Below are 144,179 nucleotides of genomic sequence, written 5' to 3' on the forward strand. Positions count from 1 at the left end.
AATGGAGATGATTGGCATATCACCTGCATGCAAAATCGGACTATTGCTAATGCACTACACGTATTTTAAAAGAGTAAAGTCATGTAATTTGTACACAGATTGATGAGACCAGATTGAAAATACAGTCAGTCAGTTATAATAATTATATTACTTATATTAATCATTTTGTAAAATACAGGATTACTACAGTTTTTAGTACTAGTAATATACAAATCCATCTAACTTTAAAATGCAATAACTCTTGAGATAATGCTATATACAAAAAAATATCATATTGCAGCATGTCTGAGGGGACTCTGCTTATAAATGCTAGTAGTAAGGAAGACACTGACTGATTGTTGCTGCATCATCATATTGCCCATAAGCCTTCATGTGTTGATGAAAAGAGCTGGTGAAGATACCATGGAGACTTTACTTCTGGGAATAGAAGACGCTCCTGGAGAGCTCCGTCGGGCCATGGAGAGTTAAACCATATCCAGTTGAAAGGTCAAGTGTCACAGCGAATGCTGGGCGGAAACTGCTTTCACCGTCAACACCTCTGTGTGTGTTTTGTCTCTTTACACTCCACAGGACACACAGCCAAAGGCTAGCCAGCCTTTTAATGGTTAATCAATAAAGCCAAGAGTCCCTCGACTATGTGTCTCGATATTTGGGGGCTGAACCAAAATAATAAGCCAGCATCTATCTGCTGAGGCTGACAAGGAAAAGTCGATACTTTTGTACTTCCAAGGTTCCAGATTGATGGCAGCTGACCAGCAGTTAGGTGGTGGGCTTTTTGGGCAAAGAAAAGAGAAAGAGACAAAAGAGAAAGAAAAAGACATAAAGGCAAAGAGAGAAAGAGATGTTAAGATGGTCTGCCTGTCTTATAAAGCGCTCAAAGTCTCAACATCTGGGGTGTGATGTGTGACAGATAGATCATATCACACTGCGAAAAACACTGGGCCCTTTACAATCCCTCCTTCTGCTCTGGTTCTTGCTCCATCTCCTTGTTTTTTTTTTCTTTCTATAACACTGCAGGTTTATCCGCCTTATCTCTCACCTTTCTATATTTATCTGTACAGGGCTTCCGTTTCTTTAATGGAGGTCACCTGCTTATCCGCAGTGGAGCACCTTTTAAAGCGAAAGTTGCAGCATGTTGTGTCTCTTGGCTTATAGACTGAAAATCTCCTCTTACTTTTTGTGTAAGGAAACAATCTACAGTGATAGTGCAGCTATTGTGCACATTATTCACACCTGAACTAAGACAAAGTCAAAACAATTATGGACATATTTGAGGAATCAAGGTCTGAGGTTAAGGTCTCTGAGCGGGTGTTTCCAATGACAGAGGTTGGCTGACGTCTTAACGCCAGTGTTGCCATATTGGGAGGGACAGTTTAGCCGACCGTCAAGGCCTGCTGCAGTTTACCAATTTAGATAACACCTACATTTTTGTTACTTGAGCTGTCCCTTTATTATTTCATACTTTTCAATAGAGAGGGCAGAAATGGATAATAGCTTTATAGTTACATGTCCAATGTAGCCTTCTATCAGTGTTGTAGCACACATGTGAACACTTGAATTGTTGTTTAATTATTACGTTATATTGAAAAAAAAATGTGATGAACCACACTACTGTTGCTATTGTTAATTAATTAATTTGTATTGTTTAGTACATATAATATTTGGCCGTTTTTTATTCAATTTGGGCAGATTTAGAGCAGTTATTGGGCTGGAAAGCATCAAACGAATCTGGCAACACTGCTAAGAGCTAGCATTGGTACACTAGTGACTGGAGAATGTCATGAAGATAATGTATGGAGTCCTCAAATGGGACAAAGCAACGGCTAAAATGTCAGCCCTTCAGCTGGTTTACTGCCTCTCTGGCAGAGGGAATTGAAAATATTACTATGTTTAATGCCTCCCGACACAGCATTTGCACCAATGAATACACAAGTACCATCAGTGTCAGTCAGTACCAAAAATTCCCAACATGGAAACTAGGGTTGGGTACTGTTCACATTTGAACTGGTACTGGTACCTGGAATAACATAAAAGTCATTTCAGTTCTAACCAGTTGAATCATTTGTCAGTTGTCATATTTCCAGTAACAATGCACATCACATGTTAGTAGCATATTGCTGTATTGAGCTGTTCTCATCAACCTCATGCTATAAGAGTAAAGTACAGTATAAGAGTCCACAAGTCATTGCTGTATTTTAAACCGACTGGGAATTTTGAGTTTGCGTTTTGACTGCTTGAGCTTGCTGTAGTGGCTCAGTGTTACAGTGCTACAGCAGCGGATTGAGCTAACTATGTGAAGTCAGCCATCCTAATTTCATTTCCAATGTAAATATGAGCACACATATCATTTATGTTAAGTACATGAACTGAAACTGCTGTATGATGCTGTAATAATTGAAAGAATAAAGTTCACATATTGTTGGTTTCATACTGATATTTTGGACGTACTACAAACATACTATGTGAGTAAGCTAAACAGCATCTTGGTAAGGAATTTCAGACGCAGCCAGGAGCTCTGCAGAGATTTCTCACTCTCTCTCTCTCTCTATAACGTTACTGTAAAGATCCACACTCAGGTACTGAAATTTGGCACTGATTGAATTAATGTGAACTGCTACTCGGTAGTACTAATGTACTTCGGTCAGTACCCTTAAAAGTACCGAGTTCAGTACCAAACCCCAATGGAAACTAATGAAGGGGGCTGTAATGCAGTAAAGAAAATGTATAAATATCATGTTTTTGGTGGTTTCAATTTTGACAAATTAAATGCACAAGTCTAAAGAAACGCAGATGATGAATACATTTCTGGGCAAAAATGCATTTTAATTTCAGTTCAGTGTGACCAGAGTTGTTCCTCAGAATTTCAGAATCTCTTTCTGTACTTCAACTGGTTTTAAGCGAGCTTCTGTTGATGCCAAAATCTCTGCACTTATGATGACCAATAACTTTCTGATTAAACTGAGGCGACAGTCAGATAAAAATATAAGCCATATTCCAGTCAGAAACACACCTACATACATCTTTCCAGCTGTGTTCTAGAGTTGGCAAACTCCACAGAGCCTTCTATATGAGCAGCAGATATTGCGCGCATCTTTTTTCTGAGCGGCGACCGTTTAGCGTCTGTGTGAGGCTGCTGGCTCTTCCAGACTCTCCTATTTGATCTTTCCCGAGAGGATGCTTTATCTCCCTGGCTTGATGTGTATCCGGACACTTGTCATCTCATCGTATATCAGCGTCATTCAGCGACCAATATGGATCACATGCGCTCCTTGGAGAGCTACTGAAGACATGTTCAAAGGCCAGGATTGCCGTTAAGAGGCCTAAATAATGAACTCATTTGACTAAAGGCTTTTAATGCCCATTTATCCTAGAAAATGAGAAACAGGCCGAGGATTAAACTCATGCTTAAAGAATTGCATGTTGAGGCCTTTTTAATATGCCATGCTCTCCCTTTTTTTCCCTTTTTACAGCCATATGAGGGGTAGCAAGGGATTTGAGGCGTGTTGTCCTCATTTTGAACAAACGATGCAGCTGCGTGAACAAAGGATGAAGCTGAAATTATCAATGCAAAGTAACATGAGACAATGGTGCTTGCGTATCACTCAAGACACAATTGAAGCACATGTGCGCCCACGTAAATACATGCTTGTGCATGCACGCACAAACACATGCATGCACTCAATGGGATGCACACTGTTCCAGTCCACACACACACACACACACGCACACACACACTTACCAAAGCCATTGTTTCTCGTTCAGTCCAAGTTGTCCAATCAATAAGACCACGCACATCTCTTCACAGCACATTATTAGGATTGAAAGACACTACTATCAGCTTTTGTATGCTTCAGCTGATACCTCTTTCACTTCAAAGTCCAAACAAAGAGACTTGATCATGTCCAGGAGCCAGGTTCTCTCCCTCTGGAGCAAAGAAACCAAGGCAGTACACTGCCATCTTGTGAGAAAAAGAAAGGCAGACTCACAAGCAGGAGCATCAGGCCAATAATGGCAGATTTGCCTGCCTAATGACCGTTGCAAATAGCGAGTGGTCAACAGTTGAACATTTTTGTCTTTAAGCCTTTATAGCATTGTCAGTATTGTCTGTCACTACTAAGAAGCTCAAATGTAGCCTCATTTAATGGCTCTCTGAAACTACCTGAGCATGCAACCAGAAACGCACACACATATCCACTGAAAATACACACACACATGCAAAGGTTCATGTACTTACGAACACACGCTCACAGGTGAGTCAGAAATGTATTATGCGTGCGCTTTTCAGCAGAACAGAGGGCTTAAGCCTGGATGAAAGGACCACTCTGAACTCTTTTGATGCGCATTAGCATGCTAATAGCTCGCTCCCTTTGTTACCCCTCTCATCTGCGAGAATGTCAAGGCTAATCTGTGTGATTCCTAATGACGGCAATGGGGTGATAAACACTGCGCGCCGTGTTCTCCCTTAAGTCTGTGGAGATGGCAGCGGAGGCGGCAGTGCTTTGGAGGGTACTTGCTTATCAGATTTCTGAATGGCCCAGACACTGAAAAGACAGAGGAGCGTCTCTCTGTGCCCTTTCGTGGATTTCTTTTTCTCCTTTTTTCTCCCTTTGTTTGTCTTCGTTGTCTTTCTTTTCTGTTCTTTTTTTCTCTGGACTTAACACACTCCAAACCTCATGGCATCTGTTTTACCATTCACACTATTTCCTCCCTAATGTTCACTTTTCTATCCTCACCCTTGTCTCTCTTCTCTGCCTCTTCTCCTCTGTCTGCTTTTGGTGGAAATGCCAATTCTCTTCACTTCAGCCTTGATTTAAATTCTCTCATAACCAAATCAAATCATGTTATCTCGGGGTCACCTTTGTATAAAAGCACATTTTTGTAGCGTATACTCTGCAGCACATCAAAAATAATTAAAATTATGCAACTCTGTGAATGAATGAACACATTTATGTGCATGTCACTGCTTGTCCTTCACAAGTAGTGCTGCCTCTCTGTACCTTTAAAAGTGTATTTAGTCGGAAATGAACTACCGACACAATAATTGCATGACTAACATGCAAACTTTGACTACGTTGGAGCCAGATAAATCTTTAAAACTTCTCTAAAAGTTTCTATTATTATTCTCTTGGGGGGCTTTAAGAAAATGATAAAATACTGTAAGCCTGCTTAATTATTATTGGGCTGACAATACAAGGCCAGACTGGGACAACAATTCAGGTCAGGACTCTAACATCAGTCACAGATATATTTTCTGTTTGCTCTTTATGCCAGTTCCATCTTTTAGTTTTGTTACTACACACAAAAACTGATTTAAAAGTTCAAAACATCCAAAAAACGGTTTCAAGACTCGAGTCGATTACACTTTCATTATTCAGAATACAGAAATAAATAATCATACATGTATAATTTTTATGCACATTTAGAGTGATGATCATCATGAAGCTCTAGTGGCTCTGACTAACTGAGGGTACTTCCACCTGCTGGGAAACAGCATATTTTCAACATCATTTCCACACATACACTGCAAAAACTCAAAATCTCCAGAAGAAATGTATGAACCAAAATATGCAAAAGTATATTTGTTTTATTTCTAGTCAAAATATGTCACTACATGTAATTCACAGTCACCTAGAGGGTAGATTTTCGGTGAGATAAGTGGGACATATTTTTCAAGCAGTACTGGCATTTTTTTCCCAGTGTACACATCTCCTGCTTTCCTACTGACCATGATAAAGTGTCAGTAACTTTTTTTAACTTTAAAATACAGTCAGCTTGGAAAGGCTTGTTGTGATATGACGTCCTGAGAGATGCCCTGCTTACCTGCAATCTTTTTTAGAAACTCTAACCCGTTTTCAAATTTGTAATTTTGCAGCGTTCACTGTAGCTGCACGTCCTCTGGGGCTGTCTCAGCACTGCTGGCTACATAATGCACAGTTTTGTGGTCTGCTAACTGAAAGTGGAGTAAAGAAGAGATTTAGTCATGACCTGGCGTTTCAATGTGAACAGAGATCTTTACAATATAGGCACAGGCAGACTCACTCACACCGGTGCAGTCGCTGCAAATGGTCCACATGGATATACATTTTGAGCTTAATTTGAACTTGAGTTCTTCTATCACTTGTAATTAGTGCTCAATGAATGAATGGATCAAACAATGTTAATTTCACATCATTAAATAGCATATTGGATGACTGCCTCTGAGTGATAAAGTCTGTGAATTTGAGATTTAGTCCACAATTACGAGAGTTTTCAGTCAGTACTCAAGTCTTTGCCAGGTTGTGGAGATGTTGTCTGTGTGCTAATGTCAGATGTACTTCTCTGCTATATTTTTAACTGAAGCCAACAAACAATATCATTTTGATTTAGCATGCATGTCAGCTTTAATAACAGCTCACAGAACAAAGTCCAACCTGACAGTCTCCTTTAAAAAGCGGATCTAAATCTGCAAGTAAATCAATTCAATGCGTTTATTCTGCAAATGAATGATTGATATGTGAATTGACGTGTGACTACTGTCTGCTGTCTCTGTCTCTCCCTGAGCCTGCCCTTGCCCACGGTCTGTTGGTATATCAGGCTGCAGAAGCCATCAAGTTAATGCCCTCTATCAACACCTTATTATCAGACGCGGCCATGCTCCCTGCAGCAGATGAGAACTATTCCAGTTGTGCCTAATGCCTGTGAGTGGAAGCTATCTGCATGGCCAGACAGGCTTAACAGGGACAGGTAGCATTTAACACCCGGCCCACACAAACATCACACCCCTGCTCTTTATGGCTACAGTATGCTGCAACATTACGAGCCAAAGAGCGGCGATTGGATCGAAAATTAAAACCCTTTCAACCTCAGCAGATGGAGCTGGGGAAAAAACGAGAGAGAATGGGGGCTGCTGGGAAAATGACAAACATGAGTTAACAATGTCGGTGTGTGTGTGTATGTATGGGTAGGGGGTGAAGTCGGGGGTTTTGCCCACCCGCCACTACCTTGATTTTAATGCCAATAAAGATGTGGCGGCTTTGAGCACACACAAAGCCAAGGTTAACACAGAGATGGAGGGGGCCGATTCGGTCACTCATGCTCCACTGAAAGGGAACCCTGATGACTTTTCATTTCCAATGTTCATCTTGTTATCTGTAATTGTTAAAGGATTGGGCACTGCTAGTCACAGGCTGGGCCTTTATATTCTGAGCATGTAACTGCGACGCAAATTGATGCGCACAGCTGGGAGTGGAATGGGATTGTAAACATGTGTGTTGGTGAGAGAGTGTGGTGTCTTTTCCTACCTGGGAGTGTGTCATGGGGTGCTGGTATGATGGGATTGGGACACAATTATGAAAATGGTCATTACTTCGTATTTCAATGCGAAGGATAGACAGACGTGCTGCTGATAAGGCGCAGGGATAGAAATGAAGATGGCTGTGATATGAGGCAGCGAGGGCCCATTTCAGATACATGTGCTTATAGAAACACACACATGTATATATAGTATATATTGTACATTTGGACACAAGCCTGCACACATACACAAATAAGTTTCTCTGAGCACAGCTGTTAGAGGCTGTGAACACGAGATAGGTAATGAAAAGAGTATTGATTTAAGAATTTACTCGGAGATTCTTGCATCTCCCAGCCTGCCTATTAATATCATTATTGCAGATGGGCCACATGGCCAAATGCTGTTAACATTAATCTACCTGCTCAATCATTGTTCATTATTAACAGGCTGGATTGAGTCGGAACAAGTGAGGAATATCACAGATAGAGTCTCATGTAGCACAGACTGTGATTCGGCTTATCCTCTCACTCGACCGCCTGGTCCTTCTGCAAACCTGTCTTTTCCAAAAGGTGATAAGGAACATGTTCAACGCTGATTTTTAGATAATTCCTTACAGAGTGACAAACCCTCTGCCGCATTGTTTTTCTGTATTAAAATCTTCCCACTCTCTCCTTCTGTTATCTTTCAAGGCCACGGAAAACACAAGAAAGGACTGTTGTAGCACCTTCAGGGGAGCATCGTCATCATCATCACTAAATCATCAGTTCAGGTTATTTAGTTGTGATGAAGTGAAGTGTAGCTCTGCTAAACTTCTGGCTGAGTAGAAATCAAATATGTTTATTCCTCTAATTTGTTGTGTTTTCCATTATTTATTACCCCAGAGTAATGCACCCACAATTAAAGGAGAGAATCTTTTCAATAGTTGCAGTGATTCCAGTTATAAATGATGTTCATGCTGTCTCTCTCAGGCCAGCTGCACCTCTGTTCCCAGTTTTAATGCATACAGAAAGTTTTGGACAAGTACAAGTAGTAGTGCTACTAGATGATGATGATTGATGATTTGAGTTTTTTGAGGTTTTTTTGTTTTCCTGTCATGCCCAACCCTTAAGGAGTAACAAGACACCAAACCGACAGCTGCAACCATCAAACAATTTATTGCATTTCTTTTCATTACAAAATTACTATTTATTTTGCAGCTCGGTCTTACACAAAATATTCTGCCTTCGCTCCCAAGCTTGACAAAGCCAATCCGCTACTAAAACGGTTCCCTTCCTGGGGCACAGCTCAAGTTTTTCATAATCATCCAACCAAATAGAAATCAGCATAAATGGAGGTCATTTTAGTAAAAAGTAGTCATCATTGTGTGTCGTTATGTCGACAACAAAACAGGAAATGAACCTCATTCTCAGTTTCGCCTTGCTCACACAACAAAGTCTGTCCTCCCCTGCAGTGGCACTAAACCTGCTGGTCTCCAAGGCTAATGGTAATGTTCCTGATCGTAACTGTGCACATAGGGATCTTTGCCTTTTGTTTAAACTATACTTAACATAAGGTTCTACATTATAACGTAGGTGCGTAATTTTTTCTTTATACGTGAGAAACATCTTGCTCCTAATCTCCTGAATATCAGTCTCTCAAATAGGATTTCAACTCCTTTGCCCAGGGATGACTATGTGAGATGTCCCAATTAAATATATTTTTAGTGAGTCTATGATCAGACATGTTCACGAGTCTATTCCAAGATTCCAAGATTACATTATGAGGCAGCTGGATTTGAGAAATCATGTGAACATGTGATCTCACAAATCCATCTTTCCAGGCTTCAAGCAATATGCTTGTGGCTGAAGCACAATGGTGCAACCTTGTCTAAGTTGTGACAACCAGCAAGAGAAGCGACTGATCGTTTGAAACCAACAATGGCAGCTCCTCAAGTTGTTAGTGTAGGTGCTGCTATAGCATCAGTTATTTCACAACTGGAGGGTATATTCTTATGAAAGAAGAGCAAAGAATGTGACTGGAGGCTTTTCTTGATGGGAAATATGTTTTCACAGCCAATTGCAGCAGTATACCGGTGTCAGGGTATACCGTGGCATAACCGTTATCATGTTGTGTACATTTACAGACTTATACTTAAAATATTCAAATTTACATGACCGTTAGGACATATTTTGTGAAATTATAAAAAAGCGTTCAATCCCCAAAAAATCCCTCTGTTTTCATTCCTTTAAGGGTCATTACACCTGATTATAGTGATTATAGAGATGGTTATCGCACCATGAACATTTTATACCCTTGCAACCCAACTCCCAACTGGTTTCATTACTGCCTCTGCTGGTGGTGCTCTCCTGCTGTTGATGTGATTGGTCGAAGTTAGACCATGACAGACCGTGATAGATAGATACATTTTACTCAAAACCACAAATGTCAACCTCATGGTGGCACTAGAGGATAATCGGGGGATCACAAACGAATGGGCAATGAATATCAGTAGTAGAAAATTTCATAGCAATCCATTAAATAGTTGAAGTGATGGTCCAACCAACTGTCATTGCCATCCCTAGAGCAATGCTCCTAGCATGACTGATAAGCACTGGGATTATCCCATTTTTCTGCAAACCAGAAGTCGTGCATGCAAAGCAACCAAACAGACCCAGGGTCATCAGTCACATATCCTCACACTTTATATCATCAAGTTCATTCTTAAGGGCATCTTTAAAAATGGTCTCATCACCACGAATCTAAGATTTGTCTGACAATCTCAAGTCTTTCTCCAACAGATCATGCATGCCAAAAATAGTTTGATTCCACATTCTGAGTCCATTGCCTCTAAAATGGTCTGTAAGATTTGTTAGAAGAATTTCACTCCCACAATGACTCACTCATGTTGAGAGAAGGCATTTCTGCAGTGTGATCAACTCAAGGTTCAACCAGCACATGTCTTTATACACACACATGCTGTTCAGTAGTGGTGGAGTGTTTCTAAGTACTAGAAGTGAAGAAGGGAACATGGTCTCAGGTGTGACAGTGGTGGCTACGTGATAGGCAGGTGAAAGTTCATTCTAAAGTGAGAAAAACCGCAAGGGTCTCAAAGTGTGATGAAGGTGCACGTTACAAAGAGTGGAATGTTACTGTGTGTGTGTTAGTGTACTATATGTGTGTGTGTGTGTGTGTGTGTGTGTGGTGAGCACCGATGTTGGACCTGCAAGCAAGAGAAAATTGTCTCATAATATCAAACAATCTAAACCATAGGAATTGACTTTTTTTGAAGATCGACTTTACTTTGTGGATTAGTGTAGTCTTCCATGCTCATGCTATTAGTCTTTGATATATCGCATCTTGCACACCCTTTGGAAATTGAAAAGAAAAGTAGCAAAAAGAGCTTTTTATTTTTAATTCTGGGTCTTGGAGATCAAGGGTTTATTCCTGCAAACATCGTCTGTAAGTTTTTTATTCATATAAAAATGAAACACTGAGTAAAAGAAGCATTACAGATGTGCACAAGTTTTCAAAAAACTCAAGGAGCAGAGATATTAGGTGGTGCCTCCACTGTGAATATATTGTGGAAAGTTTGTGCAGCCTATATAAAAACACAAACCTGTTTTTTAAGAGAGACTGTATGGTTGTGAATATTAGCCTCAGCAGCTCACTAATGCCTTTGATGCAAACTTGTTATAAACTGCATTTTTCAGAAGTCTAAATGCCACTACATAGGGTTATACTATTTGACTGGTTGTGGTGTGTAGTGGTATTTCAGTCCGTTAACAAGTTTTTGTCAAGTAGGTCTCATACAGATGTCAAGCTACCCCTTAGCCATCTGTATGAGACACACAGGGCTTACTAAAATATAAACCAATCTAATGCAATATTAAGTGCTCAGAGCCATTGCTCCAGCCATCCCTTAACTCCAATATTCACCCAACATAGTATAAATGTGACAGAGTCTGCCTGTAGAGGAGGTTGGGATGGATGGGTCAAACACAGGACCTTCACTTAGTTGTTGTCCTGTGTGAAACCAAAAGTCAACAATCTTTTTCTAAACCTAACAAGTATTTTTGTTGCCTAAACCTAACTCAGACCAGTCTAATGTTAGCTGTTAATGCTGCCAAACAGCTGACCACAGTTCAAGTCACACCAGTGGATATTTTTAAGGACACCTGGGAGCAATTCCATCAATTTCTGTTGCATTAAAAGTGAGTGTTTTTATAAAAGAAGAGACCTGCAGACATTTCGGGCTATTTTTCACGGGAAGTCTGACCATCCCTATCCTAGATTGTGGTAACCAAACCACTTCCAAACCACAATGCTTTCCTAATCCAGCCAAGTGGTTTTCATGCCTAAATCTTAACAGAGCACAAGCACATCGTTGTGACAGTAGAGAACAAGAACATTCAACCCAAACCAGTGTGAAGTTCCAACATAAAAATAGGTCCAGTTTTAACTGATGTGTGGTTTTGCAGAAACTTACTCAGCTAAAAGTTATTCCGGGAAATTGGGTGGTCTATCTCGACTGCAACCATTTCACAATGTTAGCCATGTGCTAGAAAACTTCTGTAAGTTGCACATAGACACTAAAGAATACCCTGTGCATCTGTATTTGATGAACTGGAAATGACAACAGCTTGGTTTTGCCTTGCAAACATAGCTGTATGTCTTATGTGAATCTGTTTTGTTATAGGCCACTCCCATTGTCACACACCCTTGTTGCTAATTAGCATGATCACAAACACACACACACACACGATTTCTGTGCCAAATTTAAGCCACCTAGGGTGAAAACTGTAGCCACCAAAGGAAGAGGCAATTTTTGTGGACCGATCAGCTGACCAACTGATTGACTTAGCGATTGACAGAGTGACTTATATAGCGCTGCCGGTCGCAGCTAAAAAATGTAGCTTCTTTTTTATGATTGGGTTGAGGAGGATTGGGCGATTTGGTGTCAGTCAAATCTGGCACATTTTTATAGTTAGTTTTTCTAGTTTTCTGGTTTTAATCTCGGGGCACTAATCTGATTTTTAGTTCTAGCAGCATGGCTGTAGGGAAGGCAATGTCTGTCTGTTGGTTGTTCAGAAATTCATATTACCAAAGAGCAATGAACCTACTTTGGTGATCTACTGACACTGAGGTTGACATTGACATGTTCTACACTTTTTCGGTGTGTTTTTTTCATCTAGCTCCACCATCAGGTCAAAATGTCAATTAATTTTACTAATAAATGACATTCCCACTGTCCTCATTACTTTATGTTTTGTGCTAAATGTTAGTATGCTTAAGCGCTTTCCTAAGGGGGTAAACAACGTTTTATAGTAGGCCTATATAGTAGCATTGTCATGTTGCACATGTTAGCATACCAAAGTTAGCATTTAGCTCAAAGCACTACTGTGCCTAAATAGCCTCACATGGCTGCTAACATGCTTTAGACTTTCATTTCAATATCCAATACGAAAACTAGCTTGTTTGCTACATGTATATGTCAACACTTGTTCTTTGTATAAAGAGTATGACATTAAAGAGCCAGTCGAATGAATCATATAACTTGAATAGGAGGGGGTAGCTACTACAGTAACCATTAAGGCAGTTGGCCTACATTTTGGAGACTGGTCTGTGAGTTTCTTTTCTTTCTTTAGTGACAGACTTGTTCCCTGGTGGGGTTGAAGTTATGTACGTATTTTCTAAACTGTTACAACTTGTGTGATGGTGGTCCTTACACATTGTTCTGTTTGGAAATCCAGTCGGGGAGTTTTTTTCCTCCTGGAGATGGAAAGTCTATGACTGCAGCTCATATAAGAGCTACACACTGCTCCGGGACTTTTTTGGAGTAATAGCAACAGATGTTGGCGAGGGAAGGAGACACTGAAGCTGTCATGGCTTGTCAGAAATGAACAACCAGCAATGATGAATGGTGATCACTCTGAACTCTATTATTACATGCTGTGACATGATCGTGGCTGTTTCCTTAAAAGCCAAATGTGATTTGTTGCCCATAATCAACCTATTTGCGTCAGTACAGCGTTGCACTTGAGAAATGCAGACATGATGTGGCTGAAATGGGCTTTTTCTTTATGTCGGATTTTGAAATATAATTGCATGTCCAAACGTGTGGTAACCACAGCTGTTTTGCATATTTTCTTGACATCAAAAAAGGCAGTTCAACAAATTATGGATGAAATGTTATTAAATGAATGAAGACTTCTTCCTTTCTGACAAATACGTTTTACCCTCGCTTCTCCTTTATGTAAATACAACTGTATATGAACAAAGCATTTTAATGACATGTAGTTTATGATCACTGCTGATCATTTGAACAGTTCAGTGAGAAAGGGAATGCAGTCTGAAATCATTTATGTAACTGGGGTATGTATTTGTCTTTGTGACTATGACATATGGACAAGAAGTCAAGAGGGAATGAAAGATGAACCTCCACGTAGCCTCCAGGCTTATACCTAGCAAGCTGCTGAAGGTGAAATGTTGGACTCAAATGAAAGATAAGAATGAAAACAACATTGCTTACGACTTAGAAATGCTGTCAAACTCTCTTTTAAGTTAGTTAACATTAGATCCTTAATGTCTGCGGTACAGAACACTTCCTGAGACATGTTGTGGAGTGAGTGTACAAAATACCATTACTCATAATAAATAAAATATTAGAAACTCAGGTTTTAATCATGTTTCCATTTCACCCCTTTACTATTATTTTATCCCTCTGAAAGTTGCTGCATAAACATGTCTTATTCTTCATCCTCACTGAAGATTTTTTTTTGCTCGTTGGAATTTATGAGAATACAGGCCTCCGTCACATCTGTGCAACCGTGATAGCATTCATTCGAAAATGTGTCCTTTAATTTATTGTTACTGTCTTGCTGCTGTATACACAACCCAGTTTGTGAATAGTGATGACATTTTATCTATAGGCTTCACACATGGGGACAAATGGTCCACTTTGTTCGTGACACTCAATGGAAATTTTGACACAAATGTACACAAATCCTACAGAAGTTTTTTTTTGCCTTAATTATGAAGTAAATATAGTTTATAGTATAAATCTGGCTTTTACTATGCAAGTTTGTCTGCCACCAGGCACAAAGTCTGCCAGGATCAAAAGGGCTTACTGGTGATCCAGTCAGGCTGGCATCCTGGCACGATTTCTATCTGTTTTCATGTATCTATTACAGACTAAATGATTGAATTATCTTGTGTTTTGTCCTGTGTTTTTGGCAGCTACTAGTCTTAGGAGAACGGAGAGTGATCAGGTTGTCTTTGCTTCAGCAGCACCAACAATAATGCCACTTAAGAATAACTTTTTATAACTTTGACCACAGTGCTTTTGTTGACTAAACCTAACCACAGACTGGATGCAAACCTTGGATTGTGTGTGACAGTTACAATGAACATTTCCCTCACTGCTGTGATGCCATGCTGGTACACAACAGGTTTTATAGGGACCCCTGTGTGCAAAAAGGGAACACAGGGATTCTGCACAACTCACCGTGTCCTGCCCGTTCTGACTGGCAATGTGTCAATACATGGTGAGTGGCCCAATGCTTCAAAGTTTGACGCTGTAGTTAACCCTTTAGCGTCACTTCTTGAAGCGCACCGGAGTTTGTTCTTAATTTATGTAGCGTAAGTAAATGAACGTACGTGGACGTATCTGATGTCATGTAAGTTACGTTAGTTATTTTAACCCAAATTATTAACTTTAATCTAACCCTTACCAACTTTATTTTGCCTAACCCTAACAAGGTAGTTTATTTGCCTAAACCTAACCAAACTGCGACTACAGAGCTTTTCACGTTCAGACTCACAGTTCAAAGGTCACTGACCAAGTCTGCCAAATTTGACGAGCTAAGAGTGAGAATGTGCTGCCATTTCATAAATGTGTATATATATATATATATATATATATCTCACTCACACACATTGGCCCCATATATAAAATCTAACAAATCTCAAAAGTACAAAATACTTTTATATTTCACACATCTAGCATACCAGATACAGAGGACACAGTCAGCTGTATGACTATGATCACTGGGCTGAAAACACAGGTTGAAAACACCCATCTGTCATTTTCTTTTATATGCCTGTATCATTTCAGCAGCGATTCTCTCCCTGTTTTGGCCAAATCAGGCTGTTTGGATTGCTCAGACCAGCTCACCAGAATTGATTTGAATTGGTGAGTCACTACACTCACCTAGAAGTGTTTGACTGAAGAAATACCCTGTGGTTTCTCCTACAACAAAGAGGTTATGAAGCACCATTTAAGCAGTTCAATTCAGCGGCACCATCGACCACAAACTTAAAAGTGACTTCAGATTAAAGATGAGTCAGCAGATTGTTTGTTAATGGACTGTATTTTACTGCCTGCTGGCAAAAACATTGGCCAGGTCATATTCAGTACTCAGACATCATCCCATACGCATGATGACGTTTGCTTCACCTGAGACGATAAGGGTTCTGTTTCATCTCCGCGCGCGTCCAGTTTTCCGTAATATCAGACCCATTAAATCCCATTTTGTGAAGAAAGTGGAGTTTTTTACCACTCCCTACATCAAAGGGGAAAACACCTTTATCTTTGACCTAGTTTGTTGCAGTAATTTGCCTCCTGCGAACACCACCCCTTCAACTTCAGCTGAGCTTTATTTTCAATATTAACGAAAGCTCTCGACCTGAAGCAGGCAGTTTTGTTGTCCTAGAAAACTATTTTTCTCCATCGAAAATCATTACACTTGACATTTGTTTGCACGTAAACCACAGAAGCTTTCACTCTAAGCTCCCGGAGAAAACCCATTCTACCCATTTAAACAGGGACTTTAAACTTTGTTGCCCTTTTTTGCATACAACACGTTTTACGAACCAAGTCTTTTGAAATGAGCCGTCTTTTGAGCAGCGCCACACTTATCTGGCATTGAAACAGAGCTGTTAACTTTTGACTTTAGGTGGGTTGTGCTTTTTAGATGAAAACGCAGTGCTGTTAAAAACATTGAAATGTACACATAAAGCGAGCTTCTGAAGCGGCAACCATGACTTTTGGCAAGGATACAGAAAAGAAAACATGCAGGGAGAAGGCAGGACTCACTGAGGTATTTTGATGCTGCCGTGTTCGTGAGGGAGATTACAATATCAGACCTCTAAATTAAGGATCCCTATAACTCAGTAAGTAGCTTTGCACTTTCTATTCTGCCCTTCACACTGGGATATTCTAGTTCAGTTCATGAATAGAAAACAGCTCATTTTTGATGTGGCTCTATCTTCCAAATGGCCCTCAAATCCATGAACAACACTTCACTTTTCTCCCCATAGAATGAAAAATCTATTTCGCTCCACCTCTCTCTTATCTACGTCTTCATCCCCCTCTCTCACACCCTGATCTAAAAGTTGAAATGGAGTGTGTGTGTGTGTGTGTGTGTGTGTGTGTGTGTGTGTGTGTGTGTGTGTTTGTGCATGCACGTGTGTTACAACCCCTCTCCCATTGTGACAAAGTGGTGTGACAGGCTGTGTCACATGCTGGACAAGTGGTGGATGGGAGCTCGCCAACAAACGATAAAGCCTGTCAATCTCCTAGGCAACGTTACTAGCCATCTGCCGCCTGATGTGTGGCCTCTTAACACACGCACAAATAAGGCAACGAGCAGAAACACGCACACACACACACAAAAACCTGCCTTAACCCCACACCACTCTGACTTGTTTTTTTTAGCCTGCAGGCCTCCTCATGCAAGACTTGTGGATTGAGGAAATTGTTTCCCAAACGCGCACAGCAGACACCTTTCCTGCAACATGTCCTTCTTCAACCTTTTTTCCTTCACTTACATGATCGTTCAAACCAGGCAACAAGCTAAAGAAAAGGCCGTGTGGACAGTGGAGTGTACAGTCTGGGAGGCCAAGAGTGTGAAATTCAGAAATTGGGTAAGGCAGGGTTGGAGGAAATGAAAAATTTGGGGCAGTTATTCATATTCTGCTGGAGGGCGAATTATAGTAACTTTGATGATCTCTTTACTTTTCATCTCGTGCCATCAAAGGTTACATTTTCTCCATTACTTTCAAATGTATTTTGTGTTTAGTCCTAATTAGCAAATGTAAGCATGCTAACATGCTAAATCAGGATATTAATATTGTCACTGTTAGCATGTTGGCAAACAGACGTTAGCATTTTGTTCAAAGCATCACTGTGCCAAAATACAGCCTCAAAGAACTGCTGGGACTGTAGCTACAATCAGAGTTGGGTAGAAGCAAGTTGCATTTACTCCATTACATGTAGGTGAGTAACTTTTTGGAGTAAATTTTACTTTTCAGAGTAGTTTCAACATTAACTTTCTTACATTTGACACACATTCCGTTTAGCGGCAGGTGGTCAGGTGGTCCAAGGTCAGCTGGAGCGCTGTCACCCACAACCACACCTCCACATGACTCTGTTCAAAGCAGGATGATGGTTAGCGCTGCAGCGCAGGAAATGCTTTCAAATAGCACTAACCGCTAATATTTACAGAGGAATTAACAACGCACAGTGCAGTGCTGGTCTGAAGTCAGTACATCAGAGAACCTGACACTGAGCTGACAGAGAGCAGCAAGTGTGCCTGTTGTGTAAATGCCAATACATCTGATAATATATAGACACAGTATGTCATGTCTCAGAACTGCTGCTGCTCCTGCATTCTGCATTAATGTAAGTATTTAAGCTAGGAGTCTGTAAGCGGTGTGCATGTAACTGGTCACGCTTATTGGTGCAGCATGATGGGGGAAAAAAAATTGAGACCAAATTATCCACACACACATTTATTTGCTAATGTATTTGTCAAATCATAATATAATAAAGGAGACAACAAGGAAAGGATGTAATTTAAAAATCTTGTACTTCTACTTGTAATAGAATATAGTATTATTGCAATATTTTGTACTCACACTTGAGATAAACAGACGGGTAATAATGTCCTGCTGTGTACGAGATGTCATTTCATCATGGATAAATGTAGGTGTATGTTCACTTCTGTGTAATAACTGTTTCATATTGTCTCTGTGCAATTATTTTTAATTCTATATGCTATTTTTTGTGTATTACCACACACCATGTGTGTATCACAATAAGTCCTTATTGGTCATATTTTGTGAAAGGTGAAGAAAGTGTATAAATTCTTCATTATTATTCTATTAGTGATAGTTTACTGTGTGTTTCCATTGTTCTATTGTGTATTTCTATGTTGTCCTTTGTCTTTTTTCATTTTTTACTTATAACTCAATCACTGCTGTAAGCTGCTGTAACAGGTGAATTCCCCCAGTGTAGGATCAATAAAGTTTTATCTTATCTTATCTTATCTTATCTTACCAAGTACCTCTTCAGTAAGTACAGTAGTTGTAACTACGTCATTATTTTGATACCTTCTATTATTTCTACGTGAGTTGTTTCTGAGAAGTAACAGACTCTTCCCTCTTTTTTAACAGCAGGTAGCACTTACAATCCTTATACAAGAGCCTCTAAAGGTGAATGTTTAGAAGAAGAAATAATTCTTCAACCTACAGTGGAAGGACAAAAGGTAAGAAGCAGCTGGGGTTTTGATTTGTTTGTGAAGAGAGACTTGGTTATGGTGGGTAATGTACTTTGCAGTACTCACATTTCAGATTCAGTGTGCTGACTTCACAACTTTCCTCCACTTATGCCACTGTTGCTTGACGTTTTTGCATTTAGAATTGACATTATACTGTAATCTGCGGCAGAATTACATAGGCCACTTTTAATGTTATTCAACGTTGAAGGTGGCGATGAAAGTTGAGGCGGATACCTGCGTGACCGGTTGGACTTGGCTGTATAGCTTAAATTTCAGAGGTGTCCCTGTGAACTGAGGGAGAGTTTTTTTGACTTTCCTGTCAAGGTGGGAAACTTTGAATTTGGGGGGAAGTGAGCAAATGAATGCGCTCCCTTGCCTCTGTAACTACCACTGAAATGCCTTGAGGCAGTGGGGCTGCTGGCAGACGCAGACTTGGGGCAGCTCCCAGGTCTAAATATGTGCATGAGTGTGAAGTCGAAGACTGCTGAAAAAGAGCTCCTCAGTCAGCCCACCCTGCATAAATAGAAGTGAAGAACTGTGAGCCTTCTCTTTTCTCTTTCCCTCTCTTTGCCCTTTCACTGCTCTTGCACTTTTATACCTTCCTCCTCCTGTGCTCAAAGGCAACAGTGCGCCCATTAACATTTAACTATACACAGTTAATGACGCCGTCACGCTGTAAGTTTAATCCTCAGCTTGTTTCATGGGTGTGTCATCTTGCGACTGATCTGCAGCACAATAGACAGTAAGAGGGGAGCACGCGATCGCAGACACACACAAAACACACAGTTTTGACAAGAGTCTTATTAAACAGACTTGTAAAATTATCTCTGAACCCTCCCTGTGCTGCTTTCAAACAGCTTCCATCAGGCACATCCTGCTTCCATTCAGTGAATCTTCACAACTGAGGAAATAAGGAGGGTGGCAAGTGAGAGCGTATTTTTATGTCTCCACTTAGTCTTAATTCATTAAGTCCGTGAATGCACTGTGAATGTCGGTCACTGCACTATAACTGTCTATGTAATTGGGACAAATAAAGCAATCTTGACACATGAACCACACACTCATGGACACACGTAGACGCATCAGTGTGGGCTCCCCGCTGACAGACACTCAAGGCTGTTTAATAATCACACAAGAAAATAGACAACAAGGACAACAGCTCGAGACAATAAGAGGTTCGAGAGAGACAGAAGGAGAGTGGGAGACAAGACAAGAGGGAGGCAAACGACAGAAACAAAAGCTCTGTACAGGCAGACACATATATGAGTGTCTTTTTCCCTCCATGGCTTCTCCCCTCCAGCAGAAAGACCTTCACCAATTACAGACCCTCCTGCCTCGCAATCAACACATGAGCAACCCTCCCCCCCATCCTTACCTCCTACCCCCATACTGAAACACCCCCCCCCCTCCAGTTTATTTTGGTATTTTTCATAATAGTTCAGATTTTTCTGGCGATGTTGATTTGCCAAATATTCTTTGAAGACATACGAATAAGAAAACAACGCGGACAGCACTATCATCAAACTGTTTATTCTCACCACACGGACATTTTGGGCAAGACGCCCTTCTTCAGTGTGTATTCTGGCAAAATCACAGTGATTATAGGTCATCCAAAACTGCACAACAGATATATCCCAATAGGGGGAGCTGTATCCTTTTGAAGGAGAGCAAAGGACCAAATGTTTTTGGACAAATAAAAATAAAAAATAAAAATTTAAGCTGTTGCTAATATGGAATAATGACGTATGACTATAGTAGAAAGTGGGAGTCATACATACGTCCTCCTCCAACAGCTGCGTGAAACAGGGCATTGCTTAGTGTGTGAGTGGTCGAGCAAGAGAGGGAGAAATAGCTTAGGTGACTAGGTGTTAGCGACCGAGCAGATGGAAAGGGAAAGCTGTCCAATGGCAGTAAATGAACAGTACAAGTTACAGTTTGACCATGAATAAACTCTGCAGCTCTCCAATACACAAGAAGAACTTCTGTCTGAGTGACAGCTAGCGCTAGCCCTGCTAATATTCATGCTGCTTGCCCATTTTTATATCGATGCTATCGCTAATAAATGCTAGTGACATTCTCTTGCTAGAACAGGAGTTTCTGGCAATAACCAGTGTTGGGCAAGTTGCTATCAAAATGCAATTACATATTAGTTACTAGTTACCTTCATTTTAAAGTAATAAATTACTTTACAATATTACTGTCTGCATAGAGTAATAAAAAATGTTTCTCTCTTCTCTCACCGGACCAGTCAGAGAAAAGTAACTAAACAAACCTACTTAAGTAACAGATTACCACAGATTAAACCACCCAGTACTGCATAAGATAGTTGAAAGTAGCCCTTGCCTACATCATTAAAAATACATATATGTGAGTCAGTCTGATTAAAGGTGCACTATGTAGTTTTGGGGAAAACATTTTAATCAGAAGAGAAAGATCTTCATTGACTGATTTTTTTTTTTTACACATAAACAAAAGTAAACAACCTCTCTCCGTTTTCATGACTGAATAAAGTGAATAAACAAACCGACCTCAACGGACAACACAATTTTATTGAAAATGGAAAATTAAAAGACAAATTAAATGAATGATCACAATGTGGCGGACCCTGCCACCTTTCTAGCTTCAAACCGTGTTCTGGGACCTTATTTTCCTCTGAGAACAGCTTGTTTATTCAGTTATGGAAAAAATGTATATTTCCGAAATTTGGTTTTTAATATTGTCAATATTAAAATTCTGAGTTAGAATTTCTTCTCCAAAACTACGCAGTGCCCCTTTAATGAATACTTTTACAGTTGAAATCCAAACACATGTCATTGATAGTACCTGAGAAGGACCCCGTAGCTACAGCTCAATGTGAGGCAGGAGCAGTAGGAGAGTAGCACATTGCAGTAGTAACTTAGCGCTGAACAATAACCAGCAGGCTGATGTGAAGGAGATAAAATGACATGCTATGCTGGATTTAACACATGCAACACTTCCTGTGAATCTGTCATCACATGTCGGTAACTTGTATCCAGCACGGGCCTGTCACTAACAATACTTTACAGAGAGGTAATCACCACATGAAAAAAATCTACAAATTGTATCAAAAGTGGCTTTTTTCATGAAAATCTTGAGGATTGTTACTTTTTATTATCCATTAGCATAACACAGGGTGGCTTGTATGGTGAAGCGATGACAGGAAATACAGGGTGTTTGTCACATAGGTTGGTGCCAAATGTGATTGTTCATGAAAAATGTGTTTTGGTCTTTATAAGTCAGCCTCTGCGACAATTTGAGCATTTTTTGTATTTTTGTAGCAATTCTTGGCTGCTGAAATCTGTTTGTTTAAATGTTTAAATAAACATCTTCTGAAACGATCTTCAAAACTCTCTCACCTCCCATCCTCAGTAAATTATGGGGAGTGAGAAACTATTTCTGTCTGCGCTTCAGGGTCTTTAATAGCAGCTGAAATCTGCCGTCTTGTCATCCTTTTGTCATACCATTGTTTTCTTTGTCGCTCCCAGTAATCCACATCAAAAAAGAAAGCCCTACAAGCATCGTGTCATTACTCTGCTTGTCACACACTGCTTCAAAATTGGTTTTATTCTTCAGTGTCGCTCATTTGTACTATCCGTCGCTTTACAGAATTGGACACTTCAATCCATTAGGCTGTTTACAAGTCTAAAGTTTTTGTGTTTGCTTTAGTCAAAGTGGTGCCATAAATTGAATATATTTGTCTCCTTCAAACAAGAGAGGGTGTTGACAAAATTGTCAACAAAATCGTTGTGGAAAGAGATCTTATAAACGCACCAATCAATGCTCTTTATTGACTCTTCAAAGAGGAGGGGGCAGCGTTTGATGGGATGACTGTGACTTGGTTCATATTGATAACAAGGCCGGCGTGGAATTTGAATGGATAAATGTTTTGCGAGTGCCGTGTGTGTGCATATATTTATACATTTTGTTTTAAGCTTGGATATGTCTGTGTGTTTCGATCGATTTGGACTGTGCACGCTGACCGCCTCGTGTTTCGGCAATCACAGTCAACGGCGTAGTTCAACCAAACACCGGTGTCCGATTCCCTCTCCTGCAGGTTCAGGGTGCCTGTTATACCGTAATCTTTGCCTCCCTTTTATTCTCTGCCTCTCCTCTCATCTCCTCATCTCCACACCCCCCCGTGTTTCTCTCCAGAGGGCTTGTGACAGCTGTAAAACCTTGTATCAAGGCATTGACCTACAGTGTGCTTGCCCCTTCTCCTCCCCCTCAGCCTCCCTCCCTGATTCTACCCTTCGACACTTTGCTGAAGTGTAACCCCCCCTCAGCAGCTCCACTGGCCCGCTCTGCCACTGCAACGTAGCTATCTGCAGCTGATGCTGTGGAGCTGATAACAGTCTCTTTTATCTGCCGCTTAGCAGCACAAAGGGACCTGGGCATTGATCAAATGCCAGCAGACTGATGGCTGCTCAACAGGCTGCTTTTTACGCCCGCGACACTGCCTAGGGGACGGCGGGAGGAAGGGAGGAGGAGGAGGAGGAGGAGGAGGAGGAGAATTCAACTCGAGCTGAAAGTACAAGGCCTGAACTGACAGCCTGATTCCGCTGTAATAGAAAGGAAACAGCACAAAACTCTTGCTGGTTTGGTGAGCTCTCTGCAATATGAGCAGAGACTGACATGATAATGGCTTGCCTTGGCTAATGGTAACAATGATCCCAGGTGGAAGCTGTTATTCCTCACCATGAATATGGCTTTAACAGTCTAGGAACCAGACAACAACAGACTGGAAAATACACCAAGCGCCACCCCAATTTCAACGTGTCGCTCAGTGCCGTTTCATTACTCCGATTTGTTGTAGGTCTATCCAGTTGCCTCCAGTTGCATTTCTGTTTGTGCCTATTGATAACACCTGTTGAAAACTAAAAATGAACAGAGGTTCCCGAGTAATACCTATCTGCAAAGTAGTTTGACGATGCCAGGCTGTTGCTTTAATTCAACCCAAAAACATGATTTGAACACAGATGTTTTGCAGAAGGCAAACAATAACCTGTAATCCTGTTCTAATGTCAAACATGCACTGCACTTTTTTCTATGTTCCTTTTTACATAGATGGCAGTGTCACTTCCTTCCAGACTTAAACCTCAGCATTCTGATGTTAGCATTGAGTTCAGAGGACCACTGTGAATCACTTTAAGCCTGAAAAGGTCATATTGATAACATAGACAAATCATTTATTAAAAACAATCATCTACAGAACTCGTAGAAAGATGCAGAATGAAAGTATCTCTCTCATGATTGGGAATAAATCATTTAAAAGAAATGCTGTCCAAAATGATTGTTTTGTTGATCTCTACGAGCAAATAAATAGTATAGTATATAGCATTTGAGTTCTACAATATGCGCCCAGCATACTAATGTAAGCTAGCTAGTGCTAGCTAGTGCTAGCAACGTGAATGTTAGCTAGATGAGCAACATTAATGTTAGCTAGTGTTAGCAACATTAACGTTACCTACTGTCAGCATTGCTAACATTGGCTAGCTAGCCTTAGCAGCTTTAACGTTTGTTTGCTAGCCTTGGCAATGTTCACGTTTGCTAGATAGCATTGGCAACATTGACATTAGCTAGTGTTGGCAACAGTTACACTAGCTAGCTAGAGTTAGCAACCTTAAAGTTTTATAGCTAGCATTAACAATGTTAAAGTTTGATAGTTAGATTTAGCAACGTTAGCTAGTGCTACAAACTGGCAACCACTTGAGGGGGCTGAATGGTGTTGTGCGGTGAATGTAATGGAAGGGGGCAGATGGAATGTTATCAGTAACACCTTTAAATGTAATTGACTGTGAAAAATCAACATCCACTAACTAGCTTTTCCCAGAGCTTTCAACCACGTTATCAGAGAAGTCACCAGAGTCTTCTCAGTAGGAGCATGGAGATTTCATGACTGCTGAACTATTTGTTGGATGTTGTTCACTATGTCTGTATGGTTGAGTGCTCCAGAACAAGAACAAGCATATGGACCTTAGTACTTGTAATGAACATCATCCAAAATCCAAACAATGCAAATGTCAAATTTTCCTGCTTGATTTGCTCGACTGCCCAACAAAAACTGAATGACAAATGAATACAAACAGCTCAAAAAGAAACATGAATGAATTAAAATAAACAATATACATAATACAAAATACAAATACACACATTTAGTAATATTTAGATGTGTAGATAAATACATATTAATTAACATCATTCCCCATAATCCACAGATACAAAAACATGCATACGAAAAATAGAACATATGTTAGAGTGAAAATCTTCTTATGTTCATTTTAAAAAGAGGAAAGAAACGAATTTTACCTTGATAATATTCTAATCTTACATCACCCAAGTTGTGAACTTTTACAAATACATCTCCAATGCTCCTCAATGTTCCCATCCCTGAACTCAAAACATCCCTCGGAGCACAATGTCTATTTAACCCTGACAAACCTTCGGAAGAAACTGTAATTGCATGACATTTTTTAAAAATGCTTTCATTACCGTTTGACCTGGAAAAGCATTGCTAATTATTCTAAGTGCCCATTTTGAGAAATACACAAACCATAAAGGGTTTAAATTCAAGAGAATTACTCTGTTCACCTCCTGACCCTGCATGTTTTTCTCAACATATTTCTGACGTGTGTGATTTGAATTGAATTCAATCCGAATCTAAATTATAGCTAACAAGTGCGAATAACAACAAGCAATTGTTGCTAACTTGTAAAATCATTTCCACTGCATGGAGCAAACTTTTGCTCTGTGACTGATTAATGCATGTATGCTCTGTAAAACAAGGACATCATGAGAACTGCCCACGTCACGTTCATGGTATTTATGAAATCTTTCCATCTCCAGACACCAGAACATTACAAGAGTTCAACGAAAACGCCCCTTTAATGTTATTAAACCTCGCCGTGACACCTCCGTACCTCGCTCTTATCTTGCGTAGATAATCCTTCCCACAGCGCTAACTATTATTAGGAGTTGCCTGTGCATTCATGTAAGTTATACTCTGTGAACAGATTATTTAAATCCTTTTGCAGCTGATGTCATGTGACAATGGCACATTAGTCCCTTTTGGGATTTGAAATCAGTCATGATGAAATTGTGAACTTTTGTGCAACCGCACAACACTTCTCTGAACAAAGCCAGAGATGAGGGAGATCCCTGCAGCAGCCTCAGCTAAGAATAGAGATACATAATGACATTTTAATTTGGTGCTGCTAACAAACCCGCTGCTTCCCTTCTTCTTATTTTTGTGCGAACTCCCAAAGCCTCAACACCACTGCTTTCAGAATTAAACAGAGGGTGTCAAACAGGCAAAAGTGAGAGTGGCATTACTCTCTGGCACCACTGTGACAAGAGCTACTGTCGGCTTGTTCTGGGGCTGATGCTCATGTCAGCGTTTAATTATGGTGGAGTGGTAGCACTTCATTTGCCTGTTTCTTGCTGTATCCTTTTGTGAACAAGGCAGGCAGACACTCTCTGACATTTTCAAGTAATCACCAGAATTCTTCAGAGGGTCACTTTAACCCTAAACGCCTACAGCCATGCAGATAGTTTTCAGTTTTATGTGCTGAGGTTTTGAGATATCAGTCTCTGAGTTTTCTGCCGCCACCCCAATACAGCGGGGGTGAAATTGAATCAAATGGATCTTTTCAAAGCTTTGAGCAGCAACAAACAAAATCCCATTCACCTCAATCAGGGTGGCAGCCGACGTTTCAGAATTGGATCTTTGGAACCCAGAGTGACCGGCTTGATAGCACAAGTTTTAAGTTGCATTATGTAACACTTTACCTTAAAGCTTAAGGCTGATGGCTGATGGTACCCTGACCTGTACAGCCCAGTTACCAGGGTAAACTTATGGCGTTTTGCACACATAAGCTTCAATTTGTATGTGTCATATTGACATTTCTACAACATTCTGTCATATCACGTTTACATTACATGTCAACTCGCTCCCAGCTCGTCAGAAACGGCAGCTTGGTCAGTGCGAGCTGGCTAATTTCCGTTTTTTTCCAAAATGGGTCTGCTGTTGTTTTCTCTTCTGTTACAACTGTCTCCGGCGCAATTGTGACGTGAAACGTAATGCTTCACAGACGGGCTGCCTTTCCCGCGGGAAGTGGAAATATAATAAATAGCCTATTTTTAGTGGTTTGACCCATGTAAAATGCTCGAGTAGACCCGCTACATTTTTTTGTGGAAAAGCGGTATATGACGGTCACAGTTTGGTTAGGTTTAGGCAAAAAATAAAAACAGTTGGTTAGAGTTAGGAAAAGATCATACTTTAAAATAACTGCATTCAGTCTCGTAGCATAAGTAAAATAAATCACTCTTCAGTCATGGTCACAAACCTCGCCCGCTGGGAGGAAAGTCCTGTGAATGAGCCACCCAAACATGCCCTGACTCACACTCTTTTCACTCCCTTATACTACTGCACCAGGCTGCTGGGAGTGAGAGCAGGCTTTACATGTATATGAGCTGGCTTTCATGCCAAGAGGAGGTGTGGGGAAGTGGCAATGTCAGGCAAAATGTATTACATGTTACTAGTTACTATCATTTGAAACAACCACAGACATAGGCATTATATATAGGGTACTATTGTTTGACTACAGCCTTGGGTTAACCTGATCTTTTCTGACACTAAAACCTTTTACCATCTTTCAAAATGTTTTGTTCAGCATCATTTTTTTTAAATTCTGAGCTCAGTTGCGTTTAGAGGCAACTGGAAAAAGACGTCTCTCGATGAAAAAACTGTGCTTTCTCTGATCGGCCCTTAAGCAGTCTGTGAGGCGGGACTTAACCATAACTCATTGAAATAGCTTGGCAACTAAACTACCCACCCACCCATACACTGTTGGAAAAGTACTGAAAGTATTATTTTTTGGAGCCAAGAACTTACAAACAGTTCACGTAATAAGGCCATGTGTGGGGAACATCTTGCCTCTGAGAATCTGCTCAGGCATCGTCGGCAGTGTTGCCTGGTTCAGTTTCATCCATGTTGCTGCCTTTGTCACCACAAGCCTTTTCTCCCCAGCTCTTACCCCAGTCTTACTCTCTGTCTGTTTCTGTTTCTTTTTGTGTTTTTTACAGCATTTTGTCTTGCCATTTTGTCTACCGTGCGTGATGTGCACTAATAGGTTGAAATCAGTCTTGTGATGTTGGGAAGTTGGCGTGGAATGACGCAAAAATACAATTAATTGATAATTCCCCTCAAATGCATTAAAACTAAAGTAGAAAGTACAGATGTGTGTGTTATTTATGGAGAAAATGTTTCCTTGTTGTCCCGCTGATGTTCTCCGGCTGCTCTGACTCATGTCTGAGTGAGTTTCCTGATGGACAGATAGCTCTATTAGTTGCTACAGTAACTGCTGCTAACTGCAGTAAAAAAAAGTAATTTGCTCACATAATTATTCATACATGCACTCACTTGCTGTCTCGCTCAGAAATAGCCTGTACTGTCCACATGTGTCCGTGTTTTTATTGTAGCCTTATCTGTAGCACCCACTCGCTGTGGTGTTACTGCTGTGGTCTATTCAGACATCACTTGTCAATCAAACAGTGGACGGTGCTGTGACCTCTCCAGCATGTCCTTGAAATGTCTATATCTGAAGTATGGGTTTCTGTTAAACGGTGCCCTATTCAGTTATGGGTGCGAAAAAAGGGGAACACTTTCACATAAAATGTTTTGTTTTTAATTGTTTAATAAAAGCTTCCGGTGGTTGAATATTCAGTTGGTTACTATTACCAGCTTATATTCAGCGTATTATAATACGACTATTGGATGTGAATACAAAAAGCCTTAAAAAGCCCCAAAAAAGCCCTTAAATATAAACATTTAGATAGCTCAAAGCTAGGTGAGCTGTAATGTTCCTGTCACTGTGTTTGCCATGGTAACATCCATCAGGACCCAGAGACCTTCAGGCTGCTGTTAACACCTCAGGTCTCCTAATGATTTCATATATGACCAGTGCAGTTCACCCGAAGGTGGCTGTCAACTAACACCTCAAAATGACAGAAAATGTGCTCTTAACTGTGTGAGCTGTAGATAAAAGGTACAAGATGAATTGGCCTGGGGAATGAAGCAGCTCCATATTCTGGTCCTATGGCAGCGGATACTTCTGTATCTTTTGCCAGATGGCAGCAGGGTGAACAGACTGTGGCTGGGGTGGGTGTTGTCTTTAGCTTCCATTAAACCAGTAAAGGTTATCACCAACTATACATACATAGTATGCACACTTTACTGAACTAACTGGGCTTAAGATACTGATGAAATATCAGCACAGAATTGGGCTCTATTAACTGTCAAAGGGAGCATTAATAAGAAGCAGTAGAGAGCAGCAATATGTTATCTCTGGCATACTGTAATATTTCCCCATGTACAATTCACTGATGTTGTTTTGGACACAATAAGAATGCTATAATAACGTTAACGTTGAACGTTAAATTAAATGAATTTGTGTAATATGAAAGTCACTCATAGTAATACATCAACAGTCCTTTCAGCTCTATGGAGCCTTTTAGGGCCCTTCAGCTCATTGTTTTGGTTCTCCGACCTTCACTGTTTTGATTCACTCACACAGCTCTCATCAAACTTGTTTTTCTAGACGTGTCAGGCAGCTGTTTTTGTTTTTAAACCCAAAGCCCTAAACACTGACTGTACTCTACCTGCACAGCATCAAAATAACACAGAGACAAAGTTATCGATTAGCTGGTGAACATAGTGGAGCATTTAGCAACTAAAGAGTCTAGAGAGATTTTTCTCAAATGTTGGTGGAAAAACAAAAAACAGAGCTCAGAGAGTAAACACTGGACTTAGATTTGTCAGGTGGCCAGAAACACAACTCCAAATCAATGCTAATGCAGGTTTAGGCATGAGATGGTGCCAGCGTGGCGTCATTATCAGTTTTGAGTTAAAATGATTCATTCCATCGCCTCATACTTTCAGTGAATATTCTCACTCTTCCCTTCCAATTTGTTGTGAATTATTTCCTGGTGTGCACGCCATATACCAGAGTCAGTATGTGCGACAATATGCTACACACATACCCACAATTAGTCATTACATTTATTTCTACCTGATGTAGTCCTTACAGTCACGCACAAGCTGTTGTTTTTCTTGCTTTTTCTCCTGTCCATCATTCATCTATGATGGTGGTGATGATTCATACATGTATGCAGACACACAGTCACGCCCTCTACATGGAGACGCACATCTGCCCTGTGTTATTTTCTCTGACACCAATCAAAACATGCCAGTATTGTTAAGCAGGGGTCAGCAGGTTAAGGACAGCTTAAAACACATGCAATTGACCCGGGATCGTTTTGGCACTCCTCGACTTTTCTCCTCTCCCCACCTCGTCTTCTTTTAGCCTATATCCATCTTTTGATTTCCCTTTCCTTTTTTCTTCAAAAGTGACAATGGTCCTCATTTGTCATGCCATCATTGACACCACTGTAAATCTCAGCTCTGGGAAAGATTGGGAAAAGCTTGTCTCGGCTGATTTATGAAACCTCCCCAACTATTGATACAAGTGCAAAATCCAATGTGAAAGGTAGCCTGGTGACATTTGTCAGAGCCATGCAGTGGATACAGTCTGCATGCGGTTTCACAGTGAAAGAGAAATCGGCTATCTTTGCGGTTTGTGAGCCTCTCCTTTGAAATAGTTTTGTTAACTCACCATAGGCTGTCCTATGCAATGGGGATATGCGCTGTGACGGGAAAATACAACCCCAGAATACAAATGTGTAACGCTGGAGGTTGACATTTCTTCCACAAAGACAACACTAATGAGGTCAGTTAGATATTAACTTCATATCTTGTTCATTGAGGCATGATGTAAGGTGGATACTAATAGTACCAACAACATTCAAATAACACATTTTACGGATGCCTCCCTCGCACTCTTCCCCCTCTGACTTTTGGAAACGAAAAGTAAAAATAACATGAGGAGATGTGTACCCACTTGCCTCCCTGAGTATTCAGCTATCATTGCTAATTCCAGAATATTGCAGCCACTTCAGCCCGCTGCTGCTCCCATGCCACAAGTGGCTCTTACGGGCTTTTCATAGAAATTCAAGGAGGGTTTTCTGGCTTTCCGGTATCACACAGGTGCAGAGACAAAGAGCAATTATTCCAACCTTTTCACAAAAAGCCACATTGAGATGTGGGTTGTGGAAACAAGCTGTGTAATTTTCTGCCCTCACCGATAAAGAATGCATATCAAACCATCAGAAGCTCAAGGCTCTGTGAAGACACAAGTGTGGGCTCAGTCGATGCCTTATTTCAGAATACAGTGCTCTTGAGGGTCCATTTGTGGCAGCATAGTCAATGACATATATAGTGTAAAGCTATTGCTGGAATAAATGGAAGTTTGGATCGGTGCATTTATTTCACATTGCAGATATGAGTTGAAAAAAGCACTTCTCATGGTCGAACTGGATCACACAATTGTAAGTATTTTTCTCTGGACTTTTTTTTTTTAGAGTCAAGTAGAAAAAAAAAAAAAGAAACATAAAACATCACAGCTTCAGCTACTGGCATTTATGCATAATAGTACTCCTTCATACACTCATAAATGGATAGATTAAACTGAATTTTGCTGCAATTTCAGCCCGTTTTCTAAAGTATATACTCCACATGCACACAATTAAACCCACTGCAAAGAGTTGAACAAATCCCATCATCAATGAGGAGGAAATATCTTGACCAATATCCTTGATTTTAAAAATGTACATATTTATTAGCAACACATTAGCAAAGGGCCCCAAGCTGGACTCAGACCCTGGGCTGCTGGGGCGCACCTAAAATTTGTCCAGTATGTCAAGTAGTCCAGATATACTTGTTCTAATATTTCCCTGTGACAACAAGGTTGGCAACGCTTTTTGTGATCTATTTTAAGAGAATATGTTTCTGTCTTTATTTATTCAGTTGCATTTCCCATGCCCAAACTTAAGACAAGGTCACTTAATACCGGTTGTGTTGGAATATGAAATTACGCCACAAGGAAGTTACTAAAGATAGAGATAGATTTGTTTTAGTATTTTACAACTCTACTGGCCCAACATCTCATCCTTTTTAAGTGGAAACATGTTTCATGCCCCACTCATGGCAGATCTATTAAAGATTTTCTACAGTGCATTAAACTGGAGAAAATAAGATTCTCCATAGTTCTCCTTTTTAAAAACCTTTATAATGAAGACATGCAGACCGCTCTGCATGGACATAAATAACCTGACAGACCTGCCTGACTCTAGCAGTAGTTGTTGGTTTTATTTTTGGTGGAGAATGGTGGGGTGGGATGTGGACCAGATTTGGGCACCATTGGCAGAGGTGTTGGATTTTGTTTCTCAGAATTAAGTGGAATGACGCTTGTGTTTCAAGAATCTCCCAGACTGCACGTTGACGTAGCCTGACATGATTACATAGTGAAGGAAGTAAATCTTCCAGTGACACGCACCAGGCTAGTAAAAATCTGACTAAGTGATCGACTCCTTCAACTACAATACCATCTCCATGGACTGAACTGAATCAAACACTACAAGGAGTTTTGGTTTCGAGCAAACGGCACTTACTCAAAGGCAGAGGTGGACAGAGAACACAACTTCACTACTTGAGTAAAAGTACAGATACTCCTTGTCAAATATTACTCCAATACAAGTAAAAGTAGCTTAGTCAAAATATTACTTAAGTAAAAGTACTAAAGTATTTGTTTAAAAAATTACTTAAGTAAAAGTATTTAAAAAATATCTCAGGAAATACAGGAAAGGAAAGTAGCTTAATGTCATTATACAATACACTGATGTGATTCTGCTACAGACAGTTTATAGCTCAAAAATAAGCAAATAAAGGCAAGAAGCCTCAGAACACAGACTCAGCTGCATTCACCAACAAATGAAATATATTGCAGACAGCTGCGGTCAGTTCAGTTTATTTTTGCATCTGACATCCATGCTTTCTCTACATAAAAAAGATGTAGATGTAGGCACTACAAGAACTGATATTGACATTTACAGATGAACAACTTATTGGCTAGTTTACTTTACTTATATCATACATCATAGCCAAAAATGAGCCGGATAACCCACATCAAAGACAGCCGCACCTCACTAACGCGCGCACATCCACTCTCTCTCTCTCTCACACACACACACACACACAGACACACGCGCGTGCGCGCGCGCACACACACACACACACACACACACACACTCTCTCTCTTTCACAAACATTAAGCTAGCTAACGTTAGTAGCTACTTTACATACCGCGACGTGCTTTTTCAGGTTGGAAGACGAGTCTTTGTGGTCCGTGATATAATTGCTCCGCGGTAAGAACAACAAACATTTAAACTGAAACGAATCAGTTTTTGTGACAAAAATCTCAAACATGGGTTTGAGATAAGGCCACGGGTGCTCATGACGTAGTACAGGTACGGCAATACGGCTAAGACAAACCATACGCGAATCAGCAGAAACAGTTTATTTTCTCTGAATTTTGCAAAAAAAAAAAAAAATCATCAGCTGACGTAAGATCAAAAGTAGCGAGTAACGAGAGCATCAATAGAAATGTAGTGGAGTAAAAAGTACAATATTTGTCCTTCAAATGTAGTGGAGTGAAAGTAAAAGTATCCCCCCAAAATAATACTCAAGTAAAGTACAGATACTCAAACACTGTACTTAAGTACAGTACTCAAGTAAATTTACTTCGTTACTGTCCACCACTGCTCAAAGGCGATTGGGTACATTTTAAAACATATTGACCTACAGTACTGAAAGCCCTTACTGTTCTTGTGTAAAGTTGGGTTTAGTGTTCTCATTTGCACAAAATCAAAGTACCTTTCCAGGCCATTTGTTACAGATGAGATTTAGATGTGCACTCTCGCCCACACTGGCTGGTTCACTTCAGGCTGCAGCATGACATACAGGCACAACATGTCATTGGACATGGTGAGTTCAGATGAACATCAGTGTGAACATAATATTCTTTCAGCCCTGTCAGTCGTCGGGATAAAACGCTGCAGTTGGTGTTTTCTGCAAACCACTGATACGTCACATGTGTACGTGTCATACTTACCATATTGATTCTACAAAATGTGTCATATCATGTTCACATTACACAGTCGTGAGCCGGACCTTCATATCAGCAGGTGGAGGGGATGGTGGTGGAGTAGCGAACCATGTGTTTTTGTGCCTAAACCTAACCACAACATAAGAACAGCTTTGTCACAACATAAAATAGAAAACTTAAGATAAGGAAAACTGCAACATAAAGAAATGCAAAGTTTCGTCATATCTGCGGTTTTGCAGACATTGCCTACATTTATTATGGCGGTTGGGTTGTCAGCATAGTTATGTTTGTTTTCGAAAATGTACTTTGTTAATTCTTCATTAAATTACTGTCTGTTTTTAAAAACACATCCAATCGCAAAAAGGTATTATACGTATGTTGGGAACCTCTGGCAAACTTCTGCATTTAACATGCCTTGCACCAGGAGTACCAACCCAATACCAGCATTAAATATCTGAATTCTTGTAAGGCGTCATACTAGATTTATTAATTTTGTAGCAGGACCAAGAACAGTGAGTAAAGCTACCACTTTCTATTTTAAATTGGCACATAATGAGGAGGAGTCTATATACAATATGACAATATGATGAAAACATTGACAACAATAAGAAAATAATCTCGAAAGGAAAGAAAGTCTGGACGAGGCTCTAGCTTCAATTTAAAGCAGACAGTTATGTAACATATGGTGTGAAATATGGAAAGCATCTCGACCATCACAATGCAAAAACCAGGGACAATTAGCCCAAGTGTAGGTGGAAAAACATTCTACCATCCAAAAGTCTGTTCGCTTTCTTTTTATATTTTTTTGTTTCTTGCAAGCCTTGTAAAACTGGAAACAAAAACAGGGCCTGAAAACAAAACTTCCCTCGCAGCTGTGCTGTCGACTGTTTCTGCATTAGGAATAAGAAAAGACTCTTGTCTCCCTCCACTTCTTGTAGGCAGCAGGATAAGAAAATGAAAAAAAAAAAAATTACAGTGACACTTGTAGCTCTGCGCCATTGTATCAGCTGAATGACTAATCTGCATCTGCCTGCTGATTTTAACAACGCTGTATTCCAGACACCCCCCAATAGGGATGGGGTGGTGCTGTGCTGGGGGATGCCTTTTCCTTGCAATCAGTCCCGAACAGCACATGGAGAGCTGCTGTAATTAAGGAGCAGCGTCCCCCATGAATCCCATTCGTGAGGCAGGACTTTAATTCCCCACTAATTGAGGCCAACACGGGGAGGGCGGAGGGAGGGGCGAGGTATTTGAGGCTCCTGCCGGTTGGACCGACCACTGAGTTAGATGATTAGCTGAGGTGTAGCAAAGGTAAAAGGGGAAACCGAACCTCGCCAGCACAGCCAGACACACCTGCCCACCTCTCCCTGCCTCCCCACTCACGCCCCGCTGCTCTCGGAAGGAAACCCGACCCGGATGGAAGCAAACTTTCCCATTTTTAACTCCACTTTTAACAGCAGCTGTTTTCTCTGCTGGTGGGTGTCGGATGGCGGAGGAGGGAAGAGGAAGAGGAGCGGGGCGGTTTGATTGATTTGCTTCATTTGGATTCGTATCTATTGCAGTTGTGATTGCTGCCGACTGAGGTTCATGCAACTCCAGAGAGAACAAAAGAGAGGTGGGGATATATTTAGAGAATACTGCAGGCTGCTTCAAGTGCTACGTCTAATAAAGGGAATCATCTACAAAAAGTTTTATTTTTTCCACATCCTTTTTGGCCTTATTATTTATTTATGACATTAATACAGGCGAAGAGACAAGGCGGGGGGGAGAAAGAAGGGATTATATGCAGCAGATGGCCCCTGGTTAGTGAACTGAACCTGCATTAAGGACTATTATGCTGATATTAGAGCTGCATGGACGTGTATCAGAGAGACTTTTTGGTTTCATGCTTGTCATCTTTTAGCTGTTTAAGTTCACTGTACACACAAACTACCGTAGGTAAGGTGAGGTAAGCTGTCAGATCCGCTGACTCTGGTTTCAGGTGACAGTTGTTTTGTATCTGTAATGGTGCCGTTCGCCGTTCTGGCTGCATGCGATGCCTCCTTCACTTTCATGTGAGTACTCCACCAGAGGCGCTGGGTAAAAAAGCAGCGAGGAAGTGGCTGTGAGGCACATTGTCACTGAAATGTGTCAGACTCCTCTCCCTCACTCCGTCTCTGTCTGTCTCTCCCGCTCGCTCTCTGTCTGTACGCACTGTATATAAAAACCTTTCCATTTCAGAGCAGCTTCTGACAGCCACAGACACTTCAGCGGGCTGAGATCTGCTTGCAATTGTCGCTATTGTCTCAGGAAAAGTTGTGATGTATTCCGACGCAACTTCACCGTGCATGCACAAGAGCAAAAAGCAGCTCGTGCACACGCACATACAGTGTCAGCTGCGGTTAACAGTTCTTTGCTTATGCTGTTTTTGGACATGGAGACACATCAGTGCTTTTTGCAGTGATTAAAAGATGCAAGCTTTAAAGCACACAGTCTACAGATGGACTACTGGGGCGCCTTTTTACACCAATTTTCTGGAGCTTTCTCTAAATATTGTAGGCTTTACACTCCAGCCCCCACACAGCTGAGGTACTGAGACAATCTGAGGCCAGGGTAAGACGAAACAGCACCAATTTTACTTTGTCTAAACTTGTTTCAGCTCATAAGATGACTTTAAAGGGACACTTCACCTCAAAACTACTTTTCCTCTTAGCTGCGGTGCTATTTATCTATAAAGATTTATTTTGGTGTGAGTGGCTTAGTTTTGTAGCTATAGCCATGGAGATGTCTGCCTTTTCTCAAATATAATGGAACTAGATGGAACTGGGCTCGCGGTGCTCTAGCAAGCTAATGTTGTAGCTTAGTCCAGAAGGATGCCATTAATGTTTATATCCCGCGCTGTCACTAGCCTCTTGTCCATGATGCATGCTTCCGGCTGCTCACAACAAGATCTGTGGATTATGTTGAAAAAATAGGGCATGATTTCTGGAAAGAGTAACTGCTGTTGAGTTTTGCAAATGTATTTTTTTTTTGGCGCTTTGAGCACCACAAGCCGAGTGCCATCTAATTCCATTACATTTGAGAGAGGCAGAAATCTCTAGGGCTGATATCTCCCAAACTCAGCAACACACACTCGAACAATAGATGGATGAATGGCACAACAGCTAAGAGGGAAAATATGTATTTTTTGTTTTTTTGCAGTGAACTGTCCCTTTAAGATTTATCAAAATCATTCTGATCCATCAGACTGATCCGTGAAAAGATCGACTCTACACATCGACGACTGAGAATGTGTCCTTTCAGAACAATTTGAACAATCAGAAATATTCTCCGCTGAGCTGAAAACGCAGTGACTGAAGCGAATCTCCCTCTGAAATGACTTCAGAGACATTTTGTTCAAGCATAGGGCCTTTCACTTTCAAAATGCAATCTGTTCAGTCTCATAAAGGCCTCAATTAGATGAAAGTGTTGTTGAAGGCGAGCCTGATGTGGAGGCTTTTCATCCGCTACTGTGTGCCACTCAGTACCACCGAACATACAGTGGGAGGTCAAGTAATGGGGAGTGCTGCTCGCCGGCGGAGGGAAGTGCCGTCATTATGTACGAGGATGTAGGCAACTGAAAATAATGTATCTGCTGTAATGTGACCACTGCTGTGTCCTTGTTTGGAGCGCGAGCGTGCCTTTGATTTATTGAGGTTTGTAACCTTGGCCAATTACCTGCAAACACACTCCCTAGCTGTTTTTTCCACAATGAAGGAGAACACCTCACCCCCTCCCCCTCTCCCACTCCCCCCCCCTCTACACTTTTGTTGCTTGCCTTGCACAAAAAAAAAGTAATATTTAATTGGTAATAGTTCTGACCTTGTTTCTTTCCGTCTGATGATGTTTCCCCCTGATTATTTGTAATTCAGCTTCGCCCTCAATGTGCCGGAGAGCACTTCATTTACTTAGGAAATCACTGGTGGTCTGAAAGTCAAGCCTGGCTTGTTTTCGCCTATTCATCTTTTTATCCGCAAGGGGCAAAAATGAAGGATCGCCTCTGAGATTCAGCTGGCATTCCGGACCAAAAACTCTGAAAAATTGATAGGTTTGGAAATTTACATATCTGTTGTGCAAGTGTATTCCCTGTGGCCGGCGTGTGCGCGCAGTTCATCAATAAAATATGACCGAGCAACAAATATTGAAATGACGCCTGTCAAAATGAAGTTTGGGAGTGTGCACAGAGCGGTGGTGTGATGGTGTTTAACTCAGAGACAGAGGTCAGGGGAGTGAGTGTTTTGGGCCGGCGATGAAATCAAGGGAAATCTATTAGCATACATTTCATCTTACGTGTGAGAGAGTATGATTTATTTTGATCTTGTTGTTCTTTGTTTATGTTGTTTGTAATTTGCATTTAAAATGTGGTTTATAATGTGGAGGGACAGAGAGAGAAAAAGCACATCACTGTGGAATTACTGAGTGAGCATTGTCCTCTGGTGGTCGGACGTGGAACTGATCAGTATACCTCCAGCAGCTCTTTCGGTGTGAGCGGCAGCTTAAAGCTGGTGCCATCGTCGAGCACAGCAGGATGTCGTTTCAAAGGTCCATACGTGTGTGTGCATGCACTGTATGCAGCCCTATATGAATAAATTGATGTCAGGCAAAGCGATGCGTCTCCGGGGAGGAGGAGGAGCAGGAGGACGAGGAGGAGGAGGAGGTGGAGGGACAAACAACACCTCCGCTGAGAATGAAATGGATGAGCTTTCTGCTTTACATTGATTAATGCAAATGCAAACAAATACCGAACAAACGCAACAAGAATAAAATCTGAGCCAGTCGAGACAAACAGGCAGGTGGGCACTCATACAGCTGGTGCCTACAGAGCCCAGAGGATCCTAATCAATTCTTACATTTCAGAGAAAATGTAAGAATCGAGAAACTGGACGCTCAAAGGAAGATAGATGAGAGAGAGTTGCAGCAAACACACAGATCAATAATATTCATAGCCTCAAGGAGAAAATACGTTAAGTAAAAGCTTTTTACTCAATGGATCTGAGAGATGCTCAGATACCAGCTGGTGTGTCCACCTTTTACGCTCCAGAGAGAGAGAGACGGAGAGAGAATGAGCTTATATGAGCAGAGAGAAAGAAGTCGTCCGCTGTCAAGGCCCTGAAACATAACTGAGTAAGTGCTGAGAGAGGATGAGAGAAAGTGCTCTGTAATGCTGTTTAGGATATCTGTGCATTTGTGTGGTCCATGAAGTCTAAAGAAATTAATAGAAGGAATATATTCTTGTAAGAGCAGTGCCCAAGCAGCTGCAGGCAACACTGCTGCTTCTGCTGCTGCAGTACGACAGGCAGGGATGGTGCAACATCCTCAGTGCAAACGTGTGCAAGCAGAGTTGAAAGGTCATTGTTTTTTTTTTTTAAATAGATGCGCTCCAGAAGATTCCCAAAAGGGTGAAGCTTTGCTTTCAGAAGTGAATTTGAAGACTCACATAGACAGCAGCTGTGGCTGATTCCCAGATGACTACCACAGCAGACGGAAAACACACAGCAGGTGGGGTTATAAAGTGATTTGGGTGCTGCAAAAGAGCCAAACACTACAAACTTTCCAGAGTTTACAAAAGCATAAGAAAAGGTAATGAAATGATAGGAGTGAGAGAGAGGTGAGGAAAGCGAGGGGGGTTTGGTAAATCGAGGTGGAGGAGGATGGCCGCGGTGCTGCAGAAGAAGAAAAAGATGGAGATGGATCGAGGAGGAGGCTAATGAGAAGCAGGGTGGGAGTGTGTGATGGACAAGGATCAGGCCGAGGGTTCGGGAGGGCTGAGGAGGTTTAGTTGGGCGCGAGTGAGATATCCACGGGTCTTTACCTGACTCTTAAATCATCCAGCGTGACAGAGACACAAAGGCTTGGCCTGACGCAGAGCTGTCAGTTGTCTTTTGAGCTGTTAATCACGGAGATCTGCGCGGGGCAGATCTCTTAACGTCGGAGGAGACGCCTGGCAGCAACAAATGAGCCCCACACTGTGACTCCCACGCAACCGTACACCTCTAAAGCCCTGCCAATGCCGTGATCCACCTGCAATCACCCTGCAGCAAATACCAGACGCTCCCCTGTGCAGCCAGCCACGCTGTCTGTGTGTGAGAGAGAGACAGAGAGAGGGATGAGAGGAAGGCAGGGGAAAAAATGAAGAAAAGGGTAAGAGTGTGTGTCTGTTATCTTTTTGTATGCACGCGCTCAGTGAACTCGGCTTGATACAGAGGTACTGATGGGAGAGATGGCGTTGAAATATGATGGCTCTCACTTTCTTTCTGAAGCCTGCCCTCAGAGTAAGGCCTGCAAGAAATAGAGAGATCACTCTCACTTTCTGTCCACACACACACACCACACCACACGCAGACACTCACACACTAAGATGGAACTCTGTTAAGATGTGATTAGGCCGACTGTCAGTTGTGAGGGGTCCTATCAAGGTTCACTGCGCGCCAAGCACGCACAAACGACCGTCTTAGCCAGGGGCTGGCTGACAGTCGGCTAGTAGAGGAATGTCTAGGCTGGAAATAACAACCGGCCCTGACTTACAGCTGGACCGACAACGACTGGTGCTTTGCCAGCTGGAAAAGAAAAAAAAAGATGGACCTCGAGAGCATGTTGAAAACAGGAAAGAAATACCTGCATCGATCAGCCTGGGTGGAGAAGGTATTAAGAGAGACAAGCCTATTTTGGAGTTGACAGACCAGGGCATCTACTCTGGCTCGGCGTGCACATTGTGTACCCTCTTTCCAGAAGGGGTGAATTGGTGCACTTATTTTGCTTTAGACAAGCTTTTCTTATAGACGGAGGTTGTTACATGGTTCATGAAAACAGAGGGGATGAAATAGGATTTTTAAGCAAGACTGAGAGTCTATAGCCGCGGCAGTAGCTCTGTGTGGGGCGCACTAAGGCACAGCAGTGGCTTCAGCTAATGTCAGCACGCTAACGTGCTCACAATGACAACGTCAACATGCGGATGTTTAGCAGGTGTAATTCATGTTCACTGTTGTAGTTTACAGAGATGAGCAAGTACATGTCAAAGCTACTGAATTATCTGTATCCGTAGTCTTATGGAAAGATAAGAGTCATCACAGTATTTACAATTCTTTGTTAAACTGACATGAATGTCACAAACTTTTTTAGCGTTCCATCCAATAGTTTTTTAAGACGTTTCATCAAAATCAAAAATTGTAAACCTCATGGAGGTAATTCCAGTGGCAATCCATCAAACAGCTCAGTCAGGACCAACCCACAGACAAAAAGTGCCATAGAGCTACATTGCATTTTGAGTCAAGCCCTTATCAAGTTCCCTCTTGTGTTCACTCATAGATACCAGCCATCTAAATACGGCAGATTAATGTATTATTTCTGGAGAAATTAACAAAAGTGTCAGAAAAAGGCCCTACAGTATGTCACAATATTAAAGAAGGTGAGAAAAAAATCCTGGACCTGTCCCTTTATCTACATCTGCACCAAAAGTTGATGGGGTCTATTCTGGGCCGAGACCCATCCTCTATCCAAGCTCCGTGGAAATACGATTAGCAGTTTTTGTGCAATCCTGCTGACGAACCAACAAACAAGAGGACACAGCTGAAACGTAGCCTCCCTGGCTTGGTAATGACTAATACATGTTTTAAATGAGGAATAACAATGGCAGGTTTTATTTCTAAATGATTCTGACACATTTCTGTAAGTATTGAGGGTTATAACCCAGCCCAGCACGCGGGGACAGATCCAAACTCAAGCGAGGATCCCAAATAAAAATATTCCTCAGTTTCAGTCTCTTAATTCTCGTTCAGGTGTCTTCTTGTCCCTCTGCTGCGGCGCTGCTTAGGGTTGTTGTGGCTCCCAATGCAGAGATAATCAAAATGTGTCATTATGAACCAATATGGACACTGCAAATTGAGCCCCATCTGGAAATGAAAGCAGGATGGAGAAATAGAAAATTCTCACATGGGCTCGGCACTAAAATTGCAGCCCCACTGTGAGGTAGACATCATATGCCAGGTCGCAGGGACAAACACAAGACGCTCAGACAAACACAGACACAGACAAACACACACTAAATGCATGAATTCAACCAGCAAACAGGCATGCGTCTGGGAAAGCATGTCAAATATGCATGCACAAGCAAATTGCACAAGCATGCTCTGCTCTCACCCACACACACTCAAGCACAGTAAACACACACCTTCACAGCCCGGCTGATGCCTAGTGAACGCGCATACGTTACCCGAGCCATGATATTCATGTGTATGTGCGTGGGCCCCAGCTTGTGGTGTCTGGCTCACAGCACGGCGGTAAACAACATGCATCCGAGAAGATGTGGGGACTCCGGGCTCCATGATTCAAGCAGACGGGTTGATTAAAGAGCAATCGCAGCCCCCGCAGTGCGAGAAAGGGTGGCATAATCACCGTAAGAAAAGCGCTGTTTGGTAGCATAAATCTCAGCACGCTTCGAGTTATGAAAGTTTTAAAGGGGGGAAAAAGTTACCAAATGTCTAAAGTTGCCAAAGAGGCCCACGGTAGTGTGAGCAGATTCCTACTGAGTGACCGGAGGTGTCACGGCAACTCACTGAGTATAAAAGAGGATAACAATCAAGTGTTCATGGGGTAGAGCAAAACAGTTCAGAATACAGAAAAACACTAATGAAGTTATCACTTTAGGTGCTCTATCAATATTTTTTATAACAACAATGGTTTAAAGGAGCATGTTGCGCATTTTAGCATCTTTAAGCTCGCAGCTAAAGAGCCAGATGTATCTATCAGGAGTTGGTGGAGGGCGAACCAGAGCTAACAGAGAGAGAAACTGGACTCAAACATTCATCAGGTGGACGCAAACCAACCAGAAATGTATGCTAACGCTGTCTTCTTTGCTGCGTTTGCTAGCACGTTTGCCATGTCAACGTCATACGGTGATAATTCGTCAACGTTGTGTTTTTCCACTGCACCAAAGTGACTCAAAAGTCAGTCAGCCTGGTTCAAAGAACAGTCTAACACAGAAGAGAAATGTGCAACTTAAAAAGCTACGTTCACAAGCTTGTCACAAGCTCTGTCTGCGTCTGGTTTATTAGAGCTTTTTAACTACCTGCTGCAAATGACATAAATGCATAACTCAGAGTGAAGATGCAGAGCAGTAAAGATGAATCAAAATTGTAAAGGTGAGGCAGAACAAACAAAAACAAAATAGTTAAAAGGTACTTGAATCCCTTTGAGAGCTGAAAGGGAAAGTGAGTCTGATGATGATTCCCTGAGCGTTGACAAGCAACCCCCTTTTCTCCATCATGACAAATATGGAGGAGACACCCTGGGTTCTTGATAATGAGATTTTGGTTTTGTAAAATAATAGAATATCAACAACACACGTATAAAGTTGGATCACAGATGTATTTTGTCTGTTTTTGCTTTTATATTTTGAATCAGGGGACTGAAACTATCTGGAGAGCCAGGCAGACTTGTGGATTCATTTGTGTGTGTGTGTGTGTTTGTTTGTGTGTGTGTGTGAAATTAAATTCCAGATATGGTTTTGCATTTACGTGGCACATTTAATTGTTTTCAATGAGATAATAACAGATTCGTATTAGTTTTGAGCGTAATTAGCTCCGTTTTTACAGAAGCCTCTGAACTAATTGAGCAGAAAGAGTTGAGGTTCTTTCTAAAGCTGGTTGGTTTAACTGAATAAGTGCGTCCATGCTGTGATTAATAAGCCACTAAGGTGCTGATACCACATCATGTAAAAGAATTAGTTTGTCTATGAAAAGTTTTGACCCCAGCCCAGCAGACATTTGTTTGTGAAAAGTATGATTTTAAAAAATGATTTTCTATTTGTGGAAGCTTTGTGTGACTTATTTTTGAGTTCTTTGAAACAAATATAACCCTGATCTGACATTTGATTTGGTATCTTTCATTTGATTTGGTGTCTTTGAGCCATCACAGCTCAACTCAACCAAACCACCCTTCTTTTTCAGCATTTAACACAGTTGTATCCTGTGGATATGAATATAGGTTGAATGAATTTGTGTTAAAGGAAAGAAAAACATCTAGATGGTAAGGTTACAACCATAAAAGTTTGATTTAAAAGTTTTTTAGAGCTCTTCATCAATAAAAATTTGACTTTATTTCATCACACAGGTAGGATCTGCTTTAAATTTAAATATGTGAAGAGATGCAGAGGAATAATCTCAGGATACATGTCTGTTTGAGTCAAGTGAAGCTTTTCTTTGCACTTCTGTGAGTCTGGTGTTCATCGCTCAGGCGGTGGCTGATTAACGAATGTGACTGTTTCATCGGCAGCCAAGTCTCTGCTCCGTCAGAGCTGCCTTTTGACCGAACTTCAGTGGAGAACCCACCTACACTGTTCTCTCTTAACAAGCAAAGCCTCCTGCTATGTAGACTGCACCCACGCTCGCCCTACAATCACCCTCTTCCCTCCCTCTTCACCCTACTCTCCTCTCCCTCTGGCCTGCAGACGGCACATTAATGCTCTCGTCGCGGCTGCAATCGATAGAGAGAATGGCGGAAAGAAACGAAAGACAGACAGATGATCAAGTTGTATTGTCATAACCATACAGGAGAGATAAAAACGACCACTTACCACGTACATGGATAGGCACCTTTTCAAAGCGTTAACATGAATGGAATGCAGATAAGAAAAAAATGAGGCCTGGTATGATTCAGCAGCAGCAAACATAACAAGCGGAGAGTGTGTGAAGAAGAAGAAGTGCAGAGGACATCTGACCATCATATAAAATCTCATAATGTGGATCCAAGGGTGACTGGCACAATCCTATGGTATATCCAAACATAGATAAACATGTCACAACAGATCCACTGTACATCTGACAAATCATATATTACGAACCATAATAACTTAAATAAAGGAGTATGAAACCAGACGCCTAGAAATACAACATATAAGCAAGCTAGAAACGCTATTGTCTTTTTCCTGTTCTCTTGATGGCTTGTAGCTTTAGAGGTTTCAAAAGGAAAACACTCAACAACATGACGACATATATGTTACACCAACACGTCTTCAGGTATCTGCCATTTGCATTGTCTTTCCAGTTCCAATGTGATCAGTTCACGCGACGACTTGACTGCTTTGGCAGGCGAGCGTCAGCGGCCACGTTGCCTTCTTTGACAGAGTCTTCTCCTCTTTTACTTCTTTACAGAATTCATTAGTCAAGTACTCCAGGAAGAAAACACACCAGTTGTCGAGGACAGTTCTGTGTGTTGTGAGTAATCGCTCCCAGATGGCCTCTGTGGTGTTGTCTCCGTCAGAGGCCCAAAGCCACAGACTCGGAGGTGTCAGAGCTCTACGACCTCTTGCTGGAGCAGGACTTGCAGCACTGCTGTCCATAGAACTTGTGGTTGCAAACGCCGTGCTGGGGAACCAAGTGACACCAGCTGAAGTGGTCCACGCAGTGTTCTTCTGCAGGGACAACAAAACACAAGGCACAATTAAAGCAGCAGAACAAACTAAGGCTGCAATTAATGATTGTATTCACTTGTTTCATCTGTGGATCATTTTAAATTCATTCTGCAGGGAAAGTGTCTGAAAATCATTAAAAGTAGTCACCAAATTTACCAGAAACAAAAGCGACTTCTTAAATGTTTTGCTTCGTCCAACTAGAGCACAAAATAGAAAAAAAGTAGCAAATTCAAGAAGCTTAAACCAGTAAATGTATTTTTATTTTTTTACATGATTCACATGAATGATTGATTTCTTATTTTTCTGTTGATCAAACATCAATTAATGGTTTAAAACTACCTCAGTTGGTTATAAAACAAGACTAAGAGTCAGGTGCTATGCTAAAAGTCTGTGAATCTACTCAGGTACAGCAGTTTAGAGCAAGATGATAACCTCATCTGGCTGAGATGTTCAAAATAATGGTGCTCATTTCAGCTCAATCTGACATTGCTGGTGTTGTTCCTGGAGCATCATATCTATGCTGCTTCAAGTATTTCAATTCCCTAAACCTAACAAATTATTCCAGGTCCCTGAACCTAACCACGTCGTTAAGTCCTAAACCTAACTAAGTATTCTAGCTCCCTAGTCCTAACCCAGTAAGTATTTTATTACTCTGAACCCAACCAGGGTTTTCTCACTCCTGGAACAACATCAATGTTCAACATGACATGACAACCAACATGACATATCAGATTCTCCCTGATTTTTAGCAGGTATAATGTTTATTACCTTTACCTTCTCAGTCTAGCCTGATAGAATGCGAACAATTGCTAATTGGTACTAAAGACAGCTGAGGATGATGGCAGTGTCATATGTTTTGCTGGTGTTTGGTCATAAAACAGAGTTTTACCAAACCAAAGTGTAACTTCATTATAACGCTAGATTTAAAGTACCAAATTTACTGCAGTTCATTGTGAAGGGAACATGAATTTCACTGCCAAATTTGAGAATCCATCCTGTGTTTACATTTCACTAAATATCCTCAACGTCGGCCTCAGCGGTGCTAGTAGTAAAGTTAGTAGGATTCATTCCCCGGGAACCACGACTTTACAAAACTTCATGACAATCCATCCAATATTTCAGGGCTGACTGACACCGCCATCCCAAGAGCCATGCCTCTATCTGGGTTAAAAATAAGGTGGCTGTTGCTTGCAGCTCAACAAGTCAACAAATTGGCTAAAATATATGCAAACACATACTGTATGGACAATTTACTACTGAATTCACTTGAGTTTCAAGTCATTGGAATATGGATAGGAATCATTAAGAAGAGCAGAAACCAACCCAAAGCCAGCGAATGCAAACTCCACGCAGTACTGAAATTTCATATTTATAAGCTAACGGAACTGGATGAACTTGTCTTCTTCCCTCGCAGGAATTTACCTTTCAGTGTCGTGCCGACAGCTGTGACCCGGCTGGGCCGTTGCACCGGAGCCAGGGGAGCAGCAGGGCAGAAGTGTGTGTTGCAAGCCCGAGAAGTGACAGGCCTCTGGTGGGGCAGGCAGCCAGCTGCAGGGCGACCTTGCCGTAGACACTGGATGGACCGAGTCTGGACTCCTCCGCCACAGGACACAGAGCACTGACAGGGTGACAGACAGACAGAAGCAAAAAAAAGAAGAGCACAATGAGATGGAGAGGAATGAGAAAAAGTACCAGAGATATAAATAGGGGAAGGAGATCAAACGTTGAAGCGCAAAGAGAACAAGGAATCATCATAAAAGGAGGAGAGGAGGGAGGGGAAAGGATGGAGGAAAAGGCTATGCAGAGACACAGAACAGATGAAGAAAACAAACATCCCATCCAGCATGTACTCGCCCTCCAGCAAGCTGTCAGGAGATATCTTCTCTGGTGGAAACATACAGGGATCACAAGCTTCAGATCAAGCAGAATAAGACACTGTGCTATAAGAGGCTGCCCTTAAGACTTTTTGCATAATAGATGATATAACACATAGCCTACACAACCTGCCCCGATAGGCTCTTGTAACAGAGTGGAGCTTTTGGATTGCATCTGAGGCCTATTCCACACAGCCAACCACCGTCAAGAACTTTGCTATGTCTGTGAACTACTACCACCTACACTGTGCAGCCTGCCTCTGAGGTTTCTGGGGAAATATAGATATCGGAACACGAGAGCCACTCGCGGTCATATATCTTGTATTGATCAGTTTTGGCCGAGACACTGTGTTGCTTTCCACATCATGCCAGGGCCACCCAGAGAAAGGAGCCTGGTAAACAAAAATCAATGCAGTGAGAGTTGGTGGGCTAGAAAATAAATGTTGTGTCAGAGTAAAACTTTTCTGTAGATTGAGTAAGTTTAGAAGCAGCTGATCACACAATGGGATGATTTCGCTAGCAGCTACTTCTGAAGAACGCTGATCCAATTGACGCTCCCCAATGCTTCCTGTTCTCATTTTGTACAATGTAACTCTACAGTCACACTTCAACTTTTTTCCGACTAGGTTTTCAGTTGGCTGTTCTTCATGCCTCCGATCCCGTTAGTCACTGAACCGCTACGTGCTTGTACCCAACATAGATTTACCATTAGCTTTTTGAAGCGTGTCAAAAGCCTGGGTTGGAAGGATGTAATGCTAAAAGACTACGCTAGGCTACAGCTACACCTACATAATTCACAACAGGGCAGTATAGGGCTGCTATATCACCTCTGTTAACTCTGATAGCATCCAGGCCCTCAACCTCCAACTCCACAAACTAATCCAGCCAGACAATAATATGCTTCTCGGCCTTGGATTAATCTCTCAGTTGCTACTGGAGGTAATCAGCTGGTTAGCAGGACACGCTAACGATCGCAGCTAATGTTAGAGTCTGTTCACACAGTGTTCAATCAATTTCATAAACATTTGCTTTTCATGTGTTTTTGGTTTCAGAAAGACTCAGTAGAAACCTGCAGTTAAAGTTCTGGTAGCACTTTATATTAGGGTACATATTTTAACTATTAACTAGCTGCTTATTAGCATGTTTACTGGCATCTTTATTCGTCATTGTTATGCACTCATTAATGCCTTATTCTGAATGACCATATTCTACAACTACTAGGCCATTTACTAAAGGGTTCTTCCTCAATCACATTCCAATTACTGCTTATTGATAGTAAGTAAGACAGTTGAAATATGATCTTAGTATTATTTGTAAGTCAGACTACCAGTGAGTTTGTTTATTAGGCATGTTATATAAACAATAAAACATATACAAATACACCAAGAATGTCCATTTTTGTTTTTAGAATAACTTTTTACAGTATTTTGTTATGACTGACTTCAGCCATCTAGATAACAATTCACAACAAAGTCATCTCATGACACTTTCCAAATTGCACAGGTCCAAAACATACTTTTTGATTAATTATTTACAGAGACCCAACATTTCCCCCATGAGCAATCACTTGGTGACAGTGGTGAGAAAAAACTGCATTTTAACAGGCAGAAACCTCGGAGCAGTCGTGAGGGATAACATCTCCAAATTGACTGAGATGGTCAGCTGGAACACATGGAGCACCAAAAGTCTCTCATGTAGACAGTTTTGGATCAAAGCATGAGCAAATGTACCTGTTGCCAGGGAGAGGAGTACCAGCCCAAGACCACAGCAGAGGAGGTGGTTCTGCCAGCGACCACACGTGGGAGCTCCGGGCACGGACCTCGGTTGCAGCCCTGCTGGAGATCCACCAAAGGTTTGGCCATGTGCCGGCACCTCCGGATGGGGAAATCCACATACCTGCACAGGAGAGGACAATATGACTGTTCCTACGGAGATTCCGGTTGTGAATTCTGACTCAGAGGATAGTGCTCAGATGACACAGCGGGGTCCGACAGTAAGTGTCTGTGCAGATCTATTAAAGTGTGAAGGATGTGTTGGGAGTGCAGTTGAAGGCACATACCCTCCCTTTGAGTCTCTCTCCCCGCAGCGAAGCTCTCTTTTCTGGATGCCTGAGCCACAGGACCTGGAGCACTGAAACAGAGTGCAGGCAGGATGGACAATTTTAGAAAATGAACTCTGTGAGCGTGTGTGTGAGTGTGTGTGTGTGTGTAATGCGGTGGGTTCCCATAGCAGCAGACACCACAAGGTCACTTATCATTGCAGTAATAGAGCCAAAATACTAAGTGCCCTACTGAGAGTTATTCAGTCATCATATCTGATATTTGTATGTGTGTGTGTGTGTGTGTGTGTGTGTGTGTGTGTGTGTGTGTGTGTGTGTGTACATACATGTACATGGCTCTTTCTCAAAATCCAAACCACAGTGTATTCTGGGAACTAAGAATCTTCAATGTGTTTAACCTTGCTAGTCGTGTGATGCAAACCTGACCCTCACCAGTGGCTGACAGCCATAGACTACTGAGCCCTGTGCCGCCATAACATCATGATTATTATTATTAGGAAGGAAATTCCTTTTACAATCCAAACTTTGTGTATTGGAAGTACACCCTGATCACTTTATTGTAACTCTCCAGCAACTGATTTTGGACTTTTACAGGCCAGGAATATAATTACACTACTATGGAAGTGGACATGCCTTCAGTTGAACTGTTGATAAATGAACTGGCAGCCTGTCGAGCTTTGGAGAGACTGACTTGTATTGTACAAAGAAAAAGACAAGAACTTTGCTCGTTTGTGAGGCTCCTACATGGGCTTTAAACTCAGAGTTTAGAATGATTTGATTTAAAGCTGTATGCTGTAATTAATTTCCAATGTGTAGTTTAATGTGTTAATTTAAAATAGTTAAAACTACTGTACTTTTCATGAACAAGACTAAAGAAACATTTCACCACCTGCACAGGTAAGAATTCACAAATATTTGACACAAACACTCAAAGAATATGCTATCTGAACTGATGCTTCATCATCGTCATCACGCTTGCACAGATTTATTATAAGCGCTAATGAATGAAACACCTCAGTCTTCGGAGGAGGTTGATTATCTGAAGAGCGAGACGGCGAATCCTGGAAATTCTAGTGGAAACTTTGATGGAGTAAATTATCTGACAGCATAATTTGTTGGCGTGGAACCCTTCATTCATCCCAGGAGTCACTGGCAAGACTGCTGAGGAAAGCTGAAACGTGGACACTTCAGCAGACTGACCTGTATCCTCTCTATGACGGCTGAAATTCAGTGAATCGCAATGGAAATATTCTCGATTCAATAAATGTCAAATAAATTTAAAAAAAGAAAACACAGCCCAATTATTAAACGGACAGAGTTTGGATAGTCGATAGTTGATGTTGTGAACAGATGGCTGCTTTAAAGCTGAAACTAACTATTGTATTCAGTATTCACTCGTCTGTAACCTTTTTATATTTTCCTCATGTCAGTCCAGTTTGTCCATTTCAAACATTTCAACAAGCTCAGTGAAGGGATGTGAAGTTGGCCAGCGCTGATGGTTTTTCCATCCAGATGAAGCAACAGTCTTGATGTTGCATTGCATTCTGGTCTACTGAGGCTGCTGGCTGTGAAACTGCTGTCTCTGTCCTGTGATGGATTTCTCCCTGTATGACTGTTAAATGTTTTGAAAAATGGGGCGACTAGAAAGGAGCTTTTGTTTTCTTAAATATGAGGACTGACATCAAAGCCGGATGTTTACTCCTGATGGTTTATGGAGCTGTGCTGGGAGTGTGTCCGTATGAGTTCATGTCTGCTACGTTTGGTGACATACGCACCGACACGCTATAAAAATTGGCTGACAAAGCGAGTGCATCAACAAAAGCTGGTTCCTATGACAGAATTCGAGCGCTTCAGGGAGGATTATTCCTCAAATTTACAAAAACCGAAAACAACACGTCACTTCTATCACAACTGCTCCCTGAGCTTCGTGTCTCTTTCTCCCTACCTCTCCCCATTGAGTGGGGATCCACTGCAGCCTTTCGTTCTTAGGGCAGCGCCGCAGGACGCAGGTCTCCTGGGCTTTGGGTTTGTGGTGCTGTCTGCACATGCTGTCGGGCACCACCACCGCCTTGGCCCCGGGATCAGTGCTGCGGCAAAACACGCTCCGCTTCCTCAGTCCACGACCACAGGTCTTGGAGCACTGCGAGTGGACAAAGAAGGAGGTCAGAGAAAGAAGTCAGTGTGGAGCAATAATAAAGAAAAAACAGATGAGTGCATCATCAATATTAAATAAGCGAAGGTTTAATGACACATTAAACATACTCTGTAACTCGGCCTTATACTTTCTTATGTTTGTTTTAACCTTCCACGTTAAGCAGCAGCCCGTGCTAACAGAGGTTAAACCCTCGGCACAGACACTGTAAATGCTTTTCTAATTCACCACATGGTGTACAAGCAAACCGAAGGTCACAGGTTTGATGACAGCCCATTACGGCCTAACATTAAATACAATAAAGCAATAGCTCAGAGATGAATGTGACCCCAACCCATCAGAGTATCCACCAGCAGCAGACAGCGCCGCTGTAAACTCCAGCTGAAATACAGAGATGGACAACAGAGTCAAACGGCTCCCCGGGGGACCGACGACCACAGCAGTCGGGGCAGTTTATGCCACAACATCATATTAATTTATTCAATATAACACGTACACATCTGTGTATAGCCATCTACATACACAGTCATGCACGTACACAAATCCCAGTTGTCCTTTTGTCGCTGAAAGGTCCAATTGATCTTTTCAGGGAGACGAGCCTCCTCTCCGCATGACCACCGACTGAACCCGACCGGGGTTGCAAAATAGTCCGAGCAGACAACACGAGTGTCCTAAAGAATGATGGCTGAACGACAGCTGAATGTCCAGACCATGCAGGTCACACCAACTAATCATCCCCGAAAGTTTGACAATCCGTCAGATGTGCAGCCAGGCTATTAATATTGCAGTCCAGAAAATGAGCAAATAAAAGCCCCGTCTAGTGTTTAATGCACTGTGGTCACGGAGGAAGCAGCCAAAACCTTCAAGTCAGACTTGGTTTACAGCCACAGGAATAAATGGTCCGATCAAATTTTGGATTTACAGGGAGCGTTTTTCTGTTCTGCAAATTAATAAGCTCCTGAAAATCAACATTTTACAAGCACTAATCACCCAGGAGGGGATTGTTGTAAACCAGGCAGTTAATTATTACAGCTATGTTGTGATTGATGGGTGTTTGGTTACTCCGTGCAGATAGAGTTCCTTCTCATGCAATTGCTCAAATTCATTTCCCCAAATTTTAGACAAGAATGACAAGAGGTATAAGAGAAAACATGTCTTTCTAATTAAAATAACAATAGAAGACTGAGGAACGTTTAAGAACCTGCAGAGGTCACACAGAGGGGGAACGTGGTCCAGACTGGTCCAGAGGCACACTGAAATTCTGTGATTTTTCAATGTTCTCAACTTGTCCAACAGAGGGCAGCAGAGTGTTTGTTTTAGCTTGAGTGAAACATCTGACAGCTTTCACCATAGACTCGGTGAGAGTGTGTGAATGTGTGTGCAGCTCGTCTCCGGCACAGGTGTGTTTCTGAAGTACGACAGTGGGCACACATAACCTGCACACCAGAGGCATCATCAGAGTGTCATCATCAGGACTGACACCTGGTGAAAATAATGTACATTGTCGTGAAATTCTAAATAGCAAGTGAGCGCTTCACCAAAGGATTTGCAATCTGGGCGGAACATGGATGGCTGCACCAACACCAGCATGACATTTCACTGAAAACCACAAATGCTGGGCAACAGCAATGCATGCAGATGCAGCGGCCTGTAGCTCCATCTAACTCTGCCACGCTTTTGTTTTTCAAATGTATCACTAAAATACATCTCGCCTATGGCAGAAAAAGAAAATCATCAGCACTGGAGAAGAAAACGCTGGTTTTTGGATTAAGAGCAGCAGACTTTAAGACAATCACTGCCCATGGCATCTTTTGACCAACATGACCTGTAGGACCGCCCCAGGGAGGAGAGGAAGAGAGTCGGGACAAGAGCCATGCTAATCCATCTTGGATTTAAGGCTGCTCCGGGCTAATGTCCAGTCACAGGAAAATGAAATGGACAAACTGGACTCAGGCTGGCCAAGTGACGGGACATAAGAGACTGCTGTGCCCACATCTGTACAGAGACCTGTCTCCACTGCTGCACTTGACAGGCAGACTGTGCTCAGAGCCGACAGAGCGCAGGACTGCAGCAGGACGAGGAGAGGCCGACTGTGTGTTTATGTCATTGATGCTCGGTCAGTCATCACTATCTTGTTGCTGTTAATATTCACCACAGTGCAAATTTAAAACTACAGACTAAAAACTATGTATGTATATAAATAAGTGTATATATGCTCTATGTTTGTGTGTCGTGTCATATTTTTATACAACTCTGTGTCTGCAATAAATGTGTTTTCACGTGCTGCCACAAACCCACCTGTGACCAGGATCCGGTGCTCCACTCGGGCGGGCAGACCTGGGTGTGGCAGGGCTGGACCTGGGCTGGAGAGATGACAGGGCAGAGGGAGTGCGCAACCACCTCTTCCCTCTGATAGGTCACCTTCCTCAGGCAGCGCAGTGTCCTGGTTTGCTGACCACCTCCACATAAGCGACTGCATTGACCCCAGTCTCCTGTTGCCCAACTGCGGAGGGACACCAAGGTAAAGGTCAAATTAATGAAAAATCCTGTATGTATACAGCAAGTGGTGATTGGGTAAATGTACGCACACACCCACACATTATAGGAGCCTTAGGGTAAACTCAGCCTCTGCCATCAGGATACCAACCACACGACCGAGCTCCTCATCAGAACCGCCGACCACAGGTTCAAACTCTAATCGGCTGCATTTATTTTGGGCCCAAACACACAGGAAAACACACTTTCACTCAAATTACTACCGGGTGCCGTCACACCAAAGACTTCTGCGTTCGTCTTGCTTTGCTTGAGCGTTATGTTTCGTGAAAGCTTCAACCCGCTGCTTTTAAAATACACTCACAATATTTTCACACATTCGTCTTTTTCGATTGTACAAATTGGTAGTTAAGGACGGACAAAGAAAATACACATGCTGAAATATGTATCCATATCCATCCGTCTTGCTCCGTACCATTCGTATCTGAAACTAAACATGAAGCCCATTTTATATATACAACTCTCCATCACAGCTTTCCCCGCTCTCTGAGGCCAACCGCAATGTACAACATACAATAAGGCCACAGGCAGACGGGGCTACGCTCCCTCGCTCCTCTACTTTGTCATCGCCTGTTTTTTACATTCCTGTTTCTATCTTTTTCTCCTCTCGTGCCACCTGCCCGCCCCCCTCCCATCGTTTCACATCCAATCTCCTCTCTTATCTGGTGTTTTCTGCCTCTCCTCTCCCGTCCTCGCCTCTCCTTTAGTGTCTTTGAGACTCCTGCTTCGCCACTGATGAAAGCCTACTGCTGCTTCTAAAATAGCTTCTGTCTTGGCATGGGGACTGAAGGGGGAGATTACAGCAAATGAGTGGTCTGACAACCACAGGCTTAGAAGAGGGAGATGGAGAGATGGGCAGATGGCTCAGTCCAGTTCTGAGAGGACATGCTACCGCAAAGACCATTCCTCCACGCCGCCGACCTGCTCCAGGGACAGAAAAATGCTTTCATTCTCTCTCAAACGCCGCAGACAAATGAAGCAGAAGGACTAAACTGCAATTTGGAGACGAGAGCGATGTGAACCATCGCGACCTGAAAGCACCGGTTAGGGACTGTTTGCTTTTTTTTCCCTCTGTATTGCCGGGCTTATAAATAACAATATATCATTGGGGAAAAGTGGCTGAAGTGCCACTCCGCTTCGCTGCAAACCACCACTGACCTAGCTGTAATTAGTATCTTTGAAATGTTTCAATAACTGGAATATTTTGAGGTAAAGGAGTGCATTACATTACCAGGGAGGTTCTGAGAAGTGCTTGTATGGCTGCACACCAGTTACCACCAATGAGTGAACATTTATCCTTCACCTAATACTGAGTTTGATTGGAGGCCGGTGGCGTTCTGCTGAATTACAAACCAAAATGACCCCTTCTGTCAAACTGCTGCTATACATTTGTTTTGAAGGGTCACGTATCTGTATTATTATGACATTATTATTTCAAGGCCTGTATGGTCATTCACCGTCCCAACAGGCTTTGTTATTTGCATTTCTTTCTTTAAGTTCTCTACAGTGATCTGGTAGTTGCAGCTGGGCTCACTGAGAGTTTCTCTGGATATAAGCATCATTCACTTTTATAAGATATATTAGATGAATTATTATGCCAGTTTTTTATGCTTTTATTTTTAAATGTTACGGTATATCTGAACTAGAATTTGACTTGTATGGAGAACTTTGGGTTGTTAACCTTGTCAGCAACCTTGCTCCCATTATTTAATCCATTATATATCTTTATACTGTATGAATATATTAGATGGTTGTTAATTTCACATGTAAATTGTTAATGAAATAAAATCAACTTTTAAAAAAACGTAAATCATATGTATTTAAGATTATTTGCAACCTCCACCCCAGCTCCTCCTTTTCATGCTGTGTCTGACTGATGAATGTAATTGATGCCTGCTCTGTTCTGTACCCAGTCTTTGCTGCTGCTCTCCCTGCCTAAAGGCTTTCTCTGTATGTACATGGAAGGGCAACTTCACGACAAGTGTCTTCCTGTGTTTTCACTGTTTTAACCGAGAGAAGATATTACATACTGTGTATTTGAAACGTAATTCTAAACTTCACTTGTGGGTTGGCTTTAAAGAACATTATTCAGTGTAATTCATTGTTCAGTGTAATTGTACAAGTTTGATGAACACAGGACCTGGTCAGTGTCTCATGCATACATCTGTTGTCTCTTCTTCTGGCTCAGGTACAACATGTCTCACTTTGATGCTTCTACATGTCCTGCTGTGTGATGCACAGAGAAATCCCCAACCTGTGCTAAGTGGCTGGACAGATGGCCTCTGCCAGGAGAATGAGCAAAATAACTTCAAACAGCAGAGATGGAACTACAGAGGAAGAGAAGACGGCGAGGCAGAAGGAGGTGGGATGGGGCTGCCTTGCAGTTACATGCCTCTGTGCAACATTGAGGTTGCTGGTCCTTTTTATGCAGAACATCATGATGTGACAGTGAATCTGACCTTTCACCAACACATTTTAATCAGTTCATCCTTAAGTCCAAGTGGATGTTTGTGCCAAAATTTGACAAATTTACTCAATGCCTTTCTCAGATTTCACGTTTGCGAAAACGGGACATTCAAGCCAAAAGCATAATGCCTAAAATGCATCAAAAACTGTGAAAATCTTCGAGATATGACCACATCTCTTTCTGACTGCACGCTGGGCTGGAAGATTGAACTTAAGATTCTCCATGCATCCTTCTTTTGTGTTTTAGAAACTGCTCCTACATCGCATCCACGTGTTCCCTGACAGGCCAACAGAAATACGGGGAGTGGGTTTAAAGCATGTCTAAAGCGAAATAGGGTAGATGGGAGTGAAGGGGTGAGGCTGTGGGGTGAGTTTGACTGGCTCTGCATGGCTAGACTGGCCGGGCCCCGTGGGAATCCCTCCGTCTCTGCACAATAAAACATGGATAGGCCTGTCAGCACCCGAGATACACGCTGCAGAGATAAGCAGGCATTTTTACATTCCCCTCCTGTCAGTATGCGCGCACACACACACACACTCACACTCACACACACACAGCGCACATGCATCCCACCTCATTGTCGATTTTTTTCTTTTCTCTGCTGGGCTCTTGAATGCGCGCCCATACATCCTGGAGGTCTTAATGCAGTCATTAAAGCTTTCATGCTGCTCACTCAACTCAACTCTCTTCCTGTGCAGCGCCCATAAATTGGCCCGTACACACAACCAGCTGAGGAATGGTGTCAGCTACTGTATAATAAGATCCATGGCTGTCAAACACTGCTTTATTTTCCTGAACGGACAACCACACTGATGTTATTTCTCTGGGCTATACCATTCTCTTCACTCAAACAGAGTGGGGAGGTCGGTGACACGCAACAAGGCTGTTTAATACCTTTCGCCAAGATAAGAGAAATGGTATGCCTAAGATTAGGGGCAGGAAATGCCCTCTTGGGTGGTGGGAAACTGAGCGAGAAACAGAGGCTGTATGTTGGATGTGTAACCGATAGCTGTCTGGCTCGTTCAACCCCTGACACAGGAGAAAGTTCAGTCTGGACTTGTTGTGGCATGGCTAATGGTGGAAGAAATGGCAACATCATTAACATCAGACAGACACAGCTTGTATTTCTATTTTTTACCCCAAGGTTTGGATCTGAAATACATTATTTCAGCGTCATACAATCGGAAAAAATGCGCGTGTGTGCATATGAACCGTAAGTGTGCGTGGCGCCCCGTGTGCGTGTGCATTTGTGTGTGTACTCTCTCTGAACCCGAGACACGGTTCCCTGCCTGTTCTTTGGAGCAGTGCTGTAAATCAAGCTAGCTCCAGTTCCCTCAGCTAAAGGCCTACATAGGAGAGGGGCCATCTATTCAGCGCTGTTTCAACTTGTTACTGCACTGCACTTTGGCCTGGTTTCCTCCTTTGCTTGGTGCGCTAGTCCCTGAATGCACGCTGTCCTTTAAAAATGCATGCCATTAAGCACAATGTCTAGACAACTGAGACAAAACATGGGCATGATTTTGCAACTGAGGAAGCTTTGGGCTGAGGGTTTTTGAGAGGGATGATGATGCACTGAAAGCAACAATCGCTCTGGGTCGGCTTTGATGTCTCCCTCCCTCCCTCCCTCTCTTTAGCCTTTCTGATTTTTTTATTCTCAAGTGTGCATTTAAGTAAAAAGGTCCAGTCCAGACTTGGAAACATCCTCTTGCATTAGCGTCATGACAAAAGCAATTAACTGATAATAGGCTGAACCTCGTGTTACGTTGGGAATGGCCACCGAGCCGCCAGTGTCCTGGATAGCCCTTGGCTAACTTGAACTGGGATTGAATGATTTAATCGTGCGTCTCTCCTAGACTTTCCAAATGTTATTGGTCCAAATGACTCAAATTATTATAGCAAAATGACTCATTTCAGCTTGTAATGCTAAAAATGACCCACCATTTTACAGCCACTTCCTACACCATGTAAGCTTCAAAAGTAGTTTTGGCGACTACAAAAGTCAGCTTTAAAGCCTGGTGCTCTTCCTTGGCGTCCTCTGAATAGTGATGCTAACAAGCTGATGTTTTATCGTGGAAAATGATTACCAGATTCACATCTTAGCTTTTCGTCCTAGCATTCGTTTCTATTGAGCACCAAAGACAAAGTACAGCTGAGGCTGATAGGCTGATTCAATTTTATTTTTCTGTGAAATGTATCTTCTTACATTGTTGTCTCAAAGTTGTTTTTTAAGTCTTCTTTTCGCTGCTACATGTGTGTTTTTCTGAATAATTGGTTTAAAAAGTATCAAAATCAACCTTTTGCAACATTCTATGATGTCAAACATCCTTCATGTGTATAATCACAGATTTCCAGAAGTGTAACTGTGGACATGACCTTGGTGACCTCAATGGTTCTGTAGCTGCAGAGTGGTTTTCAGTCCGCAGCTGAAGCCAGGGAGACAGGGTTCAATTCACTTTGAACAAGTCTGATGTTTTTTCAAACAGTCTAATGCATTCTTAAACCAAGTGTCTTTGACATCAATGACAAAATTATGTTTTATTTGGTTTAAAATATAAATGTAGTTTTTTAGGTTTGGGTTCCTTTACTGATTAAGGCTTGCCGAGCTAAAGCGGTTCAGATTAAACTAACTAGAACCCGTTTTCACCAAGTGGTAGAACAAAGCTGGACATCACAGATGTGAGGGCTGAAATGATATGATTCTGACATGTCCGGCCGATTAAAATCCACTTGACATTCAGACGGACCTGCAGCATGAGAAAACGTTGCAATGGAATAAGTAAAGACAGATGCACAAAGACAGCAGATAGGGAGGGAGTTCACGTGTTTCCTCAAAAAGGAAAATGGAAAAAAAGTGAAAAATTAGAGTGGGCAGAGGAGAGAGGAGGACGGAGAGGGGAGAGGAACATAGACTGAACAGAGTGGTGGCTGGCCACAGCAAATGGACCACAGGCAACCTCTAGACTGCTCGACCGCAGTGTGTGTGTGTATGTGTGTGTGTGTGTGGCTGTAATAAAAACAGCACCTAAGGTTCCCTGAAAATTTGGCAACATAATGACACAAGCCGCATATCCCACAGCCAACTTTAAACGAAGAAACCCTGCCACCCCCACCGCCCCACACACAAATATCAGTCAGCAGCACTTACTATGCAGGGCAGGGCTGTGTGTTGCAGAGGTGGGAGCCCAGTGTGGGTTTGGTGGTGGGATTACACATGGTGGAGTTGACCTGAACCTTCTGGTCCTGCAGACAGATCGCCTTGGTGGAGATACGACCTGATGGAAAACAACAGCGAGAGAGAAAGAGAGAGCTTGAGGCAACCAGTGTGGAGCTACAAGGGCAACAGTCAGGACACACACACACACACACACACACACACACACACACACACACTTGTCAGCTATCTGAGAAGTGAGCTGGGGGATACTGTGAGTCTTTAGGGACCAACAGTCTGAACTTCTCAGTTGACAAAGGTGCTTTTCATTAGCCTTAACACACTTCCTGCACCGCTGTGGACTGCAGGAATATAAAAACACATTCACACACACAAAGAGACAGATACAACATACACAGACATACAGATTAACATCTGACACACACGCCATAGAGCATACACTTGGGTTCTATCACAGTGACACACGTGAAAATGCACATATTTCTGCCTCTTTTGTATTCTAACTGACCATTCGCTAAGCCCCACCCCCTTTAGTTACAGCCGTTACACTTGTCAAGCTTTCCTTTATCACCAGCACATATGCAGTTTGCAATGACGATGGCGCCCTAGTTACCACTCAGGATGCTTAGATATTGATGTTTTCTTTATCTCTTTTGATATTTTGCACAATGAATAATACATAAAAACTCTTGTTCTACATTTTTACATCTGTATTGTAAAAAACAAATGCAAGTGTGCTTGTTTGCTATGACACATACTGTAGGAGACCAAAACATTCATAGTAATGGTTGAAAAACAGGTACTTAATTTCAGAAAGACAAAGTCAGGTTTCTCATTTTGAGTCGATATCAGTCAACTTTTCCAGCTGTCACTGGAGGATTTTATCAGCTGGATCTAGATAGCTAATTAAGATAATATTTTAAGATAAAATAAATTACGCTCCCTTTTTGGAAATGCTATCTCTGTCTGATTCTGTTTCAGGCTGACTTGTTTTAAAAAATATTGTAAAAGGGATCTTAATTATGCACAGCTACATGCTATTATGTTTAAAGACTGAGGATGAAGCTTTACAATGAAAGGACCAAGGAAACATCTATTGCACTTACATTCAAACAGTATGTGTTCACTTTTAATCTTACAAAAGCTTCACAGATAAGAAATAGTGTTTTGCAAATGAAACTCTATCTATAGTAACACTGACAGCAGAACAGAGCTGCTACCTTTCTACTGTTGGTGCACTAGTTGGCCAAATACGTTAGCCACATATGCTAATGATTGCAGCTTATTTTCGAGCAGATAAACACCCTGTTTATTCTATTTATTCATTATTTTGCTCTTGTGTTTTTGGCTAGAAAAAAAGAAACCACCCTCCAAACTCCAAGTACCACTGTGTCCACAGCTCCATGCAGGCTGCTTCATCATGTGGAGAAACTCATACAGGCCTGCCATGCCTATTTATGGACGCTCAGCTTTGATTGGAAAATGACCGTTCAATGAAGGGGTTTAGAAAACGGTCGATTCATGTGGCAAACGCAACACAGAGTTCTTCTAGTTTCACCGTTCAAACAAACATGTACAGGCCAACATACAAAACCACAGTCTCACCTCCAGCACAGGGAGCAGAGCAGTCAGAGCGCACCACACCCCAGCTGTAGTCGGGTTTCCTCTCAGTGCGAGGCAGGGTGTACTCCCACACCACACCCGGGTTCTTTCCCTGCAGCAGGATCTGTCCGGCGAGAACACAGTAAGTCAGAAAGGTGACACATGTGCAAGGATAGTTTGCCTTTTAACCTTTATTCATCCAAGGAGAGCACACATCACCCTGTTTGACAGCAACATTAGGTTTTCCAATCTTCACATTAAACTGAAAGTCATACACTTCAACCACTTTATCCCAGCAGCTCCAGGGGTTCAAACCAGCAACCTTCCTCCCCTTATGCGGGTCCTCCACTAATCGGATCGGATCAGTGGTTCGCTTCCCATATCCCCTGACTGCACGTCGAAGTAACTTGGCCAAGATACTGAACCCCAAATTGCATAGGACGATTAGGTGTGTAAGCGCTATATTGCCTTTGATAAGCAGGTCTGCACCTTACATGGCGGCCTTGGCCATCATTGCTTTCAGTTTGGGCCCTCCAAAAAAAGTTGAGGCCCCCCTTCTCTAGAAACGTTAAGGAATGCGTTGTTCCCTCTCTGGTCCAAACTGGGTGACCACACTATTATAAGGTCATTTTATTTGGACAGTACGCACATGAGGGTTGATTTCCATTTTTTTTTACCACATCCTTTATGCTGGCTGATGATTCACTGTTACCTTTTTCTGCACGGGAGATTTATTTGGATATTCAAGTCAAGCAGAGGCTAACGGATGAATGAAAGCAGACATACCCATTACAGCGAGAAGCATCAGGCTATCATTACAGCAACCCTTGAGGATTCACTGCCATGGTGAAGAATTTTGTTTGAACTGAATTTACATAGTCAGCTCATGGTGTGTCATTTTAAACCATTTCAGAACACTGCCCTGGATAGTGTTCAGTGTAGTTATGTCCCTTTTACGGCCCGCCTCGGTTTGGTTCAGGTTGGATGGGTATTAATCCTCAATCCATTCAGCAAATTGTATTAAATCCAACTGTCAACAGCCATTCCAGTGCCTGACAAACGTATCAAGTCTATCAATATCTGCAATAACGAGCTTTGACAAGTATATTTTCTTTGGGTTATGTCCTAACGTACAAGGAATCTACCGTTAACCATCCAACTCAGTGAGCCAAGCGCCTCCTGGGCTCAATCCACATTCAACAGTCCTGGGGCGCCTCCACAGATTTGACCAATCGCCTTCTGCTACACCGTAACGGTTCCATGTGAACAGTCCGCCCAGCTCCAGACAGCAGCACAAAAGGAGAGATGTATAGGTGGAAGAGGTCAAGGAGGTGCCTAATGTCCGACACACATATCTGCTATGTTGGTGCAGTGTATGCAGAATTGTGAACAGCTGAAGTCAGGAAGTTTCTAAAAGTACTTTTTGTCTGAAAATGGGGCCAAAAAAAAAAACATAACGTGACTTTTAGTTACTACCAGCTACCAAGTGCAGATCTTTTCATAGCCAATGCTTTTACCCAAACAAACTTAAGATTTTGTCTAATATGCCTTAAAGGTCCCATATTCTGCTCATTTTCAAGTTTAGGTATTTACTATAAAATGTATGAATACTTTATGGTTCAAAAAACACATTATTTTTCTCCTGCTGGCCGTTACTGCAGCACCTCTATTCACCCTCTGTCTCAAAGCTCCATTTTAGTGTCTATGTCTGTAAGGCCCCCCTCCTAAAAAGCCCAGTCTGTGCTGATTGGTCAGCTCAACCAAGCCTGAACATGCACCACCCACCATGTTTCCACCTCAGCTCTGCCGGTGTGTTTACATCTACAACAATGATGGGGGCGTGGCTGGGGGCCCAGCAGGGTTTCTGAATACAGGCTGTGTGCTTTTCTATGTGAACCAAGTGTTTTGATACTCTCACAGCATTTATAAAGCACCTAGGTATGCTTTACAATTAAAACAGATCTTACTTTCTACAATCTTGGACCTGAGATTAAATGAAAAAGCTACCTCTCATCCCCTAAATCACCTTATCAACATGTTCTTCGGCCACGAGTCAAACCAACGTTTAACATTTGCACTTACTGGCTCGGACTGAGCCTCCTCTAAACTAGAGGATGTCCCTGGCCTCTACTAAACTGCACAATAACTGGCAGCACTTTAACACCCACACTTGCTTCACTGATGCTTCCCACCCCAACCAAACCCAAACACAGCGCCACGAAACAACGGCCACCACTAACCGCGCCGGGACGTTTTGCTTATCCAAGCAAACCAACTCTTACCAACATCCCTGCTCCTTCTCTAAACACAATGATGTGGCCCAGCACCTATAAAAACAACATTCAGCAGGATTGTTTTATATATATTTATGACCTTGAAGCCTCGACGCTTCCTACATCATTGATCTTTCTTTCCTAATCCATCCACAATGCAATACATCCAACCATCCATGGCGTTAGCATGGTCTGCTTGGAGAGATGGTAACTTTGGAATAATCATGTCAGACTTATCCAAACCTGTCTCCTCTCCAGTTTTTCAGTTTGGAACAACTGCAGTCAAAGCTCATCGCCTGACAACCAAACACCCAAACCAATAAGAACAAAGGCTAATATCCCTCTTACCCATATTACAAACAAAAGTCCAGTAATCAGTACTCAGCTGTGGATTCTTAGGTAGTCAAAGCAAACTAACAGCAAAACACTGTCTTGATATCTGTCACAACACATGAATCTAACAAAGGTTTACAGCCAGCAGATGAACGAGCCTTATCTGGACTGACAAAATAAACTAATCAGTATAACCCTAATTCGGATTGTTACCTGATCAGAAATTTTCATGCAATTTTTTTAAATTGATCAATGAATCAGTTCACGTAACTAGCAAACGGGTCCTGACCTGTTCTACGTTCCAGTTTCAAATTGTGTTTTTGAATCAGTGTTACCTAACACAGAAGTCGCAATGTTACAGTCACATAGATTTAGGTGTGGCGGCATGGCGGACAGCTCTAAATACAAAAATACAACGCTACCAATGAGTCTTGAGTTACAAAGTAATAGAGAAGAAGCCAGTCTCAGGTGCAAATCAGAGCTTTATTCAACTCAGCTGCATTTTGGAACCATTTAAGCTGCAGACTGTATAATGTGTTCTGCTTTGTGATTGGACGTTTCATGCCAAAATGCACCTTAGAAGTTATGTCCTTTTGTATGTATGACTGAATGTATCTCCCACTTTAGTCAAGGCATCAGATATTTCCTGATGCATCTGTTAATCCTTTTGATTGATGATTCAACTGAGAGAGCTTCATGTCCATCCAAGCTGCAGAAGTGCTTTACCCATGAGTCACATAACACTGTCTGATGGAAAAATGAATGGGACTTCTACTCCCAGAGCCAGGGGAGCCTCAAAGAGCTTCTCTCAGTCGCAGTGCTGTTAACAGTGCAGAAAAATGAGAATGAGGATGAGGCCAGAGTTGATTAGTTGTCATTAATATTTCAATATTTGAATGAATCACCAGTTGGTAGATTGATTCTTGACATATGTGAATAACAGACAGAGATTCCTTTCTTTCTTTTTGATTCCTTTTGTTTTTAGGCACATGAGAAAAACTCGTTTCAGTTTCTTGAAGACGTTTCACCTCTCATCCACGTAAGGACACTCCCACACAGAGTTTAAAAGCCTGCAACTCCCCTCCAGTTAGTCAGAACTGAAGAAGCTTCTTGGATGAGAGGTGAAACGTCTTCAAGAGCCTGAAACAAGTCCAGTTGCCTACAATACAGCACTTAGAACTTAGAACCTTCATCAACCTGTCATGTTTCTGTTGCGTGATTGATGTGCATCTGTCTTCCTCCAGTGCACCATCAGACCACAGCGTGTCTTGGTTTTCACAACCCGACCACCACACCACTCATCAAGTCATATGAGATGATGATGAATTAGCATGTGGCGAACACAGATATCAATCTCACTTGTGGACTCACAACGTGTTGCACTGGACTGGCATGACCTCGCCTTGCCATACCACAAGAATGTCTATTCAGGGGGAATTACCCTGTTCGGTATCCACTGAGACCTCAGCCATATGTTATGTCTGTTCACTCCTCCTTCTCTTGTTAGCTATGTCTTTCCCCCTTTCCTTTCCTTTACCCCCCCACCCCACCAGCTGAGCAGCTGTGCAGATGTGAACACCTTGTCACAGCTTACGCTCACACTCCTCAACATTTGTTTTTCTTTTAGTCTTTCAAGCTGAGTAAGGCTCTGGGAGCGATCGGTGCATATAAACTCCCCTGTGTGCTCACTTGGCTCTTCTGTGACAGCGCCAGTTAAGTAGAATGTGTGAAACAGATGAAGATCATTCAGCAGTGAAAAAAAAATCCACTCATTTGGCTCTTTTCATTTGCAGTTAAAGTCCCTGTGACCTGACCTTAGCTTCTCACATCCAAAGAGTTCAATTGCAGAATTCTTAATCTTTTAATCTTACTCTCCCCCCTCTCTCTATCCTTCTCCCTCTATCAACCTCTTTCTCCTTTTTGTGATTACAGGACATACTTATAGAGATTATGCTCGTGTCATCTGCAGATCAGCAGCATGCTACCGCTGAGTGCTCTGCTGGACAGATGTATGGCTGGGACACACAGACAAGCAGGACGAGCACTGTCAAAGTGGCCAAGTCACTTCATTAAAGAATATTTAGGGTTACTGCAACTTGGTGCTTGGGTAACGCTGCATTCGACCAAACTAAATGGTAGGAATGCAGCGACATCTCTACCATGAAGTATGACAGGGCAAGAAACACTAATGATCTGACAAATGGCTGTAGTTCAGTCCGATTATCAGGAAACCAAAACTGCGCTAAGCTCTGCAGGTCAAACCTGAACCAAGGAGCTATTCTGTAAACTTTGGATTTCATTAAAACCAGTATAATTCTGACTGTTCTTGTTTTTTGTGCTATTTGACATTTTAGCAACGCCATCGCATTCCCAGACCTCAGCAATTAACTTGGTGGGAACAATCTTACTACCTCCACCAAGGAGGTTATGGTTTTGGCTCGTGTCCGTTCATTGGTTGGCTTGTAAGAAGGATTACACAAAAACTACTCAACGGATTTCCACAAAACTTGGATGTACGATGGGTCAGAGGAGAGACCCCATTAAGCTTTTGATCCTGATTAAGGGACAGATCCAGAAATTGTTTCTCACTTTCTTCAATATGGCGTTTTTTGACACTGTCCTTAATTTCTCAGGCAATAATTCATGAATCGTAATGACAAAAAACTGAGTGAACTCTGTCTCCAGCAGATTTAAATATGTTTTATGTGATTCTTGATAGCTGTACAAATTTTCATGGCAATCCATGTAGATATATTTCAGTCTGGACCAAAGTGGCGGACCAACTGACCGTCTGACAGACCGACATTCCAAAAGCTGTGCCGCTAAAAATAAAAGATTCATCGTTTATTTTAGAAAAACCTAAATTACCCCTAGATATTACCACACTCAGTGAAAGCAACACTGACTTTTTGCAAAGTTGCAGCGAAATAATCTATTGTGCAACTTCTTCTTGGAAGGATGATTGATAGATTGATGGAATGATAGATTGCTGGTGCTTGTCTGCATCTCTGCAAGCATTCATCTTGCAGAAGGAAACAACAATGGGCTGTTTAGAGCCAAATACAGCAGCTACTCCGCTAAATGTCCCACAAACAGAAGTCTCTTTAAAATAGCTACAAAAACACTCAGACATTTCCTGATGGCCAAACAAGTGACCAACCAAGTGTTTCGAAATATCACACTGGTATTCCTGCTGGATTTACAGGCCAACCATTCCTGCTTTAACCGCAGTATTTCAGTAGCCCAGGGGATTGAGGCAAGACTAGCTTTAACATGACTACCCCTTCACCCATAATGAAGGGAGAAAAAAAAACACATGTCTTCTCTTCACCTGGTTTCCACTTCTGTTTCCACAGCTTGGGGTCAGAGTTCAAGAGAAAATAAATGCTTTCGCTGACAAAGTTATGTGGGAAGAACATCCCACACCTCCCACCGCCTTTCACTTAAACCTACAGAGCTATAAGGATAATGACTCGGCCACTTGTCCAATATTAGTTTTGCTCTCGGGAGGATACGCCTGTCCAGCAACACATTCTGATGCTTCAAGATGGGTAGAGACTCGCGCTCCCCTCCAAGCTCCCGTTTCTGACACACCACTGATTACAAAGGTTACAAAAAAGAAAAGTACCATCAGCTCATAAATCACCTGCTATAAAATGCAGGACATCTCACTCCAAGCAGCCAATTGATTTTATACTTTTCATCCCTGCCTCTATAGGGCGGTTGACTTAGGGATTTAACTCACTCTATTAGCCTCGAATCACATGGCTGCAACAAAGCACTTTTGAGCTCAGTGGCCATAGGGGCCACATCCATGGCTTTGAGTATGTGTACACGGACAAACACGTGACTGTGCTTACCCCCGGAGCCAGCAGTACCATGAAAGGGAGCCGCACATAAACAGCGGCAAGCTTCTGCCATGTGAGACTGAGCTGAATAGTGAAAGTGGCACAAAGGCTGATTTAGACTAATTGTGCCGCATGTCCCTCTTTATGATGCCTGCATCTTTGTCCCCGTCGTTCTGCTGATGCTCAAAGGAAGGGGTCAACAAACTTCCTCAAAACAAACTCACTTACTCCCACTAGTATCTGGCCACTGAAACTTTTAAGCGTGTTCAGACAGAACGTGGAGCGGATTTTAAAGGCGAGTTGTGAGTTTGCCCTGGGTGGCACAGACCGAGCTCAAGGGGTTCTTATTGAACTTTCTGACATAAATTCATGTAAAAGACGATGACAAGGAATTTAATCTAGGTTCTCCTATAAGTCAGAGTTCAAGCTCTCACATTAACACAAACACACTGACACACACAAATGGCGGGACTTCCAATTGTTCCGATGGTGCATTATTTTGAAATCCCAACAGTCCAAAACATGTCCTATTTCTTTTACTATTTTAGGGTGTCCGGTTGTGCAGGATGCAACAAAGTCAGATGACCCTCATCGGGTAACCTTCGTTGATCACTAATGAAATGTGGATAATCATTTAAATTGTTAGCTTTTGATTTTAATGAATCTTCCTTCCCTCTGTCGCTCACAGAGAGGACAGCTCTGAACAAGACAGCCTGTTTGAACCCCCCAAAAGCTCTAGATTTTCCTGATTAAAGCCTTCCACACAACCAACCCATCCCCAGGTCATCCCTGACATAACGAATCACCAAACACAATTAATCCCCTACAGAAGCATTACAGACAGCTACAACCACCCCTGCTCTCCCTACCACCCAAACCTCTTTTTTCATCTCAGCCTATTCATATCCAGACATAAGAAAAAGAGGCGCGGCAGCTCTGCCAGGGACCCTGTCACTGTCAATTGCTACAAATGGACATCACCCAGCAGCGGCGGCTTACTTCAAACACCAGCGTCTCATTAGTAGGTCCAGCGGCATACAGGCTCTCCGGCTTGTTGAAAGAGCGCTGGTAGTCAAACACGGTCCCACCAAAGTGGAACTTCCCCGGCCAGTCAACAGTCCAGTCCCCGGTCAGGTAGTACTTCCTCTTAAGGGAGCGGACAGCCAGGTAGCTGGTGGAGATTTCCATTTCCTGAACGCGAATGCTTCTTGCCCTGGCTGGGACTATAACCATGGAGTAATACTCTGGGCAAACAAAGGAGAAGGAAGGAAAAGTCAATGTTAAATCATGGATATTTGTGATAATCTGTTGTCCCTGGTTTACCTCTTAAGGTAAAAGGACAAAGATATTAAAAAGACAAAGACAAGCTCACCGTTAGCCCTGTGTTGAAGGGTGTATTGACCCTTGAAGAACTTGCAGGTGGAGTTGTCTCCCTTACAGACCCCGCAGGCATCCAGAGAGGCCTTGGAGCCCAGGATCTGGTCACAGCCTACTGCCTGCACACACACAAAGACACACACGTGCCATCAATGTGGACAGAGCTGGAATTAAGAGGATGTCTGGGGGGAACTTTAATTCTTTTAATGTCAACATTGGGTGGTTCACACAGCCACCGCACCTGACATCTGGATCGTAAGGAATATGTATGGCATCAACATGACTGCTTTGACAGCTAGACGGGTTTTTAGACAAATCCCCAATTAAACTAAATTATCTAAATCTCTTATCTGGGAGTGAAACTGAAGGTGATCACAACCGATATGTCCACTATAGTCATGGTTTGTGCTGCAAGTAGGTCAAAGAATTGTCTCTAAGATTTCATAAACATTTGAAAAACATCATTTGAACTTTTTCCAACATTTGTCTTCTTTTCAAGGCAGGTGGTGCAACTGCAAGTCCATCCAGAACTGCACTGTGCCGCTTGATTCTGACACTACTATACACGCTTTTGTTAGCAATCATTTTACTGCACAGCGCTGTGAATCCATGTACCTCACACACTCCATCAATGCAGACATCTCCTTTGTTCTCAGAGCAGGAGGTGCCGTCTTTGACCTTGCTGGACATGGCGAAGAAGAAGTCGAAGTCTTCTGCGATGCAGTACAGCTTACAGATGTCCTCATCTGCACGGAGACAAACAAACATATACAGAAACACTGACATCAGTGAAGACGCTAGCATCAGTAAAAGGTTCAAACTGTTGCACGGATGCCACAAAATGTTACTGATTCACCAACGTTCTTCAATGAACTGAATGAAAGTAACTGTGGCTACTGTACTGCAACCTGTTACAGTACAGTACAGTACAGCTCCTGCTGGGCCTGAATTAGAAAAGACAGGAACTGACTATGAATGCACCTGAGGGGATTCATGTGGGGCTGTAGGTTTATTTTGTGGTTCAGATCAGTTATCACAGACAAGTCTCTACAGCCATCTTTGATTAAAATAAATGACGATGAAGGTGACTTGGCCCAAGGTCCTAGAAGGCAGTTCAGACTCTGTTCCTCTCTACATCACCTCCCATTCATCAACAGCTTAAACAGGCCTGGGACGGCGGCCAAACACACTGCTCTCCTTCAGTGCACCCTCTCTCTCCCTCGCTCTGTGTAACAAAGCTGGCCTGTAGGCTTCCTTTTTAAATCTATCCCCACTGTGTCAAAGGGTGCAGGTGGCTACATGCCTCCCATGCACATTACACAGAGCGATCGTTTCCTCCAGCTTTTTGGCCCTAATCACCGCAGCAGTAAATAGAGGTTGGCATTACAGCAACACTTTACAAAAGAGATTCGGACTAGCAGAGTACAGTTGGGTGCAGAATATAAAATATCGACAGAGTTAAGACAAGAAAAAGCTTGCCCTGAGCACACTGCAACGCTCTGTGTGTTTACCAGTGCTGTGGCCTTTGATCAATGAGGTTTCTTTACTTTACTTCTCTTTACCTGGGATGTCTTCATAATCCTTGGAAAGCACTGTGTTTTCTAAAGAATCTCTTAGTTACAAAAGATACAACAGAATTATGAATACTCTCACAGACTTTTGTAAGAAAATACATCATAAACATCATCAGTGCAAAACCTAAAGTTAACATTAATGAACCACGGGAGTGAACATCTTTAGACTTGACTCGGATATCAACCGACCAACCTTACCGTCCACTTTGGTGTAGGGCTTCCACTTGTAGTACCAGCCCCTGAAGGGCTTGCTGTTGTACTCAGCGCACTGCTGAGCCCGGAAGTCCACAGCGTTAAGAGGACACGGCCGAGTGTTGCAAAGCTGGTTGAGACGGCTCGACCCCGAGCAGAATTTACCGTTGTTCTGTGGCCTGAGTGGAAGACAAGAAAAGACAGGAGAGAAGAAGAAACAATGAAAAGTTTTATTCCAATGATCAATGGCGTGAAGAAGAAGTCTGCAAGTTAGTAACAAGGATGTAAACAGCGGCTCGGTTCCAATGTGAATGACACTGAACCCTCAGAGACTTTGAACAATGTCCAAGGTGACATCATCACCAGTGTCTGAGTCCAGGAGGTTGTATGGCTTCTAACCCTGTCTGAGGAATGCAAGCGCACTTTGTGATATTTTCAGACTGTGTGTAGTTCAGTGAACTGGAGTGTTGAACATGTTGAAACAAACCAAAATATTTGGAAGTCCCCATCCAAGTGAACAAATTAAATATACATATTGCTGGTAAACGACATATGTGTTCACAGTTAAAGGAAGCATCATCTGGCCCAATGCATGCTTCCTCTATTATTGCTGCTTTGCAGACTTATGGAAAGTATGCATGGGGGGTTCACAATGTCAACCGGAGAGCTCTTAAACACTTGCTGAATTAATGTCCGAAATGTGGAGTAAAATGCTTTGAACGTCTTTGTGAGACCTCAGGGATACACACAATTTGTTTTGGTGAGAAACACTAGATGTAAACTCCACCTTTGTCTGTTTGTAAGAAGACTAAACAAGGTAGAAAATTCAAGATCATCATTTTAGGCTTTCTCTCTTCGATTTTCCCATGATCCACAACAAACGTGCTGCCTTAGCTCATCAAAAACACCTCCTATCTGTCACTGTAGGGTTAGTCAAGCTCAATCAAGATTGTGGTTAAAACAGGACTGTGAAAGAGAAGTTTGCATACTATGTCAGATGTGTCCGCGCCTCTTTAACCGCACGGGAATAACATAGCAACATAAACAGGTAATGGAGCTTTTAAATGCCATTTAAATGATAAAAGCAATCACCACTTGTTAGTCAAAGACAAGCAGAGTCTTGACATTCAGTAAACATCAAGATGCAAATTCTGACTTCCCAGGCTTTCTAAAGTCATGCCAGGCATTCCAACGCAACCACCAGCAGAGATGATTGAGTTTAGCTATTTACTAAAGTGGTCTGCAAACACACAGAGTGAGGAACCATGCTGATCAAACATGTCTCATAAAACAAACTCACTACGCGTTACAATGTAATGAAGGGCTTCGGAAAAGGAACTGAAAAGTGGCTGATAGAAACAATAAACACCAGGAGGCCGACGCATAACTAGTGATGATTCTTTTCGAATATCGCCAATGAAGCATTATTGAAAATGTCTGCATGAACGTCAGCAGCGAGAGGCAGAAGCGAAAAAATACATGTTGCTTCACTTCATTTTTCTTTTAACTCCAACCATTCATCCCCTCCATTCAGACCTGGACTCAATCAAACAGTGACCGAGCTGCCAAGAATGATAGAGCTCCGTTCAAGGTGTGTGTGTATGTGTGTAAATCTGCTCGGCGCTGATCTCGCTCCCCTTGGTTATGGGGGGGGGGGGGGGGATTGGCCCAGGTTTTCGTAGGCCTGATCCTATTAAGATTTAGCGGCAGACAAATGCAGCACATATGGTAATGTGCTTACGGCGGGGGGACTACGCCGTACACTCCGTCAGCCAAGGCCTTTTTGATCAGAGGCGAGCATCAAATAGGGACAGTTTACTGCAGAAGGGAGTTTAATGCAATTCATGGATTGCAGACAGTCGGGTCTGAGTTTCACAAAACTCCTTATTTCTCTTCTTTGTCTTCTGTGCTCCTCTCCCTAGATCATCCTGCATCATTGCAGCTGTAAATCTGCCTCCAAACAACGAGACAGAAACCAGATATGACAAGTTCTCAGTTTGTGTTTGGGTCACTCCTCTTCTGTCCCTTCACTCCAGCTCCAACGCAGCCCTCAGGATGCTTTAACGTACCAGGAGCCTCTTAAATCCGAGCCGAGACTGAACTACCGTAGGTCAGAGGTCATTGTGTCTAGTCTCGTCAGCTGCTCCCTCCCTTGCCCCTCTCGCGACATCCCACATAGACCCGCTCCTCTGCAGTCAAAACTCCTGTAAAACACCTTTGCAAGCCTACTGGGAGTCTTTCTCCAAACAAGGTCCTCTCTGAGCACCACCGCCCCCGTCCTCATACACCCCCCCTCCGCTCCCTTTAAATCGAGTGTGTGACAAAATGTGCTCCCCACAAAACCGGGTCAAGATCGTGAACCTAATCTCCTAGGCTTGTTGGTGAGGATTAGGATGACTGTGTTTGATCTGGCAGGTGGTCTACAGGGAACGGAGGGAGGTGGGGGGAGGGAGGGAAGGAAGGGGAGAAGATTCATTTTCCGTCTTGGAGCAACTCCTAGAAGGGAAGGTTTTAATCGGCTGATCCCGTAGAACTCTTTTACAAGACGGAGCAAAAGATACATGCTGGCCTCGTAAAATGGATGGGTTTGTGCAGAGTCAAATGAAGGGTTTTAAGACTTCTCCTGCTGGGTGAAGATTTTGGAGTAGGGCAGAGGTGAATGCGTATGCCGTCATATCTGTAATGCTAACCCCTAAATAATGCATTTGTATCAGAGAGATATGGATTCCCAAACATGTCATTTAGGCACGTACTGCAAGTTTGGCGAGAATCTATTTGTTAAAAAGTGTCACGTGCCAGTGATCATTGACGAGGACAGCTCAGACAGTCCAGACAGTTCAACTCAGTGGTGAAGATGACATTAGAGACAAGCAGTCAGATTCGGGCTAATCCTTCTCGTTCTGTTCAGATTAAGAGCAAAGGGGGCCCTGCCAAAAATAATCGCAGATTACTGGGGACGAGCACAGTCTGAATGTCATGAGTCAGGGACTAAAACGTGACTCGGGGGTACATGCCGCTGTCAGGAAATGGTCTGAGCGTGTTCCGGTGGCCGAATTCTTTCAGTGGAGGTGTTGTGGTGGCGTTCAGGGAGGTAAAGAGATGCCATTAATAAGACGTACTCCAGCCTAATGTTGTTGTCTTCACGTGGGAGTTCTTGAGTGATCTGACAACTACTTGGATGTGTTTTGATAACGTTATCATGACTTAGCATGACTGGATCCCCCCTCTGTCCCACTGACCCCATAACTCACAGTTTAGCAGCATCAACCCATATTTCAGCGGCTGCTCCTACAAAGCACTCTTTAGTGCCACAGGAATGATAAATGAACTTGACAGCTAACCTGCTTTACCCTCTGTGGCTCTTTATGGTCTGCCAGTCATGGTGTATAATGTGTATCATATGAGAGCCGGTCTGCCTCAGAAAACTTTTTGGTCTTTGATCCCCCACAGGGATTAAGAGAAGGGTTAGATGTGACAGACAGAACAGCCGAATCAGTTTCTGCACAGCTGTTAAGTAAGGAGTGATGAAGCCAGTGGAGTAAAGAGGATGACAGACAGTAGTAGACGTGCTTGGATATCTCAACAGACTCCTTAGTGGAGGGGATATGATGGAGACAAAGGGCTATATTATATTATATATACTGAAAGAATATGTACAGTCTCTGAATACTGAAAGAAGCTAAACTGAGTCAAAGGTCTTACTGATTACATTTTTATGTACATGAGTCATTTTTTCAGAAATACTAAAATAAATACTAAAATACTAAAATACTTTATTTAGAAATACTAAATAAAGTAATAGCCTAAATCTACATAGCTTGTAGAAAGGTGCAGAATAAAAGTATCTCTTTTCCTGGAAAATATTATTATGATTGTGAATTAATAACTAACAACAAAATGTTGTCCTGTCCAAAATTATTGTTTTGTTTTGTGAAAAAAGTAAAAGAATGTTCTATAGCATGTGACCAGCATACTGTACTGCCCTAACGTTAGCTAGCTAGCGTGAGCAATATTAATATTAGCTAGCATTAGCAACGTTAACTGTAGCAATCAACCCTCAGCAACTTTAAGTTCGCTAGCGAACGTTAGCAATGTTCACGTTTGCTTGCTCAGTTGAAGATAAGTTATTGAAAGGAGGTGAAATCATCAAAGATCAGGTGATCAGTTGACCTGGACAATTTAGTTAAAGTAAGTTCAAATGTATGGAGATCAAAGAGCTTGTTTGTTTGTTTGTTTGTTTGTTGTTTTAAAGGCGATGACCTTAGACTTGAAAGGGTTTGAAGTGTAAGTATCGAAAGTAGTCGAAATGTCGGTTGAGTTGTACTCACTGAAAGCAGAAGAACTTCTAAAAAGAATAAGAAATGACAGCAGTGCAGCCACATATTGATGAGTAATGACGAAGATGAACTGTCAGCTGTGGAGCAAAAAGATTAAAGTGTTTGAAATGTCAGTTTAAGCTGAAGCACTGAGGACAGCTCAAGTGCGTGCAGTGGTAATGTCAGCTGGATTATAAGCGCTGACTGTTTTGATTCAACTCTAATTTCCTGACACTGATTCCAGAAGTTGCATTATATTGCTCAGGTGCGCCTGTTATTTTGTCTCGCAGAGACTCGGTGTAGGCTCTCGTGTGCAGTATTTGACTGACAACCATGGAGATTGTGTAAATGACTATATGAGATGAAAAGATGATTGCATGACGTCATTTTGATATTCCAGTCACGTATGCAGACTTGGCTAAAACACAGTCTGCAAGTGCGGCAGTAATTAAGAAGGCAACTGCATCCCTAGTATCGTTGTCATGACAACAACATCTCACCTGCACCTCTGTGTGGAGACACGTAGGATTGGATGTGACATGCCACTATGATCTAACCTGCTGTGACTAATTCCTAAATGATGGCAATCATTAACCGAACGGACCAAACAGAAGATTCTTTGTGATGAAGTTTGAGATCCGTCCACCAATCAAGGTGGTGCAGTAGCCTTGGATGTCAGCCATTAGTCATGATTCTACTGGAAACTTATTGTGGTATGAGTGTCTGGTTATATTTTGTGTGTAGATGTGTGTGCTCATGGTCGAATATGAGTTCTATGTGGCAAGACTGTTTCCTTTTATAGTGGTAGAGCCACAGATTGACCTATAAGGATTCTTCTGAATGAAACGTGTCATTAAACAGCAAGAAATTTGTTTTTGATTAAATTTCAAGACTTCCTCAAATTCTCGACAGCTGGCTAATAACACAACTATGAAAAACATTAGAGGTGCCGTCTAAGAATTTGTGTTGACTTTCTTTCTTTTTGATTGGCCACGAGTAAAAAAAAAAAAAAAAAAAACAGTTAATTGGTTCCACCTTCCTGATCGTGACTGTTCCTGACTTACAGTATGGAGGAAATTGCTAGTATAAACACACTCTCTTCAGGGAGAAGACTTTAAACCCTGAACAACAACAAAACTTGTTCAAGCGTTGCATACAATTACAACATAATGTCAGTGTTTAAGGAGACCTCTGTCAGACTGGTCGCTGGATTACAAATACTAAACAGTACAGGCAAGAAAGTGGCTGAAATGAGTCCTTCTTCTGGATATCCCATCGTCCTGTACTGAACTTAAAGGGCCAAATAACTGCAGGCCAGGACGATCGATTAACTGACAGACCAACAGTAAATCTAGTACTGCATTATTTTGGGTGGGCCAGTCCCAAACAAAGGACAAACATAGACAAACTGAAAAAACTGCGACAATCTTACTTTGCAACATTCTGCATTACTACATGCTCAACCAAAAGAGCTCAGTCTATGAAGGCTGTACACAACTGTATAGACAAAACCTGTCTATTATATCAGAAAGTGAAGCGCATCTCCTCCACAGTGCACGGCACTGTTAATGACTCGTTTTATTGCACAAAGTGACAACTAACCATAAAACCAAACAGCAGAGAAGGTGTTAACATACTGCATGACATCACACATCAGACAGAAATCGCACATGTAACATATCCCTTTGCATTCATTCCAGCCGTCTTTGCTTCAGTACCTCGGTCAGCTCACGAAAAACAGCTAATACGCACACAGCTATTTACACAAGTCGACAGTAAAAGGAAATCAGAGTATGAAAACACCCAGCCGAGCGATGTTTGAATTGAGAAAGAACAACACATTCCTCCATTTCTATAAAATCAACCACGTACAATGAAATCTGGTTGAAATGTAGCTTCTGTGCTGAATTATGAGCAACTTATTTCCAATAAGCAATGTAGCCTATTAACAGTAGGCCTGTGGCTGATACACATTACTTCCTGTGAGTAAAACAACAGGCCTACCTTTGTTGTTTTCATGGCCTGCAAAACAAGGAGGCAGCTCATTTTGAACATTTAGGCTCATTAGAGTTCAGTTTCTGGGCAGCTGCTCCAGACAATTTTGGATCCGTGGATCATATTTGAACTTGAACAGTACGAGAAAGTTTACTTTATTGAGAGCATTTTCCCTGTGTCCTCGTAGGGGGATGTCCTGCTTGGCATAAAACAGTACAATATCCAAAACGACCTCTAAATGGTCTCGATTCCTCTCAATAAAGGAACAGTCCATAGCATCACAGTTCATATGATTTAACACATTTCCCCGGCCTACAGTCTGGTTTGCCCTGTAGCTTTGAAACTTAAGCAGTGAAATGGAGTGTGGCTTGCTCGTCTGGTGTTTTTCACATGCCTGACGCAGGTGCTTCCAGTCCACAAACCCCTATCGGCTCAGCTCCACTGGGGAAATGTCTGCACATTTTAAAGAAAAGTGCATCCTTACTAGACTGTATTCCAACCAACTGTCCACACCACTTTGATGAGAAACCCCTTGTTTTTCCATTCGTGAAGGTGCTGGGAATTACCTTGACATTTGGCTGTGAAGTTGGTTTATCAATCCCAGATATATCGGCGGGTAAACCCACGTCGGGCAGACCGGGAGAGAGCTCTGGCTCACTGTCTTGTAAGTGAGTGTGACTGAAGAACTGGGCTGTTCGGTCTTGGTTGTTGGAAGCAGTGGCTTGTCTTCTACCTCAACTCTTGCTTTTTTAAAACAACTCGTTAAAGAACTTTGTTCAGCCATTATTGTGGCTGCAACGTTACATCGGCTGAGATGCCAACTAGCTAGCTGGCTGTCGGAATCTTAGCAACCAAATACGTTCCAGGTTGGGGGCTTCCTTCAGCTTGTTTCAACAGTTACGTTTATTTATTTATTTAGTTTCTTACATGAATTTTTGTATTTTCTGAAAAGTGGGCGGGCCAGTGCCGCCATGGCCCATCACTGGCTACGCGCCTGCTGTATTGTAAGAAAGTGAAACAAAGGCCTTAAAACCCCTAATGAATCAAATAAATGAATCAAGTGTTCTGGAGAATAACAACGAGGGACTGTACATCTGCTATCAAATACAACATTAAACCCGAGGATCTCTCATTTTCGTGTAAAGACATGCACAGAGCCCACTGCTAACAAAGAGAAATGCACTGTGGGATCTGGGTCTGCAGAATTATGTAGAATTACGTTTGTGTGAGTGAGCAGCAATGGGGGGACGTTCGCTGACCGTCTTGGCAGCTTTGAGAGAAAAAGAGCATGCTATTAGGAGATTTTCCTCGTCTGGAGCATGGGGAGAGATAGTCTGTCTGTCTGGACTGTCAGCCTGACTGATGAGAGCCGTTATCAGGCGCATGTGTGTGTGTGTGTGTGTGTGTGTGTGTGTGTGCAGAGTACGAGTGTGTACGTGCATGTGTGTGCTGACAGCTACCTGGCAGAGAGCGCGTTCAGGTGTTCAGAGAGGAAGGATTTCGAGACATGCGGCTTTCAAGAATTGCTTTCTGGCCCGAACTCAAAGTCAGACTTTCATTGTAGAAACGAGCGCGTGACAACATGAATCTGTTTGCCGACTTAACAGCATTAAGAAGTTGGTGATGAATTAGATTAATGGAAGATTATGTGAGTTTGTGCACGTGTGTTTACCTTGGGCTGGTGCAGGAGCGCTCCCTGTACATGACCCCTCCTCCGCAGGATCTGGAGCAGTGGGACCACTGAGACCAGGTTGACCACTGGCCGTGGACCGCTCTTGGGCCATGCTCCCCGTATTTGACGCACTGACCCCTGCGACACCACTGGAGGAAAGAGAGAGAGAGGGAAATGAAAGAGAAAAAGACGCACAGAAATAGCTTTCTTATCAGGACTTGAGCACCGGCCCGGGCTTCTTGCCTGAGTTTCCTGGCTTGGACAAATGCCCAGCACCACACCTGGACACTCAGACTCTTAAGCTGCAGCCAAAGCACCACACCCGGACCGTTCCAAGCCAAACCTACAAACACACATCACCACCTCTGTCCCTTACTGATATCATGTTTCGATATGTGTTCGGCTGTTTTCTGTCCAGCTGGAAGACTGGAAGAATCTCTCTTCAGCTGTCTCCTCTGCTTTTTTAGTTACTTCAGTTCATGAGAGTGAGAATACTTTGACTTATCAAAGCTCTCAGCTCTTATATTCATAGCCTTTGCTTTCATGAGTAATTTTAAGTTTTTACACACTGAACTTATTACTGCCATGTGGGAACACCATGACATCACCACAATAAAGTCTGACGGGTTGTAAACATCCCAACAGTTTATCTTAACCGCCCAAAATGTCAGTCATAATATCTCTTACACAGCACAGCTACAGCAGACAAGTTGAATTAGGAAGTCGCTATTTAAACTGTGATGTATAAACTGTGTTTCCAACTGACAGTTCGAAAATGTATGTTTTGCCCTAATTACATCCACCGAGGAGGTTATGTTTTCACTCATGTCAGTTTGTTGGTTGTTTTGTTGGTTTGTCAGCAGGATCACACAAAAACTACTGAACTGTTTTCCATGGAACTTGGATGGATGAAGGATCTTGGTCCAAAATAGATCCCATGGACTTTTGGCATGGACAAGGATAATAGGAACTGATCCAGGAGTTTTTTTCTGACTGTCTTTAACATTTGGAAATAGGGAGTTTTTTGACATTTTTGTTCATTTCTTAGGGAAAAATGCATGGACCGCAGTGAAAAGAATTCAGGCATCTTGATTCTTGTTTATTCAGTGGCTGTTATCTATGAGTGAGTACAATTTGATGCAGATCTTAATTAAAGTCTATTATTCTCTCGCAACACAATGGAGATTAGGATTTCATCTGCATTCATCTGCGTCTGCATACTTTTACATTTGGGGAAATAAGCTTACTCCCTTTCTTGCCAAGAGCTAGATGAGAAGATTGATACCACTCTTATGTCTACGATAAATATGAAGCTACCACTAGCAGCCAGTTAGCTTAACTTAGCACAAAGACTGTAAACGGCGGGGAAACAGCTAGCCTGGCTCTGTAAAAAAGGAACAAAATCCATTTAGCAGCGATTCTAAGGCTAACTAAGCAAACAAACTCAGTGTAAAACGCACTCAATGTGGTGTGTTGTGGGTGCCTTACTATTTCTTGTGTCTCAGCTGGGAAAAGCGACTACCTGAAGCCATGTCATCGCCTCAAGGTTACCAGGCAACCAGCATAGACACGCTACCATGCTTACCTAGCTAGCGGTTTCCTGACATGAGTGTAAGTTTCAGCAAGAAAGCAACAAAGCGTATTCCCCAGTTAAACTATTTGTTTAAAATGTGTCTGACCATCTTGTTCCCTGCCCCAGTCAAACCTCAGTTTAGCCATGTCAAACCAGTCCCACATCTCACCAGTTAACTTGGTGAGTACATGTTATAACCAGTAGGAGTGGTGGACCAATCTTAATACTTAAAGTATCAATGACAGTTTTGTTTGTTAATCCTCTTGTATGTGTTCTCTCTGGTCATTCATATTCTGAAACATATCCATATTATGAATCCTAATGAAACACGTTTGTCCATTTGTTGCTATTTAGAAATGCATGCGTGGTGTCTAATAAGAGCGTTGAAGTGAAAGTGTCAGGCAGCAGAATGAGTGGGTAGCTGCTGTGTGACTTTTCCTCACCATATCAGGACCACAGCTGGTGCCTTCTGCTGCAGGCATGAACTTCGTCTCACACCGGTGTCCCGTGCGGTGACACCACAGCGACTTGCAGATGTCCTGTCAAACACACACACATACACACAGTGTGAGATGTCTATCAGATATGGTGCTGCAAAAGGTTTTCTTATGACCATAAACTTTTGGCATCACTTCCCTCCCCTCTTCCCTCTTCCTTGACCCGACTGCACCTGCTTCTTGCCAGGACCACCATCACGCCAGTCGATCAGCCTCTACCGCCCTGATAACCGGGGATAAGCTTCTCCACAAAGCCTCGGTGTCAAATCTAATTACTGTACTTCTTTAATGAAACGGGCTATAATTGTATGTGTCATCTGACCCAACAATACAGAGACAGAGCGAGTGAGTGAGCACAGAGGGAGAGCCGGGGTCGATAGACAGGCGGCAGAGTCTGGCAACCCGCCCAACTGCAACTGGCAACAAGAGAGGAGGCAGAAAGGAAGGAGAGCAAGAGAAGGAGAGATATCTCCGGTGTATGTGTGTGTCTGAGACACGCTGATCATCTTCCCTGACACCGAGCAGGTGGTCGGCAGCCACAAGGGCACGCTGAAAATCATTGTTTATGAGCCCACGAGGGACAAAAACAGGGAGGAAAAGTGTGAAAGGCAGCTCCAAATCCACTGTTAATCAGAGTGTAGGTTAATTTACCACCAACCGACATTAACGCAGCTTTAAGAAATGCAGATGTAGTATTTTATCTTCTGTTAGGGAAACATAGCAGGGTTTTAAGAACCGCCAATGCAATGTCATGTGCGCTAATCCGTCATATATACGATTTTCCCAGCAATTACAGCCCTGGAGAGGAAACCCTGCAGTATTTAAAACAGCATTTACATGTGAATCGACATCTCTGAATACACCGAACGTAAAGGCTTATACCAAGACCACAAGGCTTCAAGGGGGGAGCTCCGGGGGAGGCTGGGGACTCCCATTGAAATGATGGAATGCATTTTAATGGAGGGTCAAACGTGGGGGGTTTGAGGTTGTTATGCAAAGATCATGTTAATTAATAAAGTGCCAATTAAACACTGCATCATTAGCGCTGTAAAGCAGACAATTGAAGCTCATATGTGATCTGGGTGCTCCATCTCATTACTGGGGGCTCATCTAGTGAGTCTTGCTTTAGGCAAAGGGACTCATGAATAATACTTGATGTGGGATTTTTGGTGTCCATGTAAAACCAGGACTACACAACTGCTGTATAGATTAGGTTCTTTGTAGCTGCAGGACGCAGGGTTAGTCTAATGATCTACTGCAGGAATGAGCTTCCCTCCTTTCCTTTCTTTCTTTAGCGTATAGTGCTGGTTCGTATAGGATATGATTGCTGCCCTTTGGCCAGAACTTTCTCCAAAAAAGAGACTTACAATATTGACTATCAAGAGAGTAGAGCCAGACAAATACTTGATTTTTGGAAACGATACCGGCACTAATATTAGGGAGTAAAAATTTCCAACTGTCAGAGTTTCGCAAGAAGATGAGGACCCAAAGGCAGACACAACGGCTGGCTGGTCAGGAACAAAATGCAAGCTTTTATAAAGAAAGCTGATAGTTGGAAAAACAAAAAAATACGAAATCCAAAAAGCCCGAATCCAAAATCCAAACAACAAAGTCCATAAAAAACAAAACATTCAAAACTCAGGCAACAAAACAGAAATCCACTAGAAGAACTCTAAACAAACCAGGTAGAGATGGGTGGAACACAGGACCAGGGGACAGGTGAGACATGAGGGAAACAGAGGAGCCGATGAGGGAAACAGAACACTACAAAATAAAACAGGAAATAACTAACCAATAACGAAAACCATGACAGCGATAGGATACATCGGCCAGTATAAACACATTTTTGGCAATGACCCCTAAAATGTGTTTTATGGAGGCAGGACAGTTTAAAGTTTAACAATAAACTTTATTGTCTAAAATGACATCGGAGCACTGTAACAATAACCTTTTCTGGCCACTGCTCAGCATTGGAAGAGTCACACAGACGTATTATCACCTTTGATATAGTTGACTGATTGTTGGCAAACAATTTGATATTTGACAAATCCAGCAGAATTCAAAGAGTTTGAAGTTCAGTAAACACTCTCCTTATAGCTCTGTTTTGGTCTCCACTAATTGTTGAGGGAACTATCTGGCTCTTCAGCTGCTAATTGCTCCACTTTGTCTCCACCAGCTTGTTAGAGTTGGCTGATTGGACGAACAGAACTTGGCGCCCAATTGGAGTCCATCACTGGTTGTTTTTTCGGGTGATTGTTGTCATTCTAGTTTGCCAGTTTAATGGTCTGCCAGCAAAGACTGAGTGAGTGAGAGCCACTGCTCAGCATAAGACTATCATCACCAAGTTAACCCAGTAGCACAGTATACAGCCAAAGAAAGAGTGAACACATCAGCAGGTTGCTGGCTGGGGGCAGGTGAATGAAACAAGCCAGGTTGTTGTTGGCTAACCTACAGCTAGTCGCTAAATTTGGGTTTGTCATTTGGTGCTAAGCGATGGTGATGGTTTTTGCTGATTTTTTTGAATAGAGGAGCAGTGTTAATGAACCAAAACAGCACAACTGTGGGCACAAAAAGCAAAATAAAAAGTTTAAAAATGCTATAAAGCTCAATAGAGCTAGAGGGAACTGCAGATGATATAGACGACACATCTCTGAAGGTTCATTAATGTGAGTGAACCCTTTCACAGACAAGTTGTCAATGTTAATATACAAAATAAAATGCAATTTTCGATAATAGCAGCTTTAAAAACATGCTGAAAGTGGATCAAGTGGAAATCTCACCTTGACAAAATCAAGACCGCACAGTTTGGCCTTGGAGCCAAACTGCCACTTGCATTGTGTGTCTGCGTCATACAGCTGCCCGGGAAGCTGTTCGGGGTACTTGTACTGACCGATCTGCTTAGGCTCGTCCACCAGACAGGATGCCTGGGCTGTTCTGGTGAACACAGCAAACCACCCGTGTGTCAAAAAGAGAGCAACAACAACTGACTGGCAAATGTAAAAGCGTGTGGCGCTGAGGCCTACCCAAGGAAGCGGCTGAGGTACTGTCGACTGCAGGTGGACCAGAAGAAGACCCCGTTGTTTCCAGCCAGAGTGGGAGACATAATGTTGCCTTCTGTTTTGCGACACGGGTTCCCCTCGCCATCGTGGATCATCCCAAAACTGGAGGAAAAAATTAACAGTTTTTGTCGTGATGATCAAGCTGATGTCATTGCCCCCTACCTTTTTTATATTTTACACTATATAATAAAAGGAAAATATAGCGTGTAGGACAGAGTCATCAGAAAATTTCAGTGGACAGCTTTAGGCCCTAAGTCAACATGTTTCTGGGCATGCCTTCCATTTAGCTGGCTGAACTCATAAGGATATTGCAGTGTATACATATTCTGACATATTATCACCTGGGCGACTTCACAAACACACTTTGTCGCTAGTTTATGTTGTGGGTATGCCAAGTAGCAGGGAGAGTTTTACCACAACTTAAAATCTAAATATCAAAAATAAAAGCCATCCCATCTCAATGGAAACGTACAAACACAAACACAGAGCCGTGTGGCCCGAGGCAGTTTCCATTATTCTCTCATAGAGTGAACACACAGGGGATGAAGTAGTTAGCTAACGTAATGCTCTAACTCCAGGCTTTTATTTGTTTCTTTAAATCAGAACACATTTATGTCATTTAATATATATTTAATGCGTCCACTCACAGCAGCATGGAACAAATGTAGCAGGTGGTGCAGTCTACTCAAATGTCTGATACACTTTCGTTTGTTTAATTGTACAGGTAACATTTCCGTGCAATATATGTGTCAGCTTTGATTGTGAAAGCAGTTTTACAGCTGTAAAATACCATACAGCTTTTGTTAAACATACTTGTGTCCAGACTCGTGAGCGATGGTAAAAGCCAAGCCCAGCCCCGTGTCCTCATTGATGGTACAACTCCTGTACTTGCTGCACATTCCACTGATGGGGGCGAAACCTGCATAGACAAAGGAAAGGGAGAGAGCTTTCATTACTGATAAATCTGCTGATTATTTTCGTGATTAAACGAGTACTTGTTCACTCAAGAAAATGTCAAAAATGTTCATCAGATTGTCTTCAAATTGCTTTTTTTGTCCAACCAACACTCCAAAACCCAAAGACTCTTCATTCACCATATGAATGACAATAGTTGGCAATTAACTATTTGAGCAAAAACTCTTAACTGCAATATTCTAACTGTGTAAAAAGCAGAAGCTTAACAAAATCAAATCTCAAATCTTTAACATAAAATCCTCCTCCTGTCTCTTTCGCACATTATTTCTGTTGAAACCTCTGACAGACTTGGCAAACAACAATCATCTGTCATATTTGCATAATGCATACGTGCATGCACAGAGGGGGATTTCACACTGGATGTGAAGTCCCCGGCCAACTTAACTTAAAAGTTTGCTCCCAGGCATTTACAGTCAATCATGTTAGAGGGCTACTGCTGATGGTGGACCTGACAGCGTTAGGAAAAGATAAGCGATTGCAGAGTTGGGGTTTACAGTAACTGACAAGCTGATGAAAATATTCAGTAGTGGTCAAAGTTTTTTCTTATTTTCTGGCAGCACTTTCTCCCAGTGGACCCAAAAATATAAGAACATGTACGGTAGAAACATCAACATGCGGTTGATGAATGAGCCTTTGACTTTAAGAGCCAGATGTTAAACTTTAACAACACTGGCAAAATTTGGGTCACATGTAACTGTGTTAGTGTTGTTAGTCTAAAATCCAATAGATCTTGACATGTGTCTCGACCCGTCAATGCCGTCTTAGTCAATGCCTATTTCTGTTACGGACGCAGAAGCAGCATACAGCTAATAAATCCTTTAACTTGTGAGTTTCACCTTTTTTAACTCCTGCTGTTAATGAGATAATGTGCTGCGCTGAGATTGCAGGCAATTAGTGGTGTGAAAGCAATATGATTAAGATATTAGCAGGATTACCTCACTACATCGATGTTGTTCCAGCTGCCTTTAGCTCTTAGAAGCCCCGGATTCATGCGTAAACTGAACTTAAGCTCATCCATTCTTGCAACACTGCTCCCTTCACACATTTTTCACACAGATTTGACAGACAACCATGGCAGGATTCGTTTTTAATGAGCTCTTTTCCCTCAACGTGACAGTTAACCAAAGGCATTCTTGCACTTCTGGCAGAGGACCTCCAACACAATGTAGCTGTTGGTCACAGCAACAAATGATTGCCATTCTTCACTTAATATTTCTTCTGCTTGCACCTGTCAAACTCCCTTCACTCCTGTTGTAATGACTACACCCACAGTATCACCTCTCCCTGACTACATGCCCAAAATGACAACGTTTATGTCATGCAGAGAGCTCGAAGTTGTCATCACTTAAGACAGCTCCAACATCTCACAGAACAGTGTGGTTGTACAACATACTGTCAACTGCTGCTTCCATTTGGCTAAAAAGTCGGTGGTTTGGCTTTTGAGTTTGTTAGCTGTACACAGTCTTACCCAGGGTGTCACAGGGCTCGTTCTTCCAGGAACAGATGTCCAGTCCAGTGAGGAGAATAGCATGGTCATGCCGTTTACCACCTTTCCCCACCAGACCTGACTGCCACTGACAGAAACTGTTGAGGGACTGGTCGGCATGGTGATTGATGGTCAAGCCCAGCTAGAAACGGAAAAGGAAGAAATAAAGATATGTTGGTGTGCTCCATGCAAAATGACATATTTTTGCTGAATTGTTGTCCAAGTCCACTCACCGGGTCCTGTTCCAGTAGCAACAAGCTAACCACCACAATGTTGATGTCTGTCCCAATGGTGCCATCTTTGAAAAGACTGGAAACCTGCAAAAGAGGAGATAACAGTGTAACTACTAAAATCCCACAAGCACAACCCTTATCTGGATTAGCTTACAAGTAGAAAAGCAGAAGAAGGTCCACTTCCTTGATCGTGCACAAGTCTTCAACTCACAAAAATAAAAAGGCAGAAGGTCAACATCTTCATACCCTTACAACAATTTCTTTAACCTGCATGGTGAGGGTCATGCGTCTGATGGAGATTACTGAAGGCATCCGTGGGCTACTTTGTCTTAGCCTTGCTAGCTTGTTTGCTTGTACTGTAAACAGTGGTTAAGAGTGAGGAAGTGAATGACACTGTCCTTGGAGAGTTTGCAAAACTCTCAGAACTGTGCACTCACACCCACAGTCTGATCAACCTGCTGTCATCTGCCAACATATACAGAAGTATCCGCTGCCGTTACCACCAGACAACAGAGTGTCTTCTTTAATCAGGCTGCGAGACTCCTCAATTCATCCTCAAGAACATGCTAGCAGATTAGCTCACTAGCATTACAGCTAGTTCGGCTATCCCCCTTAGTCACATGACTCTCGCCTTGCTGGTTATAGTGGTCTGGTTATGAGTGTTGGGAGAAATGGAGTAATACAACATATTTTCCATGTTTCATCGAGCCATCATAATCTCATATGTTACATGCCACCTCCTCCTTTCCTTCTACTCCCCTGCCCCACCCTCACCATATTCATGACGGTGAGGACGTAGGTGGTGACGTTGTCCCTGCCGTGTTTCTCCAGCATCTTCCTGTCTGCCACCACCAGGGTCTCCACGTTCAGGCTCCCCACCCTGTTGGAGTTAATGGGCGATCTCTTTGCCCTTCCTGGCCCTTCTGCCTCAGGTATTGCAAACTCGTCAGGCATCATGAAACGGTCCTCAGCGGGAGGCTTGGGAGTGTCTAGGAGGGCAAAAAGGGAAGGACGGAAGGGAGGAGAGACAGAGAGAGTATGAGGGCGAGAGACAAAGAAGAGGGAGAGAGACTTGGCAGTGAGGGTCAAATGAATGAACTTTCTTTTTCCTGGCTCGTGCCAGGTGATAAGAGAACAAGCTCTGGTGTTGAAAGGACAGGAAACTCACTCCCCACGCTGCTTCCTACCTCTCACCACTAGAAGGAAAGATAAAAGTGTAAACTCGCCTGTGGGCTGGATATCCTCAGTCTGGTGTGGCCCTTTTACAATGGACGCAGTGCACTCAAAAACATTTACTACAGACAATAATCTTTCTATTGAATTTTACACTTTTATGATATAAAGTGGTGATAACACTGCAACAGTGTTTTATGTTACACATCACTGTGTTAGGGCCCATCAGCCCGTCACTTCTCTTCCTCAACATAAAAACAATTATGAGATTGTGAAGTATAAGGAATAAAAGGTTCCCTTACATACATTGCTTGCGGTGTCCGCAGAAGTGTTGCCTCTGCAGCTTTCCATGCTGGTAGTCATGGTGTTGATGATGCTGCTGATGATGGTGATGTTGAAGGTATGGGTTGTCAGGTCCGGAAGAACTGGTGCTAGATGGGCTGCTGGATCTTCTGTGGATAACGTGTTCCGCTGAGCGTTTGTAGACGACATGTGGGTGGTGGCCATCGGGGGCGCTGTAGTTGTGTTGTTCAGCCAGATGTTGGGGTAGCGGGGCAATCAGATACTCCTCCTGAGACACACGGATCAAACCTGACTGGAAGAAACAATCATGAAAGGCAGAGACAATGAGTCAAAACAGATTGCTCACAAAAGCCCACAGAAGTTTTTCCAGATAAAGATAGGTTGCTGTTGCTCTTTTTTACATCCGGTGCTCGGAAGCGCTATCAAAAGCAACTGAAGCAATTGACGTACACCAAAATCATTGCTCATAAACTTGCTATGTTTTTTATGTTAGTTAACCAGCTAGGCTAGCTGACTGGTTAACCTCGCTAGTGAGATAATTATCAAAAACAGTAAAAAAAAAAACAATAAAATCTAAAAATGAACTGTAACTGCTGTTAACAGTATGATAAAAACTAACTGTGACAGGTGAAGTAACTAACTTAAGGATTAAATAGCACTACAGTTGGAGGCGTAGGTAACTTTACTGTAGAGTTTACACTGGAATAGGAGAGTAAGTGTGCAGAAAGGCATGAACTGTATCAAATGGTTCTTGAGTTGCTGCTTTCAATGACAACCTGTCTGGTCCATACACAGACAGACCGTTGCCATAATGACATAACATCCTGCTGTACATACCTATCAAGCACCTCACAACACTTCCAGTCTCCACTACCTGACTGTGACAGAGCTACAGTGTAGCTGGATCAGCTGTTGAGTGAAGCCAACAATCCTTCCTACTCTAACCAGACATTAACCTCCAAACTCACCCAGATCAGCCCCACACACTCACCAGCCAACTCTATCTTAACATTAGGCAGATGTGCACAGTTCAACACCTTACAGCTGTTTCGGGGAGGAGATGTCTTATTTATTTGGACGACACAATAGTGTGAAATTCAAATTTTATGGAGAGCCAAGATTTGTTTTTAATTGATTTTAGCTAAATCTAAATCATGTGTCCAACTAGAATGAGTCTACTCCAGGTTAGGGCTTTGCTTCATAACAGAGTTTACTCAAAGCAGACCACAGTGCAGTACTTGGAGTTGACATATTCATATCAGTTACAACATTTGTTCCTGGCTTTGCTTCTAGTCCTCTTTCTCAAAATAAAGCTTATTGTGTAATTGTTTTTTTTCCAATATGTCATTCAGTTCAGAAACATTTTTGGAATCGATTAATACAATTGAATGGGAATTCAAGACGGTTTGTTTATGAGGATTCCAAATCTTTTGCTCCTGGAAATGTTTATCGCAAATCTAAATCAAAATTTAAAAAGCCTTTTACCTCATTCGCTACTTCATATAGTCCCCGGCACTCACTAATCTCACATCGTATCGTATTCACGTCAACAATTTGACTTCGCTTCTACAGAAAAACAACAAGTCCAGCTTACTATCACACTGTCGCAGCGGCAGACTACCTCGGTGTTTTGGGTCTCTGTTTTTAGCCGAGTGGCCTCAGCTGCCCTCTGAACTGAGACACTGAGCTGCTGAACCTTAAACATTCCGTCTGACCACGGAGTTCTACCTAATTCACTGCACGACCCACCAAATGCACACAAAATAGCTGCGCAATCAATAACACACACGCTCACACACAAACTCGTCCATAAGAGCATGGACTCACTGAACTTATCAAAGACATACACACACACACATACACCCATTGACCCACTGACCTCTGGCCTTTTTGTGTATGTGTGTGTGTTCCGTCTACTTCCCCAACAACCTACTGACAAGTGTGTGTGTGTGTGTGTGTGTGTGTGTGTGTGTGTGTGTGTGTGTGTGTGTGTGTGTGTGTGACAGGACCCTGCTCCTGTTGAACTGACCCCATTCCCCCAGACTAGCAGGTGGCAAAATAAACAGAGGCAGGACAAAAGGGAAGCCATGGCGGGGCTCTTGTTGTCAAAACAGTGCCTGGATACATGGCAGGCTGCCATCATCATCCCCATCCAACTCTCCAACCATCCTTCCATTCATCCATCCATCCATCCATCCATCCATCCATCCACCCATCTATCCATCCATCCATCTCTCGAACCGTCCAGCACATCTTTCATCCATCCATAAATCATCCTGTCCTTCCATCAATCTTCCGCGGTGCAATGGGAAGTCTTACAGGAAGTCAGCTGTCAAACTTCATTATTTTGACTACATGTAAGGGTCCACATGGTCCCGTGGTCGGGAGTTTTGTTCCGCAGTGCCAATGGTTTGAACCTCAGCACATCAATACCTGCCAAAACAACCCTGAGCAAGATGCTTCACAGCTACCTGCCCCCACGGCAATCGCACTGAGAGGCTCAACCTGCGAGCGCAGGGCGGAAAGAAAATTTCCCCTCCGGGCCATGAATAAAATATGTCGAATCATAGACTTGAATTAAAAGCGAGAAAGGCGTTTCTTGGCAAAAAATGACTGCAGCTCCCCAAAATAGATTGGAATTCAAAACAGAGCTCAAGGAGGTCAAAGGAGGTGTCTCCCATCAGCGCACACTGCTGTCACCTCTCATTTGCCCATCTTTTCATCTGTCTTTCTGTCTGGCATTTACACCAGACCTGACATGTAAAAACATACACCTCATTAAGTATTCCTCTTTGTAAGATGACGCACTCACACTTTTATTTTTATGTCGCTGACAGCTCCTTCCGTCAGAAGTTATCAGCGTAATCATTTCATCATTTTTGTCTCTGCCCAGCTAACACCTTCAGAACATTACACTGACCTCATTAAGATGACATGAAAATAAGCTTGTACTTTATTATGAGATTATGTTGTTCTGCGCTCGTCTTTTCGCTCAACACGTCATCTAATGCCATCATACAAAGGTAGTGTAATTAGTGACCAACACCCCACCTGCCTGGCAACCGCTGCATTCCAACAATAACAGTATAAAAGTTACTTACAAGTACTTCTACAAATCCCATCCATTACATTTATCTCTCTCTCACACACACACACACACACACACACAGATACACACTCTCTCTTTTGCTGTCTCAACACATCTGCCAGCTCTCCTCCGTCTTTTCCAGCTGTTAGCAGATGGAAGCGTCAGTGATGATAATGACAGGAAATGTATTCCATCTGCAGTAATAATGGAGTTCTGTGTGTGTGTGTGTGTGTGTGTGTGTGTGTGTGTGTGTGTGTGAGTGTGTGTGTACAGATTACATTTTCTTTGTCAGCATGAATCGTGTGTTTTAGTGACTATCAAAATCAAAACAGCTAATAAAACATACTAACAGTCACCCGCCTCTCAGACCCGACAAAGTGTAGGACAAACTAAATCAATGCATCAAGTGTGATGGAAAGATGAACACATTGTGCACCTAGAGCTGGTATAGCAACACCATAGGCTCTGCTGTAGCTGATGTCGCCTGCTCAAACATGTAACGATTCATCTCAGGATTACAGACGGGGCTTTTCCACACTAACCGCTAATTTGCTAATAAACACATTTTATGTCCTATAAATTCTTCACAATAAAAGGCAGTTGCTATTTCGTTGTATAAAAGCTTTTGCAGCAACACCAGGAAATGTTCTCACCAGCCGTAACACGGCTCTGGAAAAAGCTGAAAGCGATCTTGATGAAACAGTAAAGTGAAGCAGATATCAGAAATTCAAACAAGGAGGAGGCAGAAGACAAATGAGATTCAGTTAGAAGTTATAAAAGTACTGGGAGCTGAACACAAAGAGACTTTTAAAAAAGCAGTGTACTACGCAGATATGAGTCTTGCAACAGCAACACATGATTATTTGAGGGGGGATGGAAGGTCAGCCCGGGTTAGCCATGGTTGCGAGACGGCACCGCGAGGTGGGCCCCCTTTGGTCAAACCCCTTAGAGGGTCCATCTGGGGTGTGGTGTGGTTCGATTCACCAAAGTGTGGTTCTGTTCACCAAAGGTGACTCGGCCAATGGGAAAGCCCCATATACATATCATTGGCTGCTTGATTTCTCCCTCTGTGATTGGCGAGAAGACAACATGAGGCAGTCCAAGAAAGGCGATGTAATCTGCTGCTTTTTAAAAATTCACATGGAGAAAAGTGATCTCCACTGCATAGCTTTCACTTGCTGCAATCTTCACTCCCTGCCATACTGAGGTAAAGAACGTAAAACAACTGCATAGTAACAGAAGACAAAAACACAGAAGTCTCCTGTTCAGTAATAAGACAAGGCGGCCCTTTTGACCCTCGCTCCAACAACAAAGTGTGTGAAAGAATGTAAAAAGTGTTTCTGTAGAGACTATAACTGAAGCTGGACACATAGGAATAATCTTGGATCACATACAGTACGTGCACCAAGGATGCGTCGTAACAATTTGTAGCAATTTACATGTACTAATCACTTCTCTGCATTCATGTTTAAAAATGGCATCTTGCAGATTATAGATGTACGACATTATTTCCGGTTTCGAACTTTCTGAATAAACATGTTTTTGCCAGTCTTATTTCCTGAAAACACAATGCTCGTGTGCTGGCCTGTCCGTTTAATGATGTACGATGAAAAGGACGGATCAGCTGTATAGAGTTTCACAGAGTTCACAGGCACCAGAGAAAGGCAGTGGCTGCAGCTGGAGCGTTGATACAGCAGACCTCTAGTTATCTCTGTACATTAACACTTGGCTAGATTAAAGGGGTGAACACTCTCTGCTAAACACCGCTTTACTTTACTCCCACGATAACTTGCGGACTCACGCGTTTCCCGGACTCTCACACACAGATTCATGCAGTCAGATTACAGGTTGACCCAAATCACCTCGAATCAGTGCCATTATTTCCTACATGGTGGATAAAACTCTCTCAGGTCTTTTCCTTTTCTCAGAGGAGCCACTACAAACAAAGAGCTCTGTGTCTTTGGCAGCGTAAGGCCTTGTGTCAGGAGAGGCGGCATCTTCTGCTCGTCTCTGTATAAACTCTATCCCCTTTTAAGGTTTCCTACCATGATATTATAAGGCAAATGAGTAAGTGCTTACATGCTGTTAAAGACTAGTGCCGAGCAGCGAGAAGCCCCAAGCTGGTGATTACCGAGCTCTAAAGCACATCTGCACTCCAGCTCAGCAGAGAGTCACGTGAACACGGTGTGTGGTGAGGGGGAAAATCATACAGGAGCAGAGAGGCCCCTCAGGCATCCAAACATATTCAGTGGAATCACAATCTGAGTAATTACAGTTTGCTCAAGTGAATTATGTGTATTTAAAATGGGTTAAGAAATGGGTAGAGGAGAGATGGTAATTTGGGATTTTGGATCAGAAGAAGATGGCACAGCAGAGCCAAGCGGCCAATGAAAGGGCAGAAAATTGGCTGAATGTTCCTTCTTTTAACTTTAAATGACTGTGTTTCACAGCGCACTGTAGCATCCACAGAAATAGGGATTGGCGGACTAGGGCCGGGTCATTTGCAACCACTCCATTAGTGATAGATGTCCCTCCTCATGCACGACTGATTAGGATCACAAGGTGTCAATAGCCAGGGGTCTTACGGTCCTTGTTTGGGCTCACTAATTGTCTTTGAACAACCTTCTGACACCTTCTGAGCATGTCTGGGGAACACAGCAGAGGTGGGCACGCGGAAAGAGCGATGGTGTTGGATGAGTCTTTTGTCATTTGGAGCCATTGGGCACAGTCCCACTCGTTATCCCATGTAGGCACACAGCAGGGAACAGGAGGACAACTCCCTCACCGGCCCATACAAATGGAAATGTCCTCCTTCTAAGTGCTGTTAATTGCACTCTAACCTGGTTACAGTGCCGCCCTAACACTTTTACTGACTTAGAAACACAGTGCTGCTGTGAAGCAAATGATGCGAAAGGGAAATTTACATTAACTTAAAGGTTTTTGATTCTGAGATGATGAGAGTCACTGATACTTTCACTTTACTTCCCATTTTCCCAAAACATGTCAGGAATTAAAACATTCCTCAGGAGAAAATATTTTTTACGCCTCCTTGAAAATCTTTAGGATGCTGCTTTCCTCAACAATCTTTGAATTGCCAGCATCCATCTTTCTCAAATTTCTACAACTAAGGTTAGGCAAAGTTAGTACGACCCATATTCAGAATGGCCACAAATATAAGAGAGTGCAAGGTTGAAAAATACCAGAATTTCTCTTCATGCTGGTTACGTTCTTCAAAAAAATGATAGAGGTGAAACCCCCTTTTCAGAAGGTCAGACAGAGGAGATCTTCTGCTAATTAATTCTTGTAGCTAGCTCGCTAATCCTTCTGCTGGATGACTAAAAATCAGACAATAATGCCTGTTAACTGTTTTCTCCACATTCCTGTTCCTGCGTTGTCAGCTTTTCATTGTTTCTGCTTACTGCACCACTCCTCATAGTTTTTTACTCTGATGGAGGCAATGTGATTTCATAAAAGAAAAGAAAGACAAGAAAATCTGGAGCACATTTTGAACAGATGCAACAGATTATCATAGATTTCATAGATTATCTCTTTCTTTCACATCGAATTTATGTTTTTCCAATAAAATTCTTACTGTTGGTACTCATCACACACCAGGGAGTATTTACTGTTCTGCCTGTTTATTGTTCTCTTGTACAATGATTGACTTCTAATGCTTTATGATGACTGACATCTCACCGCACCTACAGGGGTGGACAATAAACATAACTGATGGCATAACCAATACGTGTCCAGAAGAGTAGGTTTGCCATGTGGCCACCGGTTGCTATAACAACCTCCTGCTCAACACATCCAAGTTAAGAACTCATTATCGACATGAGCCACCAAAACCTCCAGTGACAACACAAACGCATCCTCTTCTTCATTAGTGAACCTTTCCTCACCCAACAGTCTGAAACACTTTAACAGGCAAGACTGCTGAAAACCAGTTGAGGATAGCTCTTTAAGGGCCTGAACACACCAGGTCAATGGTCAGGATGTCATTAAGCATCTGGGGCCCTAGTTTTGGCAGCATGTCCTAACTGTTGGCACTAGTCAGCCCTTGTTGGCAGCTTGTCTGCCGACTGAATATGTTGAATCAGTGGCGGACCCCGCCAGTGAGAGTAATCACTTTGATTGACAGTTAAGCAAATCAGTGCGCAAGAAGAGAAACTGAAAATGAAAGGGAAAGCTCCTTAACCCTGTCACTGTGGTAACAATGATTTCATCCATTTAGTGCAGTTTCCCATTTTCCAGTTTTCCCTATCACCCAAAAGACCTGAGGCTAACAACACCAGTGCTATTTACAACATTTTATAAAACATTTGCTCAATTTTAAGTGGCTTTATTAGTAATAATGGTGTGGAAATGGTCGGCAAACACTATTATAACAATGGTTTGTATATTCTTTGTCTCTTATGTCTTGTGGTTTGCGGCTTTTTGAAGGACAAATACAGACTACCACCAGAAAGTTATTTCCTCCCATGCAGGTAAAGAATGTATAAGCTAGTTGGCTCTAGTCTTTGCGGTGTGGTCAATTGAAACCTTTTGGCCAAGACACAGGTGACATGAGGTGATGCAGCAGTCGGCCTTTGTCGCCAAAAGTTCATTTGTTGTGTCTGGGCCCAAACATTAAACAGCACTGTGTTTTATTTAAGACAGACTTTGAGCTTAACTTTTATCCAAACCATCCATGACGACATAAAAAGACAGGAAAATACATTGATATAATAAAACTGGCACTACCAGGTTTACTGTACGCCTGGACCATTTTACTACGGCACCATTAAATGCTGTTCAGTGGTGACAATAGTAGGTCACATTTGATGAATGGGCTCTGTTTGTAGGAGTTGCAGCATCCACTTCAAGACTTCAACACCAGCCATTAGTCTTGTGTGAGAAAGACCTTGTACAGACGAGAAAGGACGTGCAAGCACACACACATACACACTCACATACACACAGGCTTTTTTGTTTTTTCTCGGGCTTTCACACACACAACATCCCACACCCATGCTGAGAGCCTGACCCCCCTCTCCTGCTGGCATCTAACAGTGGGCACTACATCACTGTCAGCATCCAGACCACCAGGGAACGGCTCCGGGCCACTCTCCTCTTGTAGCGCCAAGCTCTGAGCTCCTCTGTGGCCCAGCCCAGTCGCTGAATTATGGCCAAGCCAGAAAGGCATATTGTAGCAGGGAGACGTTCCAATTTGTTGGCCTTTACAGAAAACAGACAGGTACAAATGGCCCAAGTGCTGGCTGGAAATCGGTCATTCAAGTGTCATTTTAACTCGGCTAAAGCCTGAGGGATTTGGAGCACACTGACAAACACACACACATCATGTGTCGTCTCCGTTCCCACCCTACAGATGAGTAATCATACATTGTTTCAACTCCATGAAGAGTCCAATGGGATTACAACAGCTACGTGTGTTGAATATTCAAACGGAGTGTTTAAGTATTTGTCTTTTGGCCAAATATTTTTATGTTCCAGATGTCGTGTATGGACAATATTTGAATGCCATTTCATAATCCAGTATAATGCAGCAGTTTTGGGGTAGAATTTCCTTTTAAATCATCAATTGTTCCTGAAACACATATTCAATTTTACTAAACAACCAAAGAACGTAAGAGGCTTTAATGCCAGCAACAGTTTTGCAAGAGAGGACGTCACATTTTCCCAACAAGTAATGGAGCTCAACCTCTCATATATTCACACTGTGATGTGTTGTGCGACCACAAAGAACCCCAAAGGCTGCAGTGCAGCCAGCATCAATGGCAGGGCTCGGGAAAAGAGCAAATGCTTTCTTCACACCACAGGGAGCCCCATGTCTGGTGGAGACAGACAGACAGAGGTCGTAGGTTGAGCTCCCCTCTTACAGCAGTCACTGATGGTTGCCACAACACGCGGCACCGTGTCAACGACGGCCATCAGGCAGGTTTGATCTAAGATGAAGGGAGTTGAAGGAGAGAAAAGAGCGTGGGTGTGTGTTGACACATTCTCTTGTGTTTTTTCTCTCACACATGGGTGCACAAACACACATTTGAGCTATAAACGGTGACACCTGGGGGTTACGGGGTCATTAAGCTAACTCCCAAAACACATCAAGAAGTCTCAAGAGTTTATCCGAAAAACCAGATTATGGTGGGAAAAACGTGACCGCATACAAGAGTGTGTGGGTCTTTCTAATGTTTACTAAGAGTTGGCATTATTGGATGCTCAATAACATGCTTTATTATAGAAACTTGGTGAAATGAGACACTTTGACGCAAAGTATTTGAGAATTTACTGATTACTGGTGTGCAATGAATTTCACAAATTGTCCATGAAGTCGGTGAAATCTGCTGAAGCACTTTGTCTCTCTCAGTCTTTATGTTTGTTGTAGCCGTTAAAATATGTGTTCAATCAAAGTGGCCTGCCGAGTCAAATTAGACTGTATCAGGCCGATCTTTATGCATCTCATGATGAATGCAGTCTCTACGTGACGGTAAACAGTCAGCTATGTCATTACAAACATGGACTCAGAGGCTTTCATCAAATTGTGACAGATTCTTCTGACATTAGTGATGGCACTTATTTTAGGTGAGCCTGCGGTAAACCCTTAAGTTGTCCAGCTACTTCAAGCAAGAATAGACAATATATGCCAATCACTGTCATTTCGTACAGTTCACTACCCTACCCTTGGTCTATCAACCTAAGGACTAAGAGGAAGAGGACAACTGATGACTTGAATTGCACATCTAGGTCAATATGAACCTGAGAGCTCAGTTTCCATAAAGCCTAACCTGTCTCTGACCTGGCCTGCAGGGGCTTGGGAAAGGTGACAGTAAAGGTCATGGTCAGCTCGGCCACAGCCTGACACAGACAGCCTGGCGTGGTGGACCATCCAACACATAAATGTCTCAGCAATGAAGACTGCAGAGTCATGACCCCACGACGTTATTTAAAGCAGTCATACTGGGACACTTCATCAATGATGCGACAAGTGTATTTCTTAAAGCAAACCCAGTCCTGTAGAACACATGACCATCAATGCAGTGTATATCACTCCAACACTACATCATCTACTGCTCTGAGATGTGGGTGTGGGGAGCCTTTATAGCCATCTTTTTAATGAAATACAGTTTCTAGTTTTGATATAACTGATGCTAAAGCAGCTACGTTAACCTATTGAGGAGCATTAGGTTTTGCATTGGGTGAGGAGCAAATTACCATTTTTGTCTGCATACAAACAGTCACCTCTCTTCCTGGACATGACCTGCCCTTCGTTCCACATATGATTCTGATTGGCTCAACCATTGTGTGTTCCCTCGCAAGATACGGGCTCCCGCAATACATTGCATTTTAAGCCATTGTGCAGGATATCCTTAAACAGCATATCCTGGGCTGAAATGATTAGTGGATCAACCTTTTAGTCGATTGACAGAAAAATGAAACTTGAGCTTTTTTAGAATTGATTGTTGAAGTGATTCATCAAGTACAACTCCTCCCATCAGAGGATTCGCTTCTTTTGTCTGTTTTATATCATCGGACACTCAACATCTTTGAGTTTAGGACTGTTGGTCACATACAAATTGCTATCTGAAGATGTCATGTTAATCTCTTGGAAACTGTGATGTGATGAAGATTGTCTTCTATTTTCTCACATATTCTAGTCCAAGCTATTGGTGAATTAATAGTGACATATTAATCACGATTTATTTTCTCAGAATTGCCTCAGAACGCTGCAAATCCTATGTTGTTTTTGTCTATTTACAGTACCCTGTTCGTACTTCATTCATTCACAAGCTGCAAAAAGTGCAACATTTCTTGTTACATTCCGAGCGCATACAAATAGAGTGACCATTTTTCTGGCAGCGCGGGTCTGCGATCTGCCCTCGTCACCCCACAGAGAAGAATCCTACCCTGGGAAGGAGCTGGAAGGACAGAGTGGAGCAGTAAATCACTCCTCTTTTCTGCATTCACACGAGTTGCGAGCAGCTCCGAACTTGCACGACATACTAAGAACCTGTGAGAGCTCAGGTTGACACCCCTCCAAACACCAACCCACCCCCCATTCACATGAGCCGAGAGGATTGGGGTCAACCAGCAAAGCGACCTCAGATGAGAAACCCTCAAAAGAAGAAAGAGAGAAGACCCCCACCCGCTTCACTCCTCTTACAAATCAAAGAGCATTAGATCTGAAATGACGTCCTTTCATCTCTCATGCAAAAGAGAAAGAGACAGCTTCATTTCACTCAGATACATGAGCAGGGTGCTTCACGAGGATAGAGAGTGTAATTAAAACCAACAAATAACACCATATTCAATTAATGGGGATTTACAGTAGAAAATCCCTCTTTGGATCCATCCATCCATCCTGCCCTGCTCTTAATACCATCGCGCCCCGGCCCTCATTTAAACAGCTGAATCCCACTTCCATCTGCTTGGTCTGGGTGAATGTTTAAAGGAGACCTTGCCTCTGTTTGGCCCACTAGCTGGTGCTGACACCTCCTATTAACAAGCAGGTCAAGTCCAACAACCCTGTTTCAGACACTTTCTTTTCGCTTCTCTCGCTCTTTTCGGCTCCACTGAAAGGAGACAATGACATGAAGTACGAGGAAGCTCCTTTTCTTTCTTTCTTCCTCCCCCTCTCTTGCTCTCACAACATTGCTTCTCGTAAACCCTTTGACATAAACAGAGTCCATCTCTCCAACTCTCTATAAAGAGACTATCCAGCCTCCCTGGGAGCGTCCAGACAATGAATTCACATCATTCTTGCACAACACTCCCTCTCTCAGCCCCGCTCTTCTCATTCATTATTTCAACCTCTTTGCTTTTCTCTGTCTTGTGTCTTCCTGGACTTCCCCGTCTTCTTGTCTGTTTTCTGACTTCTTCTTTAGCATTGTTTTTAATCCCACCATAATCCCTTTCTCGAGTCCGCCACTGCATCGAGCAGGCTTGAGTGGCTCGTTCCTCGCTTGTACTAAATCCAAATATTCTAGGTAGAGGCCTAGATGGAAAGCAGGGGTCAACTGCTCTCGTTGTTCTAAGCCTCGCAGCAGTCTAACAGCGCACACACAGACTGATGCACTAAGAGGAAGAGACGAGACGAGGGAAGATCAGGACTCCCTTTTGGTGCACTTGTCATTTTGTCTCACTTTATTCATTAACCTTTTAGTTTTCTAACAATGTTGCTTATCCATCGTCCATTTAACAGGCCGAGTGACCATCCAAGCAGCGATGGCTCTAAGGTCGCACTCGGGAGTGGAAGATGAAAAAAAAAAAAAAGCTCTGCAGGAGTAAAAAATAGATCAAAGTCTTCATCCCGGCCCATTCAAATGCAATCACGACCCGATCACATTGTGTTCTCGGAGCGCTTTTAAGAGAACGGGTCAGTGGTGTTGCATTGTGAGCGGGAGCTAGCCTAATGAAAGGGACAATACGAAGATTAGCAGTGCCAGCCAGGCGGCTCAAACTTCACCCTGGCTTTAATTGCTGCAAATAAGAGGAGATGTAGAGGCAGGGCAAGCAGAGGACAAAAGAGCAGGGTAAGCGCAGGAGGAGCTATGAAGGTCGGATGATAAATGGAGGTATGGCTTTTATGGAGGTGTAGTGTGTCCATCTGGCCCGGGCTGGCTTGGGATGTGTCAAGGAATGCGTGTGTGCTGGTGGGCCAGAGGGTCCAGGTACCTCATAAACCACAAAAGAAAGCAGATGATCTTGTAATTACAGACTCCATGCGGTTTAAGGGAAAATATCTGTACCTTGCTGTGAAGAGTTCACACAAATTAATCAAAGTCCTCATCTAAAGCCCAAACACAGCATCACTGATATCGTCAATTCTGTTATTTGTTTTTGCGTAGATATAAAGTCAAGTCACACGCATTAAAAGTTTGGGAACTATTCGGAATTGTATGAATTATGTGACAGAGAACATCACTTTCACTCTTTTGTTTGGGCGTGAAGTAGCCTAGCTTACGGAGCTGCCGCTACAACTAGTTTAGCTTTGTTAGCACAAAGACATGTAGAAAAAAGCTAGCTTACCTGCCTCTGTCCAGACTGAGAAAACAACAAACTTTAAAGGTCACGAATGAACAGAAATATGAATTTTAATTCATCCTTTTCTTCAGTACGTGTATTCAGCATTAGACTAGTATGGTTAGCTAGTTAGCCTACAGTGAGTAACCGCATGAAAAAACAAATTCTTGCTTTTGCATTTCTAAACAGGGTACAATGTGTTAAACTGTTAATTTTAGAGGTGCCGGGACTATTTTGTAAATACACTACCCAACCTTCAAGCTAGGCTAGCCCCATGACCTGCATCGGCACTATGTTAGCGTACTTTGTGCAAACCTTAAGGAGAAAAGTCTAAACATTTATTTGTCTGTTATACAGCAGAGGGTTTCAAGAAATGATCTTATCATATATAATAAGACAACATTTAAATCATACTACTAGATACTAATACTAGATTTCTGTTTTGACTGTGCCTGAATCACTGAATAACGTATGTACACAGAGTGCGTTGGTTTTGTTGCTAATGGGGCTAAAGCTAGGCTAAATCCGTCCTGACTCCAGCTCCATGATAAACACACAACCCCAAAGTTGGCATTGAGCGTCTCTTCTCACTTTTTGAAAGAATGCAATTAAATATATTTAATGTCGGCTATTCTTTCTAATGTTCGTGTATGTGGGAGTAGTGACCGAGGAAGACTGGAAGCAGCAGTGACAGAAGCTTGGACACAAAAACAAAGCCAGTGACATGGAAAATGTGATAAAGACGTGTTTCCACAAGGCGACGCAACCAGTCCTCCACTTGTAGGCAATCATTCAATTAGTGTTGGTGTGAACAGCTGGACCTGTGGGCCAGCTCACCTCCTCACGATGACACTTGTGAAGCCGGTGTGGGTGTTTGCTTCTCTGTGGATGCCCTGCCTGCAACAAGTGAACACAATCTGTTCCCCCAATTTAAAGCCATTACACTAAAGTCGACCCAGTCGCCTCTGATCGATATCTTGGGTGTGTTAGTCATGTGTGCTGGCATTACAATAAACACTTTCTCCGTGTGTTGCACTGTCAGCAGTGCAACATTCCTCTCCTCTCTTGTTCTCCTCCTTCTATTCTTTCACCCTCTTTTTTCTACTCCACCTAATGTTCAAAGAAAGCGCCTGACAAAGGACGAGAAACCGATGCTTGCACTCATGGGCAATGATGTAATGCTACAGTTCAGCCATAAAGTTAGCGAGGTCTGAATCGTGCAGACAATGATGCATCACAACATTCGGGTCATTGGAGGACAGAGGGCTTTTTCGGTCACAAAGGCACGGAGCTTGAGGTAAGGGTGGAGTACCAAAGCTGTTGGGTGTGGATGAGAGCTTTGGACTTCCAACATGTCCTCGAAACTTTTCAGAAAATGAAAACCATTCTTGTTAGCATGTTTGAGAACTGGTTTGGAAACATTAAATCAACCCAGGGGAAGGCAAATTTTCTCAACCATGTATAAACCATATAATCTACTTAAGGAGATAACCATGTCATCAACATAACAAAAGCCTGCAATGACTCACGAACCAAGGAGTTGCTAGCAAACACTTACAAGTCCAGAGCACGTTGATATGGCAGCAGAGGAGGCCGACAGGTTACGGATAAATCCCTGATACAGGCAGTTGTGGAACCCTTCGTCGCCCATCGCCGTGGCGATGCCGTCAGAGCTGAGCGTCTGCACGGTGAACCCCGGGCCGACCACAGAGGACGGGTGCAGGTCCAGGTGCATGTCCCGCCCGAAGGCCGATATCCGGTAGTGCAGAGAAGAAGAGAGGGACCTCCTGCTGCGGCGGCTTTGCCTGGTCACGTCGTGCGTCAGGTAGCCCCCCTCAGAGTCCACCTCCACCGGGGTCACGAACACATAGTCTGAGGAGAAGAGGGACGGAGAGGAAGTTGACATCAAATACTCAGTTACCTCTGCTCCAGGAGTACTTTGTGATTTATCTCTGTTCTTTGGCTTACGCGCATCCTAACATCCTGCTTTATCTCCTTCTGCTTCTGTTAGCTATTTACAACATGTTCCAGAGTATATTTTGGCAAAGAAAGAGTAAACGTATGCATTCAGCTCCCGTTTATACATGTCAGTCGAGAGCACTGCTTGCTTCGCGCTCTGGTTTTATACATGTAAAGCTATGTACAGCCTTTAAAAAAAAACTCTACCTTTCAGCACGTCAGTTACTTTAGATATGTTGGATAGCTAAAGACAACATCTGATACCAAACTACAACATAGATGCGATCAACACAGCTCAACACGGTGTCACGTTTGGTCAGAAAAACAAAGAAACGCACCCAGAAGCACCAGATACATCAGCAGCCTGTGAGCTGGATTCTCTCTCTGTCACTGAACTGACACGCTCGTGCTGGGAGTGAAAAGTTTGAAGCTCAGTGCTTCATATGGATCACAGATGGCTTCGAACAGAAGCCATAGCGCCAACATCATACTTCCATGCATGTCAGATATGGGTCAGGGCTTCAGAACCAGAGTTTGTAAATATCACGATGTTCTGATTTCATGCAGTTGTCACGTCGCCCCACTATTTAGAGACTCCACGGTAAAGTTTTTTCATTGTTTTCTCTCTCTTGCAGCCTTGTTAAAGGATCTGACTTTCCATATGTTTGGCACCAACACTCTTAAAAAGTGGGACAGCTGGGAGTATCAGGAGGAAACCCTCAGTTTCTGTGGGTCAAAGCGGCCAAGAGGGAATCCCAGTGTGTGATCTGACTGCACTCACTGGTCATGCCTCCAGCAGCACATTACAAAGACCTAAACAGAAGCTCCTAACGTGTTTTTTATTTAATTTTTAAACACATAAGCTGTAAACATGCCACCCCCATGTGACAATGAAACTGACATTCCTCACTGTTTCATTCAAGACCATCTCATGGGACCCAGCGGTCCAATAAGTGTACCCATCACTGCCATCCATGTCATTTCATTCACATTTTTCTTCTAAACATGGATTCATGCCCGCTGGAAGAAATCCATACATGTCAGAAGACAAGTACTCACCGTGATTTAATCCGTGGCTGTTGCTGGAAGAATAGCTGGCCGACACACTGTGGGAGGTGTGCGAGCAGTAAATATGCAGCGTCTGCAAAAAAAACAATCATAAATGGACAGGTAGCAACAGGTTGAAGCACTGCAGGTGATGAATGGAGCTCCTCTGCTGAAACATGTGTTGCACTTGAGTTTAATTCGGGATGACAATCACTTCATTTACTTTTCACCACAATCAATGACCACAGCGGTGGTTGTTGGCATAGATCACGCTGAAAAGAGACAAACGTGTGTTTGTTTTGGTCCCAAACTAAGCTGGTGCGTGTGTTTGATTTCAGGGTGTATACATGACTGACAAAGTGCACATGCCTTGATAATATTCCAGGATAGTAAAGTGGACAGGAGCTTGAGTGAGGTGCAGCCGACCAGCGGGATGGGTAAAGTCCATATCAGAAGAAAAAGGCAATCCATGATGATGGCACGCGCGCTTACACCACCTCCCCCGTTACCTCCTGAAAGAGCGCAAAAGTAGTAATAACCTGCGATACCGCATAATGCAATGTGCACGCATTGTGTAGCTGTCAGGTCCCCCGGTTTGTTCGCTCAGGTGAAGTCAGCTGCAGGTTGCAGCAGCCGGTGGTGCGCACAGACGCAGCGCGCACTCATGAGTGTGTGTGAGTGTGTGTGTATATGAGTGTGTGTGCATGTGTGTGTGTGTGTGTGTGTTTGTGTGAGGAGCAGCGGCAGGTAGCGGTGTCGGGGATCACCGGGAGGAGCGCTGACTGAGCACTCAGCCCGGCTCTGAGAGTCCGCCAGCAGGATGGAGCACAAGTCAGCGGCCGGCAGCCAATCAGCGCGCAGCATCATTTACCACGCGCAGATAAAAGAAGAAAAAGAGATTCTCCTCCTGGCAGCGGCCGAGCTGCTGCTGCTGCCTTCAGGTGCCGCTCGTAAATTTCTACTTTGGAAGTTTTGCGAGCAGAAACCGTGCCTGTGACTTACTAGGTCTAACGTTGAACCACTTTTCTTCGCAGTGGTGGGATGAAGTGGAAACAATACACAACAGGCACGTGGCTCTTTCAGCTGGTGGATTAAAATAAAGAAACAGTTTTTGTCTCTTCTTGTCTGCTATTGTTCGTGGTGAAAACTATGTAACTCAATGCAACTACTGCACTACTACAATTCTGCGTTACTTTCACTTAACTTCAGTATGTTACTCTATACTTCTTTACTATTCTACTGCTAGTGAATTGTTTTACTTTACTTTACATGTTTCTGGTGACTTTAAAGGGGCACTGTGTAGTTTTGGAGACGAAATTCAAACTCACAATGTTAATATTAACAATATTAACAATGTAATAATACAAATTCAGAAATATTTATTTTTTCCATAACTGAAAGAACAAGCTGTTCTTAGAGGAACATAAGGTCCCATAACACTGTTTGAAGCTAGAAGGTGGCAGGGTTCGCCACATATAAACAAAGTAAAACAGGATGAAATTGTGTCGTCCGTTAAGGTCAGGCATAAAAATCAGTCAATGAAGATATTCCTCTTCTGGTTAAAATTTCTTGCCAAAAAATACATGCTGCACCTTTAAGATAAAGATTTTACATCAAAAGAAGCATGTGGCAAACTTGTAATACAATAATTCGCTAAAGATTAAGAGGTTCCCATTTGTTTTGCCTTGTAACCCCTTTAAAAAAGCATTGGCCACTTGGAGCCTGTTGTCACTTGTAATGTAGTGCAGTATTTTTATTTTTTTTATGTTGTATTAGAACTTTTACTTAAGTAGAGGATCAGTCACATTAAGTTTGATATCAGTCACATTTGTATAGCTTTCCAATCTGCCCGACTTTACTGGCAACAAAAAGTATACACATTGGCCAGATGGTGGTGCTATGACAAGGAAATGATTTGAGCCAGAAGTCCTGAAGCAGGAGCTCTTGAATCAGAACTTGTAACGCTTACATTCCTTAGCTCATCACAAATGCTTTCAGCACAGACTGTTTTCTGACTTTTTGCAAAGTTGATCTGGTTTTCAAATTCCGGACAGAATATGTACAGTTTATGGGCAGGTTGATAGACAATAACTGCTACTTTCCTACACATCATATTGAAATGGTTTTATGTGGTCGCAAATCACAGTTGTAGCAGATACAGAATGCCAAGCGCTCTGCACTTACAAATTATGGTTAGGGAGGGAGTGATTTAAGAAGTAATTAAGGCAATCATTATGTATTATGCTGACATTTTAATTTTGAAGTGTAAAAGGTATTTTGGAATAATTAGTTGTTATTATATTATAGAATCATGCATATTATACTGAAAATACGGTAAGAACACAAAAAAACAGATATTTCTGACAGTACAGGTAGAAAAAGGTGTGTGCATTAGTATCAGCACACATGAAGAATTTGCACTGGGGCACAAAAGTCTAGAAGTGTAAAAAAAAAAAAAAAAAAAAGAAAGAAAGAAAAGAAAGAAAGCATTGTGTCAGTTCCGGTGGTCTTCAGGATAATCACTGGTCAGAACTGACAGACTGAAGAATATGAATCACTGTAAAACCATAAATAAGTGCAAATGCCTTGACTGAATCTTGGCTTGAAACCACCCACACATTTGGTCACAGTATATGCAATTGCAACTTTTGTTTTTTATTGTTCTGCAACTGCCACAGTCTCCATGGAATTTTACACAAAGGATATTTCATTTCCTGTGTCTTCTTGTATTACAGAAGTTCTACATGTTGCGGTCGGGTTGCACGTAAACAACAGGACGCTGAGATGCACAAACAAGAAAGGATGCACGATGTCCTCCATGCTGCTTCAGGCTCGATGCTGGCATTAAACCTAGTCTGACGTTACATGATCGTTTGCAGGCTCTCATGAAATATGTCAGACTATATTAGGCAGCGTTTCATCTGCAAAGATGGAAAAAACACAAATAACATCATGCTTTCATCACATTCTATCAATAGTAGCAACACAAAAAATTAACAATGCATGTGAAGAAAATAAAAAACAAAGAACAAAAGAAGACGAAATGAGGACAAATGTACAGAATGCAAAACAAATACAGACCTTAGTAAATGAAAAACATTGTAATAAATATGGTCTAAATATGGTATTTTTCAACAATGTTTAAGTTGAGGACTAATTAAAAAGTGTTCCGAGTTGCTTTAGATTAAGTCTGATATATTATGTTTTCTCTATGCACATTCCTGGGTCATCTACCTTAAAATTCCAATATTTCGGACAGCATTTGAAGGCAGCATTACGCTTTACTTGCAGCAGTGCTAACTATCAGTCAATGAAACTAGCCAAAATGGAGGCACATTGTCTAAATGTTCAAGATTAATTCAGTCCCGTTAAAGTGACGGGTTGCCCACACTTCAGTGGCTCGTGTTGCCAAAGCATGTGTGTAATCCTAATGGTTGTGAACAGGTGGTCCTGCAGCAGCCATCTCCATTCTGGCTTGCAAACACCTGGATAGGTTGCTGGAATGCAGTGACAGACACACAGCTGAAGAGCCAACTCACTACACAGATATTCACACTCCGCCGAGCATAATAAGGCCTCTAACAGCTCATGCCAGCTTTCCTGGCAGAAGTCAAACATCACCTTAATAACCCCCTTACGAATGTCTGTGCTACTCAATTGTGTGATAAGAGTGTACTGATCAGATGGTTCATGGCATCATTCATATTAGCCCTGCAAACAGAGCCGGTACAGTGACACTTGACAGTTTTAAAGGGTATAGCTTCACAAGTAAATCATACGCATTTATTGGTCCAGGTAAGGATATTTTTTAATGTAAGCCTCGTTAAACATATGCTCTTTTCACAATGAACAAAAAACCCACTGACACCATCTTATATCGATCAGTATTCATTCCATGATAACGTGATTCTACTGTAGTCACTGGTATTTATCGGCGTCAGGTGGCGTCAGAGAGGCTGAAGTAAAAGATATTAGAGATAAAACTAGTTGCTTGCAAACCGCCAATACGCCTCAAAGAAGAAGAAGAAACAAAACCAGTCATATGACAGAAAAGAGGAGGAATCCAAGAAGACGCCAAGAGTGGAAACACTGTTCTTTTTCTTCTCGGGGCAGAGTGAGCTGCAGTTTTTTTTTAGAATAAGGCAAAAAAAAACACTTAAGCAAATGTAAAAACTAATGTGAAGTTGAGCTATTTCCATCAACCTTTATTAATGCAATACTTCAAAACTCGTCGATGGAAACACATCTGGAGAAGCTTTGTTTATGCTTAGGAGAGGCCTCTGCAGCTGGGGCACAAGCTGAAGCACACAGAGGCATTTAAGCGTTATCTGTTGCAATATTCTCCAACACACCAGGGGGCAGACAGACAAAACCTTCTGTTCTGTATTGTAATAAACAAACGGCTTGTTTTACAGAAGCCTGCTTGAACTTTTGTGTTGAATAAAATTAAAGAAAACAAACAAACAAAACCATCAAGAAACTGTGTCATTGCTTTTTTCAGTCATTGTAATAAAAACAAAGCCAGTTTTGTGTCTAGGGGCTACATCTACAACCTGCACCAGATGGGACTGAGGTGTTCTCCCATCCTGAAAAAAAAAAACTAGTGAAAGCTGAACATAGTGGGGCTGTAAAAATGCCTCTCTCTCCTCAATCCACTGTGAAGCATGTAGGGAAGTACTAAAGCATGCTGGGAAAATGGAAATCACAGGGCTGAGTGAATTCTTTGGAGCCCATTATTGGATGACGGCGGTGTGAGAAAGAACTTAATTTCTTTTATATAATGACTTTTTTGAATTGTGCTTTCAGTACCTCTGAAATAGCTTCCCCCTTGTTCCAGCAGAAGATGTCACACAGTGGAACAAACCTTTTCATGAGAATAGACACCCTCGTGATGATATTATACCTCATTGGCTCATTACAGTGTCTGCTTGTCATTAAGATGTAAGATGCAATTTTGGTGGTCCTGTACTTGGCCTAAGTGTCTGTGATTTGAGGTTGCTGGGAAATTTCCCGCACTGTACTTTGGAGGATAATTGCACTGTCATCTGCACAGTGTGATGTAGAGTTAGTGAGGAAACAACCACACTGCGTCCACAAAGTTCTTAGCAGAGGTCCCTGAGTTGTTGTATGAGCCGCTCGTGTTTGACACTGCGGCACTCCGACACCCTGATTGCTCTGCTCCGGCCCGTGTTTGCATCTGAAACATGCAACATTAGGACCGCGGAGTGGAAAGACTTGTGGGCTGGGAGGCATTTTCTTATGTGGCTGTTTTCTCGGTCCGTCTTCTCCTCTGTCGATGTGTTTCTCTCAGCATGGACGCTTCTTTTTCTCCCTGTTCAAATGCTTGTATTGTTGTTGGTGGCTACAGATGTTGTTAAATCTGAACAGTGTTACACCCCGGCTCACCACAGCTTGTTGCACTGTGCCACTGTGTTGACAGACGATGTGCTTATTTACGGCACGCTAACCAAAGTGTCTGAAGCCCTCAGCAGTCGCTCCCTCTCTCTCTGCCCTCCTCGTAATGTCTCTCTCCCAGTTGGGTTGTCGAGTTACCAGGGCCGGTCAGGCTGGTCTGTTGTTTGTTTCCCAAAAGCAATACAACATATCTGGTTGCAGCTGGAAATATACGCACTTGGGTTTTGGTTCTGGCCAGAGATGGTAATAGATTGTAAAATTTAGAGACCACACTAAGATGAGATCGAGCCCCCGAGCCTTCTGTCCTGGGAACACGCAGTGAGAGGAACCAGAGCAAAGAGACCCTTTGACAAGGTAACGGTATCAAACTAGTGGACAGCGAAATATACAGTGTACCTACAGTACACAGACATATAAGTTGGTTGTCGGTGTCTCTACATTACCTCTGGTTTCACACTGGACACAAACTGGGCTCTCCTGGGTGAAATTCCTGTGATTGTTTAACCCGACTGTCCTCGACCTCTTCCCTATACAGACTTTTCACTCTTTAAACTACTTCTCCTCACCTTCTACTTTGAAATTGTAAAAACTACTTCAGCCGGTAGAGGTCATCGCCTAACGACAAAGGTAAAAATGGGTCGTAATAAGCTGCCTTCATTTTCTACCCATACGGTAACTTTTCTGATGAGGACAAGTGCAAAAACACTTATTTTCATGGTGGCCCTCAAAATTCTTTATCATGACTTTGAACATCTGCATGTTATGTTAATGCATTTTTTACATTGTTATTACAGATGTATTCATTTTGTTTGTTTGTTTCTTTTTTTTTTTTTTTTTTCGTGTTCAACGTCACAAATGCACTTTAAAACAGGGAACAGTAGAAAGCACATTACTTTGGTCTCTCATTCAAACTCAACGCCAACTGAAGGATGTTCAAGCGCTACTTGAGCGGAGACGGATGGACAACTATCCAGCACCAAGGTCCAGAACATCAATGCATGTTATAGCCTTGATGTCGGAAAAGGGGCAAAAATGTGCGTGTCCACCCGGGTGTCATGTTTCTATCATCATTGAATGTAGAGATTAGCACTTAAAGGATAAGTACCGTTTTTTACAACCTGGACCTTATTTCTGGCAAAACATATGGTCATTTACTCACCCAGATAACTTTGGTGTCATTCGGCGTCGTTCGGACGAAATTAGATCCAGTGTAGCGGCGATATATCCATATAATGGGAGAGACGGGGCAGCGACACACAGCCTCTATATAACACATTATCTGCCACGAAACAAGTTAATTTCATCAATATTTTGTTATGAAATGCTAGCGCTATTCCCCTCTGAGTCCGGGCTCGTCCGTTATCAACATCCGGGGTCAAACTAGCAGTAGCAGCTACAGGTAAACAAGCCGCGCTGTCGCGGGTGCGCGCGCAGCTCAGAGACGACATCTTCCAGGTCAGAGGTAGTAGATCAGCCTACAGACCCCGGATGTTGACAATAGACGAGCCCAGACTCAGAGGCTAATAGCGCTAGCATTTCATAACAAAATATTGATGAAATGAACTAGTTTCGTGGCAGATAATGTGTTATATAGAGGCTGTGTGTCGCTGCCCCGTCTCTCCCATTATATGGATATATCGCCGCTACACTGGATCTAATTTCGTCCGAACGACGCCGAATGACACCAAAGTTATCTGGGTGAGTAAATGACCATATGTTTTGCCAGAAATAAGGTCCAGGTTGTAAAAAACGGTACTTATCCTTTAACTAAAAGCCCCACTTTGCCCAGGTACAGCCTCACAGAGCCGCTACCACCGCTGTCAACTCTTAGGGCCCATTCAGACAGAATCAGGCATTGCAGCGAAAAGAGTTACAGGTAGAATATGAGACTCATGGCTGGCAGTGATTGGCAGATAGTCAATATGAATGAAAACCGGACAAATAGTTTGAGATAAATCCAAGTTGACAAAGTTCTGAGACAGGTACAGCCCTATTCTCTACAATACTCACACGTCATAGATATGTTGTAAGAGTTATGTCAGTGCTATCTGTGAAGCGATACCTTCTGTAAGAAATGGGAGATAAACAGGTGCAGGAGTGACAACACTGTATCCAACTCTGACGGCACAGAAGTGAAGCTTCAGAGATGCTCCCTGGTTTCTACATTTTCATTTCTAAATAAATATTTGATTTTCTCAAGGCAAAGTAGTCAACGCAGCACTTTTATATTTCTGTTATGCCGGAGGCCCCTTGAAGCTGTCTCAAGTGTTCCAGATTGACCCACAGGCTGGTCTGCACTGGCTCAAATCCACTGGCATCACTCATCACCACTTCTCAATGCAGCGTGCCACAGACTTACCAATGGGAGACTCCTTTCTTTTAAGGTTGGATGTAGCTGACTGAGAAAGTGGATGCCTAGGGCCTATTTACCAAACAGTCAAACTTTTCATATAAACCTTATGAGGAGTTTACCTTAGGAATATGTCAGCTTCCCCCTCTTTCACTTTACTTGTGTTTGTTTACTCTGCCTTTCATGCGGCACTGCATTTTCCAAGTGTGGTCTCCACAATGTCAAACTCCAGCTCCTCTTCTCTCCTGTCCTGCGCTCGCGTCCTGTATCTGCTCCTCATTTCAGACCTTGTAATTTCCCTGCTGCTTGTATCTGTGGGACATTTTGGGGCTGAATTTCTGTCAGTTGTTCCAGGATTATATTTGGCTGTGTCAGCGGTTGCCACAGTGGCAAGCATCTGTTTGCTCGTCAGTCAAGTCTTGTTCTTTGCGGCCCTGTGTGATCTCCTCCTTCATGTGAATGGAAATAGATTGTGTGCAGGCTGACCACAGTGTGTGTATGTGTCAGAATGTGATCGCTTGGAAATTACAATTTGAAGATCCATCAAAAATGTCAAAACACTCAGATTGTGAAAATGTCTTTCGGAGCTCCTGATAAATGTGTGCATATGAGTAGTGTGCAGCTCTGTGAGTGTGTGTTTCCAGCATTAGTCAGTGCCATTGATCGCCTCATCTTTTTCTGAGGAACTCTTCAGCAGTCAGGCCTTCTGGCATCTGTCTGTATCCCCACCAGCATCAAAGACGTGAAATGCTATAGTTGAACTCACAGATGGTCCATCTAGAATTCTGAAACAGCATCTGTGATATCAGTCATCTACAGAGTTGGAGAGAAGAGTACAGTTTAGGTTATATGGCTCTACAGTGAATATGTGGCCTTAACTTACAGGCTGATGAAACAGATTGTCGTCTTGTCTCTTGTCAAGAGGACAATCTCTTACAATTCTCTCTCTTTACATCTTAAATACAGCATAGTACATTATAGTACAGTGCAGTAAGTATCAAATCCTGCCTTGACTCACTACAACAGTTAAACACTACTTAAACATGAACCTTAAACATAGAGTTTTTTAAAGGTGTGGTATTGTAAATTTTACTTAAAGAGATAGTTTGGGTCTTTCGATGTGGGGTTGTATGGGATACTTATGTCTAGTCAGTGTGTTACCTGCAGTAGATGACCGTCAGCTCTCCCCCAGTGTTGAAAAGCAGTGCCTTGCACCAACAGGGAAGCAGAGCATTGAATTGCTCCAGCAGCAAGACGTATTTCAGCCACCTAAAAGACAAACACATCCATTTAGTTACAAGCCATATTTTCAACATTTTTGTTGCTTTACATTGACGTCAGACATCTTTTTCCTTTGGCACTACATTCCCTCAACCGTACAACATCCATATTCCTATGCACAAGCGCAGCTGTGCCTGCCGCGAACTGTATGACGCCACAGATTAGCTGTGTGGGTCAGACTTCTACGGCTGTAAAGTGGCAAAAATGTTCAAAAGTTAGCAAATCTACATATGCAAAGTCTGGTTAGACTTTCAAAATAAAGCTTGCACATGACTTTTGGAGTGTTTTTTACAATATGAAATGGTCTTAGGCATATAACAAATTTGTTAAGTTTAGGAAAAGATCATGCTGTGATTTAAAATAACTACAGTCTGTCACGTCACTTATGGTCACCGTTTTGCTATGGTTTCCTCGTTTCCTCGAAACAGTGTGTCACAGGCCTTGAGGTATGTTTTCTCTTGTTTAGTGGGTGTGTCAGAGGTAACCCAATCAGCAGTCTCGCATAGCCAGACCTATATCCACAGCGCTGTCTCAACCTGGATTATACCCAATCAGCAACGACCTGTTGTATCAAAAAGACAGTGCAATTACATAACGCAACAGTGTTCAGCGCTCCATTGGTTCCATTTAAATAAACGTTTGCCGCATTTTGTTCAGGCTAAATGTGGCCCAGCAGTTAGCAACTAATTCAAAGAAGAAAATCTCTTCAAATTGTGAAGGCCCGGGAGATCCTCAACCTCCGAGCAGAAGACGAGATCAAACGGGACAACAGGGGCGGTAAATTATTGTTATTGCCTTGTTACACCATTGTTGTGGTTTTGAAGTGTGGCTTTTATTTCCACTTCATAGATTATCAGCTGATAAAGATGTTGGGACATGGAGCATGATATGATGAATGGAGCCACCGTGTACAAATTAAAATCTGATAAGTTAACCGGAATTATTTTAAATCAGCTCATTCAGTCATCTATTTGCAACCTACTTTGTTGTTAAATATCTCAACTTTCACATAATGTGACCATAATGACATAAAACATGCACTTGTTAAAACCCTGTATTTGAGAGTTAGACATCTAAAGAACAGATACTAAAAACAAATAACGGCTATAATCATCTCACACCTCACCACCGGGAAGAAAAATTAGATGAATGTTTATTCTTACACTGTGTGTGTGTGTGTGTGTGTGTGTGTGTGTGTGTGTGTGTGTGTGTGTGTGTGTGACGTGGGATTCCCCTACTTTCACCTTGAAGTCAAGGGGATCATTACATGAAAAGGGAGATGTCATCAGTTGTCAGCCAGGTGCCAGGAGTCGGGGGAGAGCCAGAGAGACCATTTCCTATCCCATCAGCACCTGGGATTTCTTGTCTTTGATGACATCACGTGGGCCCGTGCCAGTGGAGGTGCTGACTGTCCGGTTTGTGTGTGTTTGATGTATCTCACTGTTTGTTGCCAGGCACAATAAAAAGCCTGCTGGTCCTGTGGCACCCGGCCAGACTATTTTCAGATTAACTTCTTAAAGTATCCGTCATATACACATACGCACACAGATCCTCATACATGCAAACACTTAAGAAATAAACACATTTGGTGAAGCGATAAAAATGAATAAAAACAAGATACTTTTACAGGAATGATAGTGTTTTAATCTAAATCCAGTTGCTCCTTGTGTCTTGGAGGTCTTTCAAGGAAAAAAACGAGGTTGCACTCAAGAAGAGATGTATTGTATAGTTGTGATTTATTTAGAATAAACATTAGGAGAAGAGGGTTGTTAAAATCAGCTGCAAGAAAGAAAGAAAATACAGGAGACAGAAGAAACCAACACTGTCTGCAGAATGTCAAACTGAAGGAATCAGCCTGTGCTTGACTGACATCTGAGATTTTAAGTGTAAAAATCCTCCTTAGTACCAAAGATCATGATTTCAAAACGGCCCCTGGAAATCTACACCTATCTCTAAGTTTTCTTTTAATGGCTGTGCCGCTCCAGTATATTGATCCAGACAGTTTCTATTACCCAGCTAATGAAGAGTGCTGGTGGAGCGCACACTTCCACCGCTCCTGTTAGGCTGTGTCCATTTCTGTCTCATAAAGCATTTTGTAACAGTGTTCTGACAGCTGCTCAATAAATAAGTTCAATGTAATAAAAGTCAGGCATCAGTACAGCTAAATGTTAACTACATTCAGAGTCATGGTCATGTTAATAATTACTAAAAGAATGAATAATTTATTTTGTTTTAAAGTTAACAGGTTTATTTATTCATTGCATGTATTAAAGAAATGATTCACCAGTCTGGGTTTACTGCTGGCACTCACTGCCTGCAACAAGAAGAATGCACATACAGATTAACGCTACCAGGCGCCATCTATGTAGTTTTGCGTAGCTAGCTTCTTGGGTGGAGCAAAGCCCAGGATGCAGCAATGGTGCCCTTGCAAAATAGTGTTAGTGGAAATGTTGTCTTAGTGGAACATTTGCACGTGCAGAGGCAAGCCCAGTACAAGACAAGGTAACAGCTGCTGGCTTGTTTAGGTTGGTAAGTTAGCGACCAGGTTAGCGTTGGGGTACCTCACAGGTTGTTGTTTCCAGTAGAGGCGGGATTTTGACAACATTTCAACATTTTTATATCACTTGATTTATACAGCAGACACTGCCCAGAGCTGACACTCCTCCATCACAGGAATAGATGTACAGCTTGAGCTCGCCCAGTAGCCAAGTATAGGAAGTTTCCAACTGTTGTGACGAGGCTGGGCAGAAAGATGACTGGGCGATGTTTTAATACGCTGTTTAATTCCCATTAGATACGGTCTGGTGCTGCCCTGGGGTTTCACTGTATGTGGCAGGCTTCCCACACACACATACACAAAACACACACACACACACACATACTGCACTGTCCATTGCCTCCTTTTACAGAGCTGATGCTATGTTATTGCGAAAATCTCCCCGCTCTGTATCAAAGGGGTTCCTTCTTGTAGAGTTGTTGTGATGAGGCAGTAGCCCAGTAAATCAGCCCACAGCAAACAAACAGCAACAAACACGAGAGTTGTTTCAGTAACGATGGAAGAAAAAGCTGTACGCCATCACAGTACACTACATTTACTGAAGTTTTGAGTGTGTTAATGTTTGACTGAAACTCCAATGCAACGCACAACATAAATTAGTTAGTTACTTACATTTTACAGTCTTCACACATCGCTGAGAGTGTGAATACTGTAAAATGGAAAATAAAGCATTTAATCGCAGAGAAAACTTTTTCTGGTCAAATACACAGCAGCATTTTTTGTCACAATTTGTCTTGTTTGTTTTCCTATGAACAGCAAATTAACACATGCATTACATTAATAATACATTCATTTCTTGTTCACAAGATGCAAAAATAGTTTACTATTAAAAAAAGTAGAGAATGTATACTGCATAGTAGTAAAACACATGTGTGATCTCCTTCCTCCAGTTCTAAATTAACGCGGAATTATTTTAGCAACATGGACAGACGACAACTTTGTATCTACTTCAGTGGACTTTAAAAGACACTACGGAGCACATAAGGACCCATAGTCACCAACGCACAATTCCTGCCACTGATCTCAGACTATGCCACTGATTGACATTTGGTGTCAGTATTAGGTGTAGCCCTGCACGGTAACGCTTTATTCTACAGTCGTTGTAATAAGCATTAATTAATAGATGATAACGCCCTCATAAGTTCTTATAAGACGCTTATTGACATTAATAAGACTATATAAGAAAAATTGTTGTTGAGTGTTCATAATTTGTAAAAAAAATGAATGATTATTAAGATTTATTAACTTTAATAAGTTATAAATTCTAACTTTAGCTCCAGTAGAGGCAAAAAGCATAATTAACTCTTGCTAAGTACATAATAAAGGGATAACTGCCAATAAATGTCACACTGTCTCACCTAGAGAGGAAAAACACCTATGCTAGAATCCTACTTATTGACTTCAGCTCAGCCTTTAATACACTCATTCCACAACAACTGGTGGAAAAGCTGAAGATGCTACAGGTGGATACTGGCACCTGTAACTGGATTCTCGACTTCCTGACACAGCGGCGGCAGGAAGTCAAAGTGGGCAGTCAAACATCGAGGACCATCTCAGTGAGCACAGGCTCTCCTCAGGGCCATTAGGGACCCTCATCACCCCTCTCATGGACTGTTCTCCCTCCTGCCTTCCGGGAAGAGGTACAGGAGCATCTGCTGCAGATCCACCAGGATGCTGAACAGCTTCTTCCCACAAGCTGTAAGGCTGATGGAATGGACTGCGCCCCCTACCCACACACACATTCACACCCAACCCTCCCCCTCAGGAGGTCAGTCACCTCGCACTTAAAGCACTTTATTATGGACACGCTCCCAAACTGCTGCTGATGTATGAATGTCTTTTTTTTGTACTTGTTACGATTTTAACTTGTTTAATTATTTATTATTTTTTTAGTACAGCACTGCTAGTTAAACTTAATAAATATGTGTGTGATGCTATTATTAACTATTGAAAGAAAATCAAAAGGATTTTAAGCCCATCCTTAAGTGCCTTTAAACTGTTAACAAGTGCTTATAAACAGCCTATAACCTAACAATAAACAGTACGGTGCTATTATTTAATGTTAATAAGCATCTCACAAGGTCCTCAAAGGACTTATTACCCCTAACTAACACTTATTGTAAGGACCATGAGTATGTATTTTGTGTGTGCAACTAAGTCTGAGAGTGTGCGCTCTTACCTTTATTTGTAAGGATGATTTGAGTTACAGATGTACAAGATAGATAAAAGACACCAAGGCCTTCAGATGAGACTGGGGAGGCAGCGTGATGCAGCTAGGAGGACGCTAGAACAGCAGACTCCCCCGTCTTCAAGTGTGGCCAATCAAAACAGGTATAAACACATTATCCTTTAGACACGGCTGGACAGAATTGTGTAAGAAGCCCCTATAGGTTCACTTTATTACTCAACGTCTCGGCTGGTAAAGCATCATCTAATGTCGTGGAAATAGAATGGTGTCATTTCAACTTTAAAAACATGACTCTGGGCCGGAAAGTGTTTAGAGAGATGTCTCTCAACCACCCAGGATTAAAACACATCTGTTGTTTGAGAAATACTTCCTTATAATCCGTGCTCCAGTTACACCCTGCTGTCATTAATACTGTATACAGTCTGCAAAGTATATATCAGAATTGAAAAGGTTTGTGAAATTCTGCTCAGCCGCAAAAACACTGACTGACTCACTGTTTTTCCTGCAAAATACCTTACATCTGTAAACATTTCATTCTAAAAATCTGTTCACTTCAATAAACCCAGGCACTACTTTTCAGACGCTGGACTGCACTTAATCACACAGAGATATCTAAACAAACAGAAATTTCGCAGACAAACTCTGTCAAGAGATGACTCAATAGTGTATTTTGGCCAAGTGTTGTGTCAGTGATGAAGAGGATGATGGTGAGGCCGAAAGGTATAAACTATGCTAATGAAAGAAAATCCAAGCAGCTGTCAACCCCTCCCCTCACCAGCGCTCCAATTAAAATAGAAAGCCCTTAATAAACCCTTATTGGACCAAAAATTCACATGGCTGACTATAGGGGTAAGCTTTTGATATCTTAATGCCCCTAAAAAAGAGGGCAAGCCTGAGCTGGAGGAGCAGGAGGAGGAGGAGGAGGAGGAGGCAGACCTGGTGGACGAAGCAGCAGCTGCAGTGACGCACCTCTGAGTTTGTCCTGGAAAGAAAAGGAAAGTTGACATGAGAAAGTCAAACCACTCTGCTTATCCATCAGAACTGTGTGTTCGCATTTGTATCCATGTAAGTGCATGCGTGTGTGTGTAAGACGGAAAGCGTATATCCACATGGGCACATATCATGTAAGCTGAGCAGCATTATCTCATTTCATTTCCCCCGGGAAGTGCAGGTAGAGAATAACAGAGGGCATTTGTTCCGTGTCACACGGCGCCGTGGCAGCCTCAGATGCCTCCTTAATGGCTTTACACAGACAAAGAGTTGCAGGCGTCAGGTGACAGGTGATAAAAAGAACTAATGTTTGGCAAAACCTCCCAGTCAGCAGTATTCTATTCATATCAAGGTCTTTTCAGGAACTCTGGAGCTGACCGCTTTCCTTTTTTTTTATCCGGCTCCTGTTAATGGGGGAGGCACCGGGGACAGCTGACAGTAGAGGCCTTCAGGTTAAGTACACCTGCAGCATGCCTGAGCATCGCTTAAGACAACATCAGTGATATCCACCAAAGAGGAAATGAAATAGAACTTCTTGAGTCAGGACAGTGTGTTATTAGTTAGTTAGTTATTAGGAACATTTTTACTCCAGCACTTGTTACTCTTGATGAGGTGTCTTTTGAATAGTGTGGGTTCATCTAGCAATGACATCCTCTCCAAAAGCTGCTTGGAATATAGTGAGCATACGTGAACAGCAGGTTTCTGTGGAGTTTTCGTAGACTTCAAGTTGGTGTTATCTGCAAAGAGAGACTTGACCAAATTTTTAAGATAATATACTCTCATCACTTTAAAGAGGTCATATTATGCTAATTTTCCTAGGGGCCTAGTAGAATAGTTTTACATACTTTAATTTTCAGAGTGAGACATCTCGTCTCTGTTCAATCTTTGGTGAGAGTTGCACATGTGCATTACTTAACAGGCAGGATGTAGCCAATCAGAGGCAGAGTAGGGTTGGTCATGCTAGGTAGTGTGATCTAAAATAACGCTGCTACAGCAGTAGCATCTGTATGTCTGCTGACTGACTGGAGTGTATATCATTTATAATACATACATAAAAATACATATTCATATAACGCCTGTTACATAGTGACGCACATAACTTATGGAAGTAAAGGCCAGACTTCAAACCAGGTATTTCAGGCAGTGCAGGAGCAGTGTTTTCTGTGGGAGAGAATAACTTCCTTTGGCGTGGACTTTGGGCTTTTTCACTTTGCAGACCTTACATGCACAAAAATGCTACATAACACAATAATGGAAAGGCAAAAACTCAAAAAGCATAATATGACCTCTTTAATATATAGAGAGATTGGCCTGATTTCCAATCATTGGTGTTCACTTCCTGTTCACCAGCACTGACTGGTGAAGAGAGTCTAACATCCACCAAGCTAAAGAGACCCCTGATATGATTCTTCACAGTTTGGAGAAACAAACCGAGGCTGAAACAACAAGTAAATATTGGAATAACACTGGACAGGTGTTTTGACAGCTCAACAAGGAATTGCCATGCTGATATGTTTCTACTGCTGTAAGAAACAATAATTGCTCCAGATTAAATGTCTAAATACATTGTTAATATGAATTTTCTGATCGAATGCCCCTGCAAACAGGGAATGGCCATTGTTCTGATGGCCCATTTTTCCAAAACCCCAAATAATGTTGCACTGAACCGAGAGCCCAATTGTTTGACAGCCTGCTGCCCCACAAATACCACGGTCTACGGTGCTGAATTGGCAGGGGATTTGGCCCTAATAGACTATCTCTGTGTGGCCTTACACCAAATGACATCTCAAGTGATTCTACTGCAGCAGACACATTTCCAGAGTTGGATGAGTTTCACCTCAGTTGGTGCACCTGTCACCTGATTGTTGGATGTCCGCTGATCTGGAAACAGTCATATAACACATTGATGTCCAGTACTTTGGTTTAAGATCACATGGCATGTCAGTATCCATGCACAGTACAACCTCATAGTAAGGCTGTGGACTCTTTTTCTTGTTCTTGGGAGTCTCTTATGTTAGGCAACTGTATATCAAGGCTTCTCGCAGTTTTGTTTGGAAGTCATCCTGCTCCCCCTTTGGTGAAAAAGGCAACAACTCACAGAGTCAGACAACATCTATAATAAAGCCTCCTAATATTGATTATTTTAAATTTATATTTGAGATATGGCTGTTTAAAAGAGCAAGCAGTAAGTCAAGCTCGGGAGGAGAAGGGAGTGGAAGATATATGAGACTGGAGGAAGCTGTATCTGTGTCTTCTGCACCATCTCTCCTTGTGTACTCAGGGAAGATTTACAGACACATAGTATCTTATAGCTGAATAACAATCTCCTCGAGTGAGATTTTTGGTTTCAACTCTGATCTTTGAAACATAAATTTTGAAGCCATCTACACATTGCAAGGGTCTTTTGACTTGTGCACTAAGGACAAAACAGAGGAAACAAAGCAGATATGTCCAGAGACAGATTGCTGCCTGTTGAAACATATTGTACACCATATTTATCCTCCTCTAAAGCCCAGAAGATATTTCAGATATTTCACTCAGAGGGACATGATGACATCTATTAAGAGTAATCTTTTTTAAACCAATCATTCTATTGACTTTATGTGGTACTGTAGTCTTTGTCATCTGGCTGACATTGGTTGCATCTTCCTGCCTCAAACAACTTTAGCCTTAAGCCTCCAGATTCAATGTTTTAAGAATATGCTGTAACTTACAATTTTGCATCTTCTTAAAACATTGAATCTGGAGGTATAGAATAAACTGTCTCGGAGTACAATATGTATCTTTAGAATTGGTGAAGATCTGCCGTGATGAGTGTCGCTCACGAATGTTGCAGAAAAAGAAAATTAAACTTAAAATGCATAAATATTGGTGAGGCTCTGCCTCAGAGGACATGGCTGAAGAGAGTGTTGGTGCCAACATAGAGGTGGCATTGTCTTTACTGGACTTATTTATCAAGTTATTTTTAGTTACAAAGTTCCCACATTTTTACGTTGAAGTAAGACCACAGAAGAAGAGCGCAAACCAACGCAGAATGTCAACAATGTAGGTTTTAAATGGTTGCAAATGTTGACTGAGGTGGGAAATGTATACAACAATTTGGTTAGACCTTCAGGACACACTGTATTTTATATTAGTTTAGTGAGAAATGCAGACTGTAAACTAAAGTGTATTTGTTTATTGCTTGACAGGGTACTTAGATTGTGGCCAGATTCAACATGCAAACACATACTGTAAATCAAACAGGGTCAAATACATGCTCCAAAATAGTGATTGGAGTGGGCAGACCAGTCCTGTGGGAATAAATGACTCAGGCCCTGTACACATGGACACAGGTATTTCTTTAAACAAAGCTTTTTCTATGCATTTTGGCCTTCTGTACACATGTAAACGGCCTTTCAGGTCACTGAAAACGGAGCTTTTGGAAAATTCCTGCCAGGGTGAAGACATCCAGAAAAGCAGTTTTCAATTCTATGTGTCGACAGGAAAACCAGGGTTTTGTTGGCTTGTCTCCTTTGTTTGGCAGGCTTCTGATGGCCAACGTGGCCTTACGAGCCCTTCAGACTAGATCTAAAATTGAAGACAACGGTTGGATCAGCAACTTTCTCCCTGGCTCTTATTTGATCTCATATTACTAAGACACTGAAGCACCAAACACTTAAAGGTACAGAGGTATCAATCTTTCATCTGCTTCAGGAGTCAAATGTATATACATTTATTATTGGCAAAACTATTAAGACAGGTTTGGGAAAGGTGCACTATCTGATATCTGGTTTGCTGTTTGTGGCCAGCCAGTCATGGTGATGTGTTTACCAGGGAGACTACAGCTCACAGTCTGCTACATCAGCTCCACTGCTGGCTGTTTGTTTTAATCAACCACAAGAAAAACAGAAGTACAACCAAGACAGCAACTCAACAAACAGTACAGTTAGGAAATAGCACACTAGATAGCCAATTCTTGTCTCTTTTGTAGTCTGATTGAACAGTAAATTCATTGTGACCCACTGAGTCCCGTTCCTTTCTCTGGTTGTACAGCGGACTACCAGGTCACCCAGGGGGGTGTGGGCACAGGAGGACAGCCAAGAGCAGGCACTCAGCCGTGGGGACTGGTCCCGCTGATCTCCCTCCCTCTTGTCCAGCGAACTACAAGGGCCAGGAAAATCTCTGTCAGCACAACTGACACTTTATTATTCCCCAACTGTATGTTCAGTGGCTGTCTGGTGTTCATGTGCTGTTCTTGTGTTTTTCTCATGGTTGGTTTATAAAACAAGCGGCTAGCGGTGGAGCTGATGTAGCAGACTGTGAGCCATAATTGCCCCACCGGTTGTCGGCTGTAGCAGCTGCAGTGTCTCTGGGCTCGTTAGGTAGAGCCCTGAGACACTCCGGCAGTGAAGAGCAGCTCCGGAGGATGAGTGACCCCACCAGGAGCAGCAGAAGACCAGGAGAGAGGCCGAAGAGGCTGTGTGTTAGCCACAAAACTACAGCGTATTAACTGCTGAAAACAGACATGATCAGAGTTACTGTGTGACTTCACAGTTTGAGCATGGAGAACGCAAAAAACAAAGCCAACCAATCAGAGACGGAGTAGGGCGGGTCTTGCGAGAACATAAGTCGGATCCATCATAACACTGTACTGGCCTAACGTTACGTAGCAAGCGTTAGCAATGTTAACATTAGCTAGTTAGACTTAACAATGTTAACGTTAGCTGGCTAATATTAGCAATGTTAACATTAGCTAGCCAGCATTAGCAACATTAAGGTTTGCTAGCTGGTGTTAGCAACATTAGCTAGTACAACAAAATTGGCAACAACTCGAGGGGGCAGATGATTCGAACGTCAGGGATCTGATGTGAATCCAATGGAAGCCGGGAGCTGGATCGCCAACTGATTGTGGCTGAACGTTATCAAAAACACCTTTAAGCCATATTTATTAATCATAATTGGCCAGACAGTGCTAAAAGGTCTGGACTAAATGCCATTTAGCTATAGCTGTATAGATGTAAATGAGCCAAATCGTCTGTGTCCAAATTACAGATTGAATAAAGTTTGGAGTTTTGTTAATACTATATGCCACAACCATCTGGAAGACAATGACAGCATACACCAAACACACATAGTGCAAATATATACAGAAACAAAGAGGGTAAAGGTGCAGCTGCTCCAAACAGAGAGTAAGAGTGAGCCCAGTGACAGCAGCAGCAGAGAAAGTCTGCCCTAGTGAGTCACTTCAGAGCTGATGGGATAATGAGGTCCAGCTTGGAGCCCCAGACTTGCGGTTCTGTGTTTTCCACCGTGCTACAAACACAACGTGACAACTGGCAGCGCTCGTCTCTCTCCATCTGGGATGTACCGCCTGCCACTGTCCCTCCTGTCTGCCCTCCCCCTCCACGTCAGCCTCCATCCCAAAACCCCATCTTAGTCAACACATGGCCCACTGTTTGTTGGCTCGCCATCAGTGCACAACGATTGGATTGGCCCTGTAGTCTGGGATCTCCCATAGTCAGCCCTGGTGTCCCCCTTGCCCCCATACCCCACACTCCTCGTGCAGGCCAGGTCACACCCACTCACTTCCTGGGCGACGTGACAGAGTGCAGGTCCGTAGCTGTGCTGTCATGGCACTGCTAAATGTGCTAATTGCTGCTTGGAACGGCTTTTTTTTAAGCCACACTGTTTGATATGATTGCTGCTGAGTCGTTGGCTCAAAAAAGACCCGATTAGAACTCTGGGAGTTGATCACTATTGATGAAATGTGTCATGGTCTTTTATATATAATGGGGCTTTAGACCCTGATGCTAGCTCCTTGCACATAGTTTTCAAGTCAGGTTATTTTACATGGACAAACAAAGGCAATGTGTTTTATTGGTTCGCTATACAGTATGTGGAGAACATCTGTTTTTGCAAATGTGAACTGTAATCTGTTGCAGAGTCTCAAATTAATAGCTGACAGGCTTCAACAATGCATGTGACAGTCCTGTGAAGTTGTATATACAAATATTTTGAGATATTCAGAATGCTGACAGCGGGAGGAAAGTGGAGCACCCGAAGGAGACCAGAAGGGCCTCAACTGGAGTGCCAACCAATGGCATTTGGATTGACATTTTCTGTCCATTCTGTGTGAGAATAATTAGAAATGTCCCTTTTTTTTGGAAAATCAGAACTGCTGCCTCAAAACAGGAAAGACTGAGAAAATGGACTGATTGGAGACACAGACTGGAAAATGGCACCATCTTTTAACGTTTTTGAGTAAGGCCCATACCTGCCAACATTAGGCTATGAAAAAGAGGGAGATTTTCATGGGCATCAGCAAATGGTCCACCCTCAACACAGGGAGCACAGCGGGAGAAAGGGTTAAAAATAGGGAGGCTCCTCTAAAATCAGGAGTGTTGGCAGGTATGAAGGCCTGCTTCCAGTTTACAACAGTGAGAAAGAAGTAACTTGAGTCTTGCATTGATTAGCCTTTATTTTCCAGTTGTCACTGTAAATAAATTGTATTAATACTCAATAATATTTTGGGAATTTCTCATGCCTGGATTGCAGGCCCTGTAGTTATCAAAGGAGATGACTCATGCTCCACGTGTCATAGGAAAGTAGACAGCTGGATGTTATTGTGCTGAGTATTTGCAGAATTGCAGCCTTCAAAGCGCAAATTCGAAAGAAACCATACCAACCAGCAGTTCTTCTTCTCTTTTAAGTAGCCAGCACACAGAGGCAGCGTCCTCACCACATCAGAGGTGATGCATGTTTCATGAGTGTTACTGTGTCAGTCAGAGGAGAAGCTGTACGAGCAGCTCGACCTCGGTCTGCGCTGGCGGTCAGCAGCCACAACCTCTTTCCTCCCCGAGAGAACAGCAGACAGACACAGAGACGGATGGACGACCCAAAATTACAGCTCAACCGGCATTTTGAGGATAAACATCTCTTGTAAAAATACACCAAGCAACCAGGAGCAGAAAAACCAGCAGGTTCACCAGGGCGCGACGGGGGGAAGGCACGTCGGACGGCTGTATTTAGATCCTGTCTTTCTAGGGATAATCTCATCCTCTGACTTCTGCACATGGATCTCAATTTGTGGCTTCTCTGACGGGCCGAGGGTGGAAGGGCCGCTCTTTGATGTACTTCTAAATATGTATTGCTTGTTTGTGAAATGCGCCACAAAGTTGGAGGGAGTCAGAGAGCATAAGAGAACTTTGAACCACAGGGAGGTCATTTATTTTATGTTAAACGGTGTCTTGCTGCCAGGGCGATCATAGCTTGAGAATTGGGACCTAAACTGCTGTATTAGGCAAAAAAAAAAAATCTTCTGAAGCACCAGTTTAACCAAGAGGATATCTTGGGGCATTGTGGAGAGCTAAAATTGTCCAAATCTGTGATGGCAACATGTTTTTAATCTGTTAAGCCTCTGTGCTTCACCTGAGACAACTTCAGACTGAAGTCCATGAAGAGAGATCACTTTCTGACAGCCAAAACCAAAAGTCAAACACGTTGAGGTGAAGTTAAATGACCCCTCTGACCCCTTCTATCTGAACCAGGGCCCTTGTTGTATTTTGTAAGTCCTGGCCCCCTCCAAGGGCCTCATTGTCTGGGGGCAGAAGCTGGAAACCCTCCCCTGTCTCTGGCCTCCGCGGCTGGACAATGGGCAAAGACAAACCCCCTGGCACCCCGTCCTCCAAGGGGACAGCACTGGATTATTGCCGTCGATGTTGACTTTTCTATCTCATCTCTTCTCACTGGTGTGCGTGTGTGTGTGCGTGTGTGTGCATTGTCACAAGTGTGTGTGTGGGTAAGCCAATTTGTTTTTTCAATGAAAAGAAAAACACAGAAGGAAATACAGCGAGAGAGAGGAGAGGACAAAAGACGAAGGGCCTCAATGATGAAGTGACCTGAAGAGAGGTGAGATCATTTCAAATGGGATTATACTCACACACACACACACACACACACACACACACACATACACACCAGCTTCATTGTCCCCGACCCTACTCAACCTACACAGTACGGAGCAGGATATTGCTGCACCATGCAGTCTATTCACTATGTGGTCTCAAGCCTGCTGAGTTAACAAAAGCTAAAGCTCAAGGTTTTTAAGAGTCTGCAAGCACAGAAAGTTCCTCTTACAGTCAGCGATGAAGTCAAGTGAATCAATACTAGAACACAAAGACTCATTTATTTGAGGTAGTGTCTACAGGTGCACATGAGACTGCTGCGATGTTATTAGCAGATGGATTCCTGGCGGGGGAAAAAAGCAGTACACACGTGTTTTTCATGATGTGCATGTAGCCCCGGGGTTAGCATAATGAATCAAGCAGCGGATCAAAATAGACAAAGCAGCACCAGACATGAAGTGTTCTTCATCTTCACCTCCCTGGTGCACGGAATCCCCCTCTTCCTCTCCCTTCTCGCTTTTGTTTTGCTGACAATGTGTCGATTCAGTCCTGCGGGCCATAAATCTGAAGAGTTTGTGTTTGTGTCACCGAGACAATGAGATGCTGTGTTCCAATATATACGAATAAGATTATCTCGAAACAACGATCACGTGAGCGCCGCATGATCTCATTGTTCCTCCTTTTTGTTACGGATGCATCAGTTTCCATGAGTGGCATCACGCGATATGAATGACATCAGAGGGTTGGCAGGCAGTCACAAACGCTGGAAGCTTCAGTGGTGGGACAGTACGCTGATGAAACTTGGCGGTGACAATGACAACGACTTCAAACATTAGTGGTACACTGCTGACATGTGCAGGATGGACTCACTAGATGGTGTTCTGATCTGATTACACACATTAGTTGGCCCTGCGTGGATTTATCTAACTGGAAAGATTACTGTGCTGACTTTGGTGGTTGCATATAGCGTTGTGCAGTGATTTAGCATCTTGCATGTGGTGACCTTCTTATACAGCTGTTAGTAGCACACCCCTCAACAGGCAATGTTCCCACAACCTGAGGCACACCACTTACTACCTGCTAAAACACCTTGTGTTCATAACACACAATAAACTACTGTCTGTACAAGCCTTTGCCCAATTGCCAAAGACAGAGTCTTTGTGTAAACTGCTGGGGTTCAAAAGATGGCAGTGGACTCGTGGAGGGGGCGTGACTTCCTGAGGATATTAATGATGACAGAAATAACAGGCTTTGTTTGCCAAAAGGATTCTAGAGACAATAAAGGCAAGTGATTCTCAATGTTGTTGAAACATGGACCTCTATTTCCACACAGTTTTGTTTATTTTAATTCTTGCTCAGTGCCAATAGAGGAAGGGACAATGCAAGAGGGACTTTATGCATTTGTTCAACACGTCCTCATAGCTTAACGACTGAACATGTCGATTGCCAGTGTTTTCCAAAGCAACATGACCATTTTCACACCCACAGAAAAACATGTGTGACAGGCTGGTCATGTTGGTTAGGGTTAGGCAACAAAAGTGCTTGGTTGGGTTCAGGAAAAGATCATGCTTTGTATGAAGTTACAACCTGATCTCCAGAATAAATGTTACCCAACTAAGTTCTTGCAAAACCACAGATAGTTAAACTCTTTATGTTGTACCTTTCTTTTTTTTTAAGTTGCATTTTCTGTCTCTCTTTTGTCACAACGCTGTGCTTATGCTGTACTTACGTGTAAACACAAAAACCACATGGTTATGGTTAGGAAAGCATCATGGTTTGGCTTAAAATACCTGTTTTGGCCACCATGCCCACAGGTGGAGATGGTCTGACTTAGCCGGACATAAAACGCTGGACATGTCCACAAAACCCCATTGCCACAAAAATGGATGTAAATGTCTCCACAGTTCATTACAAAAACCCCTGTCTTTGTCACCACTAAAATAAACGAAAATGTTTTCAGGTGTCTAAAAATATCCAGCGGTGTGACTCGACCACCTGTTGTCCGTTAGGCAGCCTTGTTGGCTCGTAATTACAAGCCAAATCAACCCCATCTTCCTTACTGTCCAAACTTTGTCATTTTGTCAACTGAGGTCCTCCTTTGCTTTATAGCCACTATGGCCACCAGAGGTCCCCGCCACACAATAACCTTTTCTATGTTTAATACTATACAATCATTTTTTCTGGTGAGGATGAACTGCACTTGTTTGGGATGCGTCCCGGCATCTGCACTTGTGCATGAAAACTTTACATTTATGTCACCTGAGACATGAAACACATTTTTCTGTCTGTCTTGGCTTTTATCATCTTCAAATTGTGACACCTGTTCAAAGAGTTATTCAGAACAAATATTGAACCTGGCTCAAACACAATGCAGCATCAAGAGCACCTTTCAAATATTCACTGCTACTCTGAAATTACAGAGGAGCTGCATGTGTGAATGCAAATGTGTAGAACAAAGTCTGATCCAGCCCATGTTTGAATAGACGAGGTTATTGTCAGGATGGAAGTGCTGATGACGATGTTGTTTGGTGGAGTATAGCTACTTCCTACTGTTTTCTGCTTGCCTGCATAATGCTTTCCACCCTTTCTTTCATATTGCGTATAAATTCGAATACATGTAGTATTGCTATCAACACAACATAACACACAAAACAGTATTTCCAATGGGCAAGAACTCGTCTGACAGTCTACTGTCAGGTGCAGTAATCCAGCTTCTTGCGTTATTTTAACCGAGTGCTGTTTTCAGCGTGAGGCTGCATTCACGGCCACACTAGATCACCTCTTTCACTTCGGCGAGATCAGTGCTTGATGGAAAAAAAGCCCCACAGGGTTGAACCTGGCACAAATTGCCACAAAGCAAAGTGCTCATACATTACCTAATGCAATGAAAATGGAGGATAAAATGAATGAGTTTCCAAAGTGTACTCATCTTGCTGTATAAACTATTGAGACTAAGCAGAGGAACGCTGTTGCGTCCACTGAAAAGGTACGAAACATTTGGCCTGCCCTTTACCAGATCATGGTTGCAATGCACGCCTCAGTTATTTGGCACCAAAGGAAAATGATCAAACACAGTGCAGACATATACTTTTTGTTTTTATAGAATATTCTGAATCTATTGCAGCCAAAACCAGTCAATCTGTATCCCATACACAACATTTGGGTGTTTTCCACTGTTAAGGAAGATATTGTTTCCTATCTGAGTGCGTCTCTCAGCTGGAGAGAAAGTTTTAGAAAGTGAGAGATGCATCTTTCTCTCAACCGTAAATCACTGTAATGCTCTGAGCAGAGGCAGCTGCAAAAGCACACTAAACAGATGAGATCTCAATTAAGACTCCACAGCCAATTCAGTCCCAGTTTAACACCAGCACCGAAGCAGCAAGGGCCTCCTTTTTTTCAGTTAAAGCATTAACTGACTGTTTTAAAACATGATGTTGACCCCTTTTCATCAAGTCGCTACTTTGCCAGTCACCCGTGTTGATGCAAAGCCCATGAACATTAAACCTGACACGTTTTAATTTAGATTTAAGGGGAATTCAGAGGATGTACAGTGAGTTATTGTTGAAGAGGAGCGTTGAGGAGTTAAGGGTTTACTACTTAGTGGGAGGTTTTGTCTCCTGGGCTGAGAGTGATTTAATATCAGTATCAAAGAGACAGAGAACTGAGGCTCATTCATACACACTACAGCCAAGTTACCTACAGAGAGCAGAGGTCTTCTCTCTTCATAATCTTTCATAGGGTTGACTAATGAAGGTAATATAGCCATCAGTGTGACAATGGTTCATTATTTCTGTTGTAATAAGAGCCATGAGCCCAGAGGCAGGGCAAGGATGTCAAATCTCCAAATATAATATCAGTGTTATATTATATTCTTCATCACCATATGAAGAATCTACACTTATCTATGATGCAGCCTGAGGCTACTATTATCTCTTCTCACCATCCAGAAGCAAGAGCAACACATCCTCACAGCTTAATGACTTAAGAGGTCACTCCCAAAATTACATACATATCACAGTTAACAAAACCAGCAGCCTACCAGTGACAGGAATATCAGACCCTCACCATACACTCGCTGGTTGGTTAGGTTGTGGCTCTTAAACTACTTGGTTAGGTTTAGGAAACATTATGGTTTGGGTTACTTATGTTACTCTAGTTAAGAACGTACCTACATTACATACGTAACTGAGGTTACATTTTGTACGTGATGTAACTTTACTATGTTACCAAGTTAAAATAACTCACCATTAAATGTTGTTTTCACACTGGACACGAACAACAGTCACAAGTCCTGTGTTTGTTTACTCGACCATGCATCCCTGACCTCCTCCATATTCGGACTTCCCTCTTTATACTACTTTGCCTGATTTCCTCCTTTACTGCCATAATAATTACAATGGCCACTAGAGGTCGCCACCTAACAAGGAACAGTATTATGGCTCGTAATAAGCCAGTTACTGCTTTGATAACATTTTACGTCATTTTGAATGACATTTATTGTGATGACATTAATAATGCAGCAATCGCTGCAACTGCAACCAAATAAAAAGCAGTTGCTTTCGTCCAACGTAATATGAAGAAAGCCTATAATAATAGAGTTTTTGAACAGCATTTACATTGTCTCAATTTTCAAAGTCATATATATTGAATGTGTCCATAGTCAGGAGATCTTAGTCATTGTGGTAACTAATCACATAACAGTGGCACTTGTAAAAAATTTAATTAAGTTAAATTATATCCATAAAACAACACTGACTTTTGGTTTTACACCGGACCTGAATACTGGTCTACAGGGTAAAAGTTTGACGTTTGATTGATCTCTCCATCAACCCCACCCTCCACTCCAATTGGACTTATTCTCCATCTATACTACACCAACTCACATTTTTTATGCCTTGTATTTTGACACCCTTTTTTCCCCCACAGAACTTATAGGGAAGAATCAGTGAATGTACTGCACGCAAAGTCCCGTTATTTGTATGCAGATAAAAGCATGTTCCACATTACACGTAGGTATTTGGTCCATTGTTTTTATAAGAATATTGATTATAGCTACTTTTAGCAAAGTTTTGTTTAACTTGGTGGTTAACTGACTCATTTGTATGAGACATAAATTAGACAATAACTGTATAACTGTTCAGCTCACACACAAGAGACTTTTTATTTTTCTATTACAACAGATATACTGACTAGTTCCATGCAAGTCAAAGCTAAAACCTGCAATGGCTCAACATGATGTATAAGATTAGTCAAAGCAGCAGCAACATGTATCTCCTATCTGAGAACAGCAGGAGATTCTGACATGTGAAGGATGACGTACAGTTGACAGTAGCACCTTCTATAACCAATGCATTGGTGTCTTTACAGACTGTTCATGGTTTCTAATCTGTGCTCCTGCCCACAAACAAGCTGCATGTCAGTGCGACCTGACACCAGCAACAGTAAATAATGACAACAACAGCAACCACTTGCACATGAGCTCATCCTTTGACGAACCCCGCCCACCCTGCAGCGGAGTGGCGGGGAGCTTCAGAGTGGTGACACGGCTCCTCTAGTCATCTGTTACAATAGAGGACTAACTCGATTCGTCTGATCCCGCCGACCACTTTCAACCGCTGCCAGGACCACAGGAAGCCAGTCATCCTCAATGTGCAAGTGTGTGTGTGCGAGGGGGGCGTCCGTACATGTGTGTGTGTTGAGTGTAAGTCCAGAGGGGAAGGGGGTCTCTTGTCTCTCAATTTTCCGCCCTGATTGGACTGAATGAGTGGCCATTCTGTTGCTCAGCTGAATCTCCCCATCCCTCTCTTTCTCTGAGTTCACAGTGTGTAGGAAAAATGACACACTCTTACAGCTCGAGACGTGACATCATCCCAGGCCTGATGCTTGTTTACATGCCAAGGATGCACACTACTGCAGACTATTAGCCGTTAAAAACATTTAGATTTCATTCATTTAACGCTGTATAACAGTAAAGACTATAGGTGGTAGGAAATATAATCTTCTGCTTTTCTACCTAATCAGTTTAATGGATTTTTGATGCCAATAGGCAGTTGGCTAATAGCCTTTTTCAAAGGACAGGTGTGATCAATAACATCAATGATGGCAGCCCTTAATCACAGTTATTAATTAAACCTGTGCTTTTCAAAAGGTCTGCAGTGGAAAAAAGGTCTTCAGGAATCTTGACATTTACTTACTACATATTTTATGGACCATAGTTTTATCTTAAAGGGATTCATTTCAAATCATTACTCAATAACATTAATCTGGACTCTTCCAGAACACCTAAAAATAGTAATTTTCCCAGAAGATAGTGGAGTGTTAAGTTTATAATGTACCGCCTCACTTTTGTTGTTTCAAATGATTTTGTTTTGCGCAGGTTTTTTTGTCCCCAGACTGTCCAACTTAGAAATCTTAACAACTTAGACAAATAAGAGAAGAGTTGAAATGCTTGTCTTATCTGCTTTTGAAAGTGAAGGTTGTTGGGGCTTTATGTATCCTGAAAGGAATACCTGCAAACACAGCGTTGTGAGGAAACTGAAAAAGCTGTCGGATGAATTGATATATTTCTTCGAAAACAAGCTCCTGAAAACTATCACAAAATAACTGTCATCAGCACCCGACCTCTGCCATCCCCTCAACCCATGCTTCACACTCCATCCCTCTGGCCAGCGATACAGACAACCAATCAGTGAAAAAAGTTGCTTTGGGAGGAGTTTCATGCCCTCAACTATAAGACCTCTAAATAGCCTAAGCACTCTGTTGGGAACTATTATTTGTTGTTATTTTTTCACCCTGTCTGGATGTCCTTTATGTGTACAGACTATGAAAACAAATTTCCTCTACAGAGGACAATAGAGAATGAATCTGAATCTGAATCTCTATTTACTGGTAATCTTATCCACAATACAAAACAATCAGAAAGAACTACTGGCAGCTACAGCGTGGTTCAGGTGTGAGCAAGAGATGTGGCTGTTTGTTTGAAAACCACAATGGCGGAATCCCCAAGAGTGTAATGAAGAGGCCACTATAGCATCTGTCATATCATAACTGAAGAGCATTTCTTCTCTGAAAGAAGAGCAAAAACTGCACCAAAGGCTTTTCTCAATTGATGCTTTTGCTTTTCTAAACTCACTTTGGTGGATGTTTGATTTACCCATGTGCTCTGCTGGTGGTGGCGCTCTCCTGCTGTTGATGTGATTGGCTGAAGTTAGCCTCTGATCGAAGATGATCGACAGATGGCTCGTCCAATCACCTGCCAAGGCATGCCCTTTTAGTTACTAACGGTGAGGTATGTTTACCTGGCATTATATTTGTATCAGTTTAAATAATGCATGTGTAGAAAAATAAAACTAATATTTATGTCGAAGATTTTTTGGGACAGGAAAAGGAGGAAGTGCACGCAAACAGTCCAGAGATGGAAGCCATGGGCCACTCTTTGTTTGCCACATGCCATCCATGTTGCTGCAGCGATGTGAGCAGCCTCATCTGTCTCACCTAATCTTTACCTTCACAGACTTAAACGTAAGGTAGTGAAGAGGCTGAGCTCGGCCTGTGACTTCCCCACAAAGCAGCCTGTGTGTTCAGCTCAAGTTTCAAGTTTAACATCACGACGCTCACTAATACATTACGTCTAACAGGACGAGACATTTGCTTTCAAATCAGCGCTCTTCCTTTTAACTAAGCTGCCGCCTGCAGCAACCCTTATTAAATTACTGTACACATCAAGGCGTGCTGGGTCTTGATGGTGTGTGTGTGTGTGTGTGTGTGTGTGTGTGTGTGTGAGGCAAAGACTACAAATTTTTACAGATATGTTTTCACTGTAATCAGGGATCGACTTTAAATATGCCAGACTTCCACCTAATATCTCTTCAAATCCCTGTGAAAATTATGACTCAGTCGTCGCTCAGGGGTAATGACTGTTTACACTTTGTTTTACAGCGTGTTTTTTTTACACAATCAATCTGTTCAGTGGGAGTGTTGACGCCCAGACTCATATCCTTTGCCCCGGGTCTTTCACTAATTGTCTATAGCGGAGAACGGATACAATAATGAGCCCTCACAAAGTCTTTGACCTGCAAACTTGAAGATCAGATAAGTAGATATTCTGTGTCTTCTGCTGAAGGTGGAGGGCCAACAGTTAGAGGTCACATGGATTGAGGGTGCTCTGGCAAGCGTCTCCTCACATCCTCCCACGCGGCAGCGCCAAGCATCAAACCATGCAGTTTTCATCATCTCAGGAACAGAAACACACACAGGCATTTCTCCAGTCCCCAGCATTAACCCTGCCATACCACACACACTGACATGCACATTTGTAGCATCCGTGAATACAAGCAACACATACAGTTTTCATTTTTGTGCAGAAATGCAAACATCAAAGCAGAAGCAACATTAATTCAGTTAGAAATGAGGGAAACCTCTATTTTAAATCATGTTCTGTTCAAATCTATACAAGACGTTGTCCTCACATGTCATGCCGGCACTAAATATCCTCCCCAGGCAGCATCTATAAAACAGACTATCTGCCCAGGTCTCATGTGGAGGCTGTTTCATGAATGAGAAACATAATCTGGGAATCCACTCAATTTAACTTTGAAGTTCTGTGGCTGTCCCCTTTGATAAGAGAAATCCCCTCATCTCGCCCCGAGTGTCTGCATAAACATGTTTCACGCACATGCACACACCCACAACACATAGGGACTATTACCTGCTGTCAGACTGGAGAAGAGTCGTTTAAACACCATCACACACAACAAAAGGAAACCACTTCCTGACATCGCTCATCTCGGATTACAAATCCCAAAAAGGTGAAAAGAAAAAACACAATACGACTCTTTCTGTGATGTGACTTACACAGAAACGTGAAGAAATACATTAAATTTGATGCAGGTGTTGCACTAAATGAAAAACTAAACCAATGAAATTGAAGAGACAAAACTCAACAGCCAAGAGTAGTGCATGGTCTTATTATCTGAGCTGGTCTTCATCAACCTTATTTATTACTTCTTAGGCCAAGCTCATTTGAGGATTTGAATAGATTCCTGACAATAGATTATGTTTGTTTTCTCATATTAGTCACCACTCGTTGTGTGACAATGCGTGTGTTTGTTTTCCAAGCCCCAAGGATAAGCACTGGATTGTGTGGTGATGGTTCTTAATGGCTAAAGTCGAAGCTACAGGTCATGTCATGCCCAGAGAGTAGAAAGTTCTGAGGATTACACACTCTCAAAATGATTCCTCCAGTAATCACTATTTGAGCTGTTAGGTCAGTATTTATTGTCTGCACATGCTGCTGCAAGACTGCAGTTCACAGTGCAGAGAGAGCAAGAGTCGTCATCTTACGAACACGGGAGCAACATGTTTGAGTGACCTGCAAAAGGAAACAGTTCATAAGATCAAATGAACTGTAATTGGCAGAAGGGGGAGTGAATAAATTGCTTTTCACTGCTTGGTATGGTAATTTTTCTGTGTTTTTTGTTTCCATTCAATAGCTGCTAAGCATTGGCAGTGTACAGGCAGCTGTAGAACCTGCCTGCCTATAAAAATGGCTCTTTAATCAGTTATTCATAGCATTCCTGCTGCCTCAAGGCCACCCTTGTTGGCAAACACTGCTTTGTAAACCAACAAAAGTGCACTGCAAAGAAGCAGTGTATAATGAAGCTGTTATTAGAGCATGCATACAGCAGCTACGCTTTTGATACACACTAAAGAACCAATTAGCAGCAGACAATTCTCGGGGTGCACAGGACCAGCAAATTAAAGCACTTAAAACGTTCAGCAAGCAAGCAAGAGATGCAAATGTGGCTTATTTTCTCATCCCATAAGCAAGAGCTTATTAGTCATTTATCACACAGTTTGAAAAAAAGATCTGTTTGGTTTCATTGTGGAGTTTTGTCTTTGACTCTACACACAGTACTGCTCACATACATCGGCTGCAGGAGAAAAGGATTTGATGCTAAAACGACCTTATGTGCCAGACAAAATGTCATCATCTTCAACAGCTGATTATCCTTGAAGACATCTGCTCTTACTCTTGTACTTGTTCGGACGAACACACTGATATCAGTCCAGTCGCCCGAATAAAATCTTGGCTGGTTACATTGCTGCATACCACTGATCCGGTGACAGTTGTACATCTCATAGGCTATGTACCATATTGACATTCACATGTAATGTGAATATGTCATATCACATTCACATACATGTTTATAACCTGGCTATCATATCGAGAGGAGGAGGAGATGGTGGTGGAGTTACAGGCAAGGAGGCTGCCAAGCCACTGATTGCAGTTCAAGACTGCGTTTTAACATTTGTAAGCGTGAAACCACTGGACATTTTTATGTTGACCTCAGGACAATTTCCAGCCTTTAGGCGACAAAGACAGGATGTTTTTAACGAGAAGTCGAGACATCTCCAGCAGTGTTTGTGCTGACCAGAAATTATATTTTAAGCCAAAACACGATCCTTTCCTAATCCTAACCTAGTGGTTTTTGTCCCTAAACCTAACCAGAACATAAGTGTGGGGCGGAGTGGCTGTGACAGAGACACCATTCACCCTGTTACAAGACACTGTACCATCAAAATGATTATAAACATGATTATGAACATAAATAAATGTTAAGTCTGAACATATCCGTAGTTTGTGGAAATCAGCATTACCAACATTAATTCTGGCAAAAGTGGATTATATTATAATTGTAGGGTTTTTGTTCATGTTTTCAAACAGCACTTTTCGCTTTTAACATCACATAGAAAAAGGATTTTATGATGAGGACTAGGTAATGTCACTGACGAACACAACACTAGATCAGGTGGTGAGTTTGTTTGGGGTTGCATATTCATTAAACATCCAGAGAGAGCAGCTGACATTACCTAACACCTTGTTACACTGTGTGCATGTGCTACATAGATAGGCAGATTAACACACAGTTTATACAATCACTTTTGAAAGGTATATAAAAAGATGTTTTTTTGTTTTTTTTACTTTAAGTCATAAGTTTTCAACTACTTGATAAAACTCCTCCATGTAGAGTTATACCAAATCATAGGTTTGTTAGATGTGTTATTGTTACTCTGGTCTGGAACTCTTTAGCCATGTGAAAGTCAGGATATTGGAGCTTAACTTGCTGTATGGGAAATGCTCTTCTATAGGGTTTCGCATGCGAGAGAAGACGGGGCAGAAGGGCCTCTGACAAACATTTACAGAGCAGAGCAATTAATTCTGAGTCATCACCCATAATCCACCGCTTGCCTGTCTACAATAAAGGCTACAGTGGCCACGCATTGACAAAAAAACGCACACACACTTGGGAGGATTGGGTGTCTGACTAATTAAACAGCAGATTAGAAAGTGAACAGTGTCGTCTGAATAAAGAGTATCTGAAGGCAAATTGAAAAGCTGTGATAGCGTAGCCTGCTGACAGCTGTCATCTCATGAAAAGAACCATTCATGTGTAGTTAAAACATTAATAAATAAATACAGTTGTGTGTACTCCTCTCAGTCACCTCCTCGCAGCAGTATGATTTACTAATTGTGGTGCATTAATAGTTACCCACAGGAGGCCAGAATGAACAGGATTACTATAGTTGAAGGGACTATGACTTGTTATTAATGTTAACCATTTAGCTTTGAAAAATTGAAATTGCTGTAAAAATGACAATACACTTTTGTTCTGAAACACGATGATTAATGACAGAGAAGTTTTCTTTGATTCATCTCGACTACTGTAATTCTGGTCATGGGATTTAGATGAAGGAAATAATTGGTCATCCATGTGTTGCTGCCAGAGTTAGTTTACATTTAAGGTATAAATCTCACATTTAGTTATCATCTGCATAACATTAGAAGCTAATAAATCCTATAACTGAGAATGGTAGGCTTTAGTCGAAGCCTCCTGATAATTTACAAACTCATTATTAGGAGGCCTAGGATTGAGCCCTGTGGCACACCACGGGCAAAGAACATTCTCTGAGAGGACATAAACAACTTCATAGAGAAATGAATCACCAGTGATTCTGCTCTGGTCAAACATTCTCTGCAGGTCAAATTGGCTTTCAATCAGGTCATGTTTGAAGCAGTGGGTGTGTGTCCCAATGTTAATTTCTGCACTATGATGCAATACTGACCCATTTGGCATAGGAATAGGTAGGAAAATTGGTGTAGGAGAATTAAACATTTCATGAGATGATTAAAGAAGCCATGACTGATTTTTTATGTAGACCTATGATAGATTCTTTTAAGATTTTTAGCTAAAATGTAAACAAACAAAATTGTCCTGGGTCTTTTCTGCTTCACCAAATGAGAAATGTCTACAACAGAGAAAAGGAGAGAAGCCTCAGTGTGTCAGGTCTTTGCCAGGTTTGTAGAAAATGTGATGTTCAGTCTGTAGTCACCGGTGAGGTCATTATTTAAAAGCGATTAACTTGAGCTTTGACTGTTTACTTACATGCTTATTGGCATATGAACCACTCCATTTTGTTTAGCCTCACCATTGACCTTATTTCAGCATTGCATGTTTTTTTATTCATATATTTAATATTATTTTTATGTCTATGTTGTCAATCAATATTTGTTTTATTATATGTTTATGTGAGACAGCCTTCATCCCTCCATACCATAAACTACCACAGTCTGTATCTGTCGAATATGTGGCTGTCTATCCCCATCTTGTGGCCTGCCTTGATACTGCTGGGAGGTTTACCATAAATAGAAAGAGATGGTTACATTTTTGTGGAATCGATCACTTAGATGTTTTCTCTGCCTTCATCGGTGGTGTCAGAGGTCAGGTCAGTAGCATGAAACCTCAAATAGCATATAAAAGGGTTCATTTACATCTCATGTTACAGGCATCTGAATAAAGGTCTTGTATAGATTCCAGTATAGTGAGAATACATTTTGAATCAGAGATTACCAAAAGTCACAGTACTTCAAAGGTCAGAGCCCTAGCACCTGTATAATATACATCTGATCCGGTGTTGTTTGTGTATGAGAGAATAATAGAATATTTCCTCTTAGAAAAGACTTAAGACTTAAAAGTTCAATGTTTGGATGTGAATGTATACATATACAGCTACTGTATCAGACTTATTTCTGTACTCTGTCTTTGCATTTATACCTTTTTTTGCTCTTTCATACTGTTGCGTTTGCACAGGGATAAAAAAAATGGTATCACCTTATCTTAAACAGAAATATATACCAAGAAGAAGAAGCCAGACACTGAACCAGTCAGTGAGGTCCAGAGAGATGGATGAGCTGACAGGCACAGAGAAGATTATGTGGATAAGAAGAGAAGTGAAGGTAAAAGAGCTATGATCAGCTGATGGTGCTGGTCAAGCACTAACATGACACCAGCAGATGTGATGCTGTTTGAAGCGGCACGTCACCTTCCTTGTGGGTGTTGGAGAAGACAGATAGCTCAGCAGACAGGCCATCCTGCCCCGAGGCGAGACTGATTTATGGGGTGGACTTGCTGAGCGGTCAGGGCAGAGGGGAGAGCAGGGTCCCCTGTTTCAGCACCTCTCACACTGTGTGCACACTGAACTGGACTCTGCCTGCAGGGCACTCCTGCTCCGACTCTGCTGCAAAAACATACACTTTATAACAATTCATCTAGTGCAGACACTTATTATGGAATAATGTTCATGTCCATGTAAAGTATATTTTCTCATGTTTGTTGGGGAAAAGATAAAAACAGTGAATAATTGCAGTACAAGGTTTGGCCTTTGACCTGATGCTACCATATTGTTTTCTCCCTCTAGTCTTCTGAAGGCATACTGTATGTGTGTTTGACCACATAGGTCAGAGAGGGCAAGCTCAGATATTTTACCTCTGGAAAGGAGAGGAGAAACAGCTGCTCTATAGGGTTGTATGTGGTATATACATATACAACATGCACATGGAGGGAGGCAAAGGCATTGTCTTTGTTAATTTTTTCTTTTTTCTTTTGTGATATCCATATTTACAGTTTGCGTTGAATATTTATGTTGTATGTTATGAGTAAAATAAAAAGAAAAGGGCATAGGTCACCTCTGCATAACACTGACATAGTGCGTCTGCTTTTGAACATGTTGTTTATTGAATATGTGAGATTGGGTTTTTACGGGCTCTTACCGACAGTGTAACAGGCTGAGACGCAATATTGACAGGTTATTACCTTATAAAACATGGCAAACATGTTAGCATGCAGTTTCCTATTCACACATCAAGCATACAAATAGTGAAATTATCATTCATTTGGAGGGGGCTGAAAACCTAAAACAATAAGCTGAAAGATGCTTAAAAAAAAAAACGCTCTGTAGAGCCGAGGACAACTGTAGAGTGTTGTAGTGTTTCTTGCCAAACACTGAAAAAAAGTATTACTAAGAGCAGCTCTAAACTGACAGCAACTATTAAATGACAATTAAGAAGAGCCAGTATTTGATCTTCATTACAACTAAACTAAATTAAGTCAATAAATAACATCATTTTGCAAACCTTAACCTTAAATAGCGTTATGTGCATGTTTGGTGAAGGCGACTAATAGGCTGATATTTGCAGATTTAGGCTGCCAAAAGCCTTTTGACACAGCAGTGAACCCTGAACTGAGGCATAAGAGATAGAGAAATACAGAAAAGACGTATTTATTCTGTGCAAAATTGGCCAATTAAGTAATCCTCACACAAAGCGTGGTGTTGTGACACAGGGTGCATTCTGTTACAATATGAATTCATCACTGAACAAAGCCTTTAGAATTCAGTTCCTCCTCCGTGTCTCAGGGCTTCTTTCACTTCTCTTGTCTTCATTGTAAAATTTACTGTAGGTTCTCCGTTTATGAACCACAGCCTCCCTAACTCAGAAAGGCTTCTTTCCAGTCTTCTGTCTGGCTTGAATTCACTCTTGTCCCACACTCCCTTTTCCTTTCTGTCAGCCTCCTGCTGTGAGGGGTTTCTCTCTGACAGGGTCAGGGGCTGTGGTACTTCCCCCAGTCTCCTTGCAGATTTCCCATCGTTTTCAGTCTGGACCCACTGCTGCTGCTGAGATACACACACCGCAGGAGGTCAGACATGAATGTCCTTCTTCATCCTCCTCCTCTTTCTTTCTCATTTCCTGCTCTTACTCTTTCTAATGTCCAGTCATCCTGCATCATCCTTCTGTCTTACAGCATGTCTGCCACCTTCTCTTACATTTTCTCTTTCTACATCTCTTCGTCCATGTCTTTCCCCACCTTCCTTCCTCACCTCCTCCTGTCCTCCTCTGTCAATGTGCAGAAACCATTAACCCTCACTTGGGGCAGTGGAGAGGATTACATTTCCCTAGGAAGGGTAACACTTGTCTGAGAAGTGTTCAGACTGAAAGGTGGTGCTTGGATATCTGTATTAATCTCACCTACATCTGCCTACAGTTGTCTTACTCCAGATGCAGAGAGACAGGGGAGTCAGGGAGTGTGTGAATGGGAAGACCTCTTCATCCTGTTGTTAATCTCTAAAATGTGACATATAAAGCTTCTTTATGAGTGCTCTTAGTCAAACTGTATTTTTAAAGTGGAAGACGGTTCCCAAAGTGTGACTCCTCATTTTGGTGAAATGTAGTAAGATTTAGCATCTACAGTAATACGTCTGGATATAAGAAACTATTTTTGCAGTGCATCCTTGTCATGCATTCAGCAGGTCTAATTCAAGGTTCCAGAAAGTCCTCAATTATCAACAATCCAAAATAAAATCAAGCTCTTTCACCATATTTAAACCTCAGATATAAGGACATATTGTTATCTATAAAACAAACATCTTCTGTCTATGCATGCACAATTCTTGTCAATCTCCAATGTCCAAATGAAATACTGTAGTTTTTTCGACTCTGTATACACTGTTAACAGATAAGTTTAACCTGTACATAAACAGTGAATACACGCTGTTATGCAAGTTATGCATCTGTTTTTAGCTATAACAGCAGCATGGGCTCCAGGGACAGCAATGTCATTTGGTTGACCACTTTTGTCCAGACTGAAATATCCCAATTACTATTGGATGAATTACCATTAGATTCTGTACAGATATTCATGCTCCCCAGGGGATAGACTTTTCAGCCGATCAAAGTTGGCATTAGCACAGAGTAGTCATGAAGGACCTTTGTGGGGTCACTGATAATTGTAGGAGCCTTTTTGAGGGTTTGTTTAGTACTAAGTTGTGCAATTGATGATATGTGTTAGTATGCACAAAATATCCATGAAAGACAAATGTTTTTAAAGGTCCAGTGTGTAGGATTCAGCACCATCTAGCTGTGAGGTTGCAGATGGAAAACCAATGGAACAGTACTTGTCTCACCAGTTGCCACTAAAAATGCAAAAAAAAAAAAAAAAAAAAAAAAAAAAAAAAAAAAAAAGCAAAAGGCCCTCTCTGGAGCCAGTGTTTGGCTTGTTCATTCTGGGCTACTGTAGAAACATGGTGGTGCAACATGGCCGACTATGTGGAGGAGGACTTGCTCCCTCTGGAGATATGAAAGGCTCATTCTAAAGTAACAGTAATACAACGATTCTCAGTTTATTAATGGTAATAACAATATAATTTTTACTCAATTTCTGCCCCTAAATCTCCCTGAAAATACACACTGGACCTTTAAGTGAGCTGCTCATAGTGGCAGTAAGGCTTGAAATAACTGCAGAGAGACCACTGATGGGAGTTCTTTGTGTTTTCATGGAAGAAAACAAGGTGTTAGGCTGAGGTGTTACTCGTGGTGTTGCTTTAGCTAAACCTGCAGGTTGGGAATTATTGGCACGTATGAAAGAGCATTTGATACACTTGCCTATTCTTTATTTTAGTCAGCATCTCAGCAGAAAAAATGGGTGACAAGCTTGAAAGTGGCACTGAGCTTGTTACCTTTTAATTAAGCCATGGATTGGTGCCCAACAAGGCTGCCAAGCATGTTTGTTACAGAGTCCCAAAACACAAGAGTGTTTGTATTGTGTGGGGCCTCCACTGAGCAGATTTGTTTCACTTGCTTTTGCTTACAGGTTGCACTCTCACAGGCCACAGGCAACAGTTGTAACTGTTCGCTCCACATACATGAGTGTGTTTAAAGTTAGTTTAATGTCTACATCATGTGAGGACAATAAGATTTGTCATGGACCTTCAGAATTATTGCTCCCACAAGAATCTACTTAAACTCCTCTGTTTTTAGGCTTAGCTGTAGGTAATACACAGCTCTTTATCCCATCATGTTGCCATAACATCTAAATGTTCCCATCACGCCTGGATAATGTGTCAGTTGATTAAAATTGCAGGGCTCAATAAAGCTGTCAGCTCTTCAACTGCCATAAATATTTAAAGCAACTTTAATAGATTGATTTTTGAAAG

General features: G+C 42.3%; 1 protein-coding gene across 1 annotated transcript; it reads right to left on the reverse strand.

The window, feature by feature from the left end:
• Window positions 1-44,422: 44,422 nt before the first annotated feature.
• Window positions 44,423-104,863, reverse strand: adamts18 (ADAM metallopeptidase with thrombospondin type 1 motif, 18). Its single transcript, XM_084378128.1, has 24 exons — window positions 104,554-104,863; window positions 104,197-104,278; window positions 102,737-103,050; window positions 88,074-88,362; window positions 87,369-87,583; window positions 86,595-86,678; window positions 86,344-86,503; window positions 84,714-84,819; window positions 83,865-84,002; window positions 83,622-83,775; window positions 80,788-80,883; window positions 78,772-78,920; window positions 70,795-70,967; window positions 69,638-69,768; window positions 69,018-69,141; window positions 68,645-68,889; window positions 61,195-61,315; window positions 59,563-59,689; window positions 53,696-53,900; window positions 51,191-51,385; window positions 49,246-49,316; window positions 48,917-49,082; window positions 46,735-46,930; window positions 44,423-45,312 (listed from the first exon to the last, which is right to left on the reverse strand). Exons 1-24 carry the CDS (start codon window positions 104,653-104,655, stop codon window positions 45,197-45,199), a joined length of 3,759 nt encoding a protein of 1,252 aa, XP_084234254.1. The 5' UTR covers window positions 104,656-104,863; the 3' UTR covers window positions 44,423-45,196.
• Between the last annotated feature and the right edge of the window lie 39,316 nt (window positions 104,864-144,179).

This window comes from Pagrus pagrus, assembly GCF_965226575.1.
Source record: "Pagrus pagrus genome assembly, chromosome: 1".
NCBI lineage: Eukaryota > Metazoa > Chordata > Actinopteri > Spariformes > Sparidae > Pagrus > Pagrus pagrus.

What these genes read in the sequence shown, in the direction of transcription:
- adamts18 (XM_084378128.1), bottom strand. Translation starts at nt 104,655, where the DNA reads ATGGATTGCCTTTTTCTTCTGATATGGACTTTACCCATCCCGCTGGTC. An exon ending in CGAGCCCTGTGACACCCTGG is followed by an intron (nt 84,820 to 86,343) that starts GTAAGACTGTGT and finishes TTGTCTATGCAG; the next exon opens with GTTTCGCCCCCATCAGTGGA. An exon ending in CCAGCTGTGGTCCTGATATG is followed by an intron (nt 78,921 to 80,787) that starts GTGAGGAAAAGT and finishes TCTTTCCTCCAG; the next exon opens with TGGTGTCGCAGGGGTCAGTG.